Source organism: Macaca nemestrina, chromosome 18 (assembly GCF_043159975.1).
Source record: "Macaca nemestrina isolate mMacNem1 chromosome 18, mMacNem.hap1, whole genome shotgun sequence".
NCBI lineage: Eukaryota > Metazoa > Chordata > Mammalia > Primates > Cercopithecidae > Macaca > Macaca nemestrina.
In genome coordinates this window covers 29,502,796-29,646,974 of record NC_092142.1, presented here as the reverse complement: position 1 = coordinate 29,646,974, position 144,179 = coordinate 29,502,796, and the positions used below count along the sequence as shown (strand labels likewise).

General features: G+C 39.6%; 2 protein-coding genes, 1 long non-coding RNA gene and 1 pseudogene across 3 annotated transcripts; 3 read left to right on the top strand and 1 right to left on the bottom strand.

Moving 5' to 3' along the window:
• Positions 1 to 13,786: 13,786 nt before the first annotated feature.
• LOC105483013 (uncharacterized) lies at positions 13,787 to 40,023 on the bottom strand (annotated as a pseudogene).
• On the top strand, positions 17,600 to 18,377 carry LOC105482977 (phosphoglycerate mutase 1-like). Its single transcript, XM_011743516.2, has one exon. The coding sequence runs from the start codon at positions 17,600 to 17,602 to the stop codon at positions 18,269 to 18,271; it is 672 nt and encodes a 223-aa protein (XP_011741818.2). The 3' UTR covers positions 18,272 to 18,377.
• A 22,001-nt stretch (positions 40,024 to 62,024) lies between the features above and the next one.
• LOC105482975 (KRAB box domain containing 5) lies at positions 62,025 to 105,004 on the top strand. Its single transcript, XM_071084460.1, is given in 8 exon segments — positions 62,025 to 62,131; positions 64,637 to 64,845; positions 65,648 to 65,927; positions 68,859 to 68,955; positions 101,777 to 101,911; positions 102,450 to 103,199; positions 103,202 to 103,420; positions 103,423 to 105,004. Coding segments are annotated over 6 exon segments (1,707 nt in total). The 5' UTR covers positions 62,025 to 62,131; positions 64,637 to 64,845; positions 65,648 to 65,696; the 3' UTR covers positions 103,698 to 105,004.
• Positions 105,005 to 117,896: 12,892 nt separating this feature from the next.
• LOC105482974 (uncharacterized) lies at positions 117,897 to 140,184 on the top strand. Its single transcript, XR_987961.3, has 3 exons — positions 117,897 to 118,330; positions 138,025 to 138,102; positions 139,091 to 140,184. It is a non-coding gene; the product is annotated as an uncharacterized lncRNA (long non-coding RNA).
• Positions 140,185 to 144,179: the final 3,995 nt, after the last annotated feature.

The following is a 144,179-nucleotide window of genomic DNA, read 5'->3' as shown; positions in this document are numbered from 1 at the left end:
AGGTCTTACATTGAACCTGTAGATTAATCTGTAAAGTATTGTTATCTTAGTATTAAGTATTTTTATCCTGGAAAATTGGATATCTTTTAATTATTTCAGATCTTCTGTGACTTATTTCAGCATTTTAAAAAGTGAGTGTAAAATCTTTGCACTTCCATTGTTAACTTTTTCTGAATATTTATTTATTTTGATGCTATTAAAAAAGAAATTATATTCTTCATTTTATTATATTTTCATTGTTGGTTGCATTCATTCAAAGTACAATTGAATTTTGTATGTGGCTCTTGTATCTTGTGACACGGATCAATTTGTTTATTAATTCTAGTGGTATTTTAGTGAATACCTTACACATTTTTATATAGAAGATTCTGTCATCTGTAATAAATACTTTTCGTTTTCCAATCTGGAAGACGTTATTTATTTCTATTGTATTATTTCTCTGGCTAATACCTCTAGTATAATGCTGAATAGAGTGGTAAAAGTGGAATTCTTGTCTCGTTCCCAATCTTAAAGGTAAAGCATCCAGCCTTTCACTATTAAGTGTGATATTAGCTGTAGGTTTTTCATAGATGTCTTTTAGCAAGTCTCACAAGTTCCCTTCTATTAGTAGCTTGCTGGAGGTTTTGTCATAAATGGGTGTTTGATTTTTGACATTTTGTGTATTTAAACTATCACTTTTTGTCCTTTATTTTACTAATACTGGGCATTAGCCTGTGTGACTTTTGGATATTAAGTCACAATTGCATTTGCAAACAAACAATTATCCTTGGTCTTGGTGTATATTCATTTATTATGTTGTTGGATTTAGTTTTCTAGTGTTTTCTGAGGGTTTATGAGTCCATATTTATATGGCATGTTGGTCCATAGTTTTCTTTCCCTGTCAAGCTTTTGTCTGGCTCTGGTATCATGGTAATACTGGCTTCATGAAATAAACACAAAAAAGTTCCTTCCTCTTCAATTGTTGAAAGGTTTTGTGAAGGACTGCTATTAATTATTCATTAAACACTGATAGAATTTTTCATTTTTTTACCCTGGAATTTTCTTTGTAAAAGTATTTTAACCAATTTTTTACTTGTTATATGACCACTCACATATTATATATATTCATATATTACTATATTCTTATATATTTCTTATGTTTGCTTTTATAATTTGTACCTACCAAAATATTAATTTTCTTACTTTTAATAAGAACAAATATAAAATATCTTGTATTTGAAGAAGCACGTGAAAAGATAATTTGATGAATCAGATTGGTTAGTACTTACTTAGCACATACAATATATTAGGCAAGATTCTGACTAATTATGCATTTATAGACATTACTTAAGAGTTAAAAATGAGAAACCCAAAGATTCATTGGCAATGACAAATTGGCATTTTCTATCGTATGAGGTGAAATAAAAACCATCATAAAAATTCACTGTTTTGGTTTAAGACAACTAAATGAACATAAAAAATACTGAATAACTTTATCAGAAAGTTTGACTAGGCATAGAGATAAATGAGTAGCATTTTTGAACAGTGAGCAAAAAACACACTTTATCAAATATCAGACAAAAATATTTTACATGGAAAAATATCAGGCCTATAAAATTTCATTGACTTTATGAGGTCAGAAATAAAACAGGTTACATTTTTAGGCACTATGACATGGTAACAGAAATGATGAATGAATGTGTAACCAGAGTCAAGTGTGCTCATTATTACGCCCCCAAATTGTTAGAACTAATAAACTAATGCAGTGAAGTTGGAGGATAGACAATCAACCTGAAATATCAGTTGTGCTTCTATATGCTAATAATGAACTCTGAAAAAGAAATCAAGAAAACAATTTTATTTACCATAGTATCAAAAACGAAAACATTAATCAAACCAAGGAGGTGAACTATTTGTACACTGAAAACTATAAAATATTGATGAAAGCAGTTATAGAAGAAATTTTTTAAATGAAAAAATGCCCCAGGTTTATGGATCAGAAGAATCAATATTGTTAAAATGTTCATACTGCCGAATGTGATCTGCAGATTCAAAGCAATATCTATCAAGATACCAATAGCATGTTTCATAGAAATAGAAGAAAATCTAAATTTAGTATGGAACCACAAAAGACCCCAAATAGACAACACAGTCTTGAGCAAGAAGGAAAAAGCTAGAGGCATCAAACTTTTTGGTTTTAAACTATATTACAAAGCATAATCATCAAAACAACATGATAATGGCATATAAACACATAGTTCGATGAGAGAACCATGAGAGAGTCCAGAAATATATGCGTGCATATACAGCCAACTAATTTTCACAGTGGGAAAGAAATAAACTCATCAATATATGGTGGGAAAATGGAAAATCCACCAGAAAAAAAAAAAACATAAAATTGGAACCATCTCTTACACTATACACAAAATTCAACTTAAAATGGATTAAAAGGTTGCAGGGAGAGCCAAGATGGCCAGCTAGACACAGCCAGGAAGAGCTTCTCCACTGAGAGAAACGAGACCATCAAGTAGATTGGCACACTCTGAACAGATCTTTAGAAATAAGGCATTGAATGTGGATGAAGGGAGGATGCAGACCATGGGCTGAAAAGCGAGAAAGCTGGGAACCCTGCACGGGGTTGTCGAGCACCAGGACTCATTCCTGGCCCTGAGCAGCTCCTGGAAAAGGAGTGAGTTAAATAAACACGGAGTGGCCCACTCTCACCATGAACCTCAAGAATCCTAGCTGCAGGAAACCCCATGACCCCATGGACATTTGAATTGGTAGAGAGAACTTCCCAGTAAGTTGGCAGATACAGAACTCCAGCCTGCATGGAACCCAGAGGATTTGGTGCAGGAATGGCTGCAGTGGAGCAACGCCAGGGGTGCCCTTCACCCAAGGCTCACCATGCTCTTCTACGTGGCTTTAGCCTCTGGTGGCAGCCTATCTGGCCCACAGGATGAGGCCAGTCTGATCTGAGCATGAGCTTGTCTACCTATCCCAGGGTCCCAGCCTGGCTGCACCTACTTGTAGTGCAGCCTTGGTGGCCTAGCCAAGGTGCTTGCCAGCAGCCACCACCATAAATCTTCCACCAGCAGACCCTGCCTAATAGTCACAGAACTTCTGCAGGCAGGTCTCCAACAGCATACACTCACCCACAGTCCTCCCTGATAGGCACACACTTGTCTTCCAACTGCTTAGCTGACACACACTCACCCACAGCCTCTCCCTGCTATTTTGCTGCCATGCATGTGCATGTAGGACCTGCCACTACCCACTGCTACTGGTGCACATGCACATGGGGACCCAGATGCTCACTGCCATCTTGCCAAAGTGCTTTCACCAGCAGCATGATCACAATGTTGTTGCCAGTCCACTGCAGCTCCAAAAACAAATGCAACAGAAATTAAAATAAACAAATGGAACCTGATTAAATTAAAAAGCTTCTGCACAGCAAAAGATATAATCACCAGAGTAAACAGACAACCCACAAAATTACAGAAAATATTTGGAAACCATGCATCCAACAAAGGACTAGTATCCAGGACTTACAAGGAATTCAAACAAATCAGCAAGGAAACAAACCAAATAATCCCACCAAAAAGTAGGCAAATGACATGAAAAGATATTTCTCAAAAGAAGATACATAAATGGCCAAAAATCATATGAAAAAATGCTCAACATCACTAATCACCATAGAAATGCAAATTAAAACCACAAAAAGATACCACTTTACTCCTACAAGAATAGCCATTATTAAAAAGTAAAACAAACAAAAAGAAGTAGATGTTGGCATGGATGTGGTGAAAAGGAAATGTTTATACACTTATACGCCGCTAAGAATGTAAATTAGTACAACCTCTATGGAAAACAGTATGGGAATTCCTTAAAGAACTAAATACAGATCTACTATTTGATCCAGCAATCCCATGATGGGTATCTACCCATAGGAAGTGAAGTCATATCAAAAAGACACTTGCACATGCATGTTTATTGCATAATTCACAATAACAAAGATATGGAACTAACGTAAGTGTCCATTGACCATGACTGGATCAAGAAAATGTTGTGTATATACACCATAGGATACTACTCATCACTGAAAAGGAACAAAATAATGTCTTTTGCAGCAACTTGGATGGAGTTAGAGGCCATCCTTCTAAGTGAAGGAACTCAGGAGTAGAAAACCAAATACCAAATATGTTAACTTATAAGTGGGAGCTAAGCTATGTGTACACAAAGGCATACAGATACTCGGGAGGCTGAGGCAGGAGAATGGCGGGAACCCGGGAGGCGGAGCTTGCAGTGAGCTGAGAGCCGGCCACAGCACTCCAGCCTGGGCGACAGAGCGAGACTCCGTCTCAAAAAAAAAAAAAAAAAAGGCATACAGAGTGATATAATAGACTTTAGAGACTTACAAGGGGCAGGGTGGCAAAGGAGTGTGGGATAAAAACCTACACATTGCGTATAATGTATACTACTTGGGTGATTGGTGCACTAAAATCTCAGAATTCATCACACTGTATAGTTCATTTATGTAAACAAAAACCACTTGTACTCCAAAAGCTACAGAAAAAAATATTTTGAAAACAGATTTTTTTTTTTCTTTTTTGAGATGGAGTCTCTCTCTGTCGCCCAGGCTGGAGTGCAGAGGCGCGATCTTGGCTCACGGCAAGCTCTGCATCCCAGGTTCACGCCATTCTCCTGCCTCAGCCTCCCGAGTAGCTGGGACTACAGGTGCCTGCCACCACACCAGGCTAATTTTTTTGTATTTTCAGTAGAGATGGGGTTTCACTGTGTTAGCCAGGATGGTCTCAATCTCCTGACCTCATGATCTGCCCTCCTGGGCCTCCCAAAGTGCTGGGATTACAGGCATGAGCTACCACGCCCGGCCTAAAAACAGATTCTTAAAGGAATGCTAAATATGAAATTTAGAGACTCTTACTGCCAGCACAAAAGCACACTTAAGTACATAGTCTGCTGACACTATAAAGCAACTATACAATCAAGTCTATAAAACAACCATCTAACAATATGATGACAGGTTCAAATTATCACATATCAATATCAAGCCTGAACAGAGATGGACTAAATGCCTCACTCAAAAGGCACAGAGTGGCAAGTTGAATAAAAAAGCAAGACTCAACTCTATGCTGTCTTCAAGAGACCCATCTCACATGCAGTGATACCCATGGGCTCAAAGTAAAGGGATGGAGAGAGATCTGTCAAGCAAACAGAAAACAAAAGAGAGCAGGGGCTGCTAGTCTTATTTCAAACAAAACAGACTTTAAATCAACAACAACAACAACAAAAAGACAGAGACATTGCATAATGATAAAGCATTAAGTTAAACAAGAAGACTTAACTATCCTAAATATACACACATCCAACACTGGAAAACCCAGATTCATAAAACAAGTTTTAGAGATATATGAAGAGACTTAAATAATCACACAATAATTATAAGACTTCAATACCCCACAGACAGTGTTAGAAAGATCATCAAGGCAGAAAACTGACAAAGATATTCAGGATCTAGACTTGAAACTTGACCAAATGGACCTAATAGACCTCTACAGAACACTCCATCCAGCAACAACAACAGAATATACATTATTCTCATCAGCACGTAGCACATACTCAAAGACTGATCACACCCTTGCCCATAAAACAATTCTCAATGAGTTCAAAAAACCCCAAATCATACCAACCACAGTGTAATAAAATAGAAATCAATACCAAGAAGATCTCTCAAAACCATACAATTACATGAAAATTACCTGCTCCTGAATGACTTTTCAGTAAATAATGAAATTAAAGCAGAAATCAAGAAATTATTTGAAACAAATGAAAACTGGGACACACCTGAAGTGGTGTTAAGAGGAAAGTTTATAACAGTAAATGCTTACATCAAAAGTCAGAAAGCTCTCAAATTCACAACCTAACATCGCTTCTGGAAGAACTAAAAAATAAGAGTAACCCAACTCCAGAGCTAGTAAAAGAAAAGAAATAACCAAAACCAGAGATAAACTGAATGAAATTGAGATGGGAAAATCCATATAAAAAAATCAATGAAAAAAAAAATTGGTTCACTAAAAGAATAAATAATATTGAGGGACCACTAGCTAGACTAATAAACAAAAAGAAAAGATCCAAATAAACACAATCAGAAATAACAATGGTAACATTACCATTAACTTCACAAAAATATTTTTAAAAAACCCTCAGAGACTAATATGAATGCACACAAACTAGAAAACATAGAAGAAATGGATAAATTCCTGGAAACATACAGCCTCCTGAGACTGAACTAGGAAAATGTTGAATACCTGAACAGACCAATAACAACTTCCAAAAGGGAATCAGTTATAGAAAACCTACCAACCAGAAAAAGTCCTGGACCAGACAAATTCACAGCCAAATTCTACCAGGCATATAAAGAAGAGCTGGTACCAATCCTACTAAAACAATTCCAAAAATTTGAGGAGGAAGGACTCATCCTTGACTCATTCTATGAGGCCAGCAACACCATGACACCAAAACCTGGTGGAGGCATAATCAAAAATTACCAAAAAAGCTTCAAGTCAATATCCCTGATGAATGTAGATGTAAAATATTCATAAGATACTAGTAAATGAAATCCAGCAGCAGATCAAAAAGGAAATTATCCATGATCAAGCAAGTTTCATTCCTCAGATGCAAGGTTGATTCAACATATGCATATCAATAAATATGATTCATTACATAAATGGAACTAAAAACAAAACCACATGATCATCTCCATAGATACAGAAAAGCCTTTTAATATAATTTAACATCTCCTCATGTTAAATACCATCAACAAACTAGGCATTGAAGGAACATATTTCAAAACAATGAGTCATCTATGACAAACCCACAGCCAACATCATACTGAAGGGACAAAAGCCTGACCAACTCCCCTTGAGAACCAGAGTCAGGCTTCCCATTCACCAGTGTTATTCAAAAGTACTTGAAGTCCCAGCCAGAGCAATTAGGCATGAGAAGGAAATAAAAGGCATTCAAATGGAACAAGAAAGTCAAAGTATCAAAATATCTCTTTCTGCTGATGACATGATTCTATACCTAGAAAACCTCATATTCTCTGCCCAAATGCTCATAGAATTGATAAACAACTTCAGAAAAATTTCAGGATACAAAAATCAATGTACAAAAATTACTAGAATTTCTATACACCAACAACATCCAAGCAGAGAGCCCAATCAAGAATGCATTGCTATTCACAATAGCCACAAAAAGAAAAATTACCTAGGAATACAGTGAAACAGGGAAGTGACATATCTCCACAACATGAATTACAAAACTGCTGGAAAAAAATCAGAGATGGCACAAACAAATGGAAAAACATTCCACGCTCATGGATAGGAAGAAACAATATTGTCAAAATGGCCATGCTGCCCAAAGAAATTTACAGATTCAATGCTATTCCCGTCAAACTACTGTTGTCAGTTTTTACAGAATTGGAAAAAAGCATTCTAAAATTCATATGGAACAAGAAAGAGCCCAAATACCCAAAGCAATCCTAAGTAAAAAGAACAGAGCCAGAGGCACCACATTACCTGACTTAAATCTATACTACAAGGCTACAGTAACTAAAACAGCACGGTACTGGTACAAAAACAAACACATAGATCAATAGAACAGGTTAGAGAACCCAAAAATAAAAACACACACCTCCAACCATCTGATCTTTAACAGAGGTGACAATTAGAAGCAATGGGAAAAGAAGTACTTATTCAGTAAGTGGTGCTGGGATAATTGGCTAGCTATAGGCATGAGACTGAAATGGAACCCCTTCATTTCACCATATACAAAAATCAATTCAGGATAGATTAAAGACTTAAACATAAAACCAAAAACTATAAAAACCTTAAAAGAAAGCCTAGGAAATACCATTCTGGACATAGACTTTTCATGGCAGAGACCCCAAAAGCAATTGCAACAAAAGCAAAAATTGACAAGTGGGACCTAATTAAACTAACAAGCTTCCGCACAGCACAAGAAACAGCATTAACACACAATCGACAGAATGGGAAAAAATATTTGCAAACTACGTGTTGGGGTGATCAAACCCAACACCAGGTCATGGGGGCTATGAAGTCCAGCGGAGTCAAAGGAATGAAACAAGACAAATTAAGAGTACATAGGGTGGGTCCAGGGGTCCAATGCTAGCATATGGAGGCTGTGAAGGCCCCAAGTTCTGGGAGCACACACTATTCATTGGTAATCAAACAAAGAAGCAGGTGGTAAGGATGTGCAGATGTAGGGATAGACAGGTGAGGACGTGAGGATGTGGGGGTAGAAAGGTAGCGGTGCATCAAGCGTAGCTATGACGCTTTAGCATATACTCTGCTACTTGAGATAAGGGAGAACAGGTTCTTCCAATTCATGATACAATCAATTTGTGATCTTGGGAGAGCAAGGAGCAAGAGGCCAGCGAGTCTGGACACATTCCAGAGGCTACAAGGGGTTTTATGCCCTGAGCCCTGGGTTCTCTCCAAGCCACAAAGGGTGTTTTGCCCTGTGCTTAGATTGTAGTGCAGCAGGGCAGCCTTCCACCCTTCGGCACAGAGCTTGGTGTTCCATAGGCCACAAGGGGTTTTAGACCCTGGACCCAGGACATGTTCCAAGACTTTTTTACATTATGTCAGACAAGTGAGCCCTGCCTCAGCTCTTCTGCCAACACTATGCATTTAACAGATGTTGAGATGGAGTCTTGCTCTGTCACCCAGGCTGGAGTGCAGTGGCGCAAATCTTGGTTTACTGCAGCCTCCACCTCCTGGGCTCAAGCAATTCTCCTGCCTCAGCCTCCCGAGTAACTGGGATTACAGATGCACACCACCATGCCCAGCTAATTTTTGTATTTTTAGTATAGACGGAGTTTCACCATGTTGTCCAGGCTTGTCTCGAACTCCTGACCTCAAGTGATCTGCCTGCCTCGGCCTCCCAAAGTGCTGGGATTACAGGTATGAGCTTCCATGCTTGGCCCAGTATATATAATTTCAAAACAAATATTACAACATATGAATTGGTATTGAAGTGGGAATCAGAAGAGTTCTGTGATCATAGACATTTTGGCAGGAATAAGTGAAAGAATTGACTATCACGTTTTGTATAAGAAAATCACCACCTGTTCTTCTGTCCATTTTGGAGTAGTCAGGCTGAGGTGCACACAGTGTATGTTGTAACTGTTTATGTAGCCATGACACACACTCTGTCTGCAACCCCAAACCAAGACAACTGAAAATTAAAGCATGATATGTTTTGTAGAGTAGTACAAAATGAATGGCATTTATGCATGATGAAATCATTTTCCAGTTACCCAATAAGAAATTAATAACGCAACAAAAAATCATATAAGCCACGAGAGAAAGATTAAATCCCTTGTGATAGGAGGAGGAAGCCCAGACTCATCCTAGATTTTGGTGATTGATCCTAGATGGGTTTTGTGGACGCTTACATACTTTCTGTCCTCTGTGCAGCTTGTTTTCTTTTTTCTTTTCTTTTCTTTCTTTTTTTTTTTTTTGAAATGGGGTCTCACTCTGTTGCCCAGGCTGGAGTGCAGTGGCACGATCTCGGCTCACTGCAGCCTCCAACCTCCCAAGTTCGAGCAATTCTCCTACTTCAGCCTCCTGAGTAGCTAGGATTACAAGTGCCCGCCACCATGCCTGGCTAATTTTTGCATTTTTATTAGAGATGGAGTTTCACCACATTGGCCAGGATGCTCTCGAACTCCTGAACTCAGGTTCCACCCGCCTCAGCCTCCCAAAGTGCTGGGATTACAGGTATGAGCCACTGTGCCCGGCCTGCAGTTTGTTTTCTAATAGCCAGCATTCTCTTTAGTAGTCCCACTGGCAGGGTGGTACAATCAGAGTTCCCGAAGGAAAACCTCACATCTGGCTATGAAATATACTATTTGGTTAAATGATAAACTTTTTCACTTGTCATTTCCTAGCATTGATGTAAACAACTTCAGGAGTTTGTCTCTAAATTCTATATCTCTTGAGAAAATATTTTTTCCACCTTTTTTGTAATTGGCAAAATACAATTGTATCTATTGGGTGAAAACTTAAACATCGCATCTGAAATCATAAAACTTCTAGAAGAAAACATTGGGGAAAAGTTTCTTTTTTTTTAATTTTACTTTAAGTTCTGGGATACGTGTGCAGAATGTGCAGGTTTGTTACATAGATATACATGTGCCATGGTGGTTTGCTGCAACTATCGACCTGTCATCTAGGCTTTAAGTCTGAGTATTTGTCCTAATGCTCTCCTTCCCTTTGCCCCCCACCCCCTAACAGGCTGTGGTGTGTGATGTTCCCCTTCCTGTGCCCATGTGTTCTCATTGTTGAACTCTCACTTATGAGTGAGAACATGCAGTGTTTGATTTTCTGTTCCTGTGTTAGTTTGCTGAGAATGATGGCTTTGACATTGGTCTCAACAATGAATTTTTGAATTTGACATCAAAAACTCATGCAATGTAAGAAAAAACAGTCAAGTGGGACCACGTTCACTAAAATGTTTCTCATAGCAAAAGAAAACAATCAACAAAATTAAAAGTCAGTCTGTATAATTGGAGAAAAATTCTGTAACAGTATATCTGAGAATGAGATTATATGTAAGGAATTCTTAAAACTGAACCTCAATAAGTAAATAACCCAGGACCTGAACAGATATTTTTCCAAAGAAGTCGTACAATGGCCAACAAGCATTTGAAAAGATGCTTAGCATCCCAAATAATCAGGAAATGCACATCAGAACTGCAATGAGCTATTACCTCACACAGGCTTGTCAGAATAGTATTTATTAAGAAGTCAAAAGATAATGAGTGCTAATGATGATGTGGAGAAGGGGGAACTCTTGCACACTGTTAGTGGGAATGTAAATGGATAAAGCCAAAATGGAAAACAATATGGAGTTTTCTCAAAAAATTAAAACTAGAACTGCCACATGATCCAGCAATCCCACTTCTGGGTATTTATCTGCCTTGGTTCATTTTGTGCTTCTATGACAGAACATTTGAGGCTGGGTAATTTATAATAAATAGATATTTATTTTCTCACACTTCTGGAGGCTGGGAAGTGCAAGATCAAGGTGGTGGCATCTGGTGAGGGCCTTCTTGCTACACTATCATGTGGCAGGAAAGCAAAGGCACAAGGTACCAAACTAACCCTATGATAGTGACATTAAACCCAACTGTGAGGACAGAGCTTTCATGGCCCTATTACCTCACAACCACATTTGCCACAACCAAATTTCAACATGAGTTTTGGAGGGGACAAACATTCAAACCATTAACAATATCCAAAGGGAATAAAATTGCTATCTTGAAGAGATATCTGCACTCCTATACTCATCACGGCATTACACACAATAGACAAGATATAAAAACAACCTAGATGTCTATCAACAGACAAATGGATAAAGAATATATGAAATATCTATTAATGTATCTATTTGTCTATCAAATGAAATACTATTCAGCCCTAAGAAAGAAAATCCTGCCATTTTCAACAACATAGATGAACTTTGAAGACATTATGCTAAGTGAAATAAGGCAGACATAAAAATACAAATTTTGTGTGAACTCATTTTATGAGGAATCTGAAAAAGAGTAGAACTCATAGTTACAGAGAGCAGAATGGTGGTGACCTGGGGCTGAGGGATTGGGAAAAAATGAAAGATATTGGTCAAAGGGTACAACCCTGTTGTCACAAGATAAATAAATACTAGAGACCCAATGTGCAGCATCATGACTATGCTTAATAATTACATCTTGTATACTTGAACTTTGTTAAGAAAAACGGATCTCAAATGAACTTACCACACTAAAATATAGTAACTATGTGACATGACAGATATGTTCATTAGCTTTGTTGTGGTAATAATTTCATAATATATAAATATATCAAAACATATATTTTAGTTTTTACACTTTAAATACAGTTTCTATTTGTCAATCATACTCCAAAAAAGGTGAGAAAAGATTGTATAACCAAACTAATATCTAGTCATATGTAAATTTTATTTAAGACCATTTAAAATAACTTTTAGATTAAATTTAAAATCTAATTTGGTATAATTTTTTAAAATTTTACTTTAAGTTCTGGATACATATGCACAACGTGCAGGTTTGTTACATGTGCCATGGTGGTTTGTTGCATCTATCAACCCATCATCTAGGTTTTAAGCCCTGCATGCATTAGGTATTTGTCCTAATGCTCTCCCTCCCCTTGCCCTCCACCCCGCAACAGGCCCCAGTGTGTGCTGTTCCCCTCCCTGTGTCCTTGTGTTCTCATTGTTCAGCTCCTACCTATGAGTGAGATCATGCAGTGTTTGGTTTTCTGTTTCTGTGTTAGTTTACTGAGGATGATGGTTTCCAGCTTCATCTGTGTCCCTGCAAAGGACATGAACTCATTCTTTTTATGACTGCCTAGTATTGCAGCCATACCACAATCTAATGGGATTGATGGGTCAAATGGTGTTTCTGGTTCTAGATCCTTAAGGAATCACCACACTGTCTTCCACAATGATTGAACTAATTTACACTCCCACCAACAGTGTAAAAGTGTTCCTATTTCTCCACATGCTTGCCAGCATCTGTTGTTTCCTGGCTTTTTAGTGATTGCCATTCTAACTGGCATGAGATGGTATCTCATTGTGGTTTTGATTTGCATTTCTCTAATGACCAGTGACGATGAGCTTTTTCTCATATGTTTGTTGGCCACATAAATGTCTTCTTTTGAGAAGTGTCTGTTCATATCTTTTGCCCACTTTTTGATGGGGTTGTGTTTTTTTTCTTGTAAATTTGCTTAAGTTCCTTGCAGATTCTGGATATCAGACTTTTGTCAAATGGATAGATTACAAAAATTTTCTCCCATACTGTAGGTTGCCTATTCACTCTGATGATAGTTTCTTTTGCTGTGCAGCATTTGTCAATTTTGGCTTTTGTTGCAATTGCTTTTGGTGTTTTAGTCATGAAGTCTTTGTAAATTTGCATAATTTTTACAGAGACAAAAAAGGTTTTTCAAAGAAGCATGATTTAAAGCTAGAATTGAATATTTAGCTAAAATGTTTAATTTTTATTCATTGTTCATTTTAAAATTCTTTTTAGAGATGAGGTCTTGCTCTGTCACCCAGATTGAAGCCAGTGGTACAATCACAGCTCCCTGCAACCTCAACCTTTGGGGCTCAAGGAATCCTCCCACCTCAGCCTCTTGAGTAGCTGGCATTACAGGCACTCACCATCATGCTTGGCTGATTTTTAAAAATCTATTTTTGTAGAGGTGAGATCTTACTATCTTACTATGTTGCCCAGGTTGATCTCAAACTCTAGCCCTCAAGCAATCCTCCCAGCTCAGCCCCTAAATTGCTGGGATTACAGGTGTGAGCCACTGTACCTGGCCTAAAATACTTTTGATAAATAAGAGTAAATTAAAATATTTTCCAAAGTGAAGTTTTTGAGAGATTTTATTACCAATAGAATCTTCTTTAGGGTACACTTCAAGAAGAAAGAAACATTTTCTGGTATTAAATTAAAATGAAAAAGTATAAGAGACTTAATATGGGGATATCAACTGTGGTAGACACTGAACTAAAGAAACTAAAAATTCCTTGGTAGAATAGGTTTCAAAAGTATTTAGAGATAATAAAAGTATAATTCTTTATATTTCACTTAAATCAAATTTAAACATTTCAGTGGTACTTGAACAGTTTGACTGATGGCCGAAGACTCTTTTCTCAGAAAACATTTTTCATCGCTGACTTATTAAAAATTGATGGTATTTCTATTGCAATTTTGCATAATGTTGATTATTGTTTTATCGGAACTGATTTGCACCAAAGGACTAATAGTGGCATAGGCATTGAGCACAGCTCCCTGCATGCTCAGGACAAGGTATGGGTCATATGTCCATAGCAAGGTTAAAAAGATTGAGAAGATAAAGTCTACCCAGTGCATGACCACAAAGAAACTCACCAGCAGCAGGATGGTCTGGGTGGCCCTTTTCTCTGGGGAGGGTCTTGGAGAGGTGGCTGCTGTGGAGGTGCTGGGATTGCCTCCAATGCCTGGACAGGAGAATCACCATGTATGCACTCGAGAGCAGCATAAGTACTACACAGGACATCCTTGGACAATGTCACAGTGAAAAACACTCCCCTGATTGTGGAGTTCATGGGGGAAAGTGAGCAGTATTTACTGACATTCAGTAGCTTGATACGGGTCATGTTGGAAGAATGCACAGAGAAAAATATTAGCCAACTACTGAAGGACAAATTGAAGAACACCCCAAAAAAGAAAACATGCATAATGTAATTTGTAATTTGTCGATTTATGTTTAAACCTTGCCATCCAGGAGGTGCTGGGGCTGAGGCTGACGGCCTGGAGCGTGCTCAGAAGGCAGATGGTGCAGATGGAGAGGCCCCCCATTGCCCTGTTTGTGTAAAAAGGTGCCTTACACTTAAAGTCATTCCCAAAATGCAGTGATTCAAACATGTCTAGAGGCAAAAAATCAAGTGAGGGGCATCCGAATGTGAATGAGGGCCAGGTGACACATGAGTAAGTCACGGGGTTTAGGCCTGCAATTCAGAAGAGCGTAAGGGATGTGGAAGAAAAGGAGAAAGGTGTTGGCTGAGAATCCAACGCCAGCTTGAAAAACAAAGGCGTTTTTAACGATAAGTAGAAAGCATTTTCATCTTAATGGCATAGAGGAAACATACTTTCTATATCTGGAATAAAAGAAACAATAGATCCCATTTTATCAATGTTTGTTGTTCAGTGTTCAAAATTGTTACCATCATCATCTTTTTCCCCACTTATTCTTTGTCAAGCCTGCATATGAATTCTTGGGAATCCAGTTTCTGCATTCTTTTCCACACCAAATCATTTATCTTTGTAAAACAATAAGACTTCTACAATCATACAGTGCACAGTGCCTGTACTCCCACTATACCTGAGCCTGACTTTTTAGAAATCATATCCTTATTGTTCTACATTCTCTCCTATCACATTTAGCACCCAGAACAGTGATGGACAAACAAAATGACTCAGAAAAAGGGCCAGGCACAGTGGCTCATGCTTGTAATCCCAGTACTTTTGGAGACTGAGGTGGGAAGATTGCTTGAGGCCAGAAGTTCAAGACCAGCCTGGCAACATAGTGAGGTGCCATCTCTACAAAAAAATTAAAAAGTTAGTGAGACGTTGTGGCATGCACCTGTAGTACAAGCTACCCAGGAGGCTGAGGTGGGAAGATTGCTTGAGCCCAGGAGGTCAAGGCTGCAGTGAGCCATGATTGCACTACTGCATTCCAACCTGGGCAATGGAATGAGACCCTATCTCATAACAAATACAAAAACAAATAAAATTACTCAAAGGTATTTATGCATTTAAATTAAATGAAAATGTATTCTAATATGAAAAGAATCACTAAAGCAAGCAATTGAAAAGCTATTCAGCTGAGTCATTCTCACATCTCATCACTTTGATACATTCTGTTCTCCATCACTCTTCCACATTTCTGGACCCTTGTGATTATACTGGACCCATGGTGATAATTTGTGAAAATTTCACTATGTTTCAACAGCAGACTAGCAATCTTGATCACATCTGCAATCTTATCTTTTCTTTGCCATAGAATTTAACGTATTCCCAGTATCTGGGGAATTAGTATGTGAACATCTTTGGAAGGTTTTATCTTGCTTTTCTGAACCTTTCTTAATGTATCACTTAAAAATGGTCCCAGCTTGGCCAGGCATGGTGGCTCACATCTATAATCCCAGCACTTTGGGAGGCTGAGGCAGGCGGATCATGAGGTCAGGAGATCGAGACCATCCTGGCTAACACGGTGAAATCCCGTCTCTACTAAAAATACAAAAAGTTAGCCGGGCTAAAAAAACACAGCTAATTTTTGTATTTTGGGTAGAGATGGGTTTTCACCATGTTGGTCAGGCTGGTCTCAAACTCCTGACCTTGTGATTTGCCCACCTCGGCCTCCCAAAGTGTTGGGATTACAGGCATGAGCCACTGCGCCCCGCCGAGATCTTACATTGATGTAAAGTATCAAGCTATCCTGCTGTTGTGTTCCACCCCTCATTCTTCAGTCTCCTCTGCTGCTTCTATTCACAGCAGTGTTTGATTTCACACATTTATCAGTCAAGCACCCACTCGTTAGCAGTAGCCACTTATTTTTGGCCCTTGTGATATCCATCAAACACAATTTTAATCATAACTAAACATAACATTAACTTAATCATAATTATGACTACACATATATGATCCTCTTCCTTAACAAATAATACCTATTAAATTGTTAGATGATAACATCATGACATTTCTTCTTATAAATCTATGAATCTTAGCATAGATAGGGCAGCAGCTCAGCCTGTTTAGGTCCAGCATAATGTGCTACTTTTCCTATTCTGATGAAATTTCTCCATTTGACCTCAGTCAGGGCCACCCAGCCCACAGACTTCTATTGTCCACAAATTTACTTTTTCCTGCTCTCTCTAACCCAGTCCAACATATCATTTGTTGCAATCAATATGACTTCATTTCTCAATCCAGTTGCCTTTGTTGGATCTTGATTTGTTTGCCTTCTTGCAAGTCTTTCAACTCCATTTGAAACTTTTTTCCCACTGCCCAAAGAAAAAACTGTCAATCAAAAATTATATGCCTAAGAAAGCTATAGAACAACAATAAAGACAAAATATGCATCTGACTAAGGTCTACAAGCATCTGTAAGGAACTCAAATGAATTTGCAAGAGAAAAACAACTCCATTAAAAAGTGGTAAAGGATATGAACAGACATTTTTGAAATGAAGACATACAGGCTGGCTGCCACCTCATGCCTGTAATCCCAGTACTTTGGGAGGCCAAGGCAGGCAGATCACGAGTTCAGGAGATCAAGACCTGCCTGGCTAACACGGTGAAACCCCGTCTCTACTAAAAGTACAAAAAATTAGCCGGGCTTGGTGGCATGCGCCTGTAGTCCCAGCTACTCTGGAAGCTGAAGCAGGAGAATCACTTGAACCTGGGAGGCGGAGGTTGCAGTTAGCCAAGATCGCACCACTGCACTCCAGCCTGGGTGACAGAACGAGACTCTGTCTCAAAAAACAACAACAAAAAAAGATACACATGCGGCCAAGAAGCATATGATAAAAAGCTCAATATCACTGATCATTAGAGAAATGCAAATCAAAATCACAATGAGACGCCATCTCACACCATTCAGAATGGCTAGTTACTATTAAAAGGTTAAAAAAAAATAACTGATGCTGGTGAAGTAGTGGAGAAAAGGGAAACACTTATACACTGTTAGTGAAAGTGTAAATTAGTTCAATCATTGTGGAAAGCTGTATCGCAATTTCTTAAAGAGTTAAAAGCAGAACCACCATTTGACACAGCGATCCCATTACTGGGTATATACCCAGAGGAATATACATTATTCTGCCATAAAGACACATGCATGTGAATGTTCACTGCAGCACTACTCACAATGGTAAAGATGTGGAATCAACCTAAATGTTCATCAATGACATTGGATACTAAAAATGTGGTACAGGCCGCATCCCCAGCCCACGGCCATGGCCGCCTACAAACTGGTGCTCATCCAGCATGGTGAGAGCGCATGGAACCAGGACAACCGCTTCAGCGGCTGGTACCACGCTGACCTGAGCCCAGCGGGCCCCGAGGAGGCGAAGCACGGAGGGCAGGCTCTGAAAGATGCTGGCTATGAGTTAGACATCTGCTTCACCTCAGTGCAGAAGAGAGCGATCCGGACCCTCTGGACAGTGCTAGATGCCATTGATCAGATGTGGCTGCCAGTGGTGAGGACCTGGCGCCTCAATGAGCGGCAATGTGGGGGTCTAACAGCTCTCAATAAAGCAGAAACTGCAGCAAAGCATGGTGAGGCCCAGGTGAAGATCTGGAGGCGCTCCTATGATGTCCCACCACCTCCGATGGAGCCCGACCACCCTTTCTACAGCAACATCAGTAAGGATCGCAGGTATGCAGACCTCACAAAAGATCAGCTACCCTCCTGTGAGAGTCTGAAGGACACTATTGCCAGAGCTCTGACCTTCTGGAATAAAGAAATAGTTCCCCAGATCAAGGAGAGGAAATGTGTACTGATTGCAGCCCATGGCAACAGCCTCCGGGGCATTGTCAAGCATCTGGAGGGTCTCTCTAAAGAGGCTATCATGGAGCTGAACCTGCTGACTGGTATTCCAATGTCTATGAATTGGACAAGAACTTGAAGCCTATCAAGCCCATGCAGTTCCTGGGGGATGAAGAAACGGTGGGCAAAGCCATGGAAGCTGTGGCTGCCCAGGGCAAGGCCAAGAAGTGAAGGCCAGCGGGGAGGATACTGTCCCCAGGAGCACCCTTCCTGCCCGTCTTGTCCCTCTGCCCCTCCCACCTGCACATGTCACACTGACCACATCTGTAGACATCTTGAGTTGTAGCTGCAGATGGGGACAAGTGGCTCCCATTTGCATTTTAGCCTTTTTTGTCTCCTGCACCCACTCCCTTCATACAATCTAGTCAGAATGGCACTTCTAGAGCATAGGTTCTCAGTCCAAGCTCCGGAAAAGCTCCCCTTAGCCAACAGAGTTTAAAGGTAGTGACTTGGGTTTTTGCGAGTTCTTTGTTTACTAAGGACTTGTGGGGAGGAACCATGCTAAGCCATGACCAATGAGGAGAAGCAACAGAGCCCGTCTGTCCCCAGGAGGCAGTCCTCTGCTCTTCTGCAGTCAGGCCACTGCCTGGGGACTCTAGTCATTCCAGTGGAAGATGAATGTAACCTGCATGGTGATATGACAACTGTTTCCTCACTGACACCAGAGGAGCTGGCTCTAGAAGTTTGGGATCAATCCTGAATTTAGTTATGTGTTACATTTACTTTTATTACCAAAAAAAAGTATATATAATTAATGCAAAACAATAACCCCTTCTGGGGTCTCTTGTGGCGGTTGAAATAGTCCCACATGTGGTCATCAGAAAATAAGCCATTCCTCATACCAGTGTGGGATCAGTTCCTTGACCTCTGAGGGGCAGGAGTGCTTCCTGCTGTGTGTGTGAGAATCCCTTCTTGCCCCGTTTCGTGGCAGTGAAACGCCCCTTGGTCCTGTCCAAGTGTGTCTTTCACTGATTTCTAAATCACGTTCTAGTTGCTTGGCCCTGCCACATGGGTCCAGTGTTCATCTGAGCATAACTGTACTAAATGCTTTTCCCAGATCACTATGAGAAAGGAGTGATGTGCAGTAAAAAAAAAAAAAAAAAAAAAAAATGTGGTACATGCCCACCATGGAATATTATTTAAGCATAATAGAATGAGATCACATCATTTGCAAAGACATGGATGAAGCTGGAGGACATTATCTTTAGCAAACTAACACAGGAACAGAAAACCCAATACCGCATGGTCTCACTTAAAAGTGGGAGGTAGGCCGGGCACTGTGACTCACCCCTGTAATACCAGCACTTTGAGAGGCCAAGGCAGGAGGATCACCACCTGAGGCCAGGAGTTTGAGACCAGCCTGGCCAACATGGGGAAATCCCATCTCTACTAAAAATACAAAATTAGCCTGGTGTGGTGGTGGACACCTGTAATCCCAGCTACTCTGGAGGCTGAGGCAGGAGAATCGCTTGAACCCAGGAGGCAGAGGTTGCAGTGAGCTGAGATCACGCCACTGCACTCCAGCCTGGGTAACAGAGTGAGACTCCGTCTGAAAAAAAAAAAAAAAGTGGGAGGTGAATTACGAGAACTCATGAACTCATGAAGAAAGACGTTTCCCAGACACTGGGATATATACTTGAATGTGGAAGGTGGGAGGAGGGAGAGAAGCAGAAAAGGTAACTATTGAGTACTGGGCTTAATGTCTGGGTGATGAAAAAATCTGTACAACAAACCCTCATGACATGAGTTTACCTATATAACAAACCTTCACATGTACCTCCAAATTGAAAATAATTTTTTAAAAATATCAGCATTAACTATAGCAATTAGAGTCATAATCTTTTATAACACAAGAAATTTTGAGTAATTTGTTAATTGTTCCGAAGGCTTATTCTCACACAATATTCTTTCTGATTATTTCTTGTTAACTGCAGAGAAACAGTAGAAATGTGAGATACTAAAAATTAAAAATAAATACATTGAAAAACACAAATTCTCAAAAAAGTTAAGAAAAAATAAAATATAGAAATAGCTCTACATAGAAATAAATGTAACATATTAATAGATCTATAACAAAGAAAGAGATCAAATTAATTAGAACCTTTACACAAATAAAAGCCCCAGGACAAATGGCTTAACCGGTAAATTCTATTAAGCATTCAATAAAGAATTAATACTGGGCCGGGGGTGGTGGCTCACACCTGTAATCCCAGCACTTTGGGAGGCTGAGGTGGATGGATCACCTGAGGTCTGGAGTTCAAGACCAGCCTGACCAACATGGAGAAACCCCGTCTCTACTAAAAATATAAAATTAGCCAAGTGTGGTAGTGCATGCCTGTAATCCCAGCTATTTGGGAAGCTGAGGCAGAAGAATCGCTTGAATCCGGGAGGTGGAGGTTGCAGTGAGCCGAGATCACACCATTGCACTCCAGCCTCGGCAACAAGAGTAAAATTCTGTCTCAAATAAGAATAATTATTATTATTATATTATATTAATTAATTATATATTAAATAATTATATATTATATTAATAATTATTAATAATTATTAACTTTTCACAAATACTTCCAAAAAATTGAATCAGTGAAAACATTTCCCAAGTCATTCTATCAGATCAGTATTACTATGATTCCAAAATCAAACAGAAACTTTACTAGATAAAAAATGACTTATCTTTATCCTTCATGCATACAGACACTAAGATTCTAAAACAAAAACAAAAAAAACTAGCAAACTGAATCTGAATCTAGCAAAATGTGAAACTCATTAAACACCATTGTCAAATGGGATTATTTTGCAAATGTGATGTTGGCTTAAAAATCTAAAAATCAAACAATCTTCTAGTTTAGAAAATAAGTAGAACCATATTCTATTACAAACTTACATAATCATCTATATTAGCATGGTATTCCCCAAAAACCCACTAGAACTGATAAACAAGCTCACCAGGGTCACAAGATACAAAAACAACCTGTAAGACTGAATTGTACTTTTATATGAGACCAGTGAAAAATCTGAAAGTAAGCAATTCTTTTAATAACAGCATCAAAGAAAGAAACATTTAGAAATAAATCTGCCGAGTACGGTGGCTCACGCCTCTAATCCCAGCACTTTGGGAGGCCAAGACAGGTGGATCATCTGAGGTCAGCAGTTTGAGACCAGCCTGGGCAACATGGAGAAACCTCATCTCTACCAAAAATACAAAAATTAGCCAAGTGTCGTGGCGCGCGCCTGTAGTCCCAGCTACTCAGGATGCTGAGGTGAGAGGATCACCTGAGCCCTGGAGGTGGAGGCTGCAGTGAGCCAAGATGGTACCGCTGCACTTCAGCCTGGGTGACAGGGCAAGACCCTGTCTAAACAAACAAACAAAAACTACAATGAGATAACAGTTATTGCTCAATAGATTACTACATCTAAAAGATAGTAACAAGTGTTGACTAAAGTGTGAAGAATACGAAATCCTCACACATTGTTGATGAGAATTAAAATAGTGCAGCCAACACGTGAGAAAAAGGCAATTCCTCATAAAGTTATACATGGTTTTACATATGACTCAGAAATCCCACCCTCAGGTAAATACCCAAAAGAATGGAAATCTGCAGCACTCAAAGATTCATATGTGAATGCTTACATCAGCACTCTTCGTATAGCCAAAATGAATAGAATCCAAATATCCATCGACTAGTGGAAGAAAAATTAGTATGTGCCATAGCCATACAGCAGAGTATTACTCACTAATCAAAAGGAATGAAGCAGTGATGCATACTACAACAGGAATGAACCTCTAAAACGTTAAGCCAAGTGAAAGAAATCAGACCCAAAAGACTACTTAATTAATTATTTCACTTATAAGAAATTTTTATAAAAGACTCACCTTTAGAAACAGAAAATAGATTGATGATTGTCTACGGTTGGGACAGTAATGGGGAGTGAATGCGAATTGACTAAAATTTTCTTTAAGAGAAAATGACCCGCTGGGGAGCCAAAATGCTGAGTGGGTGCAAGAAGGAACATCTTCCACAGGGAGACCAAGACATCAGGAAGATAGGCACACTCTGAGCCGATCTTTGGAGGGAAGGCACTGAGAGTAGACGGAGGGAGAACACAGATGCTGGGCTGAAGCGGGAGGATGCTGGGAACCCTGCACAGGGTTGCTGAGCATTGGAACTCATTCCTGGCCCCCGGTGACTCTTGGAGAAGGGGTGGATTGAGCAGGTGAGGAGTGACCCACTCTCACGGCAAACCTCTGAAATTCTAGAAGCAGGAGGTCCTACAACCCCCACAGACACGTGAGCTGGCAGAGAGAGCTGCTTAGATAGGAGGCAAGGGCTGGACTCTAGCCTGTGCAGAACCCAGAGGGGTTGGCATGGAAATAGCTGCAGTGGGCCACGACCAAGGATGCCCATCCGCCAAGGTTTGTCATGCCCTTCTAGGAGACTTTAGTCTTGGAGTAACTGTCATACCTGGACAGGGCAAGGCAGTCTTGCAGTGGAATGGACCAGTCTGACTTGAGCAGCCTCCTGTCTGCTGTCCTCTCCTGAGGGCCCAGCGTGGCTGCACCCATTTGCAGCACAGCCTCAGATGCCTAATCAGGGTGCTTCCCTGGGGCCCTCATCATAGCTCCTTCACTGGAAGACTGCGCCTGACTGTTGGACAGCTCCAGCAGACTGACCACTGCCAACATGTACGAGCCCACTCACAGATAACCCCCACTACAGCCTCCGCCATTGGCATGAAAACACACACAAATGCCCACAACTGTGCCTCTGCTGCTGCTGGCACAAACGCATTCACAAACACCAGCAATCCACCCCTACTACACCACTGCCATTGCAGGCATGAACACACACACAAACACTAACAAGCCTGCCCTCACCGGTGCCCTGCCACTGCTACTGCCACAACCAATGTGAGTGTGGGCACCACACATGTGTCATTTTAAATTTTTTGTAGAGACAGGGTCTCCCAGTGCTGCCCAGGCTGGTCTTGAACTCCTGGGCTCAAACCATCTTCCTGCCTCAGCCTTCCAAAGTGCCAGGATTATAGATGTGAGCCACTGCTCCTGGACTAGCTCCAATTTTGAAAGAAGTTCTACTCTATGTAAAGGCTATCAAACAGCATTGCATGTTACAAAGAACTCTTGGGTAAAAGAAACAGTCAATTGGTATGGCAAATTTTATTGCTGTCTTATTTTAAGAAACTGCCACAGTCAACTCAACCTTCAGCAACAACCACCCTGATTCGCAGCCATCAACATCAAGGAGAGACCCTGAGCCAGGAAAAATATTATGACTTGCTGAAGGCTCGGATGTTCATTAGCACTTTTTAGCAATAAAGTATTTTAAACTAAGGTGTGTACTTTTTTGGACATAATGCTATTATACACTTAATAGACTATAGTATCATGTAAACATACTTTATATGCACTGGAAAACCAAAAAATGCATGTGACTTGCTTTATTGCAATATTCGCTTTGTTGTGCTGGGCTGAAACTGAACATGCAATCTTTTGGGGTATGCCTGTAGCTTTAAAAAAATGAATACAGTGGATAAATATCACAAACATAATGTTACACTAAGAAACCAGATGCAAAAGTATACATGCTATCTCATTTCATTTATTTAAAAATTCGAAAAGCAGACAAAACAGAGTTTCTGGCTTCAGATAAGGGTGGAGTTGCTTTTTGAACAAACACTCTCACAGAAAATAATAATTTCTTGCATCCAACACAGGAGCACTCAGATTCATAAAACAAGCTCTTAGAGACCTATGAAGAGACTTAGATAAGCAGACAATGAGAGAGGGAGACTTCAACACCCCCACTGACAGTATTAGAGAAATCACAGAGGCAAAAAAGTAACAAAGATGTTTGGAACCTGCACTCAACACTTAACCAATTGGACCTAACAGACATCCACAGAACTCTCCACCCAAAAACAACAGAATATACATTCTTCACATGGCACATAATCTAGAATCAATCTTTCAATCAGCCATAAGACAATCCTCAGCAAATTCAAAAAATGAAATTATACCAACCACACTCCTGGACCACAGCACAGTAAAAATAGAAATCCGCACTAAGATGATGCTCAGAATTATACAATTACATGGAAATTAACAGCATGCTCCTGAAAGACTTCTGGGTAAACAATGAAATTAAGACAGGAATCAAGAATTTCTTTGAAACAGTGATAACAAAGATACGACATACCAGAAACTCAGGGACACAGCTAAAGCAGGGTTAAGAGGAAAGGTTAAAGCACTAAATGCCCACAGTAAGAAATATCTCAAATTAACAACTTCACATCACAACTAGAAGAACTAGAAAAACAAGAGCAAATCAAACACAAAACTAACAAGACAAGAAATAACCAAAATCAGAGCTGAACCAAATGAAATTGAGACATGAAAAACTGCACAAAAGAGCAATGAAACCAGAAGTTGGTTATTTGAAAGAATAAATAAGATTGATAGCCCACTAGCTAGACTAATGAAAAAAAGAGAAGACCTGAATAAACACAATCAGAAATTACAAAGGGAACATTACCTCTGACTCCACAGAAATACAAAAACTCTCAGAGGCTACCATAAACAACTCTGTGCACACAAACTAGAATATCTTGAAGAAACAAATAGATGCCTGGAAGCATACAACCTCCTCAGACTGAACCAGGGAGAACTTGAAACCCTGAACAGACCAATAATGGCTTCTGAAATTGAATCAGTAATAAAAAGCCTACCAACCAGAAAAAGTTCAGGACCAGACAGATTCACTGCTGAATTCTCCAGATATATAAAGAAGGGCTGGTACTATTACTACCGAAATTATTCTAAAAAAAAAAAATTTTAAAGGAGGAACTCCTCTCTAACTCATTCTATGAAGCCAGCAACATCCTGATACCAAAACCTGGCAAAGACACAACTGAAAAAGAAAAATTAAGCCAATATCACTGATGAACACTTCAATTTTCTTTTTTTTTTTTTTTTTTTTTTTTTTTTTTTTTTTTGAGACGGAGTCTCGCTCTGTCGCCCAGGCTGGAGTGCAGTGGCCGGATCTCAGCTCACTGCAAGCTCCGCCTCCCGGGTTCACGCCATTCTCCGGCCTCAGCCTCCCGAGTAGCTGGGACTACAGGCGCCCGCCACCTCGCCCGGCTAGTTTTTTGTATTTCTTAATAGAGACGGGGTTTCACCGTGTTAGCCAGGATGGTTTCGATCTCCTGACCTCGTGATCCGCCCGTCTCGGCCTCCCAAAGTGCTGGGATTACAGGCTTGAGCCACCGCGCCCGGCCGAACACTTCAATTTTCAAAGTGAAGGAATTCAGATCCAAAAAGCTATATATTCAGCCCTCTGTATCCATGAAGTTTGTATTCTTGGATTTAACCAACCAAGGATAAAAAATATAATTAGGCCTATGATGATGGTATCCATACTAAACCTATGGCATTATTTTTCTTGTTAGAATCTCCTAAACAATATCAGGATAACAACTATTGACATAGCACTTACATTGCATTAGGTATTATAAGTAACCTAGATATGACTTAAAGTTCACGTGCATAGGTTATATAAAAATAGTGTACCATTTTATATAAGGGATTGAGCATCTACAGATTTTCATATTTTCAGAAATTTGGAAAAAAATCCACCATACATACTGAGAGACAACTGTAAATTATATAAATCTATTTCTATAGCATTGTAAGAAAGAGCAAAATTATAGAGATGGAAAATGAGCAGTAGTAGCCAAAGGAAGGGATGGGGAAAGTTGTTTACTGAAAGGGACAACATAAGAGAAATTTGGTAGGTGAAAAAAAAGTTCTGTGTGATACTCCAGAGGTGAAAGATGACTCGAGACCATTGTTAAAATCTGTTGAACTGTACACAACAAAGAACAAATTTTTCTGTATAAAATTTTTTAAAAATCAGGCCGGGTGCAGTGGCTCATCCCAGCACTTTGAGACGTCAAGGTGGATGGAACACCAGAGGTCAGGAGTTCAAGACCAGCCCGGACGACATGGTGAAACTCCATCTCTAAAATACAAAAATTAGCTGGGCACGGTGGCAGGCACCTGTAATCCCTGTAAGCTACATGGGAGGCTGAAGCAGGAGAATTGCTTGAACGCGGGAGGTGGAGGTTGTAGTGAGCCGAGATTGTGCCATTGCACTCCAGCCTGGGCTACAGAGCAAAACTCCCATCTCAAAAAAAAAAAAAATTTTTTTTTAAATAGTTCAAGTTGCTGAAGAAATTTAAATAGAATGTAGACAATGACAGATGAATTAAACTATATTCCAAATGTATGACATACTAACTATTTTACTGGGGTTGGGGATGAAAAGTCCTCACCCAAGTAACTTTGGGAAACATACTGGATATTGCAAGAATCAAAATCTCTACACAAACGCTAAACTATATTTCAACTTTATTGTTGAAATTCCTCTGTCAGGAATATTTATCTCTTCCCTCCCTCTTTCTTCCTTCCATTCTTCCTTCCTTTTCATTTCATTTCTTTTCTTTTTTGTATTTTGTATTTTTATTTTTTTGAGATGGGGTCTCACTCTATCACCCAGGCTGGAGTGCAGTGGTGCGATCTCAGGTCACTGCAACCTCCACCTCCTGGGTTCACGTGATTCTCCTGTCTCAGACTCCCGGGTTCACGTGATTCTCCTGTCTCAGCCTCCCAGGTAGCTGGGACTACAGGTGTGCACCACCACACTTGGCTAATTTTGTATTTTTAGTAGAGACAGGGTTTCACCATGTTGTCCAGGTTGGTCTCGAACTCCTGACGTCAGGTGATTCACCCACCTCGGCCTCCCAAAGTGCTGGGATGACAGGCATGAGCCACCGTGGCTGGCCGGTATTTACTTTCTAATCATACATGGACTTTTACACAAATGCTTTGTGCATGCACGCAATTCTGTATGCGTGTTATAACATCAATAAATATTAAATATTGCAGGCTGGGTGTGGTGGCTCATGTCTGTAATCCCAGCACTTTGGGAGGCCAAGGAGGGTGGAGCATGAGGTCAGGAGTTCGAGACCACTCTGATCAACATGGTGAAACCCCATCTCTACTAAAAATACAAAAGTTAGCCAGGAATGGTGGCGCGTGCCTGTAATCCCAGCTACTTAGGAGGCTGAGGCAGAAGAAACGCTTGAACCTGAGAGGTAGAGGTTGCACTGAGCCGAGATTATGCCATTGCACTCCAGCCTGGGCATCAGAGGGAGACTCCGTCTCAGAAAAAAAAAAAAAAAATTACATATTTACACAAAAATCTGAACTCAGTATCTCAGAGTGACAGAAATATTTTACTTTCTTTCGTTTTAAAGTGGGACATGTCCACTCATATTGTCAGATGAGTTTTAATATTTTAAGATATTTATTCGTGTCCTACCCCTTGGGTGATCCCTAGGTCTTTCAGTTTTTGTCTCAAGTAAGAAATTGTCATGGTTTTGATTTTTACACAAATTTTTCTGGCAAAGGCCTCCTCCACAAAAATGCTCACCAAGGCTAGGCACCTTGTAGGAGGGCACTTGAAAAATGCATTGAAATCAGGAGCACAATGAATAGCAGAAGTGAGTCCTTACAGGAATGCTTGTAATTTTTGCCCATTGATTTTGTAGCCTGAGACTTTGCTGAAGTCGCTTATCAGCTTAAGGAGTTTTTGGACTGAGATGATGCAGTTTTCTAAGTATAGAATCATGTCTTCTGCAGACAGAGACAATTTGACTTCCTCTCTTCCTATTTGAATACCCTTTATTTCTTTCTCTTGCCTGATAGCCCTGACCAGAACTTCCAAAACTATGTTGAATAGGAGTGATGAGAGAGGGCATCCTTCTCTTGTGCCAGTTTTCAAAGGCAATGCTTCCAGCTTTTGCCCATTCAGTATATTGGCTATGGGTTTGTCATAAATAGCTTGTATTATTTTGAGATATCTTCCATCAATACCTAGTTTATTGAGATTTTTTTAAATGAAGGGATGCTGAATTTTATCAAAGACCTTTTCTGCATCTATTGAGATAATCATGTGGTTTTTGTCGTTAGTTCTGTTTATGTGATGGATTACGTTTATTGATTTGCATATGTTGAACCAGCTTTGCATCCCAGGGATGAAGTCAACTTGATCATGGCGGATAAGCTTTTTGATGTGCTGCTGGATTTGGTTTGCCAGTATTTTATTGAGAATTTTTACATCGATATTCATCAGGGATACTGGCCTGAAGTTTTCTTTTTTGTTGTGTCTCTGCCAGGTTTTGGTATCAGGATGATGCTGGCCTCATAAAATGAGTTAGGGAGAAGTCCATCATTTTCTTTTCTTTTTTTTTTTTTTTTTTTTTTGAGACGGAGTCCCACTGTCACCCAGGCTGGAGTGCAGTGGGACCATGTTGGCTCACTGCAACCTCCATCTCCTGGGTTCAGGCAATTCTCCTGCCTCAGCCTCCTGAGTAGCTGGGATTACAGGTGCCCACTACCACGCCCAGCTAATTTTTTAATATTTTTAGTAGAGATGGGATTTCACCATGTTGGCCAGGCTGGTCTCAAACTCCTGACCTCTGGTGATCCACCTGCCTTGGCCTCCCACAGTGCTGGGATTACACACATGAGCCACCGCGCCTGGCCTTGGCCTTTTTTTTTTTTTTTTTTTTTTTTTTTTGGATATGGAGTCTTGCTCTGTCTCCCAGGCTGGAGTGCAATGGTGCAATCTCATCTCACTGCAACCTCCATGTAGCTGGAATTGCAGGCACATACCACTATGCCCAGCTAATTTTTGTATTTTTAGTAGAGACAAGGTTTCACTATCTTGGCCAGGCTGGTCTTGAACTCCTGACCTCAGGTGATCCACCCACTTCGGCCTCCCAAAGTGCTGGGATTACAGGCATGAGCCACTGCGCCTGCATCATTTTCAATTATTTGGAATAGTTTCAGAAGGAGTGGTACCAGCCCCTTTGCACCTCTGGTAGAATTTTGCTGTGAATCCATCTGATCCTGGAATTTTTTTGGTTGGTAGGCTGGCAGAGAGCCAAATCATGAATGAACTCCCATTCACAATTGCTACAAAGAGAATACAATACCTAGGAATACAGCTAACAAGGGATGTGAAGAACCTCTTCAAGGAGAACTACAAACCACTATTCAAGGAAATAAGAGAGGACAGAAACAAACGGAAAAACATTTCATCCTCATGGATTGGAAGAATCAACATTGTGAAAATTGCCATATGTCCAAAGTAATTTATAGATTCAATGCTATTCCCATCAAAATACCATTGACATTCTTCACAGAATTAGAAAAAACTACTTTAAATTTCATGTGGAACCAAAAAAGAGCCTGCATAGCCAAGACAATCCTAAGCAAAAAGAATGAAGCTGGAGGCATCATGCTACCTGACTTCAAACTATACTACAAGGCTACAATAACCAGACACTTCTCAAAGGAAGCCATTTATATGGCCAACAAACATATGAGAAAAAAAAGGTCAACATCGTTGATCATTAGAAAAATGCAAATCAAAACCACCATGACATACCATCTCTCACCAGTCGGAATGGTGATTATTAAAAAGTGAAGAAAGAATAGATGCTGGTGAGGCCGTGGAGAAATAGGAACCCTTTTACAGTGTTGGTAGAAATGTAAATGAGCTCAACCATTGTGGAAGACAGTGTGGCGATTCCTCAAGGGTCTAGAACCAGAAATGCCATTTGACCCAGCAATTCCATTACTGGGTATATACCCAAAATATTATAAATATTTCTTCTATAAAGACACATGTCCACATATGTTTATTGCAGCACTATTTACAATAGCAAAGACATGAAACCAACCCAAATGCCCATCAGTGATAGACTGGATAAAGAAAATGTGGTATGTATACACCATGGTATACTATGTAGCCATATAAAGGAATGAGATCATGTCCTTTTCAGGGACATGGATGAAGCTGGAAGCCATTATCCTCTGCAAACTAACACAGGAACAGAAAACCAAACGCCTCATGTTCTCACTTACAAAAGGGAGCTGAACAATGAGAACACATGGACACAGGGAGGTGAACAACACACTTTGGGGCCTGTTGGGGAATGGGAGGTGATGGGAGAGAACCTAGAGGATGGGTCACTAGGTGCAGCAAACCACCATGGCATACAAATACACTGATATTATACACTGTTTGTGGAAATTTAAATTAGTACAGCCATTAGGAAAAACAGTATAAAGTTTCCCAAAAAATTATCAGTAGAACTACCAAATGATTCACTAAATCCAGTGCTGGCTATATATCCCCAAAACTGTAATCAGTATATTGAAGAGACATAGCCACTTCCATATCTAGCACTATTTACAATAGCTAAGACATGGAATCAACCTAAGTGTCTATCAATGGATAAATGAATTTACAAATGTGGCACATACACGCAATGAAACACTGTCCAGTCATTAAAAGGATGAGATTTCGTCCTTTGCAGCAGCATGAATGAACCTGAAGGGCATTGTGTTAAGTGAGATAAGCCAGGTATCAAAATATAATACTGCATGTGTTCACTAATATATGGAATCTAAAAAAGCATGGTACTGGTACCAAAACAGACATATAGAACAATGGAACAGAACAAAGAACTCAGAAATAATGTCATACATCTACACCCATCTGATCTTCAACAAATCAGACAAAAACAACCAATGGGGATGCATTAGCTGAGTGTGATTTCCATGTGAGCTGTGGGGATTTGCCTGATGGCCATTGCTGAGATTCAGGTCTTGTAAAACAGCTTTGCCTTAATAAAAATAAAAGAACACCTACAAGATATACTCAGCCTGTTTGGCTAAATTGCATAGGAGGAAATGTTTTCTCAGAAGATCTACCTTTAAGTCACTTTCTTTCAGAATTAGAGGTTGTTTCACAGTAGTATGTTTTAGTCTTTGTTGAAAATCATAGATAGCATACGAACACCAAAAAAGGACAAAAAGAATTTGCAGACATGTAGAGTATATTACATGTGATTTCAAATTTCTCCTATGATAAGAAATTAAAAAAAAAAAAAAAAGTTGGGCCTTGATTTTCTAAACTCAGTCCACAGCCATTTCCCCAAATTGTAACAGGCCCAACGTATTTGTATGAGCATGTCACAGTAACATACCAATACACTGAGGCAGCAGGGTTTGCAGCAGAGAGAGTTTGATAATCACAGGCAGCTGAAATAGAAGATGAGAAGACCCCTCAAATCCAACTCCCTGAGGAATTCTGGGCCGGAGTTTTTAAGGGGATCATGAAGAGTGAGGGGCTGAGAAACTGGAGTCATTGATTGGCTGGGATAGGTGGCATGAAATCCTGAGGATGTGGAAACTGCATTCTTTTCTAAATCAGTTTCTTATGGGATCTTTCAGACCAGTTGACATCAGTAGTTTTACTTGTATGCAGGACCTGAAAGAATGTCTCATATGGAAGACTTGACACTTCACAATACTTAAGTCGTTATGTACGGAGCCATTGAGGGGAACTATAATCCTGTGACAGGGCATGCATGTGATTCTGGGCAATCAGCAGCAAACTGAGGAAGCAGGTCAGGGAGCAGCTGAGCTCACAATCAATGCTGAGTATGCTGCAAGCCTGGCTTATTTTCATTTCCCGCCCCCCACCCCCACCCTGACCCTTTTTCCTGATTAATTTTATAAAGCTTAAACTTTACAGTGTAAGAAATGGCTTCAAAATTATTCCAAGTTCTTCCCAGATGTTTCAGAAGCATTCTCTGGAGGGGATTATTCCCAGTGGTAGAGTACTAGATGGATGAAAATGTCAAAATAATTACTGCTTCTATTGCAGAAGTGTCACTCTCCAGAACCTCAAAGGCCTAGGGAAGCTGCATGAGTAGTGTGATCTACCGAGGTAGATAGGCTTTGGGGTCAGTCACAGTTGATCCTGAGTCCCAGCCCAGTCTCTTAGTAGCCGTGGGGGTTTGGAAAAGAAAAGGGATTCAGGCCCTTCACCTCCCTGAGGTTAGAAGAGACCCTGGACCTTCACTTCAATGTGGCAGCCACTGGCCCTATGAGCCTACTGAGCACCTGGAATGTGTATGGTCTGAACTGAGAGGTACTAAACACTTAAATACAGAGAGAATTTTAAAGCTTTAGTACCAAAAGAGATACCGTATTAATAATTTAATATTGATCACATATTACAATAATATTTTGAATCTACTGGGTTAAATAAATTATAGTCAATTTCACCTGTTTCTTTTTCTTTTCTTTTATGTGGCTACTAGAAAATTTAACATGACGCATGTGGCTCACCGTTTATAACTATTGGACATTGCTGCATTAGAGGATTGCCTCTCTTTTTAAAGCTCAGGCTACCTCCTCAAATGACTGGAGGCCAGGAAGTTTATAAAATGTAAATTTTTAAAATAATCATCATTTTTTCCATTTTTGAATACTATATTTGTTATTTATAAATAAAAATAACTTTCTATACAAGGTTAAATGTGAATGTCCCACAGGTGGGACCAGGCCCCAGAGCAGGGAGAAAGCCCAGCCTGAAAAGGGCTGCACTGCAGCCGAGAACCTGTGATCCTGGCCTCATTCAGCCGTATGCCCCATTGTAACTCCTGTCAGTCAGGGGCTGAGTCGGGCAGGCACTAGAGCCCTATCCATTCAGTGGCACTGGGGTGGGAACTATTAAAACAGGCACACAGCCAGTTAGGAGAGGGCAGCCCTCCACCATCTGGTGGGTCTTTGTCTCTCTCTTATCTGCCTGACCTGGGGGCTGGTCTCCACTGCTTTGTCTCCTACATTCCAGGGTGCCCCCGGTGGCTCTGCAGCAGCCATAGTTGTCCTATGACCTGCAAATACTGAGAGATACATAGGAAGGCTGCCAGGACAGCCCAGAATCCAGAAAATGGTGAGTGTGTCAGAGCAGGTGTACTGAGATGGGGAAGGAGGCTGATTGAACCTGGCTAGAACTGGCTGTGGCAGGACCCTGATGTCCCCAGTCTGCAGAAAAGAGCTTCCACTGCCTCAGCTCAGGCCTCAGCCCCTCCAGCATAGGGCGGGGGTGCTGGACAGCAGCTGAGAACCTGGGTGTTCTGTTCTTTTCCTATGAGGCAGCTTCAGCCCCAGCCAGGAGCCCTCTCTGGGCAGCTCTGTGCCTGCACCCTGTGTCTCTCTCAGAGTGCATGGTGATGACAGGGGGGCCATCAGGGAGAATACCAACTCAGATTATGGGATTCCTGCATGGAAGAAGCTGTGGTCCATGGGATTTCCAGTCCCTCCTTTCTCATGTTAAAGATTAGACTGAGTTACCATTAAAGATTAGACTGAGTTACCATTAAAGTGTTAAAGACCTTATTTGAGCAGATAGCAATTCATATCAGGGAGCAACTGGCCATGGTTTGTGGTTTGGGGGCTCACTGAAGGGGCTTTAAGGAAAGGCTTTTTATAAGGTAAATGAGGAAGCAAGCCCCATTAAATTGTTGTTTGGTTACAGTTTTGTGGTCACCTTATTTATACTATTCAGGTGGAAATTTTCTGATTACAGAACATAATCAGGGGTTAACTGCCAGTTTGTAGTTGGTTAAGCCTGTCTTTTTTCCTCTAAATTAGTAATTTACAAAAAAAAATGCATTCAGTTCTATTTAAGTTTTCTTAGGTGTAAATCTAGAGTATTACAGCTGATTCAATTTAATTGCCTCCTACTTAGTTATTTTCACCCTACACTGAGAGCCTAGTTTTCCCTGCATTTTCTGCATGTATGGAAAGCGCAGTCTCAAATCCACAAACCTGTTCCCCCAGGCTAACTCTTCTAGTGCTTACACGAAAATCCTAAGTGTCTCATTCCTTTTCCACATTCCCAAACACCAATTTTAGTTTTTTATTAGTCAGTTTTAATATGCTCAACCTTTAGAAAGACTATTATAAATATTTTCTTTTAATTATAGCCAACTTATACACAAAATTTCTTTCCTAAATTCCCTTTCACAAACCTTTTCACAACTTATACAGACCATCCATACATAACATGCTTGAATTTTCTGCTTTGTCTTATACTTCCTCTTTCTTTCTTTCTTTTTTCTTTTCTTTTTTTGAGGTGGAGTCTCTCTCTGTCACCCAGACTGGAGTGCAGTGTCACGATCTCAGCTCACTTCAACCTCTGCCTCCTGGGTTCAAGCAATTCCCTGCCTCAGCCTTTCAAGTAGCTGGAATTACAGGCATGTGCCACCACGGCCGGCTAATTTTTGTATTTTTAGTAGAGACGGGTTTCACCATCTTAGCCAGGCTGACCTCGTGATCCACCCACCTCAGCCTCCCAAAGTGCTGGGATTACAGGTGTGAGCCACCGCACCCAGCCGCTTCTTTCTTAAATAAACAGCCATCTTATTCTAGAACAAAAATTTTTCCACATACAATGGTTTTCTAATATTATTTTAAAAATAATTTCCATTTTAATTTCTTTATTGACTTCATGGTCATTCAGGAACATGTTGTTTAAATTTCATGTATTTGTATAATTTCCAGAATTTCTCTTGGTATTGATTTCTAGTTTCACTCCACTGTGGTCTGAGAAGATACTTAGTATGATTTCAATATTTTAAAATTTGCTGAGACTTGTTTTGCCTGCCATATAGCCTATCTTGGACAATAATTCATATGCCACTGAGAAGAATGTATATTCTGCAGTTGTTGAGTAGAATGTTCTGTAAATGTCTGTTAAGTCATTTGGTCTAAAATAGAGTTTAAGTCTAATGTTTATTTATTTTCTGTATAGATAATCTGTCTAATGCTCTGAGTGGAGTATTGAATTTCCCAGTTATTACTGTATTGCTATCTATCTCTCTGTTTATGACTAATAATACTGGTTTTCTAAAGTTGGGTGATCCAGTGTTTTGTAAATATAGATTCATAATTGTTACAGCTTCTTGCTGAATTGGCCCCTTTATCATTATACAATAACCCTTTCGCCTTTTGTTTAACTGTTTTGACTCAAAGTCTGGTTTATCTAAGTATAGCATCTCCTTTTTGCTTTTAGTTTCCATTTGCATGAATGATCTTTTTCCACTCCTTTACTTTATGTGTATTTCCAGGTAAGGTAAGGCATGGGTTTTGGGGTCAGGCAGGGTTGATCCTGAGTCCCAGCCCAGCCTCTTCCTAACATGGGGGTTTGGAAAATCCAGGTTTTCCAAATCCTGAAAAAATCTCAGGAAAGGTGAGTTTCTTATAAGAAGCACATGGTTGGATAATATTTTAAAATCTATTCAGCCAGTCTATATCTTTTAAATAAGCATTTAATCCATTTATAGTCAAGATTTATATTAATATGCAGGGTTTATTTCCTGACATGTTGTTACTTGTTTTCTAGTTGTTTTATAGATTCTTTGTTTTTTTTTTTGTTTTTGTTTTTGTTTTTGTTTTGAGACGGAGTCTTGCTCTGTCACCCAGGCTGGAGTGCAGTGGCCGGATCTCAGCTCACTGCAAGCTCCGCCTCCCGGGTTCACGCCATTCTCCTGGCTCAGCCTCCCGAGTAGCTGGGACTACAGGCGCCCGCCACCTCGCCCGGCTAGTTTTTTTTTTGTATTTTTAGTAGAGACGGGGTTTCGCCGTGTTAGCCAGGATGGTCTCGATCTCCTGACCTCGTGATCCACCCGTCTCGGCCTCCCAAAGTGCTGGGATTACAGGCTTGAGCCACCGCGCCCGGCCGATTCTTTGTATTTTTATTTTTCTTTGACTGTTATTGTGGTTTGGTGGAATTCTGTAGAAGACTCCTTTGATTCCTTTCTATTCTGTTATATTTGTGAGAAAGTTTGGCCATATAAACCAATGGACATCATTTTTGAGCACGACACAAAGTTTTAAGCTTGGAAAATTATTATTAACTTGATGAAACCTGAAATGCTACAGGTAATATTATCTAAGTACTATGAAATGACAACAGAAACTGTCATGCGCGTCGCTGTGAAGAGACCACCAAACAGGCTTTGTGTGAGCAATAAAGCTTTTTAATCACCTGGGTGCAGGCGGGCTGAGTCGGAAAAGAGAGTCAGCAAGGGAGATAGGGGTGGGGCCGTTTTATAGGATTTGGGTAGGTAAAGGAAAATCACAGTCAAAGGGGATTGTTCTCTGGTGGGCAGGGGTGGGGGTCACAAGGTGCTCAGTGGGGGAGCTTTTTGAGCCAGGATGAGCCAGGAAAAGGAATTTCACAAGGTGATGTCATCACTTAAGGCAAGGATCGGTCATTTTCACTTCTTTTGTGGTGGAATGTCATCAGTTAAGGCAGGTGCAGGGCATTTTCACTTCTTTTGTGATTCTTCAGTTACTTCAGGCCATCTGGGAGTATACATGAAAGTCACAGGGGATACCATGGCTTGGCTTGGGTTCAGAGGCCTGACAGAAACTATCAATTAAAGTCTAATCAATAAGCAATATCTAGCCACATGCAAATTTCCTCTAAGATTATTTTAATAAACTATTGTAGTAAATAGAAAATCTAAACTGAGGCCGGGCGCGGTGGCTCAAGCCTGTAATCCCAGCACTTTGGGAGGCCGAGACGGGCGGATCACAAGGTCAGGAGATCGAGACCATCCTGGCTAACACGGCGAAACCCCGTCTCTACTAAAAACACAAAAAATTAGCCGGGCGAGGTGGCGGCGCCTGTGGTCCCAGCTACTCGGGAGGCTGAGGCAGGAGAATGGCGTAAACCCGGGAGGCGGAGCTTGCAGTGAGCTGAGATCAGGCCACTGCACTCCAGCCTGGGCGACAGAGCGAGACTCCGTCTCAAAAAAAAAAAAAAAAAGGAAAATCTAAACTGAGATTACTTTTATAGAGACAGAGAATTGCTAAGAAAGCATTTTGAAGGCAGGAGGCAAAGGACCTACAATTAATCAATTAATTCTACCAGTAGTGTCTTAAGATCACAGAAAGATAGTGATTCTGGCTATATGCAGACGTTTTTAATTAAAGAGGAGGCTTATTGCTCAAGAAATTTGTGCAAAATATAAACATACTTTTTTTGGTTTTGGTTTTGGTTTTTTTGGGACCAAGTCTCGCTCTGTTGCCCAGGCTGGAGTGCAGCGGCTGGATCTTGCTCACTGCAAGCTCCGCCTCCCGGGTTCACGCCATTCTCCTGCCTCAGCCTCCTGAGTAGCTGGGACTACAGGAGCCCGCCACCATTCCCGGTTTGTTTGTTTGTTTGTTTTTTTTAGTAGAGACGGGGTCTCACCGTGTTAGCCAGAATGGTCTCAATCTCCTGACCTCGTGATCTGCCTGCCTCGGCCTCCCAAAGTGCTGGGATTACATGCGTGAGCCACCGCGCTCAGCCAAACATACTTTTAAGTGTTAACAAAATATGTATACTCTACAAGTAATGTTACCATGAAGCATATGAAAGTTACGGTATTCTAACTAAAGAACATTAAGATTTCTTTTGAGATACTGTTCTGCCAGAAAATATCTATGTGCAATGTGAGTATATGAAATAGAACAAACATTATATAAATTTCCAGGTATTATTAATGCAGACAATTGAAAGTTCTAAAAAGTTACAAAAATCTTTAACATGTCCAATGCAGCTGATAGGAAAAATATTTTTGCAGGGTCAGGAATAAACTAGAAGAAGGATTTCTAGGAATAATCAAACTGAGAAGCCACTGCTCCCTTCAGGTATGGTTGATTGCAAGGGCCTCAAACCTGTGTGGATTGCCCAATATGCCCCCTTGAAATAAACAAAGAAAAAGTACTGACCGAAGTTATCCCAAATGTGAGAAGCAAATTTTAAACTATGAAGCACATAAGAAAATAAGCTACCAGCATAAAGGACGAGAGAAAAATTAAGCATATAAACTTTAGTTATTTTAAATATACTTAAAATATTTAAGTAAAGACAATGGGTATAATGGAAAATTTAAAAATGATTTCAAAAGACCAAGAAACTACAAATTAAACAAGCATATTTGGAAACGAGCCAATGAGAAATTGAAAAAATAAATGTTTAATACACAACACTTGGGTTAAATATTAAGTTAGACTGACATGATGAGCAGATTAGTAAACTGAAATATTGAGCAGAATGAATATCACCAAATAAGGTAAAGCAAAGTATAAAAATACAAATATAATTATAGGTATATGAAGAATATGAGAAGGAAAAAATACATTTCAATTATCCAACAGAACATATAAAAATAATGAACCACAATAGTAAAATAAATGATTTATGAATTTCTAAAATTAAAAATGAGATCTAAATCCTTAAATTCAGAGGTGCACTGTGAAAAAATAGTTAAAGAAAAATATTCAGTGGGAATAATGCTCAAACTTTATAATACCAAAGAAAAGGAAATAACTTACAAGCCATGAGAGAGAAAAGAGAGATAAACTGTAAAGGTCAGAGCACAATCTATGCAGCCTTTGTAGAGCCAGAAAACAGAGAAATACACATTAAAAAGTGGTGAGAGAAATTATTGTCCAACCTATAATTGGATACTTAGCTAAAATATCATTAATAAACAAGAATAAACTAAGTTATTTTCAAAAGTAAATTTAAAATTAAGAGATTTTATTACCAATAAAAGCTTCTTAAGTACAAATCTCAAGAAGATAGAAAAGTTGTCCTATATGGAGTTTAGGGAATCAGAATTAAAGATATGAAATTTATGAACACATGGGGCTAAAGTGGTGGATACTGAACTGAAGAAACCACCAAGTTCTCGGTAGCATTGGTTTCAAAAGAACTTAGATTTAATAAAAGTAGAATTCTGTACAATTTCATTAAATCAAATATCAAAAAATCTGCTGCTTGAATAATTTAACTGATGACAAGAACATACTTTTCTGTGGATTATGTTTGTTATTAATTTGCTAAAAATCTATCACACTTCTGTTGCATATTTCACTGAATATTGGCTATCCTTTCAGAACTGATTAGCACCAAAGGGCTTACAGTGGCATAGACATTGCCCACAAGCCTCTGGACACCCAGGGTAACAGGATCATATGCCCATAAGAAGGAAGATGAGATACTCAGGTCCACCCGGTATATAAACACAAACAAACTCACCATCAGCAGGATGGTCTGGGTGGCCCTTTTCTCTGGGGAGGTCTTGGAGAGAGGTTATTCTGTGAAGGTACTGGGATCACCTCTGATGCCTGGACAGGAGAGTCACTATGTATGCACTTGACAGCAGCATGATTCCTACAATGGAGACATCTGTAAGCAGTGGCAGCATGATAAACAGGTTCCAGATGATGTACCTTTCAGAGGAAATCGAGCAGTATTTACTAATACTTAGCACATTGGTCTGGGTCATGTTAGAAGAAGCCACAGTGAAGAAGATCAGGGTACTACTGCAGAACAAACTGAGAAACCATAAGAAGGAAAAAACATGGATGATGTAATCTGTGGATTTATATTTGAATCTAGCCAATCAGGAGGTGCTGGGGCTGATAGTGATGGTCTGCAGCACGCTCAGGAGGCAGGTGGTGCAGATGGAGAGGCCCCTCATCACCCTGTTCAGGTAGAAAAATGCCTTACTCTTGAAGTCATTATGAAAATTCAGTGACTCAAACAGGTCTGGAGACACCAAAAACACCACAGTGAGAAGCAACACCATGTGAATGAAGGCCAAGTGACAAGTGGTCAGGTCAGTGGGCTTAGGTCCGCGATCCAGGAGTGTGAAGATGCAGAAAAAAAGGAGGAAGGTGTTGGCTACTATTTCAGCTAGGAACAAAAAGGCATTTTTTAAATGATAACGTAAATGGAACATACTCATCTGAGTGGGAAAGAGGAAACACATTTTACATGTCTGAAAAAAGTGATTCAACTTCCATCATCAATGTTATTTATTCGAGTCAAAATTATCGCCAACATCATTTTAATTTCATCCATTTATCTTGATTAAATATAACTGATATATTTATACCAACACATCCACAATTACAGCTGTCTAGGGTGCACATTATCTATACTCCTATAATACCTGGGACTTGCGGGGTTGGGGAAGGTGGGAGCGAGAGCATTAGGAGATATACCTAATGTAAATGACGAGTTAATGGGTGCAGCACACCAACATGGCACATGTATACATGTGTAACAAACCTGCACATTGTGCACATGTACTCTAGAACATAAAGTATAATAAAAAAAATTTTTTTTTAAATACCTGGGACTTACTCCTCAGAAAGCATTTCATTACTTTTGCATTCCATAAGTTTCACCACTCAGAACTAGTGAGTTGCATATAGAAATAAATCATGGGTGTCTGTACAAGTGAGCTGAAGTAAATTTTATGCTAATGGAGAAAGAATCACTAGAAAGTTTTGAAAAAAAGTAATGCTCTATTGAGTTGATCTCATTTCACATAGCTCTTACACTTTTTCTCCTTCCTCCCTCTTCCACGTTTAAGTACCCTGGCATGGTACCTACCCTGATAATGGGGGATAATCTCTCATTAGAGTCAGCTGCTCATAGGCCTTAATGCTGTCTGCACCTTAATTCCCCTTTATTGTATTACCTAAGATACTCACAGGGTGTGGGAATTAGGATTGTACATGGTTATAGTAACTGTATATCCTCAAAATGGTCCTGGCTCTCTCCCAGCTTCCTTTTCCTACTAGAAACCCCTTATGTAAGATCTCTTTATTTCAGGAGGACATGGCAAAAGTACTGCTTTCAATTTTCAAGAGGACAAACAATACATTTCTTGACTTTATGACTTCCATGGGATCTAATCAAAATGCTCACTTGGTAATCCTTTCCTTGAGACTTCACTCTATACAGAAATGCCCTCACAATGCTTTAAAAATACATCATTGTTCAACAGTAAATATGATTCCCTTCATGTCATAATCAAGAGATTCTACTATCAGAATCTTTTGTAAAATTTCACTGAATGATTTAGAAATTATGTTATGTTATTTAATCTGGATGCAGGCATCATTATTTTATCAAATTAATTCAACTCTGAGATTAAAACAATTCAGCTGCATAAATGTTAAAAAATGACAATTCCACACACTAACTCTATTCTTTTTCTGAGACGGAAGAGTGTTCAATTGTTCTCAAGGTCATTTAAAACTATACTGGAGGCCAGGCGCGGTGGCTCACTCCTGTAATCCCAGTACTTTGGGAGGCTGAGGCTGGTGGATCACCTGAGGTCAGGAGTTCGAGACTAACCTGGCCAACATGGTGAAACCCCATTTCTACTAAAAGTACAAAAATTTAGCCAGGCATGGTGGTGCATGCCTGTAATCTCAGATACTCAGGAGACTGAGGCAGGAGAATTGCTTGAACCTGGGAGGTGGAGGTTGCAGTGAGCCAAGATCGCACCACTTCACTTCAGCCTGGGTGACAGAGCGAGACTCTGTCTCAAAACAGTGACAAAAATCTATACTGGAGCACTTGGATCTCTCAAGTCACCCGCTTGGCCCTCTTCCAAGTGTACTTTACTGCCTTTTGTTCCTGCTCTAAAACTTTTTAAATAAATGTTTGCTCCCACTCTAAAACTTGCAAAAAATATTTTAAAATTATACTGGCCCATAAGTATAAATATGTAACGCAATGCAGATCATGTGACAGCGTGTTCTTTACTCATAGTCCAAAAATCACTGCTAAGGTAGAACATTGCTCTCAAATCACCTCATATATATATACATTTATAAAGAAGAAACTGCAGTTAACTAAATAAGTGTTAAGTCTTTCTTCAAATACTTAATTAGTAATCTAGTACAGGAACATATTTATCTCAACAGACATAACCAAACTATTGACAGTTCTCAACATCTGCAACCTCAGCTCAGTTGGAATCTGTTGTCATTTTGCACTCAGGAGAAGCACCAGGAGACTGACTTAAAGGCTCTGCAGTTAACGCATCTGAAGTTCACGATCAAGTCCAAGTAAAAATATATGTTGGCATGAACAACTGTTATACATGAAATTATTTAATAATATACATGAAATTATTTAATAACTATATTTGAATAATTTCATTGTTCTTCTGTATATACTGTAGGCCATATACCAAAAAGACGTTATAAAAATATTAGGAAAGGTAACACAGATAGGAATTTTGTTGTTTTCTTTCTTTCAAAAGGATATTCAGCTCACTGCCTCTAATTCATGGTTCCACTCTGTAAAGGACTGTCACATAATGAAAAATAGATCATCCTGTGACCTCCTCCTCTAGTGAGCCTCTAGAGGACATTGATACTGAGCCTGGAGTGGGGAGGACTAAGGCTCCCATGTACTGAGATTGACAGTAAAGTACAAGACAGTTAAATATGAATTTCGAGTAAAGACATATATGTCTATATACATAATATAGCTATTACATAGAAACATTACATGCAAATATTGAAATATAATTACACTAAAAATTATTTGTTGTCTTTATATATTTTGAACTTAACTGTGTGTTCCATATTTTTGTCTGGTGAATCTGGCAACCCCAACGTAAAATAACCATGGATCTGAAAACATGGTTCAGACCTGAAAGAAACCCAATATAAGAAAAACTCATAAAGGTCACATATAAGAGGTTGGTCTGATCTGATTGTAAAGGAGAATTAGGTCTTATCTGATACCATAAACACTTATAAATTGGAAAGCACATCTTAGCACTCACTGTGAGACATGGCAGCCAGGTCGTCCTTGGGCTGATGGTGAAGCCCTTGAGAATTCTCAGAAGACAGGCAATGCAGATCAAGTTCATCGTCATATTTCTGACTTCTATCTTAGTCTATTCTTAATATTTAAAGCCACAAAGCATATGCAAAATCATGGAAATGTGAGAGAAAACACCACCATTGACCAGGAACCAAAGACTGTTCATGAAGTCTAAGGGCTTAGATCAGATGTTTGAGAAAGAGAAGGAATGTAATAATAGAAGTCATTTACAAACCCAATGCTAATACGTTATTTTGGACAAAATGAAGTTTTATAATCTCTATTTTTGAATCTTTATAATAATATCCAATATTTAGAGTTGTATTACTTTATAAATAATGTCATTTTAATAGTTTTTTACATTCTGTATTTAAGTATAAATCTATATTACAAAATAACCTGTGTTTTATTATTATAATAATCAAAAAAGTATCATATTTCTTATCCCAATTTTACCATATCCTATGAATAGCATTGTAAAACATATGACTGGTTATCAAGCCAATAAAGTGATTATGAGAATTGCAGATGACCTGGGGTTGGTGGGGAGGAGGGTTTGTTTATTCATCAGCAATAGTTGGCAATCTGCGAAACACAGCTGGCAACATTAGGAAAAGGAATTCCCTTTCACAGCTAAATAAGTTTCATGAAAATTGTTTGTGAAATGTACAAATGGCAAGAGAACAATGTTATGGTCCAGACACCTCTAAAAAACTGAAACATGTCTACTATTCTTTAGCGATTTAACTTAGAGTAGGATGCATCTAGAAGTACAATGCTCACTGTGGACGTTCATAACCTGAAGACATTTTATTCTTGGCTCAACTGAGGAAACACATAGGCATGAGAAATGTCACTGCAGGGGTAGGGGACAGAAACACACCGCAGGAGTTTGATCAAAAATCCTGTGCCAGAAATTTTTGGAAGCCTTAAAATCCTGGCTGGTGTGGTGTGTTTTTCTAACTACCAGAACTAAAAAGTTATGATTAAAATATAACACTTTCTTTATCTAAAAACTTTAAGATCTTTTACCACCAAATCCCTGTGCCACACATTAATGAGAAGTTCACAGTCATATTAATTGCATCAATTATTTTATTAGGAAGGAAATAGAGGGCATATCCTCTGTGCTCAGGAACTCTGATCAAGATTAATCAAGACTTATGCTCTAAGACATCCTTTCTCTACCTGAAATGCAAGAAACATTTAAGACAAACTCAAACTGCTCTAATGAGCAGGTACAGAGAAGTTTTATACTGATCAAGTATTTCGAGGTTTCAGTGCCCTCGTGAGCCACAGATAACTGACAATTTCTGTCATCATAATTTTATTCCCTTTGTTTTTGAGTGTCTTGATTGTATCCTCTGTTTTCCATTTTAAAGACACACAGACACTAGAAGGCACTAACCTTATTGAACTCAGATAATGCTAACTTGTAAATTTCAACAACCAACTTGAAACTTACTTGTCACTTTTTGCGAATACATGTTTTATTGAGTTAACTATAATTGAAACCACAAGGGAAAAAAGTAGGGATAGTGAATTTAGAGGATTTTTAAAATAAAAAATGAATGCTGTGTCATTCAAGTTTGCAAATCATTACTTTATAACATCCTTATCTAAATAGTCTTATATTATTGGAAATATACTAAGTACCTTCAACCAAAAAAAAGAGAGCATAATTAAATAATTCTGAGTTAGTTCAGATTATTGTGCCTGAAAAGATAAAACTTCCTATAAATCCATAAAAATAATTTATTGTTGTACTAATTTATAATGAGAAATAGTCAAGTAAAATTTCAGTTGAAACACACCATTACAAAATTACACATATCCTTTCAAACATCTATAAATTTATGTGCCCATAATATTAAAATTTATATTTTTACCTGGAAATACTTATTAGCTATAATTCAGTGAGACACAAGAACAAAATTATGAGAGAGTTATCCACATCATTGAGAAAATCCTCCTCCCACTACTCACGTGAGTCTTGATCACTCACTTTTACTGAAGCTAAGAAACATCCATTTGCCCTGCGGAGTCCTGGAGTGAGTCTGTGTGTGTGGATGGTGGTCCCTGAGACTTGGTTATAAAGAAGGGATGCTGTCAGCTCATCTCCCTCCAGGCCCATAGCTGTCCTGTCACCTGTAGAAGCAGGACAGCCCTGGCCTTGAGATAATTGGAAAGGGGAGCAACCAAAGGGAAAACTGAACATATTTAATTCCTGGAAAACATCAGTGTAGGACAGATGGGTTTCAAACTTTAACGCGTGTGAGCTTGTTTTCTTAGGTAATTTTGCCCAGGAGCATTGTCTGGTCTCAGTTATTGCCAAAAAAGTAGAAGTTAAGCAATAACTATAGATTCAAACTTTGATTAGTTTCTGTGTTGCTTTACCAAACATATCCTTGCTAACTCAAGGGATTTCTGGGGGCCTTCACACATGGTCCCCAGTGGTCCCTAAGTTTCAATATTACAGGTAGTCTACGTAAAATTTTTTTGGGAATGAAGAAAATGCCCCCTGCACTAGGCTTACATAGCACTTACAGTGAAGTTGTTTCTGCTTACAGGGATGTTTAACTACACAGTCAGCATTAGAGCATGTACAATAAAATGATTAACACATCCTTAGCAACTGACTACCTTTATCTGCTTCTGAGACACCATCAACGACACCTTTGTTATAACTAGTGCTAACTTTAACTTTAACCTTGATCATGATTGCATTTAGAGTACACTTTCTTAATCAAACATCATCTGATACTGAAGTGGTGACTACTCACCACTGATTTTTCCCCAAGGCACCAGATCTGAATATGTTTGAGTTCACCCTGGTATATCTCGCATGTGCCATATCTGAGGCTGTAACAAATAAACTCTCCAGGCCGTGCACAGTGGCTCATGTCTACAATCCCAGCACTTTGGGAGGCTGAGGTGGGCAGATCACTTCAGGTCAGTAGCTGGAGACAAGCCTGGCCAATATGGCGAAACCCCATCTCTAACTAAAAATACAAAGATTAGCCAGGAGGGGTGGCGGCGCCTGTAATCCCAGCAACTCGGGAGGCTGAAGCCGGAGAATCGCTTGAACCCAGGAGGAGGAGGTTGCAGTGAGCCGAGATCAGGCCACTGCACTCTAACCTGGGCAACAGAGCAAGATTCTGTCTCAAAAAATAAAATAAATAAAATAAAATAAAATACAAACTCTCCATTCAGCTGCAGTCAGGACAGCTTGACCCCCAGACTTCTACTGTCTTCAGTGACAATTCTCCCTGTCAGCTTAAATCCAGCTGCCATCACTATGACCTTGAAGCTCAATCCAATCAGTGTCCTTAGGTCCTGATTTATTTTCCTTCTTTGAAGCCTTTCTTTTTTTTTTTTTTTTTTTTTTTAGACGGAGTTTCCACTCTGTGGCCCAGGCTGGAGTGCAGTGGCACGATCTCTGCTCACTGAAAGCTCCGCCTCCCGGGTTCATGCCATTCTCCTGCCTTAGCCTCCTGAGTAGCTGGGATTACAGGTGTCCACCACCACGCCTGGCTAATTTTTTGTATTTTTAGTAGAGACAGGGTTTCACCATGTTAACCAGGATGGTCTCTGTCTCCTGACCTCGGGGTCCACCCGCCTCGGCCTCCCAAAGTGCTGGGATTACAGGCGTGAGCCACCCACGCCTGGCCTTTGAAACTTTTCAATTGCTTCCTATAAATTATTTTGTCCAATGCTCACAAAAAAAGTTTGTCTAATAAGAACCCTATACCCACAAAAACCAGCTATTAAAAATGAAGGTTGGGGCGGAGCAAGATGGCCGAATAGGAACAGCTCCAGTCTCCAACTCCCAGCGCGAGCGACACAGAAGACTGGTGATTTCTGCATTTTCAACTGAGGTACTGGGTTCATCTCACTAGGGAGTGCCAGACAATTGGTGCTGGTCAGCTGCTACAGCCCGACCAGCGAGAGCTGAAGCAGGGCGAGGCATCACCTCACCTGGGAAGCGCAAGGGGAAAGGGAATCCCTTTTCCAAGCCAGGGGAACTGAGACACACAACACGTGGAAAATCGGGTAACTCCCACCCCAATACTGCGCTTTAAGCAAACGGGCACACCAGGAGATTATATCCCACACCTGGCCGGGAGGGTCCCATGCCCACAGAGCCTCCCTCATTGCTAGCACATCAGTCTGCGATATTGGCGGCAAGGCAGCAGCGAGGCTGGGGGAGGGGCGCCCGCAATTGCTAAGGCGTAAGTAGGTAAACAAAGCCACTGGGAAGCTCGAACTGGGTGAAGCTCACAGCAGCTCAAGGAAACCTGCCTATCTCTGTAGACTCCACCTCTGGGGACAGGGCACAGTAAACAACAAAAGCAGCAGAAACCTCTGCAGACGCAAACGACTCTGTCTGACAGCTTTGAAGAGTGCAGTGGATCTCCCAACACAGAGGTTGAGATCTGAGAAGGGACAGACTGCCTGTTCAAGTGGGTCCCTGACCCCTGAATAGCCTAACTGGGAGACATCCCTAGAGGCAGTCTGACACCCCACCTCACAGGGTGGAGTACACCCCTGAGAGGAAGCCTCCAAAGCAAGAATCAGACAGGTACACTCGCTGTTCAGCAATATTCTATCTTCTGCAGCCTCTGCTGCTGACACCCAGGCAAACAGGGTCTGGAGTGGACCTCAAGCAATCTCCAACAGACCTACAGCTGAGGGTCCTGACTGTTAGAAGGAAAACTATCAAACAGGAAGGACACCTACACCAAAACCCCATCAGTACGTCACCATTATCATCAAAGACCAGCGGCAGATAAAACCACAAAGATGGGGAAAAAGCAGGGCAGAAAAGCTGGAAATTCAAAAAATAAGAGCGCATCTCCGCTGGCAAAGGAGCGCAGCTCATCGCCACCAATGGATCAAAGCTTGACGGAGAATGACTTTGACGAGATGAGAGAAGAAGGCTTAAGTCCATCAAACTTCTCAGAGCTGAAGGAGGAATTACGTACCCAGCGCAAAGAAACTAAAAATCTTGAAAAAAAAGTGGAAGAATTGATGGCTAGAGTAATTAATGCAGAGAAGGTCCTAAACGAAATGAAAGAGATGAAAACCATGACACGAGAAATACGTGACAAATGCACAAGCTTCAGTAACTCGATCAACTGGAAGAAAGAGTATCAGCGATTGAGGATCAAATGAACAAAATGAAGCAAGAAGAGAAACCAAAAGAAAAAAGAAGAAAAAGAAATGAACAAAGCCTGCAAGAAGTATGGGATTATGTAAAAAGACCAAATCTACGTCTGATTGGGGTGCCTGAAAGTGAGGGGGAAAATGGAACCAAGTTGGAAAACACTCTTCAGGATATCATCCAGGAGAACTTCCCCAACATAGTAGGGCAGGCCAACATTCAAATCCAGGAAATGCAGAGAACACCACAAAGATACTCCTCGAGAAGAGCAACTCCAAGATACATAATTGCCAGATTCACCAAAGTTGAAATGAAGGAAAAAATCTTAAGGGCAGCCAGAGAGAAAAGTCGGGTTACCCACAAAGGGAAGCCCATCAGACTAACAGTGGATCTCTCGGCAGAAACTCTACAAGCCAGAAGAGAGTGGGGGGCAATATTCAACATTCTTAAAGAAACGAACTTTAAACCCAGAATTTCATATCCAGCCAAACTAAGTTTCATAAGTGAAGGAGAAATAAAATCCTTTACAGATAAGCAAATGCTTAGAGATTTTGTCACCACTAGGCCTGCCTTACAAGAGACCCTGAAGGAAGCACTAAACATGGAAAGGAACAACCGGTACCAGCCATTGAAAAAACATGCCAAAATGTAAAGACCATTTAGGCTAGGAAGAAACTGCATCAACTAACGAGCAAAATAACCAGTTAATATCATAATGGCAGGATCAAGTTCACACATAACAATATTAACCTTAAATGTAAATGGACTAAATGCTCCAATTAAAAGACACAGATTGGCAAACTGGATAAAGAGTCAAAACCCATCAGTCTGCTGTATTCAGGAGACCCATCTCACATGCAGAGACATACATAGGCTCAAAATAAAGGGATGGAGGAAGATTTACAAAGCAAATGGAGAACAAAAAAAACAAGGGGTTGCAATACTAGTCTCTGATAAAACAGACTTTAAACCATCAAAGATCAAAAGAGACAAGGCCATTACATAATGGTAAAAGGATCAATTCAACAGGAAGAGCTAACTATCCTAAATATATATGCACCCAATACAGAAGCACCCAGATTCATAAAGCAAGTCCTTAGAGACTTACAAAGAGACTTAGACTCCCATACAATAATAATGGGAGACTTCAACACCCCACTGTCAACATTAGACAGATCAACAAGACAGAAAGTTAACAAGGATATCCAGGAATTGAACTCATCTCTGCAGCAAGCAGACCTAATAGACATCTATAGAACTCTCCACCCCAAATCAACAGAATATACATTCTTCTCAGCACCACATAGCACTTATTCCAAAATTGACCACATAATTGGAAGTAAAGCACTCCTCAGCAAATGTACAAGAATAGAAATTATAACAAACTGTCTCTCAGACCACAGTGCAATCAAACTAGAACTCAGGACTAAGAAACTCAATCAAAACCACTCAACTACATGGAAACTGAACAACCTGCTCCTGAATGACTACTGGGTACATAACGAAATGAAGGCAGAAATAAAGATGTTCTTGGAAACCAATGAGAACAAAGATACAACATACCAGAATCTCTGGGACACATTTAAAGCAGTGTGTAGAGGGAAATTTATAGCGCTCAATGCCCACAAGAGAAAGCAGGAAAGATCTAAAATTGACATGCTAACATCACAATTAAAAGAACTAGAGAAGCAAGAGCAAACGCATTCAAAAGCTAGCAGAAGGCAAGAAATAACTAAGATCAGAGCAGAACTGAAGGAGAGAGAGACACAAAAAACCCTCCAAAAAATCAATGAATCCCAGAGTTGGTTTTTTGAAAAGATCAACAAAATTGACAAACCGCTAGCAAGACTCATAAAGAAGAAAACAGAGAAGAATCAAATAGACGCAATTAAAAATGATAAAGGGGATATCACCACCGACCCCACAGAAATAGAAACTACCATCAAAGAATACTATAAACACCTCTATGCAAATAAACTAGAAAATCTAGAAGAAATGGATAATTTCCTGGACACTTACACTCTTCCAAGACTAAACCAGGAAGAAGTTGAATCCCTGAATAGACCAATAGCAGGCTCTGAAATTGAGGCAATAATTAATAGCCTACCAACCAAACAAAGTCCTGGACCAGATGGATTCACAGCTGAATTCTACCAGAGGTACAAAGAGGAGCTGGTACCATTCCTTCTGAAACGATTCCAATCAATAGAAAAAGAGGGAATCCTCCCTAACTCATTTTATGAGGCCAGAATCATCCTGATACCAAAGCCTGGCAGAGACAAAACAAAAAAAGAGAATTTTAGACCAATATCCCTGATGAACATCGATGCAAAAATCCTCAATAAAATACTGGCAAACCGGATTCAGCAGCACATCAAAAAGCTTATCCACCATGATCAAGTGGGCTTCATCCCTGGGATGCAAGGCTGGTTCAACATTCGCAAATCAATAAACATAATCCAGCATATAAACAGAACCAAAGACAAGAACCACATGATAATCTCAATAGATGCAGAAAAGGCTTTTGACAAAATTCAACAGCCCTTCATACTAAAAACTCTCAATAAATTCGGTATTGATGGAACCTACCTCAAAATAATAAGAGCTATTTATGACAAACCCACAGCCAATATCATACTGAATGGGCAAAAACTGGAAAAATTCCCTTTGAAAACTGGCACAAGACAGGGATGCCCTCTCTCACCACTCCTATTCAACATAGTGTTGGAAGTTCTGACTAGGGCAATCTGGCAAGAGAAAGAAATCAAGGGTATTCAGTTAGGAAAAGAAGAAGTCAAATTGTCCCTCTTTGCAGATGACATGATTGTATATTTAGAAAACCCCATTGTCTCAGCCCAAAATCTCCTTAAGCTGATAAGCAACTTCAGCAAAGTCTCAGGATACAAAATTAATGTGCAAAAATCACAAGCATTCTTATACACCAGTAACAGACAGACAGAGAGCCAAATCATGAATGAACTTCCATTCACAATTGCTTCAAAGAGAATAAAATACCTAGGAATCCAACTTACAAGGGATGTAAAGGACCTCTTCAAGGAGAACTACAAACCACTGCTCAGTGAAATAAAAGAGGACACAAACAAATGGAAGAACATTCCATGCTCATGGATAGGAAGAATCAATATCATGAAAATGGCCATACTGCCCAAGGTTATTTATAGATTCAATGCCATCTCCATGAAGCTACCAATGAGTTTCTTCACAGAATTGGAAAAAACTGCTTTAAAGTTCATATGGAACCAAAAAAGAGCCCGCATCTCCAAGACAATCCTAAGTCAAAAGAACAAAGCTGGAGGCATCACGCTACCTGACTTCAAACTATACTACAAGGCTACAGTAACCAAAACAGCATGGTACTGGTACCAAAACAGAGATATAGACCAATGGAACAGAACAGAGTCCTCAGAAATAATACCACACATCTACAGCCATATGATCTTTGACAAACCTAAGAGAAACAAGAAATGGGGAAAGGATTCCCTATTTAATAAATGGTGCTGGGAAAATTGGCTAGCCATAAGTAGAAAGCTGAAACTGCATCCTTTCCTTACTCCTTATACGAAAATTAATTCAAGATGGATTAGAGACTTAAATGTTAGACCTAATACCATAAAAACCCTAGAGGAAAACCTAGGTAGTACCATTCAGGACATAGGCATGGGCAAAGACTTCATGTCTAAAACACCAAAAGCAACGGCAGCAAAAAGCCAAAATTGACAAATGGGATCTCATTAAACTAAAGAGCTTCTGCACAGCAAAAGAAACTACCATCAGAGTGAACAGGCAACCTACAGAATGGGAGAAAATTTTTGCAATCTACTCATCTGACAAAGGGCTAATATCCAGAACCTACAAAGAACTCAAATAAATTTACAAGAAAAAAACAAACAACCCCATCAAAAAGTGGGCAAAGGATATGAACAGACATTTCTCAAAAGAAGACATTCATACAGCCAACAGACACATGAAAAAATGCTCATCATCACTGGCCATCAGAGAAATGCAAATCAAAACCACAATGAGATACCATCTCACACCAGTTAGAATGGCGATCATTAAAAGTCAGGAAACAACAGGTGCTGGAGAGGATGTGGAGAAATAGGAACACTTTTACACTGTTGGTGGGATTGTAAACTAGTTCAACCATTATGGAAAACAGTATGGCGATTCCTCAAGGATCTAGAACTAGATGTACCATATGACCCAGCCATCCCATTACTGGGGATATACCCAAAGGATTATAAATCATGCTGCTATAAAGACACATGCACACATATGTTTATTGCGGCACTATTCACAATAGCAAAGACTTGGAATCAACCCAAATGTCCATCAGTGACAGACTGGATTAAGAAAATGGGGCACATATACACCGTGGAATACTATGCAGCCATAAAAAAGGATGAGTTTGTGTCCTTTGTAGGGACATGGATGCAGCTGGAAACCATCATTCTTAGCAAACTATCACAAGAGCAGAAAACCAAACACCGTATGTTCTCACTCATAGGTGGGAACTGAACAATGAGATCACTTGGACTCGGGAAGGGGAACATCACACACTGGTGCCTATCATGGGGAGGGGGGAGGGGGGAGGGGGGAGGGATTGCATTGGGAGTTATACCTGATGTAAATGACGAATTGATGGGTGCTGACGAGTTGATGGGTGCCGCACAGCAACATGGCACAAGTATACATATGTAACAAACCTGCACGTTATGCACATGTACCCTAGAACTTAAAGTATAATAATAATAATAATAATAATAAAAGAAATTAGTACAGCATTACATCGGTTATACTGGCAATTGGGGGAGGTGCTGTCTTTAGTGAAATGAATGTATGGTTTTAAGGATATACCACCACCCACTGATGAGGTCCAGCCTTGATATCTGGTTGTCCATAGGACACTATTTCAGCTATGACAGACTTGTTTTCCTACATTTGTTAAGGAACAAGAGTCTTGGTAGGGACAGCCTTTCACCTTAAAGGGGCAGAGATACCTTTCTGAGGCTGAGAGCTGCCTCCAACTTTGGAGATCTCTACAGGGTATGACTAGACAAGCATTAAATGTGATAACTTGGAGTGAGCTTGATTTAGTTACATTAATGACAAGGTGGTCAGCATTGGAAGGGGAAAAGAAGGAAGACTAATAGAATAGATGGAAGAGAGTTCAATTTTTCTTAGCTTTAGTTTGAGGGAGTTTTCCCCTGGAATAATGACCCAAGACTTCAAGGGTAGTGGTGCTTTCTTGACTCAGGTGTGATGGGTCCATCCTTTCTCTGCTGTCTGGACTGCGGTTTCAGTGGTGGGAAGTACTAGGTTGGCTCCTTAAGCTGGTGTTGATGTACTGGGAACTCTAGGAGCAGCGCTTGTACTGGAAAATTTTGAGTTCTGAGGGAAGAGAAGGTGGAAGATAAACCAAGTGTATAAGAATGTTGGCAGTGGATTGTTTTGAGAGGTAGTTTGGATTCTTACTAGGGTACTAGGAAGACAGAAGACATTTGATTTATGGCAACCAAGTCTCTAGACTTGTTTGGCTAAAGGTATAAATTCCTATACACATATAAACTTTGTGCTATACATGGCTTGGGGTCTTTAATGGGTCCTCTAATGTAGGTAGGATAGGACTTCCTTCGTAAGAGGTTTGAATAGCAGTTCTCTGAGTTCCCTTTTAGCACCTACAGGAGAAATGGCAGCCGGTTTGGCTTATCTGATTTGGTAGGTTATTTTCTTAACTCTTGAAAAACAGGCTTTTTTGGTGCCTGGGGATACGGACAGTAGCTATTTTTTTCTTTTCTGGTAACTGAAGGTTATTTAACACTTGGGTGATTAACTCCTCATGAACAAGGCTTTGACTTTTACTATTATTTCAGTTTGAAATTTTCTAAACATATGAGCTACTGTAAAGGCGTATTTAGAATCAGTATAGATTAGCATAGATGGTTCTTCTGCAGGTACTCTAAAGCTTGACTAAGTGCAAACAGCTTACAAATTTGGGCACACTAATTATTAAACAATTTTTTTACTTTATTTCTCTAGGAACTTCTTTATTAATTACTGAACACCCGTTGTGTCCTTTTTCTCTTAATCACTTTTGAAGGGGGTTTCTCTTAAGTTTGGCCAGACGTTTGTATGGTAATCAGTTAAATCTAAACATGTGTGCTTTCTTTTTAGATTTGGATCTCTCATCAAGAAACTTGCTAGGTTAACTGAATTATCAGTAGTTAATGTTGTAGCAGGACAAGCCGTAGACAAAACTCCTCAGACACCGAGTGAAAGAAGGAAGGGGTTTATTTGGCCGGGGGCATTGGCAAGACTCCTGTCTCAAGAGCCGAGCTCCCCAAGTGAGCAATTCCTGTCCCTTTTAAGGGCTCACAACTCTAAGGGGGTGCATGTGAGAGGGTCGTGATTGATTGGGCAAGCAGGGGTTACGTGACTGGGGGCTGTATGCATCGGTAATTAGATCAGAACAAAACAAGATAGGGATTTTCACAGTGCTTTTCTATACAATGTCTGTAATCTATAGATAACAACCGATTAGGTCAGGGGTCAATCTTTAACTACCAGGCCCAGGGTGTGGCGCCGGGCTGTCTGCCTGTGGATTTCATTTCTGCCTTTTAGTTTTTACTACTTCTTTCTTTGGAGGCAGAAATTGGGCATAAGATGAGATGAGGGGTGGTCTCCTCCCTTAATGTAAACCATCTTTTTTAACAGAGTAGCCTCATGCTTATACATATGTAATTTTTTTCTGATGGCATATTTTAATATAAGTGACTTTAAAGAATCAAAGTTTTTTTCTGTTGGATATTTTCGCTTTTAACACTGGCCTGACCACAATAAATGCTAGTGGATATATCAGCTGAAAGATTACCTGCTTGGGGCATAGGCAGGGGCCGGACCCGCATGTCCCACAGAGTTGCCATTAATACGGTGCCGGGAACCTGGAAGATGCTGACAACATGTTGCAGCCCATCCTTGATGTTGCCAGCTGGACAAAAGCCACCTGGAAACTTAGGAGCTTGGAGTCCTTTCAAGGGGTGGGGACTGGCTGCCTGAGGGGAAGGGCTGGGTGTATTAGGTGGGGGATGGTCTAGGGGATCCTGTGTGCTGTTCTTTTTGCTAGGATCCCCCGAGCCAGCCCCTTCCTTCACTGTTTTTTTCATTTAAGATAGTTCTATTTTAATGGGGTGTGTGTGCAACTACCTTTCCTCCAAATATTAGTTTTTGACTTGCTCCTTTCAATTCTTGGAGGAGGGGAAAGGACAAGTCCTTGCCACCAACATAGGGCATAATCTATTTCATCTTGGGAGGCGGGTCTACTAGCAACATTTTCTATTAGAAGTTCACAATTCCATTCCTCATTTGACCCAAATTCTGGCCAGAAAACTAAGGGTTCAAGGATTGGTTCTTGAGTCCAAATGGAACAGCAATATTTTATCATTTGTTGTTTTTTCTTATGTTTAGTCTTTTCATTATCTTTCCAGTGTTTAACATGAGACCCAGGGGACTATCAGGGGAGATATCTTTGTTGCTAACTTTATCTTTTTTGCTTGTAATATTTCCCATATTGGGTCCTGGCTAGGCTCAATCCCTCATATTAGGAATCTCTTGCCTATTTGGGGGGTTCCTTGTGGCTCAGCCCCTCATATTAGGCGTTCTCTTGCCCCTCCTTCACTAGAAACTTTGTTAAGGTTCAATTCCCCTATCCTTTAGCTCCACCTGCTGGAGGCTCCTTGCATCCTTCTTTCACTTTGTCCACTGTGGCCGCTTCCCTCACCTGAATATTTCAGATCCCTCTTAGCATTGATGGCCGGTCAGTATAAACCCATGACTGGACCTCCGAAGGGCCACCCTAAGCAGCATGAGGTGACCACGGAACCCCAGATTGGACTCACTCCGCACAGCAGCAGTGCTTGTTACCATTCACGCTCTTTCAACCTCCAGAATGCCCCGACCCCACCCCCGACCACCAAGGAAGTACTTTATCACCCCTGCGACATTTCCTACCTTGGCACAGAGTTACCTGGTCGCTACGGTATTGCAAGCCTTTCTTCCCCACGTTGCTGAGAATTCAGGTTTTTTCATCACAATGGATGGGTCTTGATCTCCTGTCCCTGAGGCCACCGCAACAGGACAGTGGGACGCGTTTCCCCTGGGTAGAGTGACGGAAGACCCCTTCTCGAAGGAGAAGGGGATCCCAGATGAGCCCCCAGAATTGTTGGATATAAAATGCTCCAGGAATAAATGCTCGGTGCCGTGATGTAAAACCAGCACTCAGGCAAAAGTTTAATTCTCTTAGCAAAGAAATTTACTTCTGCAGAAGGGTGCCACTTGCATCAATCAAGATGGCAAGAGCACAGGGAACAAAGGAGACTACGGGGTTTTTGTATTTTTAACACAATCCCTACTTCTGTGTCCGTCCCTGATGGGCTGGGGTCGGATGGCACAAACTGAGCTGACCTGATTGGCTACTTGTACATATTTTTCTAAATATAGAAGAGGAATGGGACTTGAGGTACAGAGATGGAATGTGTGAGACGTGCAGTTTCAGGGGAACAATGGGTGCAGGTAACCAAGGGAACAGATGTGAGTTATTGATGAGAGCTGACTTGGTAAAGGGGTAGGCTGTTTTACAGTAACCAGGGGCAAGGAGGAACAGGAAAGTTGAGTTTGAGAATCAGAGACAAGGAAGTTAGCGGCTAAATTTTTGAAGAGAAACTCAGAGAAATTCATTGAATCTTACCAGAGACACGGGAGGCACCACCCTTTCAAACTATCAACTCTCATGAAAACTCATTCACCATCATGAGAACAGCATGGAGGAAAATGCCCCCATGATCCAATCACCTCCCACCAGGTCCTTCCCTTGACAAGTGAGGATTACAATTCGAAATGAGATTTGGGTAGGGACACAGAACCAAACCACATCACTTATTTTTCTAGAACCCTGTAGCACAGGGGTGTCTAATCTTTTGACTTCCCTGGGCCACATTGGAAGAATTGTCTTGGACCACATATAAAATATACTAATACTGATGATAGCTAATGAGTTAAAAATAAAAATCATAATGTTTTAAGAAAGTTTATGAATTTGTGTTGGGCTACATTCAAAGCCATCCTGGGTCCCATGTAGCCTATGGGCTGCGGGTTGGACAAGCTTGCTGTAGCCAGCTGGGACGATGTACTCATAGCAGGTTTCATCCAATCATTGCATGAAAGCAGAGATATGCCTTCCACAGCATAATTAGGGCTTGATTATAGATTTTGTTGTTCTTGAAATAAAGCCAGTTTTCAGGTTTCTTTCTTCTTTCTGTTTTCTTCACTGTGAGGAAAGAATGTTCTATGTTTCCATGAGTGGAACTTCCATTTTACTTTACACATTTTGTTTATAGTCTTCCCCTGTCACACCCCCTCCAGCTTGTCATGCAGCACAGTCCTTTTCTGAGCTCATGCACTTCTCAGCTCACCCTGACAATGGCAGTCATGAACACATGCACCAACCACTTCTAGCCTGTTCTCCTTTCCTTCCAAGCATAAAGAGGACGTCTCATTTCCTGGCTCTAAAATTTTGTCAGCAGATAGAGCTTTACTGTAGTTTGGGCCGGGCACAGTGGCTCAGGCCTATAATCCCAGCACTTTGGGAGGCCGAGGTGGGAGGATCACCTGAGTTCAAGACCAGCCTGGCCAACATGGCAAAACCCCATCTCTACTGAAAATACAAAAATTAGCTGGGCATCATGGTGGGTGCCCATAATCCCAGCTACTTGGGAGGCTGAGGCAGGAGAAAGGCTTAAACCCAGGAAGTGGAGGTTGCAGTGAACTGAGATCATGCCACTGCACTCTAGCCTGGGCAGTGGAGCAAGACTCTGTCTCAGAAAAAAAAAAAAAAGAGCTTTACTGTAGTTTGCATTAGATGGGTTGCCCTCTATCCAGGGCACAGTGTGGCTTGGTATCACCCATGGACTGATGCCCAAGAACAATTCACCTGTATACCTTTTCTGGGAGGGTGTCACTCTAGCAGCTTATGGGGACTCTGGGAAGACCTTCCAGAGGGACTTGGACCAGAGATGTCTGCCTGTGTGTAAGACAGACAACCTCCCACCTCCATATACCTGCTGGGCCAGGACATGGGAATCTCACAGGGCACCCTGCCCCAGGCAGAAGAAGAGGGGGCTAGCTTCAGAGGGTGTGGACAGTTCCTTGTTTCCTGAGAGGACTTCAAATGTATTGCAGAAAGAAACCCCTTCACTCTCATTTTCAGTCCAACCAACTTACTTGGTGGCTAGAGAAACTTCATGTTTCTATTTATATACATTTTAAAATATATATTTTTTTATTTTACATGAGATGTGTATTTAAACAACCAGATGCTGAATTTGAAAAGGAACATATCTGGGATTCATTCTGTTCTTGTAGGTGTCACTACTCCTGTGTAAGGACAGATTTGCCCTAGGTGTAACAGCTAAATTTAAAAAAGTTATGAAATCGTCTTTAGTTTCACAATGGAATATTTTAAAAATAAAATTCTCCAATTGAACAATGTTTTGTTTAATTGGAATCAGTGTTTTCCCTCGCCTTGTGTCCACTGGAAATCACTCAACACAAGCCACTGGTGATTCAGTACAATCAAACAAACAAGCAAACAAAATCATCCATATGCTTTTGCAGTTGCACTTGATAATTTCTGTACAGTAAAGGAATGAAGAAGGAGAAAGTGAAGAATAGAGAAAGGGATACTGGACCTCAGATGTGGTGGAACCACATTGCAGTTTTCCACATGAGAATGTCTGCTTGGTCTGTAGGAACAGAGTTCTGGGGTAAAACAGTGAGTGTGCTTTCAGTAGACACTCCCGTCTGCTTCTGGAACACATCAACTGAAACTTTGTCCTCCATTTCCAGTTCTGCAGATGTGTCTGTTTCACTGATTGGCCCCAAAGTGCAATCTGATCTGTGTCATGGACAAACTCTGCCTTTCACCAAAGGCTTCCACTCATTCACTAAGTGGTGTGCACCTCTTCACCGTCAACTGCACCCCAGGACCATCCTACCCACCACCTTCAAATTCATAGGATTCTGCCCTTGGCCTTGACTCAGGCTCTTTCTCTGCCATAGCAGAACCTGAAGGTTCTTCAGCTGCAGCTTCACAAAAGACATCCAGAGTATGCACCAAACTAGCGAGCCAGCAGCCCCCGATGCCACAGGCGGAGGAGGCAGCAGAGCCTTACTTGGTGTTTTTATCACAATCCCTGCAGCAACAGCAGCAGCAACAACAATCACAACCACTATTTCTACTCATGGTAATAATGATCACACTTAGAATAATGATGAATAACAATAATTGTAATTGCTGACATGTTCAATTTATATGTACATTTATTATTTGTAATATTCTATAATTTACCTTTAGTAATATAGACGTTAATTGTGTCATAAATGTCAGGACCCCAAAACACTCCACCTAATGAATGATTCTCACCTATGGACCTATGGCTGCCCACCCGCTAGTGCGGGTGCTCTCACCACTCCACCCCTAGAGCTTTGATCTGTCTGGTCAACCTTCTGGGATGATGAAGTAGCTGAAGCAGTCATATGATCTGATTGGGGTCTTCACAAATAGCTTAACTTGTTAGAAATCAAAGGCTGACTTTAAGATGTACTCAGCTGTTTGGCTAAATTGAGGCAGGAGGAACTGTGTTCTCAGCAGATCTACCTTTGTGTCTCTTGCTTTCAGTGTAAAACGTTGTTTCAGGAACAGCAGTCTAATTTAGTCTGTGTTAAAAATCATAAACAGCCTACAAATAACGAACGGGGATGAAAATAATTTCCACACCTGTTCAGTCCATTATATGTGCTTTCAGATCTCTCTTATGATAAGAAATGAAAAAGTTATGCCTTGATTTTTTTAAACTCAGACATCAGCCATCAGCCATTTTCCCAAATTATTCTAAATGTTTCCAAGACATTTCAGAAGCATTCTCTGGTGGGGATTACTCCTAATTGTGAAGAATCCTACTAGAAGGATGAGCATCTCAAAAGAACCTTTATTCTATTGCAGAAGAGTCAGTCTTCAGGATCTCAAAGGCCTAGGGAAGCTGCCTGTGTTGTGAGGTCTATGGAGGTACATGGGCTTTGAAGTCAGGCAAAGTTGATCCTGAGTCCCAGCCCAGCTACTTAGTAGCTGTAGCACTTTGGACAAGTTCCTTGACTTGGAACAGTTATATAAACCTTGTTGTAAGAAAAGGCAGAATGATACTGATTGCCAAAATGGCAGCAAGTCTGCATCCCCTCTGGTGTCCACGCCCTTTGGAACATGCTTTTACAACTGCTCCAACATAGAAGCAGTATCTGTTTCCTGACACTTGGATCTGGACTGGCCTTATTTGCTCTGGGCAATAGAAAGCTATGAATATGGCAGTATGACAGTTTGGGGTCTAGGGACAAAAGGCCTTGAATGCTTCTGCTTTTTATTTTAGAAACCTGCCATCTCCATGAGAATAGCCACATGTTACCCTGCTGGAGGATGAGATTCCATTGGGGAGGAAAACAAAGGTGCCCCAGTTGACAGCCAGCTCATGCCCAGAAGCAGAGCCACTTAGTCAACCAGCAGCTCACCACACATGCCTGAAGGAGCCCAGCTGAGACCAGAAGAATGGCCCAGTTGAGTCCAGCGTAAATGACTGACCATCCCAATTATGAGCTAATAAGGCTTAGGGTGATTGTTATGCAGCAATAGCTAAATGATACATACACCCGTGCAGTCAGGATGCCAGGATTCAAATAACAGGTTGCTTACTGATAGTTACTTGGCAAACAGAAGGCACTGTATCAGTATTGATTTCCTTTTCCTTTATTTAAAGTGGGGCCTCTTGTTAGATGGGGATAAGTTATACAGAAATGCATGTTGACATGCTTGGTGCTTAAACTCACACAGTCCCCACACCACAGGAAGAAACAGCTGGCCATAGCCTAACCATCAGGGCCAAGGGCAAATTGCATAACAAAAAGTTTGCCTTTATTCCCTCCACATCCAAACTTTGGTGGTCAAGTCTGTGGACAGATCTGAAGACGGGGTTTCCGCTTCCTGAAGCCCGACACTCTTTGTTCACTGTCTGACCTTTGGAAGGGTGAGGGAGCCCTGCCCAGCAAAGGTGGGCAGCAGAGGTCGACCTGTGGACACCTCCTTCCTGTAGCCCTGGCTCTCTCACTGGGCACTGCCTCTCCCACCCTTGGGCGCGAGTAGAGAGATGGGCAGGATCTCTGGCAGGAAAGGGGGTCCAGGCCCTCGACTTCCCTGAGGTTAGATGGAGGGGCCTCAGAGTGGTTCTTGAATGCGTCAGCCGCTGCCCATGTGGGGTTGCTGAGCTCTTTGGATAGAGCTGGTTGGAATTGAAAAGTGCTAGAAGTTTAAATACAGAGTCACTTTAAAAAATTGAGTACCCCAAACACCTTCATTAATAATTTCATATTGCTCACATATTTAAGTGATAATATTTTGGATATATTGGGTTAAAGTATCACCATCAATTTCACCTGCTTTCCTTTCATGATGCCACCAGACTACTGTAAATGACACATGCGGCTCACATTTTATTCCTATCGGACATTTCTGACTTAGAGGACTCCGTCTCTTTTCAAATCTCATGCTGCCTTCTCAAGGGACCAGAGGCCGTGAAGGTTATGAAATCTGAAATTTTAAAAGAATCGTTATTATCTAATTTCCAATTTTAAATATTACATATATTACTCATAAATTGATATAACCTTATGGGCACGGTTAAATGCCAATGCCCTGGGCAGCCCCAGGTCCCAGCACAGGGAGTCAGCCCTGCCTTGAAAGGGCTGCAGACAACAGTCATTCATTCCGGCATCATTCAGCCACACCTGTGATCGCATCACCTGTCACTCGGGGGCAAGGGGGCGGGGCCTGGAGCCCTATCCAATCAGCGGCACCGTGGTCGAGCCTGTCCAATCAGGCGCACAGCCGAAAAAGGGGAGCAGTTCCTTCAGCCTGTGCTGGCTTTTTCCTTGGCCAGGTGTGCTTTCCTGCTTGGTGCGCCTCCGCTGCTCTTTCTCCTTCGTTCCGCAGCCTCCTTTGTCCTGTGACCTGCAGGTACTGGAAGGTCGCTAGACAGGATACCTTATGGGAGACTCCTGAAGCCGCGAGATGTTGAGTCTGCGGGGCGGAGCTTCCCGAGACGCTGCAGAGGGCCGGCGGGAATCGGCGGGGACCGGGCCTCCCCACTGGCGGCTCCGGAGTCGGAGCCCGGAGTCTCCTCGGTCGCACAGTGCAGCTGGGCCGGCAGCTGAGACCCCGGGCGTCCCTTCCCGTCAAGTCCCTGCGCGGCAACCTTGGCCCTGGCCGAAGCCCTCTCCAGGCAGTTCCGCGCCCTCAGCCCCGAGTCTACCCCACGTTGTGCGGTGACGAAGGAAGGGTCCTTAAGGGCGAACCCAGGCTTGGGGTGCAGGGTTCGGGCGTGGGAGGAGCTGTGGACCATGGGGTCCCTAGTCCGTCCTTTCTTGTGTTAAAAATTAAACTGAAGTTTGGTTAAAAGTTAACGGTTTTATTTGAGCAAATAAGGACCGGTGAATCAGGAAGCCACAACCATGGACTGTGGTTTGGGGTCCACCGGAGGGGCTTGAACGAAAGGGTTTTATAAGGTGCATGAGGAGGCAAAGCCAATTCAGTAATTGGCTACAGTTATGTAGTCCCTTTATTTGAACTGTCCAGGCGGAAATTCCCTGATTATGTAATCAAAGGTTAATTGGTGGTTTGTGGTTGGTTAAGACTGTTTTGTTTTCCTTTAAATTATTTCTAAGAAATGCATGAGTTACGTTTTGGTTTTCTTAGGTAGAAACCCAGGGCCCTGCAGCCACTTCAGTCTATTTGCCTCTTATTTTAACACTCCCCAGGGGGACTGATTTTCCCTGCATTTTCCACATGTATGGCAAGCAGGGTCTCAAATCCACCACCCTGTTCCCCCAAACTAATTCTTCTAAGGGTTGCAGTAAAATTCTAAATTTTCACTTCCTTCCCCTGATTCTCAACTGTCAGCTTCCCCTCTGCAATTCACAACGTTATCAACCATTTGCTCTTTATTGTAGATTTCAAGCAGATGCAGCCTGACCATTAGGGTCAAGGCCAAATTGCAAAAAAAGAAGTTTGCCTTTATTCTACTCCATCCACATCTAAACTTTGGAGGTCAAGGCTGTGGACAGATCGAAAGACGTAGTTCCCTCCTCCTGGGGCTCCACATCCCTCATTCACTGATCTCTGGGAAGGAGGATGGGCAGCTGGTGGGTGGCAGGTGGGCAGCAATAGTCTACCTGTAGACACTTTCACCTAGGCCTTGAAGGATGAGTCAGCGTTTGCCCGACAGACTGAGATGTCGGGGGCAGCATGGAAAAGCACAGAGGTGGAAGGGTAGGTTTCGGCTGTTGTCAGTCCTCTCTGGTTTGGGGAATATAGGCAGTGGAAGAGCCGGCAGGAGCTGGGGTTGCCTTTAGGCAGATACCTGAGAGCACTGGCTTAAGAAGCTTGATTTTGGCTGGGTGCGGTGGCTCACGCCTGTGATCCCACCACTTTGGGAGGCCAAGGCAGGTGGATCACCTGAGGTCAGGAGTTCAAGACCAGCCTGGCCAACATGGCAAAACCCCATCTCTACAAAAAATACAAAAACTAGCCGGGCATGGTGGCTGCACCTATCCCAGCTACTTGGGAGGCTGAGACAGGAAAATCTGTTGAACCCAGGAGGCGGAGGTTTCAATGAGCGGAGATCGCACCACTACACTCCAGCCTAGGAAACAGCAAGACTACTCCATCTGAAAAAAAGAAAAAAAGCAGCTTGGTTTTGTGAGCAGTGCTCTTCTTAGAAGGGTTGCAAGTGGCACTCTTGAAACAGGAGGTGGGAGATTGAAGGTGGGTGAGGTAAAGGGTGGGGGTCCTTCGCAGAGCAGAGATCAGTTTGTGGAGGAAGATGAATTTCATCCCTGCAGGATGGGCCTTCCATGATACTGAAGGGAGAGCCACATGTTAATGCCCGGGAGACAGCTGTCTCCTCGGTCTGAAAGGCCTGATCGAGGCCAGGATTGGCTATGAGAGCTGGAAAATGGGAGCACCTTTGAAACCATGGGAGAGGGTGAGGTGAGAATAAGGAGAGGCTGCGGCCCAACACACCTAGCTCAGGACTGGAGGAAGAGGATGGAGCTGGAGAGGGAGGGATGAAGGTATGGTATGTGTCAGGGAGGAGGAGGAGGAAATGAGCAGTGGTCTGGGTGCTGCTGGGTGGATGGATGCACCTGGGCTGGAGAAGCCCCTGGGAGTTGGCCCTGAGGGTGGCCTTGGTGATGTGGGGAGAGTGGTTTGGACAGTGAGCTCAGGTGGAAGCCAAACTGTGGTTGTCCCAGGAGCAGTCGAGGAGGGAGGCACGGGATGTGGAAGGAAGAAGGTGGCGGCCTGCAGGTGCGCCAAGGGTGAACTGGGACTGTGGAGCCGAGGCTCGGGAGGGCACGTGGACACAGTTCCATATGACTTGTGCCCATCCAGGTGGTGTGAGGCGGACAGTCCTCCCTCACCAGCAAGGCCCATCTGACTCAGTGCCTTACTTGTCACCCCCAGAGCCACCATCACTCATGTTCTTGAATGGGAATGGCCTGAAGAGCCTGAAAAAGGAGCGTGAAAGAGGAAGGAGGAGGCTGAGCCACCCTGGGAACATAGGCTGGATAAGTCCAAGCCAGGAGATGACACCACTAAATAGAAGTCACCACTCAGGATTCCGGCTTTTCTGTGAAGATCCCGGCCCCGAGATCTAGCTCTTCTCCCTGCAGGTATGATGGAGGAGTGGAGCTGGTGATCAGGCCTGAGCCTGCTGGGGAGGATGAGGCTGGAAAGCCCAGCTTTGCCTTAGCTCCTCCTGACCCCGTGCTAACATGGTGGACCTGGGAATGGAGTCCAGGTTCAGTTACTGCCTTATTGCTAGAGGACAGCTACCAACTGGGCCTACTGGCCCTGTTCAGGGAGAGGAGTGGGAGCAGGTGGGTAGTGTCAGGTCCCAGGACACCCTAGCCTCTTGCTCTGTGCCCTCAGGCAAGTCACCTCTCTCTGGGCCATGACCTTACCATCTGTCACCAGGGCCTGGGGGGTGGTATTGGGTGTTCTCCAAGGACAGAGCCAACCAGAGGACTTGCAGGCTGGTAACTTGGTGGGGAGCCGGACAAGGCCCTCTCATGTCCTCTCTACTCCCAGGCTTGGGCCCTGGAGCACCCCTTCAGGAAGGAAAAGGCCATTTCCCTTAGCGTGCTCGGCCCTTGGCACTAGGCAAGGGCAAGAGCAAGCCTGTCTTTCTCCCTCCCCGCTTTCTTCCAACTCCCTCTCCTCTGCTCGGGGGTTGCTCTTAGGCTGCAGGAAGAGTCAGTGGGGCCAGGCTCTGTCCTGCACTTGGGCACACAGGTGCCAATGGGCAGGCTGTATATGGACAGAGCCTGGAATGTAAAAGCCAAAAAGTGGGAAACTGAGTATTCGAGACATTTATTCTCAGGACCCAGGTGTTTGGGGCTGGGGAAAGGGGTATGTCCCTGCTCCCTACCATATGGCCTCTCACCAGGGTGGTCTGGGCCTTCTCCCTGGCAGGTATCCCCGCAGGAGATGGCGCTGGAGATCCACCGGGTGTTCATGGACCATGAATACTCATGTCCCCGCCTCACTTCTCACTGCACCCGGGTGGCAGCACGCTGGACCACCTCTCAGAGCTGCACAGCATGGCGGGGCCACAGGCGGGCTTGGTGCTCCACATGGTGGAAGGTTGGCCCAGAAGTTGGGCTGCCTGCCCAGGGAGGGCCCCTGTGAGCAGGGCCAGGCAACACTTCACTGCCCCAGCTGGGGCCTGTGTGTCACAGATGAGCATGTGGAGGTGGGACTGGAGCACAGGTCTGCTCTTCAGGGCATCATACCTGCATCTCTAACTTCATGGCCTGGGGTGAAAAAACAGTTGAAATTCTGAAAAGAAAGCCAGGCAGTACGAAGCTAGGGCTTGGAATCAGCCCGATTAAATTCTGAAAAGATGAGCACTTAGTCTCCTAAAGAAACTAAAAAGTTTTACAGTCCTTGAGTGGGGAAGTCGGCTCCAAGCAGCACCATCGGCGGGTGTGGTGAGCCTGGCTTGGTTGCCAAATAAAAGCTTCCATAGACTCAAGTTCCCTGGGTGAAGCACTCAGGTTCCAGGGGCCTGACTATTTATTAAGACTATTTGTGGAAAAGGTCTGTACCTCAAGGGGGCCCACAGTTCATCACAACCTCTCCCCTCCCCCAAAACAATGACCATTAAAATCCCATGAAACTCAATGGGGGCATTGAATTTGGCAGCCCTAGAAAGTTCTCAGGCCACCCCTGCATGAAGGCTGCCCCAGGAGAGCTGGGCGAGGCTGCAGAGGCCCCGCAGTGCCAAAAGCCCTGCCCACCCGAGACACTAGAGCACCAAAAGCAGGAGGCTTTATGGGCTCCCCAAGGCCTGTGTGTGCTTCAGAAGCAACTGGCAGGAGGTGCTTTGCAAGCGAGGATTCTTGCCCTCAGCCAGCCAGGGTGTGTGTGTGTGTTAGTGTGTGTGTAGGTACATGCGTGCACGCACATGTGTGTGTTGAAACCAAAACTCTAGCTTATGTGTCCATAGCGGAATTTGAAAATGGAAGCCCTTATAGGTTCTGGATATTAGCCATTTGTCAGATGAGTAGATTGCAAAAATTTTCTCCCATTTTGTAGGTTGCCTGTTCACTCTGATGGTAGTTTCTTTTGCTGTGCAGAAGCTCTTTAGTTTAATGAGATCCCATTTGTCAATTTTGGCTTTTGCTGCCGTTGCTTTTGGTGTTTTAGACATGAAGTCTTTGCCCATGCCTATGTCCTGAATGGTACTACCTAGGTTTTCCTCTAGGGTTTTTATGGTATTAGGTCCAACATTTAAGTCTCTAATCCATCTTGAATTAATTTTCGTATAAGGAGTAAGGAATGGCTGGGTCATATGGTACATCTAGTTCTAGATCCTTGAGGAATCGCCATACTGTTTTCCATAATGGTTAAACTAGTTTACAATCCCACCAACAGTGTAAAAGTGTTCCTATTTCTCCACATCCTCTCCAGCACCTGTTGTTTCCTGACTTTTTAATGATCGCCATTCTAACTGGTGTGAGATGGTATCTCATTGTGGTTTTGATTTGCATTTCTCTGATGGCCAGTGATGATGAGCATTTTTTCATGTGTCTGTTGGCTGTATGAATGTCTTCTTTGGAGAAATGTCTGTTCATATCCTTTGCCCACTTTTTGATGGGTTGTTTGTTTTTTTCTTGTAAATTTGTTTGAGTTCTTTGTAGGTTCTGGATATTAGCCCTTTGTCAGATGAGTAGATTGCAAAAATTTTCTCCCATTCTGTAGGTTGCCTGTTCACTCTGATGGTAGTTTCTTTTGCAGTTCAGAAGCTCTTTAGTTTAATGAGATCCCATTTGTCAATTTTGGCTTTTGCTGCCATTGCTTTTGGTGTTTTAGACATGAAGTCTTTGCCCATGCCTATGTCCTGAATGGTGCTACCTAGGTTTTCCTCTAGGGTTTTTATGGTATTAGGTCTAACATTTAAGTCTCCAATCCATCTTGAATTAATTTTCGTATAAGGAGTAAGGAAAGGATCCAGTTTCAGCTTTCTACTTATGGCTAGCCAATTTTCCCAGCACCATTTATTAAATAGGGAATCCTTTCCCCATTTCTTGTTTCTCTTAGGTTTGTCAAAGATCAGATGGCTGTAGATGTGTGGTATTATTTCTGAGGACTCTGTTCTGTTCCATTGGTCTATATCTCTGTTTTGGTACCAGTACCATGCTGTTTTGGTTACTGTAGCCTTGTAGTATAGTTTGAAGTCAGGTAGCGTGATGCCTCCAGCTTTGTTCTTTTGACTTAGGATTGTCTTGGAGATGCGGGCTTTTTTTTGGTTCCATATGAACTTTAAAGCAGTTTTTTCCAATTCTGTGAAGAAACTCGTTGGTAGCTTGATGGGGATGGCATTGAATCTATAAATAACCTTGGGCAGTATGGCCATTTTCACAATATTGATTCTTCCTATCCATGAGCATGGAATGTTCTTCCATTTGTTTGTGTCCTCTTTTATTTCACTGAGCAGTGGTTTGTAGTTCTCCTTGAAGAGGTCCTTTACATCCCTTGTAAGTTGGATTCCTAGATATTTTATTCTCTTTGAAGCAATTGTGAATGGAAGTTCATTCATGATTTGGCTCTCTGTCTGTCTGTTACTGGTGTATAAGAATGCTTGTGATTTTTGCACATTAATTTTGTATCCTGAGACTTTGCTGAAGTTGCTTATCAGCTTAAGGAGATTTTGGGCTGAGACAATGGGGTTTTCTAAATATACAATCATGTCATCTGCAGTTATGCTTTATATGAATGAATTCAGATTCCTGCTTCCAGGAAAAGAAAAATTGTGGGTTCATTGCAGAAAAAACTTCCTGATGTTTGATGTTGACATTTGCCTTCTTTCTTGAAGTGATGTAGAAGCTTCACTGTAGTTTAGTGGTGATTCTAGAAATGGAGTGACATAAACGATCATTGCCTACACTTTAAAATCCAATTCCTTTTCCTTATTTTTGACTCAGTCATACTTGGAAGTGAAGCTCAGGATTCCTGTGTTTAAAATGCTTCCTAAATATTGTAAGGAAGCTGACAGGAAACAGTGTTTGGGGAAGTAATTTTCTAGGATCCTCTATAATGTTCCCTCTTTACTGAGTATCCTACTGAGCTGGCAATTAAAGAACTCCCAGCAAGAGTCATGTGACTTTTTCTAATAAAACAGGTCTCGCTGTCTCTTAAGCCGGACCTGATCACCTTTTTGGAGCAAAGGAAAGAGCCCTGGAATGTGAAGAGTGAGGAGACAGTAGCCATCCAGCCAGGTAGGTGGGAGCAAATGAAGTAGATGACATGAGTGAGAGGTCCAGCAGTCAAGAAAGAACCAGACCTTGGAGTGTGGATTGGGAAGTTCTCCAATGGAAATGATTTTTGAGACACCTGGGTTTATTTCTTTCTCTTGCTGTCACAGAGGGACATCTTCTGTCTCATGTTCTTAAATTATCTGATGATTCTCCTTCCCCTTCTGTGATCCACCATCAAATTCACAGTGACAGCCAAAGTGCTCCCCTTGGCCTTTGAGGGCCTGTGTGATCTGACTGTTCTTCCATTGATTTGGGGGCTCTGGGAAAGTCTGGGCATGTTTCTACCTCTATGTGGAACCACTTTTAAAGTTCTGGTTTTGCCTCATGTCAGAAATGTATGAGGGGAGTGATGGACAGTGGAATTTTTTTCAGAAGTCCCAGGAATTCTGTGGACAGATGTCACATATTTTCTGGTATATTAATTTCTAATCCTATGGTGGTTTCCAAGATGATCCTACAAAAATTGAGACTCAGTAATTTCATCAGAGCACAAAGTTATCTTCCTAAATGTAAAAAAAAAAAAAATCTGATTCCGTATTTCACTTCAACTTTTCATCTTTCCTAGCCTAAACTAAGATTAGAAATATAAGCTCTATGCACAAATTCCACAGATTTAAAATCATTTAATATATTACTTAACTATGTAGAATTCTTAACTAAATGAATGTCTATGGGGAGTTTAGAACATAGCCTATTATATGGCGAAACTCTCAACTTTTACCTTATATGTTAATAAGATTTTATAATTTTGTCTGGATAATTGTGAAGTTTAATGTGGTCTTTATGTTCATTTTCTTTCTTTTCCTTTTCTTTTTCTTTTCCTTCCTTCTTTCATATAGATTTTTTTCCCACACTTGTAAATTGTATATATTTAAGGCATACATCCTGATAATTTGATTTTACATATGTATACATTGTATAATGATTACTACAATGAAATTAATTAGCACATTAATCATCTCACATAGTTGCCAGGATTTGTGGAGAGAGCATTTAAGATCTACTGTGTTAGCAAATCTCAAGTATATAAGAGTGTTGTAAACTATATTCACAATGCTGTACATTAGATCCCCAGAATTTATCTTTTCAGTGGAAGTATGTACTCTTTGACCAGTATCTCCCCATTTTTACCACTTCTCAGCTGTTGAGACCCATTGTTCTACACTTTACTTCTATGAGCTCAACTATTTTAGATTCCACAAATAACCAATATTATACAGTATTTGTATTTTTCTATCTTATTCAGTTACCATAATGTCCACCTGGTTTATTCATCCATGTTGTCAGAAATGGCAGGATTACCTTCTTCATTATGCTGAATAATATTCCACTATATAATGTGAATCAGCTATGAACATAGGGGTGCAGATATCTCTTTAACATACTGATATTGATTAATTGATTGATTGATTGATTTTTGAGATGGAGTCTTACTTTGTCGCCCAGGCTGTAGTGCAGTGGTGCCATCTCGGCTCACTACAACCTCTGCTTCCCAGGTTCAAGCGATTCTCCTGCCTCAGCCTCCCAAGTAGCTGCGATTACATGCTTGTGCCACCCTGCCTGACTAATTTTTTTGTATTTTTAGTAGAGACGGGGTTTTGCCATGTTGGCCAGGCTAGTCTTGAATTCCTGGCCTCAAGTGATCCACCTGCCTCAGCCTCTCAAAGTGCTGTGATTACAGGCATGAGCCATTGCGCTCACCAGATTGTATTTCTTTTAGTATATACTTAGAATTGGGATTGAGATTCATATGGTATTTCTATTTTTAATTTTTTGAGGAGCCTCCATGCTTTTTCCATAATGGCTGGATCAATTTACATTTCCACCAACAGTGTACAACGTTTCCTTTTCTCCACACTGTCACCAACATTTGTGATCTCTTGTCTCTTTGATAGTAGCCATTCTAACAGCGTGGGGTGATATCTCATGATTTGATATCTCATTGTGGTATCTCTCTGTAAATGTGAGGTGATGGCTCATTGAGGTTTGATGTGCATTTCCCTGATGATTAATTATGTTGAGCACCTTTTCTTAAACCTGTTTGCTACTTTTATGTCATCCTTGGAAAAATTTCTAGTCAGGTCCTTTGCATATTTTTAAGTCAGATTTACTTTTACTGGCAATTGAGTTGTGTGAGATGCTTACATCTTTTGGATATGAAACTCTTATCAGATATATTTTCTCTCAGTCCTTAGGCCAGTCCTTAGGTTGCCTTTTCATGTTGTTCTTTGTTTGCTTTGCTGTGCAGAAGCTTTTTAGTTTGATGTAGGCCCACTTGATTTTGTTTTTTGATTTTGTTGGTTGTGCTTTTTTGGTGTGAAATCTAAAAATTCAGTACCAAGGCTGATGTCGAAGAGTTTGTTCCCTGTGTTTCTTCTAAAAGTTATACAATTTCTGGTTTTACATTTAAGTGTTAATTCTTTTTGAGTTCATTTTTGTATATGGTATAAATGTTCAATTTCATCCTTTTGCTCATAAATATCCACCTTTTCCAGCATCATTTATTGAAGAGAACATCCTTTACCCTTTGTGTATCTTGGTGCCCTTGTCAGTGATTGCTAACTGTATACACATGGGGTTATTTTTGCTTTCCTCATTCTGTCCCATTGGTCTATGTGTCTTTGTAGGTCAGTGTAATACTCACTATTAGTATAGCTTTGTAATAGTTTGGAATGAAGAAGTGTGATGCCTTCAGCTTTATTCTTTCTTAAGATTGTGTTGGCTATTTGTGGTCATTTGTGGTTTTATAGAAATTTGGAGGTCAGATGCAGTGGCTCACACCTGTAATCCCAGCACTTTGGGAGATCTGAAGCAGGCCGATCACTTGAGGCCAGGAGTTCAAGACCAGCCTGGCCAACATGGTGAAACCCCGTCTCTACTAAAAATACAAGAATTAGCCAAGTGTGGTGGCACATACCTGTAATCCCAGCTACTGGAAAGGCTGAGGCAAGAGAATTGCTTGAACCCAGGAGGCCGAGGTTGCAGTGAGCCAAGATCATGCCACTGCACTCCAGCCTGAGCAACAGTGAGACTCTGTCTCAAAAAATATATATAAAATAAAATAAAATAAATTTTAGAATTTATTTTTATTTCTGTGAAAACTGACATTGGAATTTTAATAGGGATTACTTTGTATCTGTATATCACTTTGTGTAGTGTGGACATTTTATCAGTATTAATTTTTCCAGTCCATGAACAAGGGCTATCTTTCCATTTATTTGTGTCTTTTTCAATTACATTCATCAGCGTCTTATGGATTTTAATAAGCAGATCTTTTACCTCCTTTATTAAATGGAGTCATAATAATTTTACACTTTTTGATGCTATTATAAATTGGATTGTTTGCTTAACTTTTTTTCTCAGATCGTTTATTGTTAGTATATAGAAATGCTACTAATTTTTGTATGTTAATTTTGTGACCTCAGCTTTACTGAATGAGTTTATTAGCTCTAACTCTTTTTGTATACTCTTCAGGATTTTCTGTATATAAAATCACCTAATCTGCAAGCAGAGAGAATTATAATTCTTCGTTGCTGATGTGAGTGCTTTGTATTTCTTTTTCTTACGTAATTGCTCTTGTTGCAGGGCAGGTGAGCCCCCAGATTGGGGCTTATCCTGGGAAGGTTCATAGCTTCACTTAGGAAGAATTCAAATGCAAGGTAGTGGTAGAAGAAAACAGCTTTATTGAGCTGGCAGTGTTGCAGCTCTATGACTGCTCCTGTGGAGTGAGGCTTCCCTGTAGGCAGTGTGCTGAGAGGAGCAGTTCTGCAGTCATGTACTTATATACCCACTTTTCATTACATGCAAACTAAGGGGCAGTGTTTTTTCCCTTCAATTTTTTGGAAGAATTTGAGAAGGATGGACATTAATTCATCTTTAAATGTGTGATACAATTCATATATGAAGTCATTTAGTCATGGGATTTTTCTCATTGGATTTTTTTATTACACTTCAATCTCCTTTCTTATTATTCATCTGCTTGGTATTTCTATTTCTTCATGATTTAATCTTGGTGAGTCATTCATTTCTAAGAGCCTATTTCTAAGTTATCCAATTTGTTGTCATACGATTGTTCATAGTAGTCTCTTATTATTCTTTGTATTTGTGTGGTGTCAGTTGTAATGACTCCTGTTCCTTTCTTTCTTTCTTCCATTCATTCATTCATTCATTCATTCATTCATTTATCTGAAACAAGGTCTCACTCCAATGCCCAGGCCAAAGTGCAGTGGCATGATCATGACTCACTGCAGCCTCAACCTCCCAGGCTCAGGTAATTCTCCCACCTCGCAAGTAGCTGGGACTACAGGTGTGTACCACCATGCTCAGCTAATTTTTGTACTTTTTGAAGAGAGGAGTTTCACCATGTTGCCCAGGCTGGTCTCCAACTCCTGAGCTCAGGTGATTTACCTGCTATGGCCTCCCAAAGCTCTGGGACTACAAGACGAGGAAGTGCACGCAGCCCATTTATAATTTTTCGACTCCTCTCTCTTTTCATTCCTTTGCTTAATCTGGCCAAAAGTTTCTCAATTTTGTTTTCTTTAAAAAATTCAACTCAGTTTCTTTGATCTTTTCTATTGTCTTCCTATTTGGTCTCTTTTTGTTCTAATTCTTATCATTTCCATAAGTATGCTAACATTGGGATTATTTTGTTCTTGTTCAAGTTTCTTGAGGAATTGAGTTAGATTTGCTTATTCAACATCTTTTTCTTCTTAATGTAGGACTTTATTATTATAAACTTCTGTATTAGAACTGTTTTGGTTGCATCCCAAAAGTTTTGGTTTCTTGTGTTTCTAATTTCATTTGTCTCAGGATATGTTTAGATTTTTCTTGTGATTTCTTCTTTAACCCATTGATTTTTCAGGAGTGTGTTGTTTAATATTTACATATTTGTGAGTTTCCAGTTTTCTTTCTGCTATTGATTTTCAGTTTTATATCAGTGCAATCAGAAAAAAAAAACTTGATATAATTTTAATCTTTATAAATTTGAAAAGACTTACTATTTTTTACTTTTGGTTTAACATGTGATCTATCCTGGAGAATATTTCATGTATTCTTAGAAGAATGCGTATTCTCATATTGTTGGGTGGGATATATATGTATATTTAGTCTATAGTGTTATAGTGCACTCTTTTCTTAATTTTGTGCTTGAGTGATCTATCCATTTTAAGTAGGATACTAACGTTTTCTTTTATTGTATTTCTGTATATTTCTCTTTCCAGTTCTCTTAATGTTTGCTTTATATATTTAGGTATTCCAGTGTTGGGTGCATATATCTATTTAATTGTTCTATCCTCTGGACAAATTAACCTCTCTATTATTATATAGTTAACTCCTTTGTCTCTTGTGACAGATTTTGTCAGTCTGTTTTATCTAATGTGAGTATAACTACCCCTGCCTGCACTCTTTTGTTTATCATTTGTATGGAATATCCTTTCCAGTGCTTTCACTTTTAGCCTATGTTTGTCCTTAAATCAAACGTGAGTCTCTTGTAAGCATCTTGTCACTGGATTTTTAAAAATCCATTCAGCCACTCTCTGTTTTAAATTTGTTTTGTGACTGCTATATCAGAATATCACAGGGTATTTTAAAAGGAAATGGGTGATTTCTAAGGAATACAAGTTAATTTAGCTTATGATTCTGAAGGCAGGGAAGGCAGAGAGCATGACACTGGCATCTGGTGAAGACCTTTATGCTGCATAATAACATAGCTAAAGGCATGACGGGGAGAGAGCATATAACAAATGCACACTTGTGATGACTAACCCACTGCTGTGATAAGGACATTAATACATTCATTACAGGCAGCGCTCTCATGGCCTAATCACTTCTTAAAAGTCCCACTTCTTAATTCTGTCACAGTGGCTATTAATTTTAACCTAAATTTTGCAAGTGACATTCAGTCTATATCAGTGTCTGTTTATTGGATAATTTAGTCTCTTTATATGTAATTATTGATAGGTAACTATTATAATTTTGTTTCCTATTTTATACTTCATTTGTTTCTTTTCTCTTCTTATGCTGTCTTCCCTTTGGTTTTGTTAATTTTTTTGTTTTGTTTTTGTTGTTTTTATATACTTTGATTACTTTCTCTTTTTATTGTATGTATCTACTACAGTGTTTTTCTCCAGTGGTTATAAGACTTACATAAACATCATATAACAGTCTAATTTAAGATGATAATAATTCAACTTTTATACATAGAAAACTCTACAGTTTTCCTCTCCTTCATACATTTTAAAACTTCTTATATTGTGTATTCATTAAATTATCAAAGCTATACTTCTTAAAAATACTTTTGTTTTATAGTTCTTATACTAGAATTAGAAGTGATAAATGTACCCACCGTTACAATATTTGAATATTCTGAATTTCATTATTTACCATTTCCAGTGATATTAGTAGTTTTAATGCTTTCATATTTAGTTAGCATTTCATCATTTCAACTTGAGTAATTCCCTTTAGTCCTTTAGCATTTCTAGACAGGTCTAGTGGTGATGAATTCCCTTAACATTTTTTTGGGGGGAGGGGTCTTGAAATGTCTTCATCTCTCTTATTTCTAAAAGATGCTTTGTTGTATATAGCCTTCTTAGTTGTCTTTTTTTTTTTTTTTCCTTCTTTCAGCACTTTGAATATATGGTATAACTCCTATTTGGCCTGTAAGGTTTCTGCTGAAAAATCTACTGATAACATCATAAAGTTTCCCTTGTATGTGAATAATCTCTTATGCTGCTTTCATGATTCTTGCTTTGTCTTTGAATTTTGCCTTTGTCTTTGAATTTAATTATAATATGTCCCAAGGGAATCTTCATTAGGTTCTTCTTGCCGCAGTTATTTTGAGCTTTATGAAACTGGTTGTTCATATCCTTTTCCAGATTTGGGGAATTTTAAGACATTATATGTTTAAATAATCTTTTTTTCCTCTTTCTTCTGAAAATCCTAAAATGTGTATATTTGTTCACTTTATGGTATACAGCCTATATGCTCCTTCTCACTTTCATTTTTTTTCTAATTGATTACTTTCAAATGACCTGTCTTTGAGTTTGCTGATTTTTTTTTTTTCTTGATTGAGTCTCTTGTTAAAACTGTTACATTTTTTCAGTTCTTCCATTGTTCACTTTAGTGCCAAGATTTCTGTTTGGTTCTTTTTAATGGTTTCTATTTCTCTATTAAAAGTCTCATTTTGTTCAAATATTGTATTATAAAACTTTTTAGTTATCTATCTGTGTTCTTTTGCATCTCACTGAAATTCTGAGATGTTCTTTTGCATCTCACTGAAGTGATTATTTTGAATTCTTCGTTACCCAACTTTCAGATCTCCATTTCTTTGGAGATGATTACTACGGCTTTTTAGTTTCCTTTGGTGGTGGTGGTGGTGGTTTGCCTGATTCTTCATAATCTGTGTAGCCTTATGTTTATTTCCCTGAATGTGAAGGAGCAAACATCTCTCCCAGTCATTATAGACTAGTTTTGGGAAATAAATGCTTTCTTCTTTCGGACCCTGAGCTGATGAGATTTTGACCAAGACTGCAGTTGAGTGTGTTGGAGCCATGTCACATGACTGCTACTGGGTCTGCAGTGGATTATAGGTTGACAGACCTATTAGCAGGACATAGATAGTCATGGATCCTGTCTGTTCTCTAGCAAGACAACTTTCTTCAGGATCTTGAGCATTGTGGCTGGTTCTTAGATAAGGAATTGCGGTTGTTTCTGCAGAGTCAGGGTGCTGATAGAATAGATGTGGACAGGTGTGGCTCCTGCTGAGTCTCTGGGAGTGCTTTCGTCCAGTCATTGAACAAGTCACTGATAGACATGACTGACCCCTGATCACAGCTGAATGGGTCTGGAACTGATTCACAGGGCTGCTACAGGATATGGGCCCTGGGCCCATGGCTTGTCTCCTTCTAGGTTTCTCATTGAGCAGAACTGCTCCCAGACCCTGGCTGACAGAAAGTAGAGCCAAACTTACAGGGCTGCTTTAAGATTCACAGTGAGACTAATGTCAGCAAGTCTAGCTCCCGGGGCACAGATGTGTGCTTTCAGGCAGGTCCCAGGTTGAGCAAATTTCCTGACCTGTGGCTGCATGAAACTGGAGCAAAGTTTCAGTGCCACTTCAGGATTCCCATTCCAGTCAGTGTTGGCAGTTCTACATCCAGAGGCACAGATGGATGTTTTTTCCTGAGGGTCCCTGTGTGGACAGAACTTTTTCCAGACCATGACTGAGAGGTGATGGAGATGGATTTTGCCTTATTCAGGGGCTACAGACAGGACTGGGATCTTCAGACCTGTCACCTGAATCTCAGGTAGGAAAGAATCCTCCTGGATTCTTGGAAGATTTTTTGAGTGGCAGGACCAAGGCCAAATGAGCTATAGCTAAATCTACAGTGGGATGTGGCAATTTTTTTGTTGTGTGTCCAGAACCATAATCAACAAGCCTACCCTTCAGTTAAGGACTTGTCCTCAAATTTTCCTCCTTGATCTTGGGCTCCAGCTGGGCATCAGAAATTCTGACCTGGATCACAAAGCTCCCATAAAGGCAATTGTGTTTGGCACGGCTGCCACATTATGTTGTGAGAAATATGCATGGGGGCCTCCTATTCTGTCATCTTGCTTATGTTTCTAATCCTATATGTTTCACTCTTGAAAATGTATCAAATTTGTGATTTTTGGATTCAAAAATTCTGAAACAAAATACTCGAATGTACACATTGTATAAGATGTAAATTAGTTTACTAGTGAGCACCACATATTTATTAATATGTTTTATTGTAAGTTTAAGTTTACTGCAAGCAAAAAAGAATTATTAAGATTTATATCCATTTTATATTTAACTGATATATAATTTAATTCCAAATACTGACTTTATATTTTAGCAATTCTCACTGTATTTTGCAACATTTATGTTGTTCCTTGATTTGGAAATATAAAGCTTTTCTTAGCTTCTAAAGACTTTATTATAGCCATTATATTTTGTGTAAGAATAGCACCAATATATTGATAACATGATAAAGAAGTTTTCCTAGTGTCTTTTAAATATTTACTCATTAAACTTTTCTCGTTAGAGCTAATTATTAGTGATTATAATGCATTTTCTGTGACATTTTACTACCATTCATTGAATGGCAATGATTCAAAATACCTGTTTTTCATGGGTGCACACAGTTCATAATTGCAAATATCTAAAGGATTATTATTAATAGACTATGCTGTATTCATTTTATACACTAAAATTTCTCTTATTCTTGTTATTCCATATGATTGTGTTTTTTTTCAGATATGTTTCCTTAGATCAGTTAATTGTATTTTTGTTTTTCAACCTTGATATTATGAGTTGGATGATAATTTTCAACTCTGTAAGACTTTAAGACAATATGATGTTTAATTTATGTATGAATTAGCTATATGTCTGTTGCTTATTTTAAAATCTATGTGTTTTTCACCTGTATAAATATTGCCTCTACTTTGTTCATGACTTATCTTGTATATATTGTTTTTCTTAGCTGTTAATGATTGCTTTATTCTGTCTAGATGAGTAGTTAAGGAAATAATCTTTTTTTTTTTTTTTTTTTTTGAGATGGAGTCTAGCTCTGTCGCCCAGACTGGAGTGCAGTGGCGCAATCTCAGCTCACTGCAAGCTCCGCCACCCGGATTCACTCCATTCTCCTGCCTCGGTCTCCCAAGTAGCTGGGACTACAGGCACCCGCCACCACGCCGGGGTAATTTTTTGTATTTTTAGTAGAGACGGGGTTTCACCGTGTTAGCCAGGATAGTCTCAATCTCCTGACCTCGTGATCCTCCCACCATGGCCTCCCAAAGTACTGAGATTACAGGCGTGAGCCACCGTGCCCGGCCGGAAATAATCTTAAATTCACAATCCGTTGTTTGGATCTATATAATTATGTAAGAGGAACACTTTTGTTCTTTGAAGCTGATTTTTGAAACATTTTATGACTGTCTCTTTTAAGTAGTCAAATTTTTATGGTGAAAACGTAATAATTGTCATCTCATTTTTAAGTGTACGGTTTATTAGTGTTAAGTATAGTCATATTGTTTTACAAGAGGTTTGTAGATCATTTTTATCTTACAAAAGTCAAAGTGAATACCCATTAAACCACAAATTGCCCTTTCCACACTTCTCTGCAGCTCCTGAAGAGCACCATTCTGCTTAATGTTTCTATGAGTTTGGCTACTGTAGATACTTTATGTAAGTATAATCAAACAGTGTCTCTTTCTTTTTAACTATCTTATTTCACCTAACATAATGTCCTCAGTGTTTGTCCTTATTATAATATTTGTCAAAATGTCTCTGATTTTTAAGGCTCAGTAATGTTCTGTTGTGTATATGTGCCACATTTGTTTAATCAGCTCATCCAATAAGGGACATTTTGATTGCTTCCAGGTATTGTCTTTTGGGAGTAATGCTGCAGGGTACATGGATGTGCAAACATCTCTTCCATGTTCTGTTTTGAATATGTTTGGAATATTTTGGATACACGGATATAGTCCCATGTGTATGTTCTTGCTTTCTGTTGCCTCATCCTTTGATATTATATCCAAAAAGTCAATGCCAAGATCAGTTTTCATGACCAAGCTTTCCCCTTATGTATTCTTCTAGGAGTTTTACATTTGTAGGTTTTACGTTTAACTTTTAGTTTGCTTTTTCAATTGATACAAAATTGTACATATTTATGGGGTACAATTTTATATATGTGTGTGTGTTATATAATGATCATATCAGGATATTTAGTGCATTACCTCGTGTATTTGGTAATTCTTTGTAGTGAGAACATTCAAAAGTCTCTCTTCTAGCTGTTTTAATTTTTATTGTTTGTAAAGACAGGATCTCACTCTGTCACCCAGACTGAAGTGCAGTGGCACAACTGTAGTTCACTGTAACTTCAAACTCTTGGGCTTAAGTGATCCTCTGGCCTCAGCTCCCCAAGTAGCTAGGACTACAGGCATGTGCCACCATGTCCAGCTAATTTTTTTAAAATTTTACATATAGGGTCTCAGTACATTGTCCAGGCTGGCCTTCAACTCCTGACCTCAAGTGATCCTCCTGCGTCAGCCTCCCGAAATGCAGAGATTACAAGGATGTAACACTGTGATGGGTCTCTTCTAGCTATTTTGTAATATTCAATACCCTCCTATTAACCTTTGTTATCCTGCTGTGTAAGAGAACACCAGAACTTATTTCTCCTATGTAATTGTAATTTTATACCTGTTAACCAACCTCTTTCTATTTCTGCCCCTTCAGTCTCTGGTAACCACTGTTACACTCTCTGCTTATTATCAACTTTTTTTCCTTTTTTTTTTTTTTTTTTTTTGGACAGAGTCTAGCTCTGTCACCCAGGCTGGAGTGCAGTGGCATGATCTCAGCTTACGGCAATCTCTGCCTCCTGGGTTCAAGCTATTCTCCTGCCTCAGCCTCCGAGTAGCTGGGACTACAGGCATGCACCGCCATGCTCAGCTAACTTTTTGTATTTTTAGTAGAGACAGGGTTTCACCATGTTGGCCATGCTGGTCTTGAACTCTTGACCTAAAGTGATCCACCCGCTACAGCCTCCCAAAGTGCTGGGATTAGAAGCATGAGCCACCACACCCAACCCTTTTTTTCTTTTCTTTTTTCTTTTTTTTTTTAGGTTACTCATTTGAGTAAGATCACAAAGGGTTTATCTTTCTGTATATGGCCTGTTCCCTTAACATGATATCTCACAGTTCATCCATGTTATTGCAAAGGACAGGATTTTATTCTTTTTTAATGGTTGAGTAGTATTTCATTGTGCATTTACACCACATTTTCTTTATCCATTTTTCTCTTCCTGTACATTTGGATTGATTTCATATCTTGGCTGTTATAAAGAGTGCTGCCATAAACATGGGAATGCAGCTATGTTTCTGGCACATTGATTTCCTTTCTTTTGGATATATACCCAATAGTGAAATTGTTAAATCATATGACAGCTGTGTTTTTAATTTTTCAGGAACTTCCATACTCTTCTGTAGTGGCCATACTACTTATCCCATCGACAGTATACACGTGTTCCCCTTTCTTCACATCCTCACCAATACTTGTTTTAGTTGTATTTTTTGTCTTTTTGATTATAGTCATTTTAATTAGAGTGTGGTGGTATCTCATTGTGATTTGGATTTGCATTCCCTTGATGATTAATTATGATAAGCATCTTTCTATGTACCTGTTGGCCATTCGTATGTCTTCTTTTCACTAATGTCTATTAAGGTCTTTGGCACGTTTTTAAACTGGATTATATGTTTGTCTTATTTTGAGATTTCAAATTTCTTATGTACTTGATATTAACCTCTTGTCATATATATAGTTTGCGAGTATTTTCTCCCATTGTCTATGTTGTCTCTTCACTCTGTTATTTCATCTGATATGCAAAAGTGTTTTAGGTTGATGTAATCTCGTTTGCCTATTTTTGCTTAGGTTGTCTTTGCTTTGACGTCTTTCCAAGTCCAATGTTGTAAAGTATTTGCCTGGTTTTCATCTAATAGTTTCATAGTTTAGGGCATTACATTTAAGTCTATAATCCATTTTGAGTTTGTTTTTGTATATGATAAGGGTTAGGGATCTAGTCTTACTCTTCTGCTTATGGATATTCAATTTTTCCTGCACTATTTATTAAAGAGATTGTCTTTTCCCCAAAGTGTGTTCTCGGCATCTTTGTTGAAAATCAGTCAGCTTTAGGTGCATGAATTTATTTATGGACTCATTCGGCATATTGGTCTATGTGTTTGTTTTAATGCCAGTACAATGTTGTTTGGGATACTATAGCTTTGTAGTAAATTTTGAAGTCAGGTGGTGTGATGCCTTCAGCCTTGTTCCTTTTGCTCAGGATTGCTTTGGCAATTCTGGGTATTTTGTGATTCCATGTACATTTAGTTTTTGTGGGTTTTTTTTTTATATATATATATACTTTCAGTTCTAGGGTACATGTGCACAACGTGCAGGTTTGTTACATATGTATACATGTGCCATGTTGGTGTGCTGCACCCATTAACTCGTCATTTACATTAGGTATATCTCCTAATGCTATCCCTGCCCCCCCGCTCCCTACAATAGGCCCCGGTGTGTGATGTTCCCCTTCCTGTGTCCAAGTGATCTCATTGTTCAGTTCCCACCTATGAGTGAGAACATGCGGTATTTGGTTTTCTATTCTTGTGATAGTTTGCTGAGAATGATGGTTTCTAGCTGCATCCATGTCCCTACAAAGGACACAAACTCATCCTTTTTTATGGCTGCATAGTATTCCATGGTGTATATGTGCCCCATTTTCTTAATCCAGTCTGTCACTGATGGACATTTGGGTTGATTCCAAGTCTTTGCTATTGTGAATAGTGCCGCAATAAACTTACGTGTGCATGTGTCTTTATAGCAGCATGACTTATAATACTTTGGGTATATCCTCAGTAATGGGATGGCTGGGTCAAATGGTATTTCTAGTTCTAGATCCTTGAGGAATCGCCACGCTGTTTTCCACAATGGTTGAACTAGTTTACAGTCCCACTGACAGTGTAAAAGTGTTCCTATTTCTCCACATCCTCTCCAGCACCTGTTGTTTCCTGAGTTTTTTAATGATTGCCATTCTAACTGGTGTGAGATGGTATCTCATTGCGGTTTTGATTTGCATTTCTCTGATGGCGAGTGATGATGAGCATTTTTTCAAGTGTCTGTTGGCTGTATGAATGTCTTCTTTTGAGAAGTGTCTGTTCATATCCTTTGCCCACTTTTTGATGGGGTTGTTTTTTTCTTGTAAATTTGATTGAGTTCCTTTAAGGTTTTGGATATTAGCCCTTTGTCAAATGAGTAGATTGCAAAAATTTTCTCCCATTCTGTAGGTTGCCTGTTCACTCTGATGGTAGTTTCTTTTGCAATGCAGAAGCTCTTTAGTTTAATGAGATCCCATTTGTCAATTTTGGCTTTTGTTGCCGTTGCTTTTGGTGTTTTAGACATGAAGTCCTTGCCCATGCCTATATCCTGAATGGTATTACCTAGGTTTTCTTCTAGGGTTTTTATGGTTTTAGCTCTAACATTTAAGTCTCTAATCCATCTTGAATTAATTTTCATATAAGGAGTAAGGAAAGGATCCACTTTCAGCTTTCTACTTATGGCTAGCCAATTTTCCCAACACCATTTATTAAATAGGGAATCCTTTCTTCATTTCTTGTTTTTGTCAGGTTTGTCAAAGATCAGATGGCTGTAGATGTGTGGTATTATTTCTGAGGGCTCTGTTCTGTTCCATTGGTCTATATCTCTGTTTTGGTAGCAGTACCATGCTGTTTTGGTTACTGTAGCCTTGTAGTATAGTTTGAAGTCAGGTAGCGTGATGCTTCCAGCATTGTTCTTTTGGCTTAGGATTGTCTTGGCAATGCGGGCTCTTTTTTGGTTCCATATGAACTTTAAAGCAGTTTTCTCCAATTCTGTGAAGAAAGTCATTGGTAGCTTAACGGGGATGGCATTGAATCTATGAATTACCTTGGGCAGTATGACCATTTTCACAACATTGATTCTTCCTATGCATGAGCATGGTACGTTCTTCCTTTGTTTGTGTCCTCTTTTATTTCACTGAGCAGTGGTTTGTAGTTCTCCTTGAAGTTGGATTCCTAGGTATTTTATTCTCTTTGAAGCTATTGTGAATGGAAGTTCATTCATGATTTGGCTCTCTGTTTGTCTGTTATTGATGTATAAGAATGCTTGTGATTTTTGCACATTGATTTTGTATTCTGAGACTTTGCTGAAGTTTCTTATCAGCTTAAGGAGATTTTGGGCTGAGATGATGGGGTTTTCTAAATATACAATCATGTCATCTGCAAACAGGGACAATTTGACTTCTTCTTTTCCTAACTGAATACCCTTGATTTCTTTCTCTTGCCTGATTGCCCTAGCCAGAACTTCCAACACTATGTTGAATAGGAGTGGTGAGAGAGGGCACCCCTGTCTTGTGCCAGTTTTCAAAGGGAATGCTTCCAGTTTTTGCCCATTCAGTATGATATTGGCTGTGGGTTTGTCATAAATAGCTCTTATTATTTTGAGATACATTCCATCAATACCGAATATATTGAGAGTTTTTAGCATGAAGGGCTGTTGAATTTTGTCAAAGGCCTTTTCTGCATCTATTGAGATAATCATGTGGTTTTTGTCTTTGGTTCTGTTTATATGCTGGATTTCGTTTATTGATTTGCGTATGTTGAACCAGCCTTGCATCCCAAGGATGAAGCCCACTTGATCATGGTGGATAAACTTTTTGATGTACTGTTGGATTCGGTTTGCCAGTATTTTATTGAGGATTTTTGCATCGATGTTCATCAGGGATATTGGTCTGAAATTCTCTTTTTTTGTTGTATCTCTGCCAGGCTTTGGTATCAGGGTGATGTTGGCCTCGTAAAATGAGTTAGGGAGGATTCCCTCTTTTTCTATTGATTGGAATAGTTTCAGAAGGAATGGTACCAACTCCTCCTTGTACCTCTGGTAGAATTCGGGTGAATCTGTCTGGTCCTGGACTTTTTTTGTTTGGTAGGCTCTTAATTATTGCCTCAATTTCAGAGCCTGCTATTGGTCTATTCAGGGATTCAACTTCTTCCTGGTTTAGTCTTGGGAGAGTGTAAGTGTCCAGGAAATTATTCATTTCTTCTAGGTTTTCTAGTTTATTTGCATAGAGGTGTTTATAGTATTCTCTGATGGTAGTTTGTATTTCTGTGGGATCGGTGGTGATATCCCCTTTATCATTTTTTTATTGCATCTATTTGATTCTTCTCTCTTTTCTTCTTTATTAGTTTTGCTAGCAGTCTATCAATTTTGTTGATCTTTTCAAAAATCCAGCTCCTGGATTCATTCATTTTTTGGAGGGTTTTTTGTGTCCCCATCTCCTTCAGTCCTCCTCTGATCTTAGTTATTTCTTGCCTTCTGCTAGCTTTTGAATGTGTTTGCTCTTGCTTCTCTCGTTCTTTTAGTTGTGATGTTAGGGTGTCAATTTTAGATCTTTCCTACTTTCTCTTGTGGGCATTTAGTGCTATAAATTTCCCTCTACACACTGCTTTAAATGTGTCCCAGAGATTCTGGTATGTTGTATCTTTGTTCTCATTGGTTTCCAAGAACATCTTTATTTCTGCCTTCATTTCGTTATGTACCCAGTAGTCATTCAGGAGCAGGTTGTTCAGTTTCCATGTAGTTGAGCAGTTTTGATTGAGTTTCTTAGTCCTGAGTTCTAGTTTGATTGTACTGTGGTCTGAGAGACAGTTTGTTATAATTTCTGTTCTTTTACATTTGCTGAGGAGTGCTTTACTTCCATTTGTGGGGTTTTTTTTCTATTTTTTGTGAAGAATGTCATTGGTATTCTAATAGAAATTGCATTAAATCTATAGGTCACTTTGGGTAGCATGCCCATTTAAATAATATTCTTCCAATATATAAACACAATATATTTTCATTTATTCACGTGTATTTCATTTTTTCATCCATGTTTTATGATTTTCAGTGTAGACATCTTTCACCTTTTTATTTACGTTTATTGCTGGGTATCTTGTTTGTAGTTATTTGTATACACAGAAAAAGTATTTGACAAAATTTAACTTTGTTTATAGTGAAAACTCTAAGCAGATTATGTATAGAAGGTATGTATCTCAACACAGTAAATATGACAAACTAGTGTTAATATACCAAAGAGGGAAAAGAAGAAAGCTTTTTCTCTGAGATCTGTAACATGATAAGGATATCCATTTTCACCACTCCTATTCAACATAGTACTAGAAGTCCTAGCCAGAGTAATTAGTCAAGAGAAAGAAATAAAAGGCATTCAGATTGGAATGGAAAAATGAAATCGTCCTTGTTTACAGACAAAATGACCTTGTATATTAAAAAAACATAAACGTGTCACCAAAAACCTGTCAGAACTAATAAACAAGTTCTGTAAAGTTACAGGATACAAAATCAACATACAAATATCAATAGCATCTCTGTGTGCTGATAGAAAACCATCTGAAAAAGAAAATAAAACATGCAAGTTATAGTAGCTACAAAACGTAAGTCAGTCCATTTTGAGTTCATGTTTGTAAGGTCCAACTTTATTTTTCCCCTGTGGACTTCCAGTGTTCCCAACCCTGTTTTTTGAGAAGACTGTCCTTTTCTCATTGTGAATTCTTGAAACCCTTGTTGAAAATAAATTTACTATATACATGAGTGTTTATTTCTGGACTTTCCAGTCTGTTTCATCTTTTATTTATCTTTATGTCAGTAGCACACTGTTTTCAGTACAATAGCTTTGTAGTATGTTTTGAAATCAGAAAGTATGATGCCTCTTTGTTTTTCTTTCCCAAGATTGTTTATCCATCTGTGAAAGATTGTTTATCCATCTGTGGTCTTTTGAGATTCCACAGACATTTTAGACTATTTTAATACTTGTACAAAAAGTTACATTAATATTTTGATAGAGAGCACATTGAATCTGTAGATCACTCTGGGTAGTATTGGCATCTTAACAATATTGTCTTCAAATTTTTGAACACAAGTGTGTTTGAGAATTTATTTAATTTCCACATATTCGTGGACATGCCATTTTTCTTTCTGTTCTTCTAGTTTTATTCTGTTTGTAGTAAGAAGTGATGCTTTGTGTGATTGTCATCTGCTTAAATTTGGTAAGACTGTTTTGCGGCTTAACAGGTTGTCTATCTGTGATAATGTGTCATGTATGGTTACAGATATTATGTATTCTGCTGTCAAATGGTCAGTTCTGTATATGACTGTTAGGTCTAATCTTCTATAGTATTGTTCAAGTCCTCTGTTTCCTTATTGATCTTCTGTCTCTCTTATTCTTTCCATTACTGAAAGTGGAGTATGGAAGTCCCCTACTACTATTGTACTGCTGGCTACTTCAATTCTGTAAAAGTTTGCCAGTTGCTGCATGTATTTGGGAGGTGTGATGTCAGGTGCATATAAGTTAATATTTATTATAGCTTCCTGCACAATGAACCCTTTTATAATTATATAATGCTCTTCCTTGTCTCTTGTGACATGTTTTGATGTAACATGTATTTTAACTAATATGACAGTATTTTACTTTTGGCATTTTTTTTTTCCATTCTTTCATGTTCAGCTTATGTACATTCTTAGATCTAAAGTTGGCCTTCAGTAGAAAGCATGGAGTTGGATCTTTTTTCTTGAATGTATTCAGCCAAATTATGTATTTTGAATTTATTCATTTATATAGAAAGTAATTACTGAAAGGGAATGACTCACTATTGCATTTGTTCACTTTTTTGTTTTAGGTCTTGTATCTATTTTGGTCCTGTTTTCCTCTCTTGCTATCTTCCTTAGTGTTTTGTTGATTTTTGTAGTGACATGTTTTAATTCCTTTCCCACTTCTCTCTGTGTATCTACTGTAGGTATTTGCTTTGTGGTTACCATAGATATTATGTAAAACATGTTAAAGTTATAACAGTCTACCTCTAGCTGCTAACCTTAATTGCATACAAAAATCCTGCCTCTCTAGGAACCCTCCCTTGTATTTCGCTTTATATTGTGAATCCATTAGCACAGATTTCTGGTTATTTTTAAGTGTTTGACTTTTCAAATCTATAACAAAATTAAAAGTATTCTATGCACCATCATTATAATACATAATATTTAACTTGTATATATAATTACTGTTACCAGAAAGCTTTATATTTTTACATAATCTTGTGTTACTATTTACCATCATTTTATTTTTCAATATGAAGAATTGCCTGTCTTTAGCACTTCTTTTAGAACAGATCTAGTAGGTATGAATTCATTTGGCTTTTGTTGATTTTGAGTATTCTTTATTTCCAAATTTTTAAAGGATAGTTTTGGAAGATAACATTTTCTTGATTGGTAGTTGTCATTATTCAGCACTTTGAATATATCATTCTTCAACTTTCTGATCTGTGAGAATTTTTGGTGAGACATCTGCTGGTCATCCTATAGGAGTGGGCCTTGTATGTACCAAGTCACTGGGGTTTTTTGTTGTTTTTTGTTTTTGTTTTTGTTTTGGCTTCTAAATTCTCTTTGTAACTTTTGAATCTCTGATTATAATATGTCTTGTGGGTCTCTTTGTGTTGCTACTAGTTAGAGTTGGTAGAGTTTCATTAAATTTTAGGCTATTTTTTCCCTCAAATTTGGAAAATTCTCAGCCATCATTTCTTCAAATAAATTTTCTACTCTTTTCTCTCTCTTTGCATTCTAGAATGCCTGTTATGAGTATATTGGCCTACTTGATAGTACCCCATTAGTCCCATAGACACTGTATTGTTTTCTGTTTTTCTTTTTACTGTCTTGACTATATACTGTCAAATAACCTATTACCAAGCTTGTTGGGTTTTTTCTCCTACATCAAGTCTGCTATTAAACCCTCTAGTGAATCATTAAATTAAGTTATTTTTCAGCTCCACACTTTGTGCTTTTACAGTTTTAATCTCTCCTCATCAGTTCATTTTCTTCATGCATTTTTGTCGTCTTTTGTTTATTTTTCTGTATTCTCCTTTAACTGGTTGAGCATCTTTAAAATAGATATTTTACAAGGCACAGAGGCGTGTGCATGTAATCCCAGCTAGTTTGGAGGCTAAGGCAGGAGGATTGCTTGAGACCAGCCTGGGCAATATTGCAAGAACCCATGTCTAAGATTTTTTTTTATTAGCTTCTGTGGCATGTGCCTGTAGTCCCAGTGACTCCGGAGGCTGTGTCAGGAGGATTACTTTACCCCAGGAATTTGAGGCTAGGCTACATTGAGCTATGATTGTACCAGTGTACTCCAGTCTGAGTGACAGAGTAAGACTCCATTTTTTTCTTTTCCTTTTTTTTTTTTTTTTTTTTGATGTACTTTAGACTTTTATTTTACATTCAATGTGTACATGTGCTGATTTATTACAGGGGTATATTGCATGACACTGGTTTGGGGTATGAATAATCCCATCACCCAGATAATGAGCATAGTACCCAGTAGGTAGTTTTTCAGCCCTTGCCTCCTTCCTTTATTCCCCCTCTGTAAGTCCCCATTGTCTCTTTTTCCCATCTTTATGTCCATATGTACCCAATGTTTAGTTCCCAGTTACAAGAACATGGTCTTTGATTTTCTGTTCCTGTGTTAATTTACTTAGGACAATAGCTGCATCCATGTTGCTGCAAAGGACATGATTTTATTCTTTTTTATGGCTACATAGTATTCCATGGTATATATGTACCACATTTCCTTTAACCAGTCCACCATTGATGGGCACCTAGGCTGATTCCATGTTTTTGCTATTGCGAATAGTGCTGCAATGAACATATGAGTGCATGTGACTTTTTGGTAGAACAATTCATTTTCCTTTAGGTATATGCTAACTAATAGGATTGCTAGGTCAAATGGTAGTTCCAAGTTGTTTCAGAAATCTCCAAACTGTCTTCCACAGTCACTGAGCTAATTTACATTTCAATCAGCAGTGTATAAGTATTCTCTTTTCTGTACAGCTCTTGCCAGCATCTGTTTTTTGACTTTTCAATAATCACTGAGTGGTGTAAATAGTATCTCAGTGTGGTTTGAATTGCATTTTTCTGATGAGTAGTGATGTGTAACATTTTTTCGTATACTTGTTGGCTGCTTGTATGTCTTCTTTTGAGAAGTGTCTGCTCTTACCCTTTGCCTACTTTTTAATGGTTTTTTTTTTTTTGTTAATTTAAATTTCATATGGATTCTAGAATTAGGCCTTTGCCCGGTGCGTAGTTTGTGAGTATCTTCTCCAGTTCTGTAGGTTGTTGATTCTGTTCACAGTTTCTTTTGCTGTGCAGAAACTCTTTAATTAGGTCCCATTCGTCCATTTTTGTTTTTGTTACAATTGCTTTTGAAAACTTAGCCATAAATTCTTTGCCAAAGTCAATGTCTAGAATGGTATTTGCCAGGTTTTCTTCTAGTATGTTTATTTTTGAGAATCTTAATTTAAATCTTTAATCATGTTGAGTTAATTTTTTTATACAGTGAAAGGTAGGAGTTTATGTTCATTCTTCTGCATATGGTTAGTCAGTTATCCCAGAACCATTTGTTAAATAGGGGGTCCTTTCACTATTGCTTATTTTTGTTGACTTTGTGGAACATCCAATGATTGTAAGTGTGTGCCTCTATTTATTTCTGGGTACTCTATTCTGTTCCATTGGTCTATGTGTTTTTTTTTTTTTAATTTTGTTTTTCTTTGTTTCCTCTAAAAAAAAAAAAGTGTGGGGGGGTTTGCAAAATGTGCAGGTTTGTTACATGCAGAAAACAGAAAAAAGGTTTGCAAAACGTGCAGGTTTGTTACATAAGTGTATGTGTACCATGGTGATTTGCTGCACCTATTGACCCATCTTCTATGTTCCCTCCCCTCACCCCCAAAACCCCCAACAGGCACTGGTGTGTGATGTTCCCCTCCCTGTGTTCATGTGTTCTCATTGTTCAACTCCCACTTATGAGCGAGAACATATGGTGTTTAGTTTTCTGTTCCTGTGTTAGTTTGCTAAGGATGATGGCTTCCAGCTTCATCCATGTCCTTGCAAAGGACATTATCTCATTCCTTTTTACGGCTGCATAGTATTCCATGGTATATATGTACCACATTTTCTTTATCCAGTCTATCATTGGTCGGTATTTGGATTGGTTTCATTTCTTTGCTATTGTAAATAATGCTGCAATAAACTTGCGTGTGCATGTGTCTTTATATTAGAAAGATTTATATTCCTTTGGGTATATACCCAGTAATGGGATTGCTGGGTCAAATGGTATTTCTGGTTCTTGATCCTTGAGGAATCACCACACTGTCTTCCACAATGGTTGAATTAGTTTACATTCCCACCAACAGTGTAAAAACATTCTATTTCTTCACAGCCTCACCAGCATCTGTTGTTTCTTGACTTTTTAATGATAGCCATTCTGACTGGTGTGAGATGGTGTCTCATTATGGTTTTGATTTGCATTTCTCTGATAATCAGTGATGTTGACCTCTTTTCATGTTTGTTGGCTGTGTAAATATCTTCTTTTAAGAAGTGTCTGCCTGTATCCTTTGCCCACTTTTTGATGGGGTTGTTTTTTTTCTTGTAAATTTGTTTAAGTCTCTTGTAAATTCTGGATATTAGACCTTTGTCTGATGGGTAGATTGTAAAATTTTTCTCCCCTTCTGTAGGTTGCCTATTCACTCCAATAATAGTTTATTTTGCTGTGAAGCAGCCCTTTAGTTTAATTAGATCCCAATTGTCAATTTTGGTTTTTGTTGCAATTGCTTTTGGTGTTATAGTCATGAAGTCTTTGCCCATGCCAATATCCTCAATAGTATTGTCTAGATTTTCTTCTTAGGGTTTTTATGGTTTGGGGTTTTACATTTAATTCTTTAATCCATCTTGAGTTAATTTTTGTTTAAGGTGTGAGGAAGGGGTCCAGTTTCTGTTTTCTGCATATGGCTAGCCAGTTTTCCCAGCACCATTTATTGAATAGGGAATCCTTTCCCCATTGCTTGTTGTCAGGTTTGTCAAAAATCAGATGGTTGTAGATGTGTGGTGTTATTCATGAGGTCTCTGTTCTGTTCCATTGGTCTATATATCTGTTTTGGTACCAGTACCATGCTGTTTTGGTTACTTTAGCCTTTTAGTATAGTTTGAAGTCAGGTAGTATGATGCCTCCAGCTTTGTTCTTTTCACTTAGGATTGTCTTGGCTATATGGGGTCTTCTTTGATTCCATATGAAATTTAAGGTAGTTTTTTCCAATTCTGTAAAGAATGCCAATGGTCATTTGATGGGAATAGCATTTAATCTATAAATTACTTTGGGCAGTATGGCCATTTTCACAATGTTCATTCTTCCTATCCATGAGGAGGGAATGTTTTTCCATTTGCTTGTGTCCCCTCTTATTTCCTTGAGCAGTGGTTTGTAGATCACCTTGAAGAGGTCTTTCACATCCCTTGTTAGCTGTATTCCTGGGTATCTTATTCTCTTTGTAGCAATTGTGAATGGGAGTTCATTCATGATTTGACTCTCTGCTTGTCTATTGTTGGTGTAAAGGAATGCTTGTGATTTTTGCACATTGATTTTGTATCCTGAGACTTTGCTGAAGTTGTTTATCAGTTTAAGGAGTTTGGGGCTGAGATGACTGGGTTTTCTAAATATAAAATTATGTCATCTGCAAACAGAGATAATTTTACTTCCTGTCTTCCTATTTGAATACCCTTTCTTTCTTTCTCTTGCCTGATTGCCCTGGCCAGAACTTCTAATACTATGTTGAGTAGGAGTGGTGAGAGAGGGCATCTTTGTCTTGTACTGGTTTTCAAAGGGAATACTTCCAGCCTATGCCCATTTAATATGATGTTGGCTATGGGTTTGTCATAAATAGCTCTTTTTATTTTGAGGTATGTTCCATCAATACCTAGTTTATTGAGAGTTTTTAACACAAAGAGATGTTGAATTTTATCAAAGGCCTTTTCTGCATCTATTGAGATAATCACGTGGTTTTTGTCTTTTGTTCTGTTTATGTGACGGATTATGTTTATTGATTTGCATATGTTGAAACAGCCTCGCATCCCAGGGATGAAGCCAACTTGATTGCGTTGGATAAGTTTTTTGATGTGCTGCTGGATTCGGTTTGCCAGTATTTCATTGAGGGTTTTCGCATCAATGTTCATCAGGGATATTAGTCTGAAGTTTTCTTTTTTTTGTTGTCTCTCTTCCTGGTTTTGGTATCAGGATGATGCTGGCTTCATAAAATGAGTTAGGGAGGAGTCCCTCCTTTTCAGTTGTTTGGAATAATTTCAGAAGGAATGCTACCAGCTCCTCATGGTACTTCTGATAGAATTCAGCTGTGACTCCATCTAGTCCTGGGCTTTTTTTAGCTGGTAGGCTATTAATTACTGCCTCAGTTTCAGAACTTGTTATTGGTCTATTCAGGGATTCTACTTCTTCCTGGTTTAGTCTTGGGAGGGTGTATGTGTCCAGGAATTTATCCATTTCTTCTGGATTTTCTAGTTTATTTGTGTAGAGGTGTTTATAGTATTCTCTGGTGGTAGTTTGTATTTCTGTGGGATCAGTGGTGATATCCCCTTTATCATTTTTTATTGTGTCTATTTGATTCTTCTCTCTTTTCTTCTTTATTAGTCTAGCTAGCGGTCAGTCTATTTTGTTAACTTTTTCAAAAAACCAGTTCCTGGATTCATTTATCTTTTGGAGAGTTTTTCATGTCTCTATCTCCTTCAAGTCTGTTCTGATCTTTGTTATTTCCTGTCTTCTGCTAACTTATGCATTAGTTTGCTCTTGCCTCTCTAGCTCTTTTAATTGTAATGTTAGGGTATTGACTTGAGATCTTTCTAACTTTCTGATGTGGGCATTTAGTACTGTAAATTTCCCTTTTAACACTGCTTTGCCTGCATCCCAGAGATTCTGGTATGCCGTCTCTTTGTTTTCATTGGTTTCAAAGAACTTTTTGATTTCTGCCTTTATTTCATTATTTACCCAGGAGTCATTCAGGAGCAGGTTCTCAGGTTCTTTAATTTCCACGTAATTGAGTGGTTTTGAGTGAGTTTTTAAATCCTGAGTTCGAATTTGATTTCACTGTGGTCTGAGAGACTGTTTGTTATGATTTCAGTTCTTTCTCATTTGCTGAGGAGTGTTATATTTCCAATTATGTGTTCAATTTTAGAATAAGTGCCATGTGGCACTGAGAATAATGTATATTCTGTTGATTTGGGGTGGAGAGTTCTGTAGATGTCTCTTAGGTCCACATGATCCAGAGCTGAGTTCAAGTCCTGAATATCCTTGTTAATTTTCTGTCTTGTTGATATGTCTAATATTGATAGTAGAGTATTATCGTCTCCCACTATTATTGTGTGGGAGTCTAAGTCTCTTTGTAAGCCTCTAAGAACTTATTTTGTGAATCTGGGTGCTCCTGTATTGGATACATATATATTTAGAATAGTTCACTCTTCTTGTTGAATTGTTCCCTTTACCTTCTTTGCCTTTTTTGATATTTGTTGATGTAAAGTCTATTTTGTCAGAAACTGGGATTGCAACCTCTGCTTTTTTTTTTCTTCCATTTGCTTGGTAAATTTTCCTCCATCCCTTTATTTTGAGTCTATATGTGTCTTTGCATGTGAGATTGGTCTCCTGAATACAGCATACCAATGGGTCTTGACTCTTTATCCAATTTGCCATGCTGTGTCTTTTAATTGACACATTTGGCCCATTTACATTTAAGGTTAATATTGTTATGTGTGAATTTGATCCTGCCATCATGATGCTATTTGGCTGTTTTGCACACTAGTTGATGCAATTTCTTCATAGTGTCATTGGTCTTTACATTTTGGTGTGTTTTTGCAGTGGCTGGTACCAGGTTTTCCTTTCCATATTTAGAGCGTCTTTCAGTAGCTCTTGCAAGGCAGGTCTGGTGGTAATGAAATCCCTCAGCATTTGCTTGTCTGGAAAGGACTTTATTTCTCCTTTACTTTAAAAGCTTAGTTTGGCTGCATATGAAATTCTGGGTTGAAAATTCTTTTCTTTAAGAATGTTGACTATTGGCCCCCAATCTCTTCTGGCTTATATAGTTTCTGCTGAGAGGTCTGCTGTTAGTCTGATAGATTTCCCTTTGTAGGTGACCTGGCCTTTCTCTCTGGCTACCCTTAACATTGTTTCCTTCATTTCGACCTTGGAGAATCTGATGATTATGTGTCTTGGGGTTGATGTTCTCATGGAGCATCTTAGCAGTAGACTCTGCATTTCCTAAATTTGCATATTGGCTTGTCTTCTAGGTTGGGGAAGTTCTCCTGGATAATATCCTGATGTATGTTTTCCAGCTTGTTTGCATTCTCCCCATCTGCTTCAGATACTCCAATCCATCATAGATTCAGTCTTTTTGTGAAGTCACATATTTCTTGGAGGCTTTGTTCATTCCTTTTATTCTTTTTTCTCTAGTCTTGTCTGCATGCCTTATTTCAGCAAGGTGGTCTTTCAACACTGATATCCCTTCTTCTGTTTGGTTGGTTTGGCTATTGATACTTGTGTGCTTCATGAAGTTCTCATGCTGTGTTTTTCAGTTCCATCAGGTCATTTATGCGCCTCTCTAAACTGTTTATTCTAGTAGAAACTCCTCTATCCTTTTATCGAGATTCTTAGCTTTTTGCATTGGGTTAGAACATGCTCCTTTAGCTCAGCCTAGTTTTTTATTACCCATCTTCTGAAGCCTACTTCTGTCAATTCTTCTGTCTCATCCTCCATCCAGCTCTGCATCCTTGATAGAAATGTTGCAATCATTTGAAGAAGAGGCACTGTGGCTTTTTGGGTTTTTTTGCTGTTGTTGATTCTTTTTCATCTTCATGAGTTTGTCTGGTTTCAATCTTTAAGGCTGCTGATGCTTGGATGGGGATTTTGTGGGGGCTTTTTGTTGTTGTCGATGCTGTTGTTGTTGCTTTCTGTTTGTTTTTCTTTCAATGGTCATGTCCCACTTCTTTAGGGCTGCTGCGGTTTGCTGGGGGTTCACTTCAGGCCCTATTTGTTACATGCATCCTTGTGAAGAGACCACCAAACAGGCTTTGTGTGAGTAATAATGCTTTTTAATCACCAGGGTGCAGGCAGACTGAGTCCAAAAAAGGAGTCAGCAAAGGGAGATAGAGGTGGGGCAATTTTATAGGATTTGAGTAGGTAGTGGAAAATTACAGTTAAAGGGGGTTATTCTCTTGCGGGCAGGGGCAGGGGTTACAAGGTGCTCAGTGGGGAAGTTCTGAGACTCATTGCCTAGAAGAAGGAATGTCACAAGGTTAATTGATCAGTTAAGGTGGGGTAGGAACAAATCACAATGGTGGAATGTCATCAGTTAAGGCAGGAACTGGCTATTTTCACTTCTTTTGTGGTTCTTCAGTTGCTTCAGGCCATCTGGATGTATATGTACAGGTCTTGAGCTCAGAGGCCTAAGACTCTTCATCTGGTTTACTCCTGTGCCTGGAGATGTCACTCAGGGAGGCTGGAGAACAGCAAAGATGCATGCCTGCTCCTTCTTCTGGAATCTCTGAACTCAAGGGGCACTAACCTGATGCCAGTAGGATTGCTCCTGTATAGGGTGTCCGACAACCCCTGTTGGAGGGTCTCACCCGGTTGGGTGGCACATGGAACAGAACTTGTGTAATGAAGCACTTTGTCCCTTGGTGGAGGGGTGTACTTCGCTGGGGGGAAACCCACTTGTCTGGGCTGCCTGGATCCCTCAGAACTACCAGTAGGAAAGGCTAAGTCTACTTGTCCACAGAGACTGCCATCACCCCTCCCCCTAGGGGCTCAGGCCCAGGGAGATCTGGGTTCTTTCCCTGAGCCTCTGGCTGGACTTATTGGAGTTCCTGCAGGGAAGCCTGGCACAATCAGGAAGGATGGGTCAGGGTCAGGCCTGAAGAGGCACTCTGGCTGCAGTCTGCCACAGCCAGTGTGTTGGGCTGTGGGGAACATATCTTGGGACCAAGCCAACCAGCCTCTCTGACTCCAGAAGGGGAAAAGTGCAGCCTGGAGCTATAGAGATGGATGCCGCCCTTCTCCCACCCATTGAGCTTAGCGTATTAGGCAGTTGTGAGTCCCAGTGCTGGCTGCTGCCCCTCTACCAAGGGGCTCAAATGGCTTAGACAGCAGGCAGCCGCCGCTGTGGTGCTGGTTGCTCCTCCCACCAGGTGCTTGGCAGGCTTAAGCAGATTCCAGCTGAGAGGCTGTTGAGAATCTGCACAGCCCCAGGGTTGGGATGCTAAGCCCCAGTGGTGTGAGTTCACAAATGGGATCTTGCAATCCATGGGCGGCATAGTTCCGTGGAAAAAGCATGCTTTTCCCAGCTGGGTAGCATCCTCACTCACCACCTGCTTTGGCTGGCAGGAGGGAGCTCTCCTGCCCTGTGTGGCCCTCAGATGGGCTGCCACACCACACTGTTATTACTTCCTCTCTGTGGATCATGCCAGCCTCCTAGTCAATTCTGATGGGAGAACCTGGATACCTTGGTTGCCAGTGAAGGATTCACACAGTTATTATAGTTCTTTTCGATGGGAGCCTCCAAACCCTGCTGTTTCTAGTCAGCCATCTTGGTGCTGCTTCTGTGTGTCTGTTTTTGTGCCAGTACTCTGCTGTTTGGGTGACTGTAGGCTTATAGTTTAGTTTGAAGTTGGATGGTGTGAAGCCTTTGGCTTTGTTCTTTTTGTTTAGGATTGCTTTGGCTATTTGGACTCTTAGTTCCATATGAATTTTAGAATAGTATTTTTCTAATTTTGTGCAAAATGACGTTGGTAGTTTGATAGAATAGTATTGAATCTCTAGATTGCTTTGGGTAGTATGGCCATTTTAATGATGTTGATTCTTCTATGGGCATGGAATATTTTTCCAATTGTTCATGTTGTCTATAATTTTTTCAACATTGTTTTATAGTTCCCCTTGTAGAGATCTTTAACCTCATTGGTTAGATCTATTCCTAGGTATTTGGTATTTTCTTTGTGTGTGTGGCTATTGTAAATGGAATTGTGTTCTTGTTTTGGCTCTCAGCTTGAATGTTATTGGTGTATAGAAATGCTACTGATTTTTGTACTTTGATTTTGCATCTTGAAACTTTACTGGAGTTCCTTATCAGTTTTAGGAGCCTTTTGGCACAGTCTTTCCAGATGTAGAATCATATCAGCAGACATGATGTCACTTTCCTCTTTTCCTTTTTGGATGCCTTTTATTTCATTCTCTTGACTGATTTTTCTGGCTAGTACTTACTATGTTGAATAGAAGTGGTAAGAGTGGGCATTCTTGTCTTGTTCTTGTTTTTAAAGGGAATACCTCCAGCTTTTGCCTGGTCAGTATGTTGGCTGTGGGTTTCTCATAGATGGCTCTCATTATTTTGAGGTATGTTTCTTCAGTGCTTAGTTTATTGAGGGTTTTATTTATCATTAAGAGATGTTAAGTTTTATCAAAAGCTTATCTTACATCTATTGAAATGGTGATTTTTTTTTCTTTTTTCTTTTTTCTTTTTTTTGGAGACAGAGTCCCGCTCTATCCTCAAAGCTGGAGTGCTCACTGCAACCTCTACCTCCCAGCTTCAAGTGATTCTCACGGCTCAGCCTCCCGAGTACCTGTGACTACAGGCACGCACCAACACACCCAGCTAATTTTTGTATTTTTAGGAGAGACAGGGTTTCGCCATGTTGGCCAAGCTGTTCCTGAACTCCTGGCCTCAGGTGATCCACCTGCCTCAGCCTTCCAAAGTGCTGGGATTACAAGCATGAGCCACTGTGCCCAGCTTTTAAATTTTAATTCTATGTGATGAATCACATTTATGATTTCTATATGCTGGAACAACCTTGCATTCCAGGAATAAAGCCTAGCTAATTGTGGTAAATACACTTTGGCTGTGCTGCTCGATTTGGTTTGCTAGTATTTTGTTGAAGACTTTTCTGTGTTCATCAGCTATATTGTCCTGCTGTTTTGTTTGTTCATTGTGTCTTTGCCAGATTTTGGTAACAGAGTGATGTTGGCCTCATAGAATGAGAGGGGAGGAGTCCCTCCTTCTCATTTTTTGAAATAGTTTGAGTAGAATTGATACCAGCTCTTCCTTGTACTTGTGGTATATTTCAGTTGTGAATCCATCTTGTCCAGGACTCTTTTTTGGTTGGTAGATTTTTTATTACTGATTCAATATCAGAACTTGATACTGGTTTGTTCAGGGTTTCAGTTTCTTCCCTATTCACTCTTTGGAGATTGTGTGTTTCTAGGAATTTATTCATTTCCTCTAGATGTTCTACTTTATGTGCATAGAAGTCTTCATAAGTCTCTGAGAATCTTTTATATACCTGTGGGGTTGATTGCAATGTTCCCTTTGTTGTTTCTCATTGTGCTTATCTGGATCTTCTGTTTTTCTTTGTTAACCTCGCTAGTGGTCTATCAATCTTGTTTATCCTTTCAAAGAACCAACTTTTGGTTTTGCTGATGCTTTGTATGGAATTTGGGGTCTCAATTTAATTCAGTTGTCTGATTTTAGTTATTTCTTTTCTTCTGCTAGCTTTGTGCTCAGCTTATTTTTCTTTTTCTAGTTTCTTTACATATGATGTTACCTCAGTAATTTGAGATCTAACTTTTAAAGTAGGCATTTCATGTTATAAACTTTTTAATGCAGCTTTAGCTGTGTCCCAAAGATTTTAGTATGTGTTTTCTCTGTTTTCACTTATTCAAAGAAGGTTTTGATTTCTTCCTTGATTTTATTGTTTACTCAAAAGTTGTTGAGAAGCCAGTTGTTTAATTTCTGTGCATTTCTGTAGTTTTGAGAGATCTGCTTGTTGTTTTCTGTTTTTATTCTATTTTAGTCCAAGAGTATGGTTGGTATGATTTTGACTTTTTTAAAATTTATTGAGACTTGCTTTCTGGCTGAGCATATAGGTTCAATCATCAAGTGTGTCCTGTGTGCATATGAAGGATTTATGTGTTCTATGGTTGATGGGTTGAGTGTTCTGTAGGTGTCTATTAGGCCCAATTGGTCTATTCTGTAGATGCCTATTAGGTCCAGTTGGTCATGTGGAATTGATGTCCAAAATTTCTTTGTTTATTTTCTGCCTCAATGATATAATGATGTCCATGGGGTGTTGAAGTACACCACTGTTATTATGTGGCTAATTCTTTTCTTAGGACTAGAAGTACTTGTTTTATGAATCTTGGTGCTCCAAAGTTTGGTGCATAGGTATTTAGCATATTTAAGTATTCTTATTGAATTGAACCCTTTATCGTTATGTAATATATCCTTGTCCTTTTGTATGATTATTGGCTTAATGTCCTTATTTCTTTTTTATTTTTTTTTATTTTTTGAGACGGAGTCTTGCTCTGTCACCCAGGCTGGAGTGCAGTAGCGCGATCTCGGCTCACTGCAAGCTCCGCCTCCTGGGTTTACGCCATTCTCCTGCCTCAGCCTCCTGAGTAGCTGGGACTACAGGCGCCCGCCACCTCGCTCGGCTAGTTTTTTGTATTTTTAGTAGAGACGGGGTTTCACCATGTTAGCCAGGATGGTCTCGATCTCCTGACCTTGTGATCCGCCCGCCTCAGCCTCCCAAAGTGCTGGGATTACAGGCTTGAGCCACCACGCCTGGTCCAATGTCCTCATTTCTTAAAGAAGACAGAGAATGCCAGGTATAGTTGCTGGTTTTATCCCAGCACTTTGAGAGTCTGAGGCTGTAGGATTCCTTGAGGTCAAGAATTCTTGACCAGCCTAGGTGACCTAGAAAGACCCTGTCTGTACAAAGAATTTTAAAAGTATTCAGATGTGATGGTACATTCCTGTAGTCATAGCCGCTTGGGAAAGTTAGGGAGGGTGACTTCTTTAGGCCAGGAATTCAAGGTTCCACTGAGCTGTGATTGCACTCTGGCCTGATGACAGTGTAAGAACTTGTCTATAAGGCAAAGATAGATATTTTAAATTAATTTAAAATTAGTTTGTTGGGAACAGGTCCCCAAATCTGGCCATAAACAGGCCCCAGAACTGGCCATAAACAAATCTCTGCAGCACTGTGACATGTTCTTGAGGGCCATGATACCCACGCTGAAGGTTGTAGATTTACCAGAATGAGGGCAAGGAATACCTGGCCCACCCAGGATGGAAAACCACTTAAGGTATTCCTAAGCCACAAACAATAGCATGAGCAATCTGTGCCTTAAGGACATGTTCCTGCTACAGATAACTAGCCAGAGCCCATCCCTTTGTTTCCTATAAGGAATACTTTTAGTTAATCTATAATCTATAGAAACAATGCTTATCACTGGCTTGCTGTCAATAAATATGTGGGTCAAACTCTGTTTGGGGCTTCAGCTCTGAAGGCTGTGAGTCCCCTGATTTCCCACTCCACACTCTGTATTTCTGTGTGTGTGTCTTTAATTCTTCTAGCACTGCTGGGTTAGGGTCTCCACAACCGGGCTGGTCTCGGCATTAGCTAATAGATTTCTACTACTCTAACTTCACTTGGATATTAATATGTTAATTAATAGATTTCTACTTCTTTAGATTCACTTTCATTTTGGTCCTTTGATTTAGCCGTGTTTTTTGGTACTTTGATGTTTTGTGGTTTTGTTGATATTTTGATCAAGTAAGAAACAGCTACCTATTCCATTTTTTATGGAATGAATTTTTACAGATGAAAACTGATAGCTGTCAGGCCACTCTAGTCATTCTGGGAAATTCTTCAAACTGTTGTCAGGATGTGTCTTCTCTGGACTACTGTGTGTATTTTCCTATTAAAAAGATTTGCCTTTTTTTCTCTTAAGAGCCTTTAATCTCTCCCTTTGGTGAGCGTCATAGTCACTACTTTCTTTCTGTTGTGGAAATAAGCATTCATCTTTGTTCTCAGTTGACCCAACATGTCATTTCAACTATATCACCATTTTCTTCAGCACCACATATTAAAGGAAGCAATGAACAATCTTTAGCCCCAGAATAACCCAGAACTTTGGACATATGTTTTGCTCCTTTTTTTTTCTTTGCTGGGGGCAAAACAGAATGTGAAAAATTTCTGTGTAACTGCACTGTGCTGTGGTGCACAAATACAACAAATTTTCTTCCTTCTAAATGCGACCATTCTTGGCTTTGTGTTCACCTAAGTGCTGCAAACTCAACTGGCTTTAGTCACGCTAATATATTTAAGTTCATATATCAATTGAGAAAACAAAGGGACCTCAAGTTTTTGATTCAACTATCATGGTGTTCTCAACGTGGTATAATTTGGTATATTACATTTATAAAGTATTTTCACCTGAATTTAATAATTGGAATTTTTAAAACTTTTGGTATCTTTCAGATATGTTTTCTCATGATACTCAAGGCCTCTTGAGAAAAAAGTGCATAGAAGCATCATTCCAAAAATTGATATTGGATAGATATGGGAGCTGTGGCCCTCAGAATTTACACTTAAGGAAAGAGTGGGAAAGTAAGGGTAAGTATGGCAGTCACAACAGATGTTGTGATGGACATACAAAATGTAGCACAACTACCTGTAACAAAAACGTCACTGCTATAAGAGGTCAAAAACAAAAAACTCCATCTATGTCAGTTGCTTTTTCTAATCCATGTGTTTCTGCAACTAAATGTCAGCATCAATTTTTGAAACATACCTTTTCTTTGAAAGAAAATTTGGAAAATCTGAATAGTGACTTAGTCCACATTTCAAATAATCTTATAAACCAGTTAAAACATAGAATTAGAGTAAATGTTCAGTCAAATATTTCTGAAAAGAAAAGATTTAAAAATGAAGAGGTGATTTCTAAATATGATCAATTTGATGGGTCCTTTGTTAAAAGTTTGTTTCACCAACAAATAACATCTCCTTCTGCTTGTGATCGATATAGAAAGGTCTTCATTCATTCATCATTGATTAATCAAGTCACGAAATAGATAATTTGGGAAAACATCACACATATGATAAAATTTTGACAGCCTTTAGGCAGATCTCTACCAGTATATTTGTATTGCAGAGAAAAATCAGTACAATAAATCTGATACAACATTAAGCCAAGGCATAAGCCCCAGAAGACATCAGAAAACTCATTTTCTACAGAACCATTACAAATGTAAAATATGTGAGAAAGTCTTTCATGAATGCACCAACCATATCCATCAGAGTATCCATATTCAAGAGAAGTCTGCCAAATGTATCAAGTGTGTAGAAACTTTTATGCAGTCATCAAAACATACTCAGCCTCAGAAAATCCATGTTGGAGAAAAGTCACACAGATGTAATAATGGTGAGAAAATCCTTAGTAAATTGTCAAGTCTAAGAAACCATAAGATAATCCATAATGAAGAGAAACCTTACAAATGTAAAGAATGTGACAAAGCCTTTAACCATCGTTCACACTTTACTTAACATCAAATAATACATACTGGAGAGAAACCATAAAAATGTAAAGAATGTGGCAAAGCCTTCAATTCTAGTTCACATTTTACTATACATCAGAGAATTCACACTGGAGAAAAACTTTACAAATGTAAAGCATGTACCAAATATTTTACTTATTCTTCAAATCTTGTGCATCAGAGAATTCATACTGGAGAGAAACCTTACAAATGTAAAGAATGTGGTAAATCATTTAAAGTGTCTTCAGCCCTTACTCAGCACAAGAGAATTCATAGGGGAAAGAAGCCCTACAAATGTAAGGAATGCAGCAAAACCTTTAACGGTAGGTCGTACCTAACTAAACATCAGAGAATTCATACCAGAGAAAAACTTACACGTGTAAATCATGTAGCAAATCTTTTTCTCGTCCCTCGAGTCTTATTATCCACCAGAGAATTCATACTGGAGAAAAACCCTATAAATGCAAAGAATGTGGCAAAGCCTTTAATTGTAGTTCATGCCTTACTTGACATCGAAGCATTCATACTAGAGAGAAACCCTACAAATGTAAGGAATGCAGCAAAGCCTTTAACTATAGGTCATACCTAATTAACATCAGAGAATTCATACCAGAGAAAAACTTGACAAATGTAAATCTTTTTCCCATTCCTCAAGTCTTTTTGTCCATCAGAGAATTCATACTGGGGAAAAACCCAATAAATGCAAAGAATGTGGCAAAGCCTTTAATTATAGTTCACGCCTTAATCAACATCAAATAATTCATACTAGAGAGAAACCCCACATATGTAAAGAATGTGGCAAGTTATTTAATCGATGCTCAACCCTTTCTCGACATAAGATAATTCATACTAGAGAATATCTATAGTTGTGGTAAATGTGGAAAGAGTTTTATCCAAAATTTAGAACCTAAAAATCACCATAGAGTTTATAGGGAAACAGACTTTGCACACTGAATAAATAGGAGGAAGTATTTAATCAAAACTCAAGTCTGAATGTGTCAGGACTTACACAAAAAAGGACTAAAGCACAGATCCCAGACTTTACATTAAATAAGAATATTTATTATGGAGGATTACTCTAAAGCCAAAGCAGTTATTTATTTTGTTATGTGTTTCAAATGAGCAAAAACATTGATGTTTGGACAAGTAATTATTCAGTGAGCACTTTATTTGCATTGAAAATATTTGAGATTTGTATAAAGCAAACAATAATTCAATTCTCAAATTAGTTGTTATACCTTAATGCCTAGTGTATATATAAAAACATACAGTCTATTTTTTCTACATCAGAGCTACGAGAGGTTGTTTTATAGTAGATGAACATCATTAATATCAATTTATTTTCATGGAAGTTTAATGGCAAATGTAGAATACGTGAAGAAAATCTAAAAGACGCTCTTTGTGTTTGAATCATAAAACAGTAATGCATGTAAATATATAGTACATATTTAGGGCATTATTATTCTATACTAAAAGAAGAATATTCTGAGTTTATTACATCAATTGTTCCTTAAGTAGAAAAAAACTGGTCAGTTATTTGAAATACCAGCATACCTTTATACTACAATGAAGTAGTAACTTTGAATATTATTTGATGTGTTAAAAAAAAAATCTCACAGATATCAGAGAAAAGTGAAAACTTATATCTGAAAGATCCTAAATATACTTCATACCAATTTTCCGAAGGACTTCAACTTCGAAAAATATTGATAACATTCTCATAGTTACTATATTATATTCTGTCCTGCTTTTTGTAGCTACTGGTGCACTATAACAGTTATAATAAAGATTATATGGTAATATACTTAAAAGCCATACTTTTACAATCCTGAATCATTGCTTATAAAATTTTATTCAGTGTTTTTCTTTGCACATGCCCTTTTTCAGTGTGAACACTTAGAGGCTTTTCTTGGCTTTAACTTACATTGAATGGAATATACAGATGTATCAACATAGAAAGAAAAAGGTGTAAGAGAACTATACAGGCAGAAATGCATGTGTTTACCTATCTTCAAATGGAGACGAAAATCATGGATCACAACAGGAAATTTGAGAACTGTTGATTTACCACCAAACTAGAAACCTCACAAATTCTCAAAGCAAAATTAGTTTCTCTATTGTACGCTGAATTTTTCTCTCACAAATCTAATGTCTTCTGAGTTCAGACTCTATCTCTTACAAATCCTTTTTTCTTTCATATGCTTCCTGTAAGAATAATTATATGATTTTCTTATTTGAAAGCTTATAAAATATTGTTATATATTATCATAGATTTTAAGAATGTTTTCATTAAATTTAATGGTGCTGGCCAGGCACAGTGGCTCACACCAGTAATCCCAGCATTTTGAGACTGAGGCAGGTGGATAACCTAAGGTTGGGAGTTCGAGACCAACGTAACCAATGTGGTAAAACCCCATCTCTACTAAAAATACAAAAATTAGCTGGGCGTGGTGGTTCACATCTGTAATCCCAGCTACTCAGGAGGCTGAGGCAGGAGAATTGCTTGAACTTGGGAGGCAGAAGTTGCAGTGAGCCAAGATCATGCCACTGCACTCCAGCCTGACTGACAGAGTGAGACTCCATGTCAAAAAAAAATTAATGGTACTTAGAAATTAATCTGAAGACATGAGTAACTCTATAGTGATATATTTAGTTACAATACAAAATTCTGACCATTTAGTTGAAGTAAAAGTAGTGCCAAAGATAAATTTAAAATCTTGAAAACAGCCAGAACAAAGCAACAAATTACCTAAAAGGAGAAATAATTTAAGTGCAGTATAATATGTCATAAAAAGTAATAATTGCAAATGACAATGGAATTAATTTTTTTACGTTCAGGTAGGAAAACCTAGTATCAACACAAGATTCTGTATTCAGCAGAATTTTTTTTTCTACTTTAAGTTCTAGGGTACATGTGCACAATGTGCAAGTTTGTTACATATGTATACATGTGCCATGTTGGTGTGCTGCACCCATTAACTCATTTACATTAGGTATATCTCCTAATGCTATCCCTCCTCCCTCCCCCGACCCCACAACAGGCCGTGGTGTGTGATGTTCCCCTTCTTCTGTCCAAGTGTTCTCATTGTTCAATTCCCACCTATGAGTAAGAACATGCAGTGTTTGGTTTTTTGTCCTTGTGACAGTTTGCTCAGAATGATGGTTTCCAGCTGCATCCATGTCCCTACAAAGGACATGAACTCATTCTTTTTATGGCTACATAGTATTCCATGTTATATATGTGCCACATTTTCTTAATCCAGTCTATCATTGATGGACATTTGGGTTGGTTCCCAAATGTTGCTATTGTGAATAGTGCCGCAATAAACATATGTTTGCATGTGTCTTTATAGCAGTATGATTTATAATCCTTTGGGTATATACCCAGTAGTGGGATGGCTGGGTCAAGTGGTATTTCTGGTTCTAGATCCTTGAGGAATCGCCACACTATCTTCCACAATAGTTGAACTAGATTACAGTCCCACCAACAGTGTAAAAGTGTTCCTATTTCTCTACATCCTCTCCAGCACCTGTTGTTTCATGACTTTTTAATGATTGCCATTCTCACTGGTGTAAAATGGTATCTCATTGTGATTTTGATTTGCATTTCTCTGATGGCCAGTGATGATGAGCATTTTTTCATGTGTCTGTTGGCTGTATAAATGTCTTCTTTTGAGAAATGTCTGTTCATATCCTTTGCCCACTTTTTGATGGGGTTGTTTTTTTCTTGTAAATTTGTTTGAGTTATTTGTAGATTCTTGGTATTAGCCCTTCATCAGATGAGTAGATTGCAAAGATTTTCTCCCATTCTCTAGGTTGCCTGTTCACTCTGATAGCAGTTTCTTTTGCTGTGCAGAAGCTCTTTAGTTTAATTAGATCCCGTTTGTCAATTTTGGCTTTTGTTGCCATTGCTTTTGATGTTTTAGACATGAAGTCTTTGCCCATGCCTATATCCTGAATGGTATTGCCTAGGTTTTCTTCTAGGGTTTTTATGGTTTTAGCTCTAACATTTAAGTCTCTAATCCATCTTGAATTAATTTTCGTATAAGTTGTAAGGAAGGGATCCAGTTTCAGCTTTCTACATATGGCTAGCCAGTTTTCCCAACACCATTTATTAAATAGGGAATCCTTTCCCCATTTCTTGTTTCTCTCAGGTTTGTCAAAGATGTGTGTAGGCTGTAGATGTGTGATATTATTTCTGAGGGCTCTGTTCTGTTCCATTGGTCTATATCTCTGTTTTGGTACCAGTACCATGCTGTTTTGGTTACTGTAGCCTTGTAGTATAGTTTGAAGTCAGGTAGCGTGATGCCTCCAGCTTTGTTCTTTTGGCTTAGGATTGTTTTGGCAATGCGGGGTCTTTTTTGGTTCCATGTGAACTTTAAAGTAGTTTTTTCCAATTCTGTGAAAAAGTCATTCGTCACTTGAGGGGGATGGCATTGAATTTATAAATTACCTTGGGCAGTATGGCCATTTTCATGATATTGATTCTTCCTATCCATGAGCATGGAATGTTCTTCCATTTGTTTGTGTCCTCTTTTATTTCATTGAGCAGTGGTTTGTAGGTCTCCTTGAAGAGGTCCTTCACATCCCTTGTAAGTTGGATTCCTAGGTATTTTATTCTCTTTGAAGCAATTGTGAATGGGAGGTCACTCATGATTTGGCTCTCTGTTTGTCTGTTATTGGTATATAAGAGTGCTTGTGATATTTGCACATTAATTTTGTATCCTGAGACTTTGTGAAGTTGCTTATCACCTTAAGGAGGTTTTGGGCTGAGACAATGGAGTTTTCTAAATACACAATCATGTCATCTGCAAACAGGGACAATTTGACTTCCTCTTTTCCTAACTGAATACCCTTTATTTCTTTCTCCTGCCTGACTGCCCTGGCCAGAGCTTCCAACACTGTGTTGAATAGGAGTGGTGAGAGAGGGCATCCCTGTCTTGTGCCAGTTTTCAAAGGGAATTTTTCCAGTTTTTGCCCATTCAGTATGATGTTGGCTGTGGGTTTGTCATAAATAGCTCTTATTATTTTGAGATACGTTCCATCAATACTGAATTTATTGAGAGTTTTTAGCATGAAGGGCTGTTGAATTTTGTCAGAGGCCTTTTCTGCATCTATTGATGCAGAAATAATCATGTGGTTTTTGTCTTTGGTTCTGTTTATATGCTGGATTACGTTTATTGATTTTCATATGTTGAACCAGCCTTGCATCCCAGGGATGAAGCCCACTTGATCATGATGGATAAGCTTTTTGATGTGCTGCTGGATTCAGTTTGCCAGTATTTTATTAAGGATTTTTGCATCAATATTCACCAGGGATCTTGTTCTAAAATTACCTTTTTTTGTTGTGTCTCTGCCAGGCTTTGGTATCAGCATAATGCTGGCCTCATAAAATGAGTTAGAGAGGATTCCCTCCTTTTCTATTCATTTGAATAGTTTCAGAAGGAATGGTACCAACTCCTCCTTGTACCTCTGGTAGAATTCAGCTGTGAATCCGTCTGGTCCTGGACTTGTTTTTGTTGGTAGGCTATTAAAAATTGCCTCAATTTCAGAGCCCGTTATTGATCTATTCAGAGAATCAACTTCTTCCTGGTTTAGTCTTGGGAGGGTGTATGTGTCCAGGAATTTATCCATTTCCTCTAGATTTTCTAGTTTATTTGCATAGAAGTGTTTATAGTATTCTCTGATGGTAGTTTGTGTTTCTTGGGGTCGGTGGTGATATCCCCTTTATCATTTTTTATTGCGCTATTTGATTCTTTTCTCTTTTCTTCTTTATTAGTCTTGCTGGCGGTCTATCAATTTTGTTGATCGTTTCAAAAAACCAGCTCCTGGATTCATTCATTTTTTGAGGGCTTTTTGTGTCTCTATCTCCTTCAGTTCTGCTCTGATTTTAGTTATTTCTTGCCTTCTGCTAGCTTTTGAATGTGTTTGCTCTTGCTTCTCTCGTTCTTTCAATTGTGATGTTAGGGTGTCAATTTTAGATCTTTCCTACTTTCTCTTGTGGGCATTTAGTGCTATAAACTTCCCTCTACACACTGCTTTAAATGTGTCCCAGAGATTCTGGTATGTTGTATCTTTGTTCTCATTGGTTTCCAAGAACATCTTTACTTCTGCCTTCATTTCGTTATGTTCCCAGTAGTCATTCAGGAGCAGGTTGTTCAGTTTCCATGTAGTTGAGTGGTTTTGATTGAGTTTCTTAGTCCTGAGTTCTAGTTTGATTGTACTGTGGTCTGAGAGACAGTTTGTTATAATTTCTGTTCTTTTACATTTGCTGAGGAGTGCTTTACTTCCAATTATGTGGTCAATTTTGGAATAAGTGTGATGTGGTGCTGAGAAGAATGTGTATTCTGTTGATTTGGGGTGGAGAGTTCTGTAGATGTCTATTAGGTCCACTTGGTGCAGAGATGAGTTCAATTCCTGGATATCCTTGTTTACTTTCTGTCTCATTGATCTGTCTGATATTGACAGCGGGGTGTTAAAGTCTCCCATTATTATTGTATGGGAGTCTAAGTCTCTTTGTAAGTCTCTAAGGATATGCTTTATGAATCTGGGTGCTCCTGTATTGGGTGCATATATATTTAGGATAGTTAGCTCTTCCTGATGAATTGATCCCTTTATCATTATGTAATGGCTGGGAGCTGTATACTAGAGCTGTTCCTATTCGGCCATCTTGGAACCACCCTCAATTCTTTAAAAAATGAAGCCAAGCCGCAGTGAAATATCACACACGGTTAAAAAAAAAAAAAAAATTTTAATGTGAATACCAAATGCTGATTAGGATTTGGAGCTACTCAAATTAGGAATGCAGAATGACATAGTAACTTTGGAAAATAGTTTAACCATTTTTTATAAGTTAGTCATATATTTATTGTGTGAACCAGAGGTCCCAACCCTAGGCATTTATTATACAAAACTGAAAGCTAGTGATTAAAACCTGTTTGTGGATATTTGTTGCCACTATATTCATATTTGCCAAAAGCTAGAAATAAATGTATGTCCCTCAGTAAGTGAATGGATAATAAACTCTGATATGTCTATACAAAAAAATTTTTGTTGTTAACAGAAAGGAACAAACTGTCGATCTCCACTACTACATGTATGAACCTTAAATACATTTATCTAAATTGAGGCTGTCAGATCAACAAGGCTGTATATTATATGATTCTACTTTATGACATTGCATAAAAGATTAGAGGGATGGAAAATTATTAGTGGTTGCCAAAGAAAGGGAGGAGGACAGGCATTGATTACAAAGGGGCAGCAAGAAAAAATTTGCAGGATGACTAAACAGTTTACTGTGGTACTGTGGAAATAGATATGTGACTACACAATTGTCAAAACCCAATAAACTGTACACGACAAAGAGTAAATTTTACTCAATGCAAATTTTTAAAAATTAACCAGGATGTTGGGGAAATTCAGACGTAATGCAGACAGTGACAAATGAGTTTCATTGTATTACAAATTATCTGTCATCTGGTCGGGCGTGGTGGCTCACACTTGTAATCCCAGCACTTTGGGAGGCTGAGGCGGCAGGATCATTTGAGGTCAGGAGTTTGAGACCAGCCTGGCCAACATGGTGATACTTCATCTCTACTGAAAATACAAAAATTAGCTGGGTGTGGTGGCATGCAGCTGTAATCCCAGCTACTTAGGTGGCTGAGGCAGGAAAATTGCTTGAACCCAGGAGATGAAGGTTGCAGTGAGCCAAGTTTGTGCCACTGCACTCCAGCCTGGGTGACAGAGTGAGACTCTATCTAAAAACAAATTATCTGTCATCTACCTATAGACATAATCCTACTGAAGAGGATGGGGATAAAAGGTCTGGATCTAAGTCACTTTGAAAAAACAGTATTTTGATTGAATGCTGTAAGACTACACAAACAACTGTATTCTACTGAGTAATATTTTATTTTCCCACAAGGATATGAATTAGCAATTCTGAAACTATTTTACATGTTATTATATAAAATATGGAGACTGTTTCTCAATGTAGTTCACAAAATTTAAAGGGTGAATGCTAGAATGAATCTTGTGGTCCTAGTCCAAAGTTGGAAATGTCAGGATGAACCCATGACTAATATGTCTAGATGGATGGATGGATGGGTGGATGGATGGATTAATAGATATAAAGACAGACAGATAGATAGATAGATAGATAGATAGATAGATAGATAGATAGATAGATAGATAGATAGATAGATAGACAGACAGACAGACAGACAGATAGATAGATAGATAGATAGATAGATAGATAGATAGATAGATAGATAGATAGATAGATAATAGATAAGATAGATGAAGCATGTCTAAGATATCTGGAAGGATGGATGAATGGAAGGATGGATAGATAGATAGATAGATAGATAGATAGATAGATAGATAGATAGATAGATAGATAGATGATAGATAGATAGATGATTCAGAGATAGATAGCATTCCCCACTCTTGAGGGCCAAGAAGCAGTGACATCTAGTATCAATGAACACACCTAGGTATACAATCTAGGTTTCTAAACACCATTCATTAAAAGGAACCAAGGCTACATGTAAAAATTGATAATTCTAGGGCTGAAGTTGGAAAACACAAGTTGAGCTATAGTATCTTGTAAAGCCACAAAGAAGAAAGTGCTTAATAAAATTGATGGGGACTTTTCAAAGGGAGCCAACCTGAAAGACCTCCCAATGGTCCAAGCTCCAACAATATGAGCAGTAAGTAATGATAGCTTTGTATTATGGCCTAGATAATAAAGCAATATTCACACATCTCTACTAAAAGAGATTAAATATAATAAGGAAAGAAGGAAATCTTACAGTATTCAAAATACAAATCAATGTAGTTGGATAATGCAAAATAAATCAACACTAGAACATCACAGTAATAATTACTGTAGGGAAGATTCCCTGAGAAATTAAAAAATTTCAGGAAAAATGTAAACACTAAAGAGTGTATTTGGGCCAGCCGCAGTGGTACATGCCTGTAATCCCAGCACTTTGGGAGGCTGAGGCAGGTGGATCACCTGAGGTCAGGAGTTCAAGACCAGTCTGGCCAACATGGTGAAACCCCATCTCTACTAAAAATACAAAAATTAGCTGGATGTGGTGGCGGGCACTTGTAATCCCAGCTACTCAGGAGGCTGAGGCAGGAGAATTGCTTGAACGTGGTAGGCAGAGGTTGCTGTGAGCCAAGGTCATGCCATTGCATTCCAGCCTGAGCAACAAGAGCAGAACTCCATCTCAAAAAAAAAAAAAAAGAAAAGAAAAGTTTATTTGCATATTTTAAGTATCTACCATCTAATATTAATACCTTTTTTCTTAATTTCTTAGACTGGCGACCGTTTGAAGCAAATTATAACACTATATTGTAGAATTTATAATTTTTAGTAGTAAAATTTATAAGACATGGAATAAGAAGATAAATGGAACTGTTCTGTAGTATATAAATATAAAACTTTTCATGTTTTATATTTAAGACAGCATAGTATTAACTCTAAAAGTAGACTTGGTTGATATATTAAAGATCCATATTGTATTCCCTGCAGCAACCACTAAAAAAAGCAAAGAAGTCTAATGTAAATAAGGAATGAAATATAAAATATATATTTGCACAAGAATATTTATATATCTTTTAGTCATAATAGCCCAAAACAGGAAACAACCAAAATGTCCATCAATAAGAAAATGAACTAATTGTATAGCTTTTAGAACAAAATACAGCTCAGGAATATGAAAAGCCAAGCACACATCCTGGGTAAAATTCATAAACCTGCTCAATGAGAGAAAAGTTGGACACAAATTGTACTTTATATATTTATATATTTTATTATTTCAGGCAAAATAATGCTATGGTGAAAGAAATCAACGCAGAGATAATCTCTGCTTGAGAAAAAAAAAAATTACCTGGGACAAAAGACAAGTGAATTTTCTGAGGATGAAAATAGTGCTTTGAAGGGGTGAAGTTTATACGGGTCTATTTATTTGTCTAAAATGTACAGTTTATGCCTCGCAATGTATGTACATCTTCACAAAAAAAAATCTTAAAAAAATTACGTGAGTTGGGGTAGGGAAAGGGTTGAAGTATAGATGAAGCAGCAGTGGTCCATGATTAGTAGTTGAAGCTGGGTGACAAGTCTATATACTATTTTATTTTTATGTCTTTAATAGCATTTGTATAAATGTACAGTATTCATTTACAGTGTTACCTCGGGATCTTATTTACCTTTGGACAGGGAGGGAGGGAGAAATTTATTTGCTGGGCAGGAGTAAAGCTGGTTCTATTCCTCAGTTATGTAAATTCTCTGTTATCCATAAAGCTTCACATGAATGTTTCTGTATGCATGTTGTATATCGATAAAAAATTAAACATTACATATTGCACCAAAATCCTAACTCACTGTCTCAGAATATTGGCAGTGTTTCCTTTTGTCATGAAGTGGTACACAATCTCATGGCATTAGCAGATGGGTTTGAATATTCTGAAGTATCAATGTCCTAATCTTATGGACACCTCTTGGGTCTTTCCATTTTTGCCTTCATTTGGTAAGTGGCATGGTTTTGATGTTTTGAGATGAAACGTTTTCCCAGCAAAGTCTTTTTCCCATAGTGATGCTCTGAAAGCCAGGACACCTAGCACAGGACCCTGGGCATAGTATGCACTCAGTACATGTGGAGCATGTTGATCAGGAACAAAAGGAGTAGCAAAGGTCAGTTCCTGCAAAAGTTGAGTAGATAATACAGGCATGACTGAAAGGCTGCAACTCAGGAGTAAACATTTTACATTCATTCAAGAGACAATTTGCAACTAGTACATCAAAAAAATTTGGCTTAAAGCGGTACTTTGGGGGCTTTGGCTCTGTAATCACCTGGAGAACTTTAAATAATACTGATGTCTGGGCCATACTCCAGGGATTTTGATTTTATTGGTCTGTTGCAATTTGGGTTTTGGGAATTGTAGGGTCTCTGCATGTGACTAATGTGGAGCCAGGGGTGAGACCCACTGTTTCAGGGTGAGGGATGCATTAGCTGTGTATGATTTCCATGTGTGCTACAGGTATTTGCCCTATGACCACTCCTGCATTTGGAGTCTTGGAAATTGCAGCAGGAAGAAATGTCTCTCTATAAATCTATTTTTTATGTCACTTGCTTTTAGAGTAAGAGGTTATTTCAGGCACAGTAATTTGATTTAATCTGTGTTGAAAGCATAAATAACCTGAAAATACTAAAATGAAAAGAATTTGCAAACGTGAGAATTTGCAAACATGTGGAGTGTGTTCTTATGTGTTTTCCAATTTTTCTGATGATAAGAAATGAATAGGCTGGAGGCAGTGGCTCACACCTGTAATCCCAGCACTTTGGGAGGCCGAGGCGGGTGGATCACCTGAGGTCGGGAGTTGGAGACCAGCCTGACCAACATGGAGAAACCCTGTCTCTACTAAAAATACAAAATTAGCCAGGCGTGGTGGCACATGCCTGTAATCCCAGCTACTCGGGAGGCTGAAGCAGGAGAATTGCTTGAACCCAGGAAGCAGAGGTTGCGGTGAGCCGAGATGGCGCCATTGCACTCCAGCCTGGGCAACAAGAGCAAAATCTCTGTCTCAAAAAAAAAAAAAAGAAATGAATAATGTTGGGCCTTGATTTCCTAAAGTCAGCCCTTAGACACTTTCTCAAATTATTTGAAGACCTTCCAAGTTGCTTCAGAAGCATTGTACAAAAGAGATTATTCCCAATATTGAAGCATAATAGATGGATGAGAATGTCTAAGGAATCCTACTTCTGTTGCAGAAGTGGCACTCTGCAGAACCTCAAGGGCCCATGGAGTTCATGGGCTTTGGAGTCAGGCAGAGTTGACCCTGAGTCCCATCCCAGTCTCTTAATAGACTAGTTACTTGACTTGGAACAGTTATGCAAGTAAAGGCATAATGATCCCGATTGCAATAGTGGGAATAATTCATTCCTCTCTCTATCCATGCCCTTTGCAATGCATTTTTTTAGCTACTCCCATGGAGGGAAAGATTCTGTTTACCCAATCCTTGGATCTGACTGGCCTTATTTGCTACGGCCAATTCATACTCATTGTTCTAGTGAAACAATTAGGCATGTTTTGCATCTCATTGTAGACTTTAATTAAAATTAAAATTTTATGAGATTTTATTTCTACTGTATTTTTCTATATTCATTCTGCTCAACATTCTAGTTCACTGGTCCTCTTATCTCTGTTTAATTTAGTGGTGAACCTATACATTGTCTAGTAACTTAATTTTGTATTATTCATATTCTATTGGGCTGTTGTTCAAATTTGGCTTTTAAACTTTAGTTTCTTGTTCCTTCCACAAAAATAAATATTGATTGTCTACTTTTCATTGTATTAATTTAAGCATTTTAAATATAATTCCAATTTGCAAAGCTGTTGCATATTTTTTCTTCAGACATTTCTTCCTTATTATGTCACTCAGTTTTTCCTTTGGTTCTCACTTTTGTGAGATACCATATTTGGGGTGGCTATAGTCATATTATTTCCAGTGTTTCTTCCATTTTCCCTGGGAACAAGATGGACAACACACATAGATTTGACATCCTTGTGATCAGTCAGTATCTGAAGGGAGCATTTTTTTCTTAGTTTGACTACTCTGGGTCATTCTGTTGATTTACTTCTGCTCCTGTGAAGTTCTTATACTTTCCTTTAACTCCATTCAGCAGCTTAAAGTTTCTTGTAACTTCTTCAGGACTTTTTAGTTGTCTATATTAAAATATTTAATAATATATAGCATTTTTTCCTAAAAGCACAAATATCCACAATGTACACGAGTAAAATATTTCAATAGACATTGTGTAGCATACAACAGCATCTTATGAGATACCCCGTTTCTTCGTTCAGAATATTCCTCTCAAATATACCATGTGGTAATAGTAATTTGTAAACAGTAGGTTTCTTTTGATACTTAAAAATTTGTTTTTTGCACATTTCTGAAAATACATACTTCACGCCAGTGAACAGAACTGATCTAGATACAGCCAGAATTACTATTTTTCTATAACATTGTTAATATTGATAAAATTATTTACCTGAATTTAGGTCCTTTGGCTTTAATCACTCTGCTTCCTTTATAGCATGTTCCTGAATTTACAAAAGAATATGTTTGGATTTCTACTTATTCTATAAATTAATTCAAAGAGACAAGGGAAATTTGTGTATGGCTAGGTAGTACTTGTTGGTTACAATTTATCGTTTCTAGTGTCATTTTAGTTGCCTAGAAAATAGTGACCTCTTGAATTTCTGCTATCATCATGACATTGTTAGGCCTACACTTTGCCATTTATTTTTTTCACCTCTGGTACTGGAATATAATGTGTATCTTCTCTTTACTGGTGAAAAATGCTACCCATTTGTCTCTACCTAATTAGTCAAAACTTTAATAAAGTTATTTAGCATGTTTATGTTCATTTAGTTACTGTATACCAAAATATTTTATTTCTGTGATGATCTTAATTTTACCTAACAGGATTGTAAATGGCTTAGTTTGTCATTTTTCATGAATTTCTGTGTTACACATTTCAGGTATTAAGTCCATGTGTAATTGGCTTAGAATAATTCCTAACACATTGTAGGGCTACTACGTACTAACCACTCTGCTTCCTCAAATTTCTATTTGTTCATACCATTCTTCATTTACTAAATTATTTTATGTATGTTATTCACATTTATTTTTCTGTCCTCTCTAAATATGTATTAAAAAGAGGAGGTAGGCTAACGTGTCATGTTGATGCAATTCAATGTCAAATGGCATGCTTCACTGTTTTCGTTTAGATGTAATAGCTTTTTTGACTCAATGAAGTTTTAGTCATATTCTCAATCCTATGACAGAGGAAGCTTTGGGTCATTTGTTGATTGTCCCAAAGCCTCATTCGCCTACAGTATACTTCCTGAGTCTTTTATACCAACTCCCCAGAAAATCTAGTTAGGGTGTGTGCCTCAAGGTTTCTCATGAGCTGTGGTCTCAACTATTGCTTAACTGGGGAAGGATGGGCTTCTAAAACTCACAATGGTTAGTTGTGGCATCATTCAGTTTGGAGTCAGGCCTGGGTTCCTTTCTGTTGGTCAAGGTATTCCCTCCATTCTTTGTCATACAAGCCTGTAAGTAGAGAAGCTCAAATCATTGTAGCTTGCTTCTCCAGAGCAAAGTATATGCCACAGTGGGGTGGGGAAACGAAGGAAGGAAATAAGGGTACCAGAGAGAGAGAAAGTAAGAGGTAAATGACAATATTTTAGCGATTAAATCTTGGAAGTGACATTCCATATGTTCAGTTGTATTATTTTGCCTAGAGGTGAGTAACTTACCACTTACTGGTTACACAAGTGTGTGTATACTTGGAAATGGCGATCTTCGTGAACCATCCTGGAGGCCGCTCACCACAGAGACCAAGGTGAGACAGATGGATCTGATTCTAAATAGAATGAGAAGACATTGGAAAGTTTATTGCTTCAGGATGACATTATTGAAATTTTATTTAATTTCAACTCCCTTATGGTGGATCTTGGGAAATGAGACCAGGAGGGGAAGCAACTTTCCCAACATGCAACTGATAAAACCCAGGCATGTTTGAATTGTCCCACCCCATGTAATTCTCCCATCTCTGTGTTTATACATTAACTACATGTGATACCAACTCACAATCATTGTATTATTTCACATACCCCTGATGAGTTCCCTTAGAATTAGGTAACTCCTGATGAGTTCTCTTAGAACTGGGTAACTAGCATGATCTCCATTGTGCAGTTTGGGAGACTGTGGAGCCCCCAGAAAAACAATGACATATCTAGGATGGCATAACTGGTAAATGTATTAAAAGGAGGTTCTGACCTAGCTCTCCTCAACCTGTGGTCCTGGCTTCACTGAGTCTTCTCAGAGTCTGGGGGAGAGGGGTCTGTGTTTGCATAAATGTGTGCAGGTAATAAAATAACATGGTGAAGGAAGATGAGCAGTCAGCATCCCAGAGAAGACTTTGGGTAGGTCTTAGTAAAAGAATGATGAAACCTTGAAGAAGTGACCTCACTTCCTTGGTGAAAGACCCCAACAGAACTTAGAACTTTGGTGACCAGGCACTCACATTTCTGAAGGCAGTCTCCCATCAAACTTAGCCAGAGACTGTCAAGAGAGCAAGATGTTCCGCTGTATCCCAACTTTTCAAAGCTCTTGCTTTAGTGAGAGCCTTTTCTAAAGATGCAGAATTTGGTTCATTGGCTCAGCTCTCAATCCCCCAACCTCCACGCTTCAGGCCATTTGGCAAGAGGTACCCCAAAGTAACCACAGGGTAGCCCTTTCCAGGCCAGTCCTCACTTGAGATCCCATCTGGACAACCTCATACCCTCTCCTCATCACCATATATGTGTGTAGGGTGGGGAGCAGAAGGTGAGGTGAGGCTCTTCCTGGGAAGGAGCAGGTTGTTAGGTGCTGGAAATCTACTGTGTTCGTACTCCAGGTCATGGCTGGCAGGATGAGAAGGTGAGTGTTGAGGATTAAGCGTGTTTACTCAGATTTCATTCTGAGACCTCAAGCTGTCATGTGGTTTTTGCCCTGGCTGGAGGTTCGTGGAGATGCTCCTCTGTGCCCGATCTAGAATGCAGAACTTTAATCAGAGTATCTCCTTGTGGGAACAGCCAAGCAGGCCACTAACACCTCTCAATCAATTTGCTGGGTACTCTATTTGCAGAATTCCATGCAGGAGATCAGTGAGAAGCTGTTTGATAGGTCCAACTGTATCTCCTTGGACAAAAGACAGTTGTGCCACATCACCAACCATGGTCACTGCTGGGCAAGCATGAGAGTGAGCACAAGAAGGGTCATTATAGACAAGGACCTGAGATACCAGAGTGAGCCCAGGGCCCAAACCCGAGTATAGAAACTCCCCTGGGCTCTGTCCTATATTTTTGCCAATTTAGTGGCCGATAGTTCCCTAAGGAACCTGGCCTCCATTAGTCCCCAGTGGCAACTTAACTAGGTGCAAAGTCCCTGTTCACATACTTCTAGAAATATCAGAGAAAACACTTTTGCATTGTTTTTACTTTACAATAGGCCAGAAGTATCTCTGCATGTTGTTGCTGTTTTTATTGTTTTCACAACTTGCCCCAAGTATTCCATGTAGCAGGCAGCTCCACTACTCTTGCAAACCTCCAATCTTAACCATCACTCTAAATTGGGTGGTTTATACAGAAAAGGGAGGGGTTTGGGCTGTTCTAACATTTGTCTATAACCTTTAATCTTATAAACATATTATCATAACCCTGCCAGGTCAGAACCTGTGCCCTCACCTGGCTTCATAATATTCCATAAGAGAGGCTGTTTCCCACAATGGTACAGCCTTTCTGTGCTGGTGAAGATTGATGTGATTCAATTCTGTGGTCATCTCAGCTACACTATAGGGGAAATCCTATGTTTGTTCTAATAGACTATCAGTTTGCTGGGGCTGCCATACCACATTGCCAGATTACCACATGGCGAGTGGCTTTAGAAACAAACATGTACTCAATTCTGAAGACTAAAAATCCCATATTGAAGTGTCAGGTACGATGATTTCTCTCATTCAGTGACTTCCATTTTTATATTTTCATGGTGTTTGAAGAATAAAACATTTTAAATTTGGTGAAGTATAGTTGTCTCTTTTTGATTGTCCTTTGGTGTAAAATCTAAAATATCATTGCCTAATGCAAGGTTGTAAAACTTTAATATTCCTCCTAAGAATTTTTTAGTTTCAGCACTTACATTTAAGTGTATGATCTTTTTAACTTTTGTCTGTTGGTTGGTTGGCTTGTTTTTTGTTTTTTGAAGTGTTTGAGATAGGAGTCCAGTGTCAGTATTTTGCAGGCCAATATCCAATTTTCCAGTATATTTTGTTGAAAAGACTTTTCTTTCCTCAGAAGTTTCTTGGCACCTTTGTTAAAATTACATTACCATAAATGCATGTTTAGCACTGAAACTTCCTATTTCATTGTTCTATATGAATCTATCCCTGTGCTACCACCCCAGGCTTGATTACTGTTACTTTGTAGTGAATAAAAATTAGTTTTATTGAGTTTAAGTCATAGAATTTTGTTATTCTTTTTTTGTTTTTTCTTTGTTTGTTTTGTTTTAGGCGGAGTTGCACTCTTGTTGCCCAGGCTGGAATGCAATGGCGCTATCTCAACTCACCACAACCTCCACTTCCCAGGTTCAAGCGATTCTCCTGCCTCTACCTCCCAAGTAGCTGGGATTACAGGCATGTGCCACCATGCCCAGCTAATTTTGTATTTTTAGTAGAGAAGGAGTTTCTCTATGTTGGTCAGGCTGGTCTCCAACTCCCGACCTCAGTTGATCTGCCCGCGTCGTCCTCCCAAAGTGCTGGGATTATAGGCATGAGCTACCATGCCTGGCTGAATTTTGTTATTCCTTTTAAGGATTGTGTTTGTGTTTTTTTGTTTGCTTTGCGTATATATGTGGATATTGAGAAACTTGTCAATTTCTATAGAAACTATAGTTGAAATTTGAAGGGACTCCATTTAATTTGTAGGTCAATTTTTGGGTATTCTTTACAATATTATCATTTAACATAGGATGTCTTTGCATTTACTCAGCTCTTTGATTTATTCTAGCATAAGGAAATCTTCCGGTGTAAAGTCCTTGCACTTGTTTTGTTAAATTTGGGAGGGAGGGGCCAAGATAGCTGACTAGAAACAGCTGCAGTTGAAGGCTCCCAGTGAGAAGAATGAAAACCGCAAGTGAATCCTGCACCAGCACTGAGATATCCAGGTTCTCTCAATGAGAATAACTAGGCAGTTGACATGACCTATGGAGAGTGAGGAAAAGTAGGGCAACGTGATGGGCCACCTGGGAATCACACAGGGTAAGGGGAGCGCCCAACCCCATCCAAGGGAGGCAGTGAGTGATCCTTCTACCCTGCCTGAGAAACCATTGCTTTTTCCATGGATCTGTACAGGCTACAGATCAAGAGATTCCCCTCATGAGCCCAGGCCACCAGTGCCTTGGGTTCCAAGCGCAGAGCTGTACAGATTCTCAGCAGCCACTTGGCTGGAGACTGCCTAAGACGACCCAGTTCCCAGAGAGAGAGGTTGCCATTATCACTAAGACTGCCTGCTGCCTAAGATGACTGAGCTGCCGGGGGGAGGGGTGGCAGCCATCACTGCAGTTCCAGTCGCCAGTTTTTCCCTGCGGGTGCCAGGGAGACTAGACAATTTGGACCCAGAAGGAATTCCCCACAGTGCAGCACAGCAGCTGTGGCAGATTATGGCCAGACTGCCTCTTTAGGCCAGACCCTGACCCAACACTCCTCACTGAGCGGGAGGGGCCTCCGTAAATGAATTTTAGCAACTCCAGCCAGGGGTTTAGGGACAGAACTCTGATCCCCCGGGACTGAACGCCTGAGGGGAGGGGTAGCCACAGTCTCTTTGGATCAGCCTTATCCCCCTGCTTGCTCTGAGGAATTCAGGCAGTTCAGATGAGTGAGATTCCCCCCGTGTGCTACTGACTCTGCCAAGCGGCAGCCAGAATGTTTCGTTAAGTGAGTCCCGGATCCCAACCTTCCTGACTGGATGAGACCTCCCCCAACAGAAACTGCCAGACACCTTGTACAAGAGAGATCTTGCCGGCATCAGGTCAGTGCTCTTCTGAGACAGAGATCCCAGAGGGAAGGAGCAGGCAGCTGTCTTTGCTGTTCGGAGCCTCCACCGGTGACACCTCCAGGTGTGGGAGGAATCCAGGCAAAAGGGTCTGGAGTGGACCCCCAGCAAAACACAGCAACCCTATGGAAGAGGGTCCTGACTGTTAAAAGAAAAACGGAAAGCAAAAACAACAATAGCATCAACAAAAACGCCACCACAAAAACCCTGTATAAAGGTCAGGACCCTGAAAGATTGAAGGTAGATAAACTCAAGAAGATGAGAAAGAATAAAACTCTAAAAACTCAAAAATCCAGAGGGCCTCTTCTCCCCCAAATGATCACAACACCTCTCCAGCAAGGACAAGCAGCTGGGCAGAGGCTGAGATGAATTAACAGAAATAGGCTTCAGAAGGCAGGTAATAGTGAACTTTGCTGAGATAAAGGAGTATATTCTAACCCAAAGCAAACAAGCTAAGAACTGTGATAAATCATAAGGAACTGTTAACCAGAGCAACCAGTGTAGAGAGGAAAATAAAAGACCTGATGGACAATGTAAGAATGTCAGAATGCAACCACGAATATCACTAACCACATAGACCAGACAGAGGGAAGAATTTCAGAGCTTGAAAACTATCTTGCTGAAACAAGATAAGGTTAGAGAAAAAAAGAATGAAAAGGAATGAACAAAACCTAACTATGGGATTATGTAAAAAAAAAAAAACCAAACCTACAATTGATTGGGGTACCTGAAAGGGATGGGGAGAATGGAACCAAGTTGAAGAACATAATTCAGGATGTCATCCAGGAGAACTTCCCCAACTCACCAAGACAAGCTAACATTCAAATTCAGGAAATCTAGAGAACCCCAGTAAGACAGTCCATGAGAAGATCAATCCCAAGACACATACTCATCAGATTCTCCAAGGTCAAAATGAAGGAAAAAATGTTAAGGGCAGCCAGAGAAAAAGGCCAGGTCGCCTACAAAGGGAAGGACATTTGACTAATAGCAAACATCCCAGCAGAAACACTGCAAGCCATAAGAGATTGGGGGCCAATATTCAACATTCTAAAAGAAAAGAATTTCCAATTGAGAATTTAGTATCCAGCCAAACTAAGCTTCATAAGCAAAGGAGAAATAAAATTTTTTTCAGACAAGCAAATGCTGAGGGAATTTGTCACCACTAGGCTTGTCTTGCAAGAGCCCCTGAAGGAAACACTAAATATGGAAAGGAAAAACTATTACTAGCCACTGCAAAAACACACGGAAGTACAAAGACCAATGACACTAAAAAGCAACTGTATCAACAGGTCTGCAAAATTACCAGCTGACATTATTTGACAGGATCAAATTCACCCATAACAATATTAACCTTAAGTGTAAATGGTCTGAATGCCCCAATCAAAAGACACACAATGGCAAGCTGGATAGAGTCAATCAAGATCCATCAGTGTGCTGTATTCAAGAGACAAATCTCAGCTGCAAAGACACATATAGGCTCAAAATAAAGGGATGGAGGAAAATTTACCAAGCAAATGGAAAGCAGAGAAAAGCAGGGGTTGCCATCCTAGTTTCTGACAAAACAGGCCTTAAACCAACAAAGATCAAAGAAGATAAAGAAGGACATTACACAATGGTAAAGGAAAAAATTCAACAAGATGAGCTAAGTATCCTAAATGTATATGCACCCAATACAGGAGCACCAGGATTTATAAAACAAGTTATTAGAGACTTAAAAGAGATGTAGACTCCCACACAATAATAGTTGGAGACTTTAACACCCCACTATCAATATTAGACAAATCAAGACAGAAAATCAACAAAAATATTCAGGACTTGAACTCAACTTTGGATCAAGTGGACCTAATAGATATCTACAGAACTTTCCACCCAAAAACAATAGAATATACATTCTTCTCAGTGACACATGGTACTTACTCTAAAATCAGTTACATAATTGGAAGTAAAACACTCTTCAGCAAATGCAAAATAACTGAAATCACAGCAGTCTCTCTGACCACAGCACAATCAAATTAGAACTCAAGATTAGGAAACTCACTCAAAACTGCACAACTATATGGAAATTGAACAACCTGCTCCTGAATGACTCCTGGGTAAATAATGAAAATAAGGCAGAAAACAAGAAGTTCTTTGAAACCAATGAGAATGAAGAGACAATGTAACAGAATCTGGGACACAGCCAAAGCAGTGTTGAGAGGGAAATTTATAGTACTAAAATGCCCACATTAAAAAGCTAGAAAGATCTCAAATCAACACCTTAACATCACAACAAAAAGAACTAGAGAAACAGGAGCAAACAAGCCCAAAGCTAGCAGAAGACAAGAAATAACAAAGATCAGAGTGGATCTGAAGGAGATAGAAACATGAAAAACTCCAAAAAATAAATGAATCCAGGAGCTGTTTTTTGAGAGAGAAAAAAAAAAAAGGAAAAACCACTAGCAAGACTAATAAAGAAGAAAAGAGAGAAACATCAAATAGATACAATAAAAAATGATAAAGGGGATATTACCACTGACCCCACAGAAATACAACCAACCATCAGAGAATACTGTAAACACTTCTTTGCAAATAAACTAGAAAATTTAGAAGACAAATAAATTCCTGGACACATACACCCTCCCAAGACTGAACAAGGTAGAAGTTGAATTCCTGAATAGACTAATAACAAGTTCTGAAATTGAGGCAATAATAAATAGCCTACAACCAAAAAAAGCCCAGAACCGGATGGATTTACAGCTGAATTCTATCAGAGGTACAAAAAGGAGTTCATATCATTTCTTCTGAAACTATTCCAAAAACTTGAAAAAGATGGACCTTTTCCTAACTCACTTTATGAGGCCAGCATCATCTGGATATCAAAACCTGGCAGAGATACAATGAAAAAGAAAAAAAGAAACTTCAGGCCAATATCCCTGATGAATATTAACGCAAAAATCCTCGATAAAATATGCAAACCAAAATCAGCCACACATCAAAAAGTTTATTCACCATGATCAAGTCAGTTTCATCCCTAGGATACAAGGCTGGATCAACATATGCAAATCAGTAATGTAATTAATCACATAAACAGAACTAACGGCAAAAACCACATGATTATCTCAATAGATGCAGAAAAGGCCTTCAATAACATTCAACATCCTTTCATGTTAAAAAGTCTCAGTAAAGTAGGTATTGATGGAGCATACCTCAAAATAATAAGAGCCTTTTATGCCAAACCCACAGCTAAGATCATACTGAATGAGCAAAAGCTGGAAGCATTCCCCTTGAAAACCAGCACAAGACAAAGATGCCCTCTCTCACCACTCCTATTCAACATAGTATTGGAAGTTCTGGCCAGGGCAATCAGGCAAGATAAGGAAATAAAGTGCATTTGAATAAAAAGAGAGGAAGTCAAGCCATCTCTGTTTGCTGATGACATAATCCTATATCTAGAAAACCCCATCATCTCAGCCCAAAAGTTTCTTAAGCTGATAAGCAACTTCAGCAAAGACTCAGGATACAAAATCAATGTGCAAAAATCACAAGCATTCCTGTACACCAACAATACACAAGCAGAGAGCCAAATCATGAATTAATTCCCATTCACAATTGCTACAAAGAGAATAAAATACTTAGGAATACAGCTAACAAGGGAAGTGAAGGACCTCTTCAAGGAGAACTACAAATCACTGCTCAAAGAAATCAGAGAGGACACAAGGAAATGGAAAAACATTCCATGCTCATGGATAGAAGAATCAGTATAGTGAAAAGGGCCATTCTACCTAAAGTAATTTATAGATTCAAAGCTATTTCCATTACACTACCATTGACGTTCTTCACAGAATTAGAAAAAAAACTGCTTTAAAATTCACATGGAACCAAAAAAGAGACTGTGTAGCCAAGATGATCCTAAGCAAAAAGAACAAAGCTGGAGTCATCATGTTACCAGATTTAAAACTATACAACAAGGTTGCAGAAACCAAAACAGCATGGTACTAATACAAAAACAGACATATAGACCAGTGGAACAGAATAGAAAACTCAGAAATTGACCTCACATCTACAATCATCTGATCTTTGATAAACCTGACAAAAACAAGCAATGGGGATAGGATTCCCTATTTAATGAATAGTACTGGGAAAACTGGCTAGCCATATGCAGAAAATTGAAACTGGACCTCTTCCTTATACCTTATACAAAAATTAACTCAAGATGGATTAAAGATTTAAATATAAACCAAAAATTATAAAAACCCTAGAAGAATATCTAGGCAATACCATTCAGGACATAGGCATGGGCAAAGATTTTATTATGAAAATATCAAAAGCAATTGCAACAAAAGCAAAACTTGACAAATGGGATCTCATTAAACTAAAGAGTTTATGCACAGCTAAAGAAACTATCATCAGAGTGAACAGACAACCTACAGAATGGGAGAAAATTTTTGCAATCTATCCATCTGACAAGGTCTGGTAGCCAAGATCTACAAGGAAGTTAAACAAATTTACAAGAAAAGAGCAATCCCATTTAAAAAATGGGCAAAAGACATGAACAGATACTTCTCAAAAGATGACTTTTTCAGCCAACAAACATTTTAAAAAGCTCAACATCACTGATCATTAGAGAAATGCAAATCAAAACCACAGAGAGATACCATGTCATGCCAGTCAGAATGGTGATTATTAAAAAGTCAAGAAACAACAGATGCTGGCAAGGCTGTGGAAAAATAGGAACGCTTTTACACTGTTGGTGGGAATGTAAATTAGTTCAACCATTATGGAAGACAGTGTGGTAATTCCTCAAAGACCTAAAACCGGAATACCATTTCACCCAGCAATCCCTTTACTGGGTATACACCCAAAGGAATATAAATCATTCTATTATAAAGATCCATCCATGTATATGTTCATTGCAGCACTATTCCCAATAACAAAAACATGGATTCAACCCAAATGCCCATCGATGATAGACTGGATAAAGAAAGTGTGGTACACATACACCATGTAATACTATGTAGAAATAAAAAGGAATGAGATTATATTGTTGGCAGGGAAGTGGATGGAGCTGGAAGTCATTATGCATGTCCAGCAAAGTAAAACAGGAACAGATAACCTAACACCATATGTTCTCACTTACAGGTGGGAGCTGAACAGTGAGAATACATGGACACAGGAAGGGGAACAACACACACTGGGGCCTGTTGTTGGAGGTGGGGGGAGGGAGAGTGTCAGGATAAATAGCTAATGCATGTGGGGCTTAATATCTAGGTGGTGGGTTGAGAGGTGCAGCAAACCACCATGGCACACATTTAGGTATGCAACAAATCTGCACGTCCTGCACATGTATCCTGGAACTTAAATTTAATTAAAACATTATCCATGAATATTTCTTTCTTTTTGATCTATTATAAATGGAATTGTTTCCTTAATTCAATTTTCAGATTGTTGTTTGCTAGTATATAAAAATCCAATTCAATTTACGTGTTGATCTTTTATCTTGTGACATGGATGAATTTCTTAGTTCTAGTGAGTTTTAGTAAATTCCTGACAAATTTTTATGTAGAAGATTACGTTGTGTGCATTGAAACACAGTTCTACTTTTTTTATTCAAACTGGACAATTTTATTTTACTTCCCCGTATAATTTCCCTGGCTGAAGTACAGTTTGGATAGAGGGTTAAAAGTGGAAATTATGATCCTGTTTCCAAAGTTATCAGTAAAGCACTCAATCTTTCACCATCAAGTATATTGCTAGTTATAGGCTTTTATAGATGACTTTTAGCAGAACTCACTATTTTTTCTATTAATAGCATTCTGGTGTTTTTTTTTTTTTTAATCACAATGTATGTTGGATTTTTGTCAAATGTTTTTCTGTGTCTATTGCAATGTTCTTTTTGTCATGTATTCAACTAATACTGCATATTAATTGACTTTTAGATGTTAAGCTAACATTGCATTTATGAAAATAAGATTTCACTTGGCTATGGCATATGATCATGTTTATTATGTTCCTGGAATAAGTTTTCTAGTATTTAATAAGGATTTCTGTGACTGTAGTCATTAGGGATTTTTCTCTGTAGTCTTCTTGCGATGCTTTTTTCAGCTTCGGTATGATGGCACTCCTGGCCTCATAGAGTAAATTGGGAAGTGTTGCTTCTATTTTTGTAAGTTACTCTGAAGAAATAGCACGAATATTTTATTAGATGTTGATAAGATTTATCATTTAAAGCTTTTGATTCAGAGATTTTCGATGTGGACTTTTAATTAATATTTTGTCTTCTGATATGACTTTATATAAAGTCATATGTTATTTATCAATGGGGATGTGTTCTGAGATATGTGGTGTTAGGCATTTCATCTTTGCAAACAGCATAGAGTGTACTTACACAAACCTAGATGGTAAACCCTATTGCACACCTAGGGTATATGGTATAGTTTATTGCTCCTATGCTACAAGTCTGTGCAGCATGTTACACTACTGAATGCTGTAGGCAGTTGAAACACAATGGTAAGTATTTATGTATCTGAAGATACCTAAACATAGAGAAGGTACAGCAAAAAATACTATATAAAAGATAAAAAATGGTACACCTTTTTAGGGCACTTACTGTGAATGGAGCTTATGGTACTGGAAGTTGTATAGTAAATACATAAATTATAACAGTCATTTATTATCATTATCAAGTATTATATACTGTACATAATTGTATGTGGTATACATTTATATGACTGACAGCACAGGATTGTCTACCCCAACTGATATGGTATGGCTCTATGTCTCCACCCAAATCTCATTTTGTAGCTCCCATAATTCCTAGATGTTGTGGGAGGGACCCAGTGGGAGATAATCAAATCACGGGGGCAGGTCTTTCCTGTACTGTTCTTGTAACACTGAATAAGTCTCATGAGATCTGATTATTTTAAAAACAAGAGTTTCCCTGCACATGCTCTCTGTGTTTGCCAGCCACTGTCCACGCAAGCTGTGACTTGCTTCCCCTTGCCTTCTGCCATGACTGTGAGGTCTCCTCAGCCATGTGGAACTGTAAGTCCATTAAACCTCTTTCTCTTGTAAATTGCCAAGTCTTGAGTATGTCTGTATCAACAGTGTGAAAATGGGCTAATATAGTAAATTGGTACCAGGAGTGGGTCACTGCTGAAAAGATACCCAAAATTATAAAAGCAACTTTGGAACTGGGTAACAGGCAGAGACTGGAACAATTTGGAGTGCTCAGAAGAAGACAGGAAAATGTGGGAACGTTTGGAACTTCTTAGAGACTTGAATGGCTTTGCCCAAAATGCTGATAGTGATATGGAAAATAAAGTCCAGGCTGAGGTGGTCTCACATGGAAATAAGGAACTTTTTGGGAACTGGAGCAAAGGTGACTCTTGTTATGTTTTACCAAAGAGACTGGTGACATTTTGCTCCTGCTGTAGAGATCTCTGGAACTTCAAACTTGAGAGACATGAGTTAGGGTATATGGCAGAAGAAATTCCTAAGCAGCAAAGCATTCAAGATGTTACTTGGGTGCTGTTAAAGGCATTCAGTTTTATAAGGAAAGGAGATCATAAAAGCTTGGAAAATTGCAGCCTGACAATGCAATAGAAAAGAAAATCCCATTTTCTGATGAGAAATTCAAGCCAGCTGCAGAAGTTTTCATAAGTAACAAGGAGGTGAATGTTAATCCCCAAGACAATGTGTAAAATATCTCCAGGACATTTCAGAGGTCTTCACAGCAGCTCCTCCCATCACATGCCTGGACGTCTAGGAGGAAAAAATGGTTTCGTAAACTGGGCCCAGGGTCCTCCTACTGTGGGAAATCTGGGACTTGGTGCCCTGAGTCCCAGCCACTCCAGCCACTTGGCTGGCTAAAAGAGGCCAAGGTACAGCTCAGACCATGGCTCCAGAAGGGGCAAACCCCAAGCCTTGGCAGCTTCCATGTGGTGTTGAGCTGCAGGTGCACAGAAGTCAAGAATTGAGATTTGAGAACCTCTGCCTAGATTTCAGAGGGTCTGTGGAAACACATGGATGTCCAGGCAGAAGTTTGCTGCAGGGGTGGGGCCCTCCTGGAGAACTTCTGCTACGGCAGTGCAGAAGGGAAATGTGGCATCAGAGCACCTAGTGGAGCTGTGAGAAGAGGGTCACTGCCCTCCAGGCCCCAGAATGGTAGAACCACCAACAGCTTGCACTGTTCACCTAGAAAAACTGCGGACACTCAACACCAGCCTGTGAAAGCAGCTGGTAGGAAGGCTGTACCCTGCAAAACCACAGAGGCAGAGCTGCCCAATCCCATGGAAACCCATTTCTTGCATCATCATGACCTGGATGTGAGACATACAGTCAAAAGAGATCATTTTCGAGCTTTGAGATTTGACTGCCCTGCTAGATTTTGAACTTGCATGGGGCCAATAGCCCCTTTGTTTTGGCCAATTGCTCCCATTTGGAATGACTGTATTTACCCAATGCCTGTACCCCCACTGTATCCAGGGAGTAACTAACTTGCTTTTGATTTTACAGGCTCATGGGCAGAAGGGACTTGCCTTGTGTTAGATGAGACTTTGGACTGTGGATTATTCAGTTAATGATGAAATGAATTAAGACTTTGGGAGACTGTTGGGAAGGCATGGTTGGTTTTGAAATGTGAAGAAATGAGATTGGGAAAGGCCAGGTAAGGAATGATATGGTTTGGCTCTGTGTTCCTACCCAAATCTCATCTTGTAGCTCCCATAATTCCCACGTGGTATGGGAGGGACCCAATGGGAGATAATTGAATCATGGGGGTGGGTCTTTCCCATGCTGTTCTCATGACACTGAATAAGTCTCACAAGATCTGATGGTTTGAAAATGGGAGTTTTCCTGCACAAGTGTTCTCTGTTTGCCTGCTGTCATCCACGTAAGATGTGACTTGCTCATCTTTGCCTTCTGCCATGATTGTGAGGCCTCCCCAGCCATGTGGAACTGTAAGTCCATCAAACTTCTTCCTTTTGTAAATTGCCCAGTCTCTGGTATGTCTTTATCAGCAGCATGAAAATGGACTAATACACCAACATTACCACAAATATGTGAGTAATGCATTGTGCTACAATGTTACGATGGCTATATTACTAGATGGTAGGCATTTTTCAGTTCTTATAATTTTCTGGGACCATTATCATATATGTAGTACATAGTTGACTAAAACATTGTTATGCAGCACATGACTATATTCTAGTTTTCATTTATATGACTGTTTATATCATCTACTTTTTGAGTTTACTTCCAAAATGTGTGCCTATCATAATATTTATTTTTAATTCGTTTTATTCCATGCTAATGGATTTTCTGAGAATAATAATAGAAAATGAAGTTTTATGCCCATCAATGAATAATCCAAAGTTTTCTCTGTTGTAGGATGGAGATTATTACTACAATTATCATACCTAGTCATATTTACTGTTTGTGACAAATAAGTAACTGAATATAAAAGCTATTTGTAAAATTTGACTTTGGATTTAAGGAAGAGGGCTGGTAGAGACTACCTCATTTTTTTTATCTATATTTAGATAGAACAGAAACATAATTTTTAATAAGAACAAAATATTATTGTAATTGAAGAATGGCATGAATAAAAGATTACTTGATGACTCAAAGTGGTTAGCACTTACTTATCACATACAGTGTTTTAGACATTGTACTAAGCCATGGCACATTTATAGGCATAATACCTAGAGTTTAAAAATAAATAATCAAAAGATTCACTGGAAATGACAAATTGGCACATCTTCAGTCATACCAGGTGACAGTAAGACAATTGTAAAAATTGACTTTTGGTATACAGTTAATAAATGAATATAAAGAATGTTACATAATTTTGTTAGAAATTTGACTAAGTTGTCATAGAAATAGGTGGCATTTCGACCAGAAAACAGAGGATGTGCACTTTTTAAAAAAAAACTTACAAAAGTATGCTTTATGCCTGAAAATTGTTATTTAATTAATGATAGGAATATAATGTCATATTTTCTGAACACTCTAAATTACAATTGAAAGTGTCTATTAAAATGTATTGGTTCGTTCTCATGCTGCTATGAAAAAATGCCCAAGACTGGGTGATTTATGAAGGAAACAGGTTTAATTGACTCACTTCCGCAGTGCTGGGGAGGCCTCACAATACTTACAATCATGGTGGAAAAGGAAGCAAACACGTCGTTCTACACATGATGGCAGGAAAATGAAGTGCAGAATGAAGCAGGGAAAGCTCCTTATAAAACCATCAGATCTTGTGAGAACTCACTCTCTATCATGAAAACAGCATGGAGGTAACTGACCCCATGATTCAATTAGTTCCCACTTGGTTGCTCCCCTGACACATGGGGATTATGGGAACTACAATTCAAGATGAGATTTGGGTGAGGACACAGCCAAACCACATCATTATGCCCCTGGCCCCTCCCAAATCTCATGTCCTCACATTTCAAAACACAATCATGCCTTCCCAACAGTTCCCCAAAGTCTTAACTCATTCCAGCATTAACTCAAAAATCCAAGTCAAAGTCTCATCTGAGACAAGGCAAGTCCCTTCCACCTGTAAGCCTGTAAATTCAAAAGCAAGTTAGTTACTTCCTAGATATAATAGGGGTACAGACATTGGGTAAATACACCCATTTCAAGTGAAAAAAAAATTGACCAAAATGAAGGGGCTACAGGCCCCACGCAAGTCCAAAATCCAGCAGAGTAGTCAAATCTTAAAGCTCAAAATGATCTCATTTGACTCCATGTCTCACATCTAGGTCACACTGATGCAAGAAGTGAGTTCCTATGGCCTTGGGCAGCTCTACGTCTTTGACTTTTTAGGCTACAGCCCCCACTCCCTTGCTGCTTTCACAGGCTGTCATTGAGTGCCTGCAGTTTTTCCAGGTGCAGGGTGCAAGTTGTCTGTGGATCTGCCATTTCTGGGGTAGAGGGTGGTGGCCCTGTTCTCACAGCTCCACTAGGCAGTGTTCCAGTTAGGGACTCTGTGTGGAGGCTCCAACCCCACATTTTTCTCCCACACTGGCCTAGCAGAGGTTCTCCATAAGGGCTCTACCCCTGCAGCAAACTTCAGTCTGGACATCCATGTGTTTCCATACATCCTCTGAAGTCTAGGTGGAGGTTCTCAAACCTCAATTCTTAACTTCTGTGCAACTGCAGGCTCAACACCATATGGAAGCTGCCAAGGCTTGGGGTTTGCACCCTCTGAAGTCACAGCTCAAGATGTACCTTGACCCTTTTTAGTCACTGCTGGAAAGCTAGGATGCAGGGCACCAACTTGCTAGGCTGCACACAGTAGGGGGGCCCTGGGCCCAGCCCACAAAACCATTTTTTCCTCTTAGGCCTCCAGGCCTGTGATGGGAGGGGCTGCCATGAAGGTCTCTGACTTGCCCTGAAGACATTTTCCCCTTTGTCTTGGTGATTAACAGTCAGCTCCTCATTGCTTATGTAAATTTCTACAGGAGGCTTGAATTTCTCCCCAGAAAATGGGCTTTTTTTTTTTTCTGTTACAATTACCAGGCTGCAAATTTTTCAAACTTTGTGCTCTGCTTTCTCTTGAATGCTTTCCTGCTTGGGAATTTCTTCCACCAGATACTCTAAATCATCTCTCTCAATTTCAAAGTTTTACAAATCTCTAGGGCAGAGGCAAAATGCCACCAGTCTCTTTGCATAGCAAAAGTGACCTTTACTGCAGCTCCCAACAAGTTCCTCATCCCCATCTGAGACCACCTCAGCCTGGACCTCATTGTCCACATTATTACCAGCGTTTTGGTCAAAGCCATTCAACAAGTTTCTAGGAAATTCCAAACTTTCCCACATCTTTCTGCTTTCTGAGCCCTCCAAGTCTCTAGGAAGTTCCAAATTTTCTCACATTTTCCTGTCGTCTGAGCCCTCCAAGTTTCTAGGAAGTTCCAAAGTTTCCCACATTTTCCTGTCTTCTGAGCCCTCCAAAATATTCCAACCTCTGCCTGTTACCCAGTTCCAAAGTCACTTCCACATTTTGGGGTATTCTTATAGCAGCATCCCACTCTGCAGTACCAATTTACTGTTTCAGTCCATTCTCATGCTGCTATGAAAAAATACTGGAGACTGCATAATTTTTAAAGGAAAGAGGTTTAATTGACTCACAGTTTGCCCATGCAAGGTATTGGATTATGAGAGTGCTCAGAATCATGATTTCAAATACCACTTTTCCACTCAATCAGCCCTGCTGCTTGGGGATTATATGACCCAATCTTGGACATGATGTCCAGTGAAATGCATGCCTTGGTCACAATCGATGTATCAAGGTCATTTGTATGTGACCCTGACCTCAATCCAAGCCATTAATAGTGGCCAGTTGGTTTGGCCTTTTGCAAGGGAAGGCCTGCAGCAATTCCATGGCACTATCTACACATGTTAGTGCATACTTTTGACCCACGTTTACTGGCAGGTGTTTAATGTGGTCTAAAACAGGGGCAGCTGTCTTATGTATGTGTCCAGGTGTATGTGGAATGCTGCAAGGGCACATATGGGAGTGAACTAAGCAGTTTGTTAATGCTGTAGCTAAATCCACATAGCAGGGTGGTGATCCTGTTCCCTTTGCTATTTGCCAGCTCCCTCGTTCACTGTAGCACCTCCAACCTGCTTTCCTCCTCCCTAAAGGTAACCAAGATCTTAAAAGTTAACATTGTAAATCAACCTTGTCATTTCATACAAATGTTTTAATACAGGACATTTTTAGAAAATTGCTTTTTTACATATATTTAGGGGACACAAGTCCCAATTTCTTTTCTTTTTTTTTTTTTTTTTTTTTTTTTTTGAGATGGAGTCTCACTCTGTCACCCAGGCTGGAGTGCAGTGGTGTGATCTTGGCTCACTGCAACCTCTACCTCAAGTGATTCTCCTGTCTCAGCCTGGGACTGCTGGCACACATCACCATGCCTGGCTAATTTTTCTATTTTTAGTAGAAATGGAGTTTCACCATATTGGTCAGGCTGGTCTCGAACTCCTGACCTCAGGTGATCCACCCACCATGGTGTCCCAAAGTGCTGGGATTACAGGTATGAGCTGAGCTGCTGTGCCCAGCCACAAGTGCCAGTGTTTTTGTTTTTGTTTTTGTTTTTGTTTTTGTTTTTTGTCGGAGTCTTGTACTGTCACCCAGGCTGGAGTACAGTGGCTCGATCTGACTGCAAGCTCCACCTCCCGGGTTCACACCATTCTCCTGCATCAGCCTCCCAAGTAACTGGGACTACAGGCACCCATCACCATGCCCGGCTAAGTTTTTGTATTTTTAGTAGAGATGGGGTTTCACCATGTTGGCTGGGATGGTCTCAATCTCCTGACCTCGTGATCCACCCACCTTGGCCTCCCAGAGTGCTGGGATTACAGGCGTGAGCCACTGCACCCAGCCACAAGTGCCAGTTTCTTACTTGCATACATTGCATAGTGGTGATGTCTGGGCTTTTGGTGTACCCATCACCTGAATAGTGACATTTCTGCCCAATCGTTTTCACCTCTCACCCTTCTTCCACCCTCCAATCTTTCATGGACTCCAGTGACTGTTATTTCACTCTATAAGTCAATAAGTACCCATTGTTTAGCCCCTACTTATGAGATCAAACAGTATTGAACGTTCTTTTCTTGAGTTATTTCACTAAGGAAAATAGCTTCCAGTTTCATCCTTGTTGCTGCAAAAGACATGATTTCTTTTTTTTATGGCTGAGTATTTTGTGGTACATATGTACAACATTTTAATTTTTTTTTAATTTTTCTGTGTAACATAGTAGGTGTTATATGTCTACGAGGTATATGAAATATTTTGATACAGACATACAATGTATAATAATCATAAAGGAGTAAATGGGGATTCATCACCCCAAGCATTTCTTCCTTGTGTTATAAACAATTCAATTATACTCTTTTAGTTATTTTTAAATGTATAATTACCTTATTTTTTACTATAGTCACCCTGTTGTGCTAGCAAATACTGTATCTTATTCTTTCTATTTTTTTTGTATGCATCAATTATCCCCACTCTCCCACCCACTGGTAACCATCAGTGCATTATGGGCTGGGGGTGCATATCGTTCTCAGCCCCCGGTAAACACCCTTCTACTCTCTACCTCCATGAGTTCAATTGTTTTAATTTTTAGCTGCCACAAATAAGTGTGAACCTGCCAAGTTTGTCTTTCTGCACCTGGCTTATTTTACATAATGTGATGACTTCCGGTTCCATCCATGTTGTTGCAAATGACAGAATGTTATTCTTATTTACAGCTGAATAGCCCATTGTGTACATGTACCACATTATTTATACATTCATCTGTTGATGAGCACTTAGGTTGCTTTCATAGCTTGACTATTGTGAATAGTGCTGTAAATAAACATAAGAATGCAGATGTGTTTTTAATATAATGATTTATCTCCCTTTGACTAGATACCTAGCAGTGGGGTTGCTGCAGCTAATGGTAGTTCTATTTTTAGTTCTTTAAGAACTCTCCATACTGTTTTCCATAAATGTACTAATTTACATTCCCACCAAAAGTGTATAAGCGTTACCTTCTCCCTGTAGCCTCACCAATATCTGTTGCTTTTAGACATTTTAATAATAGCCATTCTGACTCATGTAAGTTGGTATCTTATTGTGGTTTTCATTTGTGTTTCTCTGATGATTAATGATGTTTAGGATCTTTTCATGTGTTTGTTGGCCACTGGCATATGTTGTTCTGGAAAATGTCTCTCTGTTATGTCCTTTGTCAACTTTTTAATGGGGTCATTTGTTTTCTTCTTGTTGAGTTGTTTGAGTTCCTTGTAAATTCTGGATATCAGCCCTTTGTCATATGCATAGTTTGCAAATATTTTCTTCTGTTCTCTAGGTTGTCTGTTTACTCTGTTATTTCTTTTGCTGTGTAGAATCTTTTTAGTTTAATTGAGTCTACTTCTGTTTTTGTTGTGTTTACTTTCGAGGACTCTGTCATAAATTATTTGCCTAGGCCAATGTCTAGAAGAGTTTGTCCTAGCTTTTCTTTCTTCCAAAATTTTTATAGTTTCAGGTCTTATGTTTAGATCTTTAATCCATTTTGAGTTAATTTTTCTATCTGGTCAGAGGTCTAGGTTCACTTTTATTCTTCTGCATATGGCTATTCAATTTTCCCAGCACCATTATTGAATAGGGAGGGGGTTATTTCCCCAGTGTACATTTTTGTTGGCTTTGTCAAAGTCTGGTTGTTTGGATGGTTCATTGGATATGACTTTGTTTCATGGCTCTTTATTATGTTCCATTGATCTATGTCTATATACCAGTACCACGTTGTTTTTGATTACTATAGCCTCATAGTATAATTTGAAGTTGGATAATGTGAGGTCTCTGGCATTGTTCTTTTTGGTTAGAACTTCTTTGGCTATTTCAGTTCCATATCAGGATCTTTTTTTGGTTCCATATGAATTTTAGGAATTCTTTTCTAATTCTGAATAAAAGGACATTGGTAATTGGATAGGGGTTGCATTGAATCCATACATTGCTTTGGCCAGTATGGCCTTTGTGAAAATATTGATTCTTCCACAACTCATTGTAAACAGAAACACAAAGAGAAAGAACCAAAGCATGCAAGGTTGATGATGATAATCCAGCTGAAGGAATCAGCTTAGATCATGGATGCCGAGCAGACTCTACAGAGCATAGTGGGGCTCTCAGGGTGACTGAGGGAGAATGAGGTAGAGGGAAAGTTTCCCTCTTCAGCTGTACTTTTTGCTGCCTCAAGAATTCAGTTGATTGGGTTAGCTTTACACGTGATCTAATCAGTCCAATGGAGTCGCATTTGATCAAATCATTTCCCCCACTTTCAAGCTAGGAAAGGATATTTTATTTGGTGTTTACTTTCTCTCTGCATTATCATCTTACCACATATGCATATATCTAATATAATGAACTATAATTTGATATTTGTCATTTCCAAGCATTTGAGAAATTATAACATCTATGTGTACAATTTTAACACTATATATAATTTTCTTCATGTGCAAAATATATATACACATGGCAATATGTGGTCTAATTCTGCATCCTGAAATCTGGGCAAGATCTTAAATACTTCTAGGTGGGTATTGGGGCACAAATCAGATAGGGATAAGTTCCTTGCATTCCTGTTCCTTTGCCCCCAGCTTTGAATTTCTGCTTCTTAACATGATGACGGGGCTCTGTGTCTAGACCTTATCTGTGTCTACGTCCCCAAGGCATTCATGATGGAAAAAATTCTTACTGAGGCCCTGACGAGTGGCAGGAGGAAGAAATCTCTCCAGCCAGTAGAAGTGAGCCATGTCCAGCTTAAGGTCTTAGAAAAGCAGGTTCACAAGAACAACCTGTACCTGATTCTGGGCATGAGAGAGAGAGAGAGAGGGGAGAGAGAGAGAGAGAGAGAGAGAGAGAGAGAGAGAGAGAGAGAGAGAGAGAGAGAGAGAGATCACCTTTCACTGGAGCTTCACCATGGGATGGGGAACTGAAGACCAGACTCCCACTGCCCTTCCATCCAATGCTCCATTGACCCACCTTCTTTCCAACAGATCTCCTTTACAGAAAGGGGCTTGGATAAGGAGGAAAGACCATTAGAAGAAACGATAAGCCACTCTCTTCTCATTCCAGTAAGAGCCACGCGCAAGGCAAGATAAGGTCTTTGGCTGTTCCTATGGAGGCTGGCAGGAGGGGTAGAATTAGGGATTCTGATCTGGGTATTTGGTGGGGTTTCATTTTGAGATTAGAAATGGGAAATGACTTAAAGTCATCACAGGGATTTCAGAAATATGGTGATGATCCCCTGGAACTCTTACTTCCCATTCACACTCGACACTGGCTGAACAGCCTTGATTGAGAGAATGACCCACAAATATGGGTCAGGTATAGACTTTGGGGCTCTGTGCCTAGGAAGAGATGAGTCACCTAAACTTTCTTTTCCACTAAGATCAGAGCCCAATTCAAATGAGGAATAGAATTCCAAGGAAAGAAAGCTCAAAGTCAGAAACAGCACTGCTAAATTATGTAAGATGTGATTCTTCCAAGGTGAGAAGAGATAGTGGATGGGTAAACACAGTCTCCTCTGAGAAGGGAACTGGGAGCTCTTTGGCATCCAGGGTCTTACACATCTTGGACTCTGGAGAACAGAGAAGAACTGAGTTTTGGTGGCAACCTCAGCTCTGGTGTGTGCAGGATGAACTAGAGCTCCTAAGGTGTTCAGTTGGAGGCAGTCACTCAAACTTTCATTTTATCCACAGAATCAGAGTCCAGCTCAGATGGGGGAACTCCAGGAAGAGAGAAATACATTCCTTGGACAGCTGCCAGGATAGAGCAGGATCTTGCTTTTTTGTTCCAAAGGGCAGATAAGCAGGTTATTTATACTGAGTTTGAACAGGAAAGGGGTTTCTCAGTGGCTGTGAGGATTTTAGAGATCCTCACATCCAGAAAGCATTTGGGGTCCCAGAAAGGGTTTAGCCTCACTTCTTTAGGGAGACAGAGGGGGCAGGGAAGGAGGAGGAAAGACAAGTGGGGTTCACCTGAAGGTGCATGGGGACATTCTGAGAATGAGCAACCATGGGAGCTATTCTGGTAAGTCTCACTCACATGCTTCCTCTTCAGGACATCGTCAAGGACATGAGCCAAAACTGCAAAAGGATTGCTTGACTTTGGAAAAGAAACCAAAGGCCTCTGACACGTACACATCAGTGAAATGAGGAGACCCATGATGCCTGCTGTGAGGGACCCCCAGAGGCCCACACCGGGCACAGCAAGTGACCCAGATCTCAGTCTCAAGAGACCTCCCACTGCCACTTCAGAAAAGCCTGGCGACCTCTCTGCACACTCCATCTGAAGCCAGTTATCACAACACAGCCCAGGTGTGGGAACAGTAGGTCTATTCTCTGCTGACCTGGGAGCAGCTGTCTGAGCTCATCTGGCTCCAGGGGACTCTGTGCTGTGGTACAAATCTGTGCCGTGGCCACCCAGGTGGCCTATGTCTTCCCTGCTGAGGGCTGGCTCATCCTAGCCACACTGCCTGGTCCCTAGGATCCAGCCCTGGATGGAGAAGCTCAGAGCTCCTCCTAGGAAGAAAATGGGCCCACCCTTCCCTGGACAGAAGATAAAGGAGCCTGTTGGTGGATCAAATGAGGCTTTAGCTGGGGGCACCCAGACCCTATTCAGCAGAGGACACAGCTATGAGAGTGAGAACAAAGACTTGCTACTTCTCAGGCAATTTTAGACACACGGTGTTAATACATGACAAAACCAGGGGCTGTCTTGGGAAAGGAGTTTGAACAATGTCCTCGAAGTAGAAACTGTGTTTCGTTTAGGTCTAAAACTACTGACAAATTTTGTACTTCGTGTTAGACATTTGATGTTTTTGGATGTTTTATGACAGTCATGCGTTTCTTTGTAATCAGAAAATATTAGGGTAATCATTCATATGTGTTTGTGTATTGCAAAGTATAGCAAAATGAATATATATGTATTCAGTCAGAAAAGGCTGTAGCTCTTTACTTTCCCATTCTGAGTCACTAATAAAGGACTGATATCTACTAACCTTTAACAACATTCTCTATAGAAATGTTGGTATTTTTTCAATTCAGTTCGATGAAATGATAAAATCACCATGCCATTGTTTCATTTTCTTTGTTCTAAAACTGTCAGAATTATTAAGTGCTTGTTGATCATATTTATTTATTCTTCAACCTGGATTATATTATTTGCCTAATTTTAATCTTCCATTTTATAGGTTTCAATTGAGCTTATTTTTTAAAACAGCCTTATTAAAGTAGAATTAACCTTCAATAAGCTGCACATATTTAAAGTGTTTAATTTATTTTGTTTTGATGTGTGTATATACCTGGGGAATCTTCAACAGTCAAGACAATGAACATATCAATTCCCCCCAAACATTTTATCTTGATTACCCTCCATTCGGATTCTTCCTTTGCACTCCTTCCAACCCTAAGCACTCTCTAAGCAACCACTGCTTCCAGTAACAATAGACTGATTTTCACTTTCCACAATTCTATATAAATAGACTCACACAGCGTAAGATCCATTCCCACTGTAGCAGGTATCAACAGTTCATCACCTTTCTTTTTTTTTATTATTATTATTATACTTTGAGTTCTAGGGTACATGTGCATAACGTGCAGATTTGTCACATATGTATACTTGTGCCATGTTGGTGTGCTGCAACCATCAACTCGTCAGCACCCATCAACTCGTCATTTACATCAGGTGTATCTCCCAGTGCAATCCCTCCCCCCTCCCCCCTCCCTATGATAGGCCCCGGTGTGTGATATTCCCCTTCCCAAGTCCAAGTGATCTCATTGTTCAGTTCCCACCTATGAGTGAGAACATGCGGTGTTTGCTTTTCTGTTCTTGTGATAGTTTGCTAAGAATGATGGTTTCCAGCTGCATCCATGTCCCTACAAAGGACACAAACTCATCCTTTTTTATGGCTGCATAGTATTCCATGGTGTATATGTGCCACATTTTCTTAATCCAGTCTGTCACTGATGGACATTTGGGTTGATTCCAAGTCTTTGCTATTGTGAATAGTGCCGCAATAAACATACGTGTGCATGTGTCTTTATAGCAGCATGATTTATAATCCTTTGGGTATATACCCAGTAATGGGATGGCTGGGTCATATGGTACATCTAGTTCTAGATCCTTGAGGAATCGCCATACTGTTTTCCATAATGGTTGAACTAGTTTACAATCCCACCAACAGTGTAAAAGTGTTCCTATTTCTCCACATCCTCTCCAGCACCTGTTGTTTCCTGACTTTTTAATGATCGCCATTCTAACTGGTGTGAGATGGTATCTCATTGTGGTTTTGATTTGCATTTCTCTGATGGCCAGTGATGATGAGCATTTTTTTATGTGTCTGTTGGCTGTATGAAAGTCTTCTTTTGAGAAATGTCTGTTCATATCCTTTGCCCACTTTTTGATGGGGTTGTTTGTTTTTTTCTTGTAAATTTGTTTGAGTTCTTTGTAGGTTCTGGATATTAGCCCTTTGTCAGATGAGTAGATTGCAAAAATTTTCTCCCATTCTGTAGGTTGCCTGTTCACTCTGATGGTAATTTCTTTTGCTGTGCAGAAGCTCTTTAGTTTAATGAGATCCCATTTGTCAATTTTGGCTTTTGCTGCCATTGCTTTTGGTGTTTTAGACATGAAGTCTTTGCCCATGCCTATGTCCTGAATGGTACTACCTAGGTTTTCCTCTAGGGTTTTTATGGTATTAGGTCTAACATTTAAGTCTCTAATCCATCTTGAATTAATTTTCGTATAAGGAGTAAGGAAAGGATCCAGTTTCAGCTTTCTACTTATGGCTAGCCAATTTTCCCAGCACCATTTATTAAATAGGGAATCCTTTCCCCATTTCTTGTTTCTCTCAGGTTTGTCAAAGATCAGATGGCTGTAGATGTGTGGTATTATTTCTGAGGACTCTGTTCTGTTCTATTGGTCTATATCTCTGTTTTGGTAGCAGTACCATGCTGTTTTGGTTACAGTAGCCTGGTAGTATAGTTTGAAGTCAGGTAGCATGATGCCTCCAGCTTTGTTCTTTTGACTTAGGATTGTCTTGGAGATGCGGGCTCTTTTTTGGTTCCATATGAACTTTAAAGCAGTTTTTTCTAATTCTGTGAAGAAACTCATTGGTAGCTTGATGGGGATGGCATTGAATCTATAAATTACCTTGGGCAGTATGGCCATTTTCACGATATTGATTCTTCCTATCCATGAGCATGGTATGTTCTTCCATTTGTTTGTGTCCTCTTTTATTTCACCAAGCAGTGGTTTGTAGTTCTCCTTGAAGAGGTCCTTTACATCCCTTGTAAGTTGGATTCCTAGGTATTTTATTCTCTTTGAAGCAATTGTGAATGGAAGTTCATTCATGATTTGGCTCTCTGTTTGTCTGTTACTGGTGTATACGAATGCTTGTGATTTTTGCACATTAATTTTGTATCCTGAGACTTTGCTGAAGTTGCTTATCAGCTTAAGGAGATTTTGGGCTGAAATGATGGGGTTTTCTAAATATACAATCATGTCATCTGCAAAGAGGGACAATTTGACTTCTTCTTTCCCTAACTGAATACCCTTGATTTCTGTCTCTTGCCTGATTGCCCTAGCCAGAACTTCCAACACTATGTTGAATAGGAGTGGTGAGAGAGGGCATCCCTGTCTTGTGCCAGTTTTCAAAGGGAATTTTTCAGTTTTTGCCCATTCAGTATGATATTGGCTGTGGGTTTGTCATAAATAGCTCTTATTATTTTGAGGTACGTTCCATCAATACCGAATTTATTGAGAGTTTTTAGCATGAAGGGCTGTTGAATTTTGTCCAAAGCCTTTTCTGCATCTATTGAGATAATCATGTGGTTCTTGTCTTTGGTTCTGTTTATATGCTGGATTATGTTTATTGATTTGCGAATGTTGAACCAGCCTTGCATCCCAGGGATGAAGCCCACTTGATCATGGTGGATAAGCTTTTTGATGTGTTGCTGAATCCGGTTTGCCAGTATTTTATTGAGGATTTTTGCATCGATGTTCATCAGGGATATTGGTCTAAAATTCTCTTTTTTTGTTGTGTCTCTGCCAGGCTTTGGTATCAGGATGATGTTGGCCTCATAAAATGAGTTAGGGAGGATTCCCTCTTTTTCTATTGATTGGAATAGTTTCAGAAGGAATGGTACCAGCTCCTCCTTGTACCTCTGGTAGAATTCAGCTGTGAATCCATCTGGTCCTGGACTTTTTTTGGTTGGTAGGCTATTAATTATTGCATCAATTTCAGAGCCTGCTATTGGTCTATTCAGGGATTCAACTTCTTCCTGGTTTAGTCTTGGAAGAGTGTAAGTGTCCTGGAAATTATCCATTTCTTCTAGATTTTCTAGTTTATTTGCATAGAGGTGTTTATAGTATTCTCTGATGGTAGTTTGTATTTCTGTGGGGTCGGTGGTGATATCCCCTTTATCATTTTTTATTGCGTCAATTTGATTCTTCTCTCTTTTCTTCTTTATTAGTCTTGCTAGCGGTCTGTCAATTTTGTTGATCTTTTCAAAAAACCAACTCCTGGATTCATTGATTTTTTGGAGGGTTTTTTGTGTCTCTATCTCCTTCAGTTCTGCTCTGATCTTAGTTATTTCTTGCCTTCTGCTAGCTTTCAAATGTGTTTGCTCTTGCTTCTCTAGTTCTTTTAATTGCGATGTTAGAGTGTCAATTTTAGATCTTTCCTGCTTTCTCTTGTGGGCATTTAGTGCTATAAATTTCCCTCTACACACTGCTTTAAATGTGTCCCAGAGATTCTGGTATGTTGTATCTTTGTTCTTATTGGTTTCAAAGAACTTCTTTATTTCTGCCTTCATTTCGTTATGTACCCAGTAGTCATTCAGGAGCAGGTTGTTCAGTTTCCATGTGGTTGAGTGGATTTGATTGAGTTTCTTAGTCCTGAGTTCTAGTTTGATTGCACTGTGGTCTGAGAGACAGTTTGTTATAATTTCTGTTCTTGTACATTTGCTGAGGAGTGCTTTACTTCCAATTATGTGGTCAATTTTGGAGTAAGTGCGATGTGGTGCTGAGAAGAATGTATATTCTGTTGATTTGGGGTGGAGAGTTCTATAGATGTCTATTAGGTCTGCTTGCTGCAGAGATGAGTTCAATTCCTGGATATCCTTGTTAACTTTCTGTCTCGTTGATCTGT

Coding starts and splice junctions, on each gene's coding strand:
- LOC105482977 (XM_011743516.2), top strand. CDS start 17,600: ATGGCCGCCTACAAACTGGTGCTCATCCAGCATGGTGAGAGCGCATGG.